Source organism: Micropterus salmoides, unplaced genomic scaffold, assembly GCF_014851395.1.
Source record: "Micropterus salmoides isolate LMB-PRFRI ecotype aquatic unplaced genomic scaffold, ASM1485139v1 Ms_hic_scaffold_18, whole genome shotgun sequence".
Classification (NCBI taxonomy): domain Eukaryota; kingdom Metazoa; phylum Chordata; class Actinopteri; order Centrarchiformes; family Centrarchidae; genus Micropterus; species Micropterus salmoides.
Genome location: NW_024040928.1, coordinates 14,178,456 through 14,305,630, shown reverse-complemented (window position 1 = coordinate 14,305,630; position 127,175 = coordinate 14,178,456). Strand labels below are relative to the sequence as shown.

Genomic DNA, 127,175 nt, shown 5'->3' with positions numbered 1-127,175 from the left:
TTGATTGAGACATCTCAGTCCAGATACAGTGTCACTGTCACTCTGGATAATCCACAAACCTCGCAGTCAACAGTTTTCATAGGGACTGTGTCGAGGTGATCGAGCCTTTGGAGTAGCTGCCCCTAACCTGTGGAACAACCTGCCAGTCCCTATCAAAACCGCCTTCAAATGACTCTTAAAAACACATCTCTTATCTTTGGCATTTCCTTCGAGTTAAGTCAGTTATTATCCCTGGCAATTTTAATATCACTATATATCAAATACTGTATATTATAATGTTTTAATGCTGTACTTTTACTGTGTAATTACTGTTTGTTGTTTTATTTTTTAACCTGTGAAGCACCTTGGTCAACCTTGGTTGTTTTATGTGTGCTATATAAATAAAATTGATATTGATATTGATAAGATCAATTAATGTGACGTTTTAGTCTTCCACACAGCTCTTTGCCCATGCAACCAGCCCTTTTTCCTTTATTATGGGGTTAGCCTGCTCACATACCTGCCAGGGACCTTTGATGCACATCATTTGCCACTTCTATCTTCCCTCATTTCCTGTCATCTCTCTGCTGCTGGCTATCTATCTAATAAAGGCAGAATATGCCCCCCAACCGCAAAGTGTACTTTACTTCCGATATATAATGCAAGTGCCTAATGTCTCACAAACCTTGTTTACAATTTACAGCTGTGCACAGATGCACACAAACCACCTAACAAATTCACCCCACCCATCAGGCCACTGCTCCAGTCTTCATCATGTGTCTCAGTGGACCACTGTGAGGCTTGACCTCTGTCACGTTACACTATCTGATGCCATCGCAGCTGCCGCTCGTGAAATCCACCAAAGCATGCCGGCCATGCCATCGTTGCCCCATGTACGTGTCCCAACCCTCCCTGAATGTACTCACTCTGGATGACATCCCACCAATGCCTTGTTTGGATCGTATCCAAGGAGAATGGGGACAACAGGTAAATGTGTCATGTTATCTCAACACAGCTCATGTCTAATTGGAAATAAACAGTATCTCGGGTTATTTTGTAAAACCTCTGTTTATTCTGACACAATGAAGAACTTGTGCATTATGCACACAGTTATTTTCCTATGAGTTATTTTCACTCTACTGCAAACATCAGAGAAACCACTGACCTTGTGGCGTCACTGGAAAGTAAAAAACAAATCTGAAAAAGGTGGTGACTTACCACACCAGAAAAAAATTATATTTAGGCATTTAGAACAGGTGTATGAACAGGAATCTAAACCTTATTTGAGTGTGAGTCATCACACAAAACTCTTACGGCTCAACAAAATCAACACCTCATTCACGTCATATCTATGGAGTATTGCCACATTTTACGTCTTACTGAAAGCAAACATTAGTGTACTGTTTCTTCAAGCTGCTATAATCATTTTTTTGTAATATCAAATGACGTGAAGTAAAAGTTGTTGCTTGTAGTGACAAACCCACAGAAAAATATCACCCAACTCTGCAGGGCCCCTCAGCTCTACAGAACATTTGAGCATCTTCTGGTTAATTTTTCTCTAATATTTTGTCTCATCAATTTGTGCCCACTCATGTTTCTATTTTGCTGTTACATAATTGTGTTTTGCCTTGTTATTGCAACATCTACTACATGAACTTTGTGATGTTCTATTTTTATAACTCTTTTCTATCTAACACTCTTTTAGCAAGTTATAGCAAAACAGGAAACATTCAACTTTGCTGTTTTTATTGCAACTTCCTTACGTTATTTGACTATTATTTCTCAATATACTTTGGTGTACATAGTATTTTATGCTTCATTTTGTGTATATAAGATGCTGTGACTCGTAAAACATTTGTGCTCAGAAACACTGTAGTGTTTAGAGTATTGTAGTTTTTTAAGGTACTTAAAGTCACCATATACTATGCATCTGTGTTTTCTGCTCTCTGCTGTTTCACTGCATGGGATGAGGGAGTCCCTCTAAGTTAGAATTTTTCCTATTTAACAATATAATCAGCTAAAGAATGTAAAAAGAGTTAATCACTTAACCCTAAATGTCCACACATAATTTGAAAGTCTGCGTGAAAATGTAAAAAGTCTTTTGTGATGTAATGTTATCTAACCTGTGTGGTTTACCAGTCTAACCTGTCTTTAATGACCTGCTCGTTTTGATGCTTTTACTACGGGACCCATTTAACCACCACTGTGACCTTTACTCTTTCCTCCAGGAGGCTTCATTGTATATCATTTTAAACAACAAGTCTCTATTCAAAATGCCCCTTTAAAGATAGGCATGGGATATTCTTGTGCATTTGGTCTTGTTTGCTGAGCTGTAATGTGGGGCCCCTGCTGCTTCTCACCTCTATTGTAATGCAGGCCAGGTTTATAATCCACTCCTGGCCCGGGCCACTTCACACCTCAGTGAACACTGTGGACTCCCGCTGAGTTTGGATGGGATTCAATGACCACCCCTTTAGGACACACACTCACACATCACACACACACACACACACACACACCCCACACACACACTAGACCTATATACCTGCTACCCAAACCAAATAACTCCCCTGCTTCTCCTCTAGCGTTCTGGTGTCCGAACTCTTTTGTCTTGCAGGTGTCTGTTCCCTGAGTCAAAAGGTGAACAAATAGAGAAACAGGGAGAAGTCATAGCTAAGCATTACTCAGAGAAGAGATGTCAACAACGTTTTGACCTCAGAGGTCACCTCTGGAAGAATGTGCACTTAATGACCATCAGTGGAAAGATAAATATTCCAGACATTATTAAACAGAGAGAAGGTGGGGCAAAGATTTCTATAACGAGTAATTATGAGGTGTGGGGAGCAGACCTATAGGATCAAAGCATACCATTTCTACCATTTGCACAGCAAGCTTCCAGGGTGGGGACTTTGGTCATAAGGGCGGGATGCTTGGACAGGAGTGGGAGTCATCAGAGCTTTTATAACACTTCATCCTTCATAAAGAGCAGCTTCTAAATATAGGGGCATGTCAAAATGAGTCTGCCTTGCAACGTCTCTGGCAGGTTTAATAGCAATATTTGGTAGTCAACACCTTCAGATGTTCGGGGCAAAAGTGTCACACTGGTAGAATATAAACATTCATTAAGGTTTTTAGACATGACAAACCATATTTTATGGATCATCAGATACTCTGTGTTATAGATCCTCTTGTGGACAGAGACAAAACTGCGATCAAAGCACAGCACAAGACTGTAAATGAAAAAAATATATATGACAATGCCAAGGCACACACCCCTACCTTTAAATTTTTAATGACAAATCTCGATGAACAAGCTCAAAAAGACATCAATGAGCACTGTAGTGTATTTTGATTTTAATATTGCAGCAGTAAATACTCGCTGAATTACCATCTGTTTGAGTAACAATAACCCCTCAAAGTATTGAGTGACTGGCTAACACATTGTTGTTTGAGGTCTTTTCTGAGGATTTGTCAACAATAACAAAAATACAGAATATTGCCTAAAAGAGTCCTTTTACTTGATAATTTAAGTATATTTTGATGGAAAGACCTCTATTCTTTCACTTAAGGAAAGTTTTAAATGCAGGATTTTTACTTTATGGTATTTTTTTTATCTATACTAGTATAGGATCTGAATACTTGTTCCATCGCTGGTAGAAGTTAAATTAGTTAAATTACTTAAATACTGTACTTATAATTTTAAAGCACTTTTACTTCGTTCAAGTATTTCCATTTGTCGCTATTTTATACTTCTACTCCACAATAATTATTTGACAGGTAAAGATACAATTTTACAACACGATCACCTTAAGAAATATAATACACTCTTATACATTAAACTGTGAAAAAGTGTACAAAATATTTAAAATAATCTCCAGTGCAACCAGCAACAATATAAAATGTTGCTCAAGTACTTATGTAAATTAATGAGAATTAAAGTACTTTTACTTAACTTTCTGCCAGGAATTTTACTTGTAATACTTTTACATAATCAGTATAGATCCTAGTACTTCCTCTACCACTGCACTTAAGAAATACTTGTTGAATTAGTACCCACATATGCATGTATATTTCAAGTTCAAATGTAATGTTTACTTGTCATTCCAACTATAAAAAACAAAGCTGAAATAAAGTATTGTTTCTCTCAGGACCTGGGTATAAAATCAACAACATCAGACATGTTATGTGACGTTACTATCAACATTTTATAGATCCGCATTGACAGAATGACTAGGTTAACATTCAATCATATTATTAGCTTCTTTGCTACATGCTGCCAAAACACATCAGATACTTTTCCCTCAACACCTCGGACTCCCTGGAGAAGAGACATTCTGTATGAGCATGCCACACAGCCACCTGTGTGCCCCGAGTTTATGTTTCTGAATACTCTACACAGCTCCATACAGGGAGGCGGCAGCCAGCGTGGGCACAAATGGAGGAAGAGGGGGATGTGATGGTGATGATTTAGAAGTTTCAGGGCAGGAGGGGTTTCAAAAAGCCAGCGTTAATGATCACATAGAGCCCAGTGAACAGTGAAACCATTGTAACTGCTGAAGCTTACCATTGCAGAGCCCTTGCCTGCTACTGTCCGAAAGCACACAGATCCGAGCTCGACGGCCACCTGTTGTGGATTCTTGCCCTTGACACTGCTCCGGTCTGCTGGATGGTGGGTGTGGTGTGGTCTTGTTCTGACCCAGACTTGAACTCCCTTACAGCTGTCACTGCTCCACACAGCTATGCCAAACCCTCCGGCACAGAAAGCAAAGCTGCATGCTACAAAGAGGGAATAGGAGAACAGAGTGACTAAAAGATGCCACAGACAAATTAATGCAGTTTGCAGTATATTTAGCAGGATATATGAAGGCCAAAAATAAGTTTCTTCCTATGTGCTGTTGAGAACATACAGGCTTCATGTTCATTGAAGATACGTTGTATTTCAGCTAACTTATTTTGAGCCTGTTTATACCAGTGGTGGAAAGTTGCTAAGTAAATTTACTCAAGTACTTGTACTTTACTTAAGTGTTTCCATGTTTTGCAACTTTCCACTTGTCCTCCACTATATTTCAGAGAGAAATATTGTACTTTTTACTCCACTACATTTATGAAACTGCTGTAGTTACTAGTTAATTTTACTTACAAAACATATGAACTCATAACATATGATGCATTGCTGTAGTTAATTATTTTATTATTTTACACTGTTGTATTGCCACTTTTGTTTATTAATCAGAGGATCTGAATGCTTCCTCCACCAGTGGGTCATACATCACAGCGGTTGTGATGTGCAAACGGAAGGGAGTCCTACCTACCACAGTCTGACACTACACAACAACTACATCAGGAATGTGTGTGCAATTCAAACAACAACAACAAACAAGGTGAAATACATTACTTTTAAAAGAATGCATAGATGTTAAATGAAGTGAAGATGTTTTTGTATAAACAGGACTTGGATAGTTAAAATGATGAAACTTCAGTTCAGATGTGCTAGGACTGAAGTACAGTAAACTATACTTCGGACTGTCTATCTTATATATTGTAAAACTGTATTCATATCAGCAAATCTCAAATCAAAACCAGACTTCACTGTATTAAATGCCACTTTTGGTATCTGGACACACTGGGAGTTAGCCAGAATTGCTTGACTGTCTCTATATGAGAAATATTCATGTATGCTCATAATAGAATCATTTGTTTTCAGTTTATTTTTATTCTCTCAATTTAATATTTACTTATTAAAGTCTGCATTTGATAGCTTGGTGTATCTGGTTTTCTCTGCATGCTTGTTGTTCTGTTCTGTAAGTAAATATTTTATGAAACAAAAGAACAACTTGCGAATATTTGTGACACTCGTAAAAAAAAACCCATTTGTGCTCATTTTTCATCAATCCCTTCAAACATCCATGAATATAAGGATGGTCATTTAAAGTCTGGTTCCAGGTTTGTGTTAGCTTGCAGCGCCCTCTGCTGTCCAGACGATGTAATTACATCTACAACGCCAAGAACACTTTTCAACGAAGACGACTGAAAATAGAAGGGAAATTTTGTGAGGTAAGGTGTAAATGAAGGACCAAAATTCAAATTAAAGGCTCACAAAGTATCATATTCCTTCACGGCAATGATAAATGCGTTTGTATAGTAAACGTCTGGCATATTAAAATAATAATAATAATAATATACCAAATTAAATCTAACTAAAGAACTTGGTTAATCGACATATTTTCAGCGGTTTAGAACTGGCAAGGCATTTCTGCGTCTGAAAGAGTCCAAACAGACTCCTGCGAGACTCAGCAGACAAAGACAAGAGATTATTTTGAAAACTTTGCGGGAAGAATAAGAGGAAATCCGCCATATTCCTAGTATATGAGATTCCTGAAATAAGGAAGTGGACCCACCTTACGGCAGGACAGCTTAGGTGAGGGAGTGGCCACCTGCCGCCTCCTGCTCGACCAACAGTGTGAGACACAAACTGTCAGTCCTGGGCTCTCCGTGAGGAATAACACTTTCTGTCAAGCTTGAGAGGAATTCATTCAGAATCAGGTAAAACGATTAATAGATGTTTGTGTTTATTTCAGCACAGAGATTTCTTACTTCTGCTGATGTGAGCTGATTACAACTAATACAAGGGCTTGCAAAAGGCCCACATTTATAGAGGTTAACGCAATAAACAGACAGGTATCCATTTAAACCATTAATGAACTTAAAAGTCCAGATTGTCGGTGAGCTGGTTAAACAACGTGTAGTTTTCCTTTTTAAAACGATTAAAACTTTTGGTGGGACCATGTAAAACGTAAAACTCGGCTTTGAAACTTGGATAACTGTATTTCCACGGTAATGAATTGATTATAAGGGCACCATGTGAAGTGGTAAGTGCCATTTTCTGACACAGAGAGAGAACTTTGTTCATTATCAAAGCAAGTCTGTGCAGGTGGAGAAGCAGCCAACTGCATTCCAGTGCCTGGGGTCATAAGTTGCAATATGCAGACCCTCAACACTGTTTAGAGAGAAGGCCTGTCTCAGTGCCTGCCTGTGTTGACAAGCAGCTACCAGGAAAAGAGGCTTCTCTGTAACTACAGTGGTTTTATAATTTATAGCATAACTCTGGCTTTAAAAAAAAAGGGGAGAGTTGCTCTCTTTATGCTGTTTAATTCAGTGTTTAGCAATTTTAAAAAATCTTAATAACATCCTTTTCTCAAATTACATTTGAAAAGAAAATGAATTCTGATAGAGCCTCTTCAGCTGGCTGGGTAGCGTGATATGATTTCTGAGACACCTCTCCTTTAATGTCGTTACCCACAAACAGCATTTGATGACAGTTATGGGTGGAATGGATCTTAATACAGTCAGGAGCATCTCAGCATGTCATGACAGATTCTGGCAGTGTGTTTTCCATTGCGCCACTGTGCAGTTTAGTTAGACAGACAGCAGAGAGACTGTCAAAGGTTGAACATGTGTAGGAACTAGAGCATGACTGCTACTGGACTTTTGAGGCCGATAATGATATTTTGGGAGTTAAAAAAAATCAGTAGGAACTCCCTGAATGGACTGAATATAATTAGCTGCATTGCCTTAAGTAGCAATAAAGGCCTGGCAGCAAGTATATGAACAACCATTTATTTGGGCACTGGTTTGCATATTGAATTCACAGTTGAACTTAATCAAATTGTCATAATTTAAAGGAACAGTGTGTACCATTTGGAGAATTTATTGGCAGAATATGGCAGAAATTAAATATATTATACATTAGTATGTTTTCATTAGCATATAATCACCTGAAATAACAATTGTTGTGTTTTCATTACTTTAGAATAAGCCCTTAATAACTACAGAGGGAGCAGGTCATCTTTCACAGAGACCGCCATGTTGCACTGCCATGTTAGACTTGACTGTACTAGAGACAGATCAGTATGTTGATGTGCCGATATTATTGACCAATTTCAGTTATTTGCAGGTAAATTGTTATCGGTGTTCATAACAGCAGGTAAATGACAATTTAAAAGTAAATATAAAGAGGGATCCATCAATCACGTTATGAGTGTTGTGATTGCACATTTTGTCCACCAGAGGGCACGCTGCAACTCCCCTGTTGGCAACACAGCATATGGAACCACAAATCTAGCACAAAACATAGCAACTGGCTGACACAGTCAGCTGTGCTTTAGTATTGGTCAGGCTCTACAGTAGCCCAGAACGGACAACTAAACACTGGCTCTAGAGAGGTCCTTTCGTGTCTTTCGTGAGATTCGTGGCCACTTTTAAGTTCTGCTCACGCTTGGAAAGGGAGTGTGAGCCGAGGGATTTTCAGTTTTTTGCAATCTGCAACCTCACCGCTGGATGCCGCTGAATCCTGCACACTGCTCCTTTAAAAGGCTGTTGAACTGTGAAAGAAGCCAAATAAAGGAACAAGTTAGTTTTCAGAAAAGAGGTCATGCCCACATGACAAGCAAACAAAAGAAGTAGCGCTGACCAGGTTTACAGTGTGGTTAACATTTCCCCCAATGTGTGCGGTGAGACTTATTACTTTAAGACATTCTCTATTGCAAATGACTCTAGCCTTTTCTGTCCAGCCTCCTCTTTCTCTCAAGTGCAGCCTTGTTGAAGTTAGTTGCTTTTCCACTGGTTGCTGTGGAATTTCATTCTCATTTGTCACAATCTGTTGGCCTGAATCAGTCCCTGTCATTCACCATCTCATCTCCCCAGTAGATACTGTACATTTCTAATTTGGATACAACAGTTCTGAAATGGAAGAACGGCAGTAGTGATGTGCAGGAATAACTCTTAGACTAATGAATATTTTCAGTTTGTTGTAGTGTTGTTAGTTGTTAGTTCACTCTACCTCGGTCTCAGTTTGTGATAAAAAAATCTCCCTCAGGAACAGTTGTTAGCACAACAAGTCAAGTGCCAGCATGACAGTGTGTGAGAGAGGCAACAACACTGCGAGCTTGGAAAGTGTCGCTTTTGTTCACTTAAAAACACTAGAGAGCTGTTAAAAACAAAAACAAAACTTTTTAATCAGGGGCTTTTTTTGCATTATATTGTTTTGTGCATAATATTTGTTTACTTTTTGTGAGTGTTCTGTCTGCTTGAGAAGACTGCCCTGCTTACAAATGAACTGGTAGAGTGCTAGTTCTATACAATTATAAGAAAAGTGAAACATCCCTAAATAAATAAAGTTAAAAAAACAAACAAACCCAGAAACATTAATGAATTCCATGTAGGCCAGTCCCAGGGTTTGGTATCGTGCATGGTGGCCCCACTTCTGTATCTATGCCTCATTGTTTTGAGTTTTTAGTGTTAAAGTGTTAAAGACTAAACCTAGACAAAAATGAAGTCTCACAAACATGTTACCTGAACTAGACTAGATCTCACAGGGAACACTGACAGAGAAAACATATCCTGATCTTCACAGCAACCTTTCCGATTTATGCAATTTGTCGCTGGTGTTGTTTGACATAGTTGAAAATTTCAGCTAGAAACACTTTACTTTTTTATCTATCTAATAAGCCATTTATTGATAGTCTCCATTATTTTTTCTGTCATTCCACATTTCTCCTATAGATGTGAAACCTGAAATATTTTGTCACAGCAATATTATCTGAGCATTTGTAGCCATCTGTAATGTGTGTGTAAGTGTGTATAAATATATATGTCACTATGATTACTCATTGTTTCTTCTGTGTGAGGCAAGGCATGTGTGTATAGCCCCGCATACTTTAAACCATGGATGCCTTTTTTCTTCTTAGAAGTAATCTTAACCTTCAGCCTCTACCTCCTCAGTTCCCTCTTGTCAGGCCTCCCATAGCCAGGTGATGGTGCAACATGCTGGCCGTGCTGCATGCTGATCTTGTCTCTCTCTTCCTCTTCCTCGCTTTTTCACTACACACGCACACACGTTTACACACAAACACACCCACACGGCCCTGCTGGGGAATTCATGGCCTCAGGCTAACAAAACACGATCCCGTCCAACAGCAGCGGAAAACCCTGAGAGAAACTAACACAGCTCAGCTCCCTCACAGCCGACTAACAGCATGGAGCTTTATTTATGAGAGAACACGTTCTGACAGCCAGAGGCACTTTTCTGACAGATGCTATTGTGAGGTGGGTAACCGGCTGAAATCTCGACCTCATAGTGAGGTGTGTTGTCAAGGTTGTTCTTAAGTATAGTTTCTATCTGTGTTTGCTGAGTCAACTTGCGCTCAGATTGTTTGATTGACAGGGCAGAACATTAATGTGAGGAGTGGAGAGTCTGAATGATGTTTTGGGTTCTTACGGCGAAGACAGGCGTATTGTCCTGATTTTTTTTTTTTTTTTTTTTTTTTTTGAAAGTCTGACCTAAAAAAAGAAAGAAAAGATTTTGGTTGTCTGTGATTGTGGCTGTGCGCTAAGGTTTTTACGATCTTCAGTAACCATCCCCGTGTTTGTTTAAAGCTAGGTGGTTGGAGAAGAATCTCCTGTTGCTTGGCTGTATGTTTTATGAGGTATTCGTGCCTTAAAGGAATAGTTTGACATTTTGGGAAATGCTCTTATTCGCTTTCTCCCAAGACTTCTCATGTCTGTATTGTAAATAAGCTGTCACCAGCAGCCGGTTAGCATTGCTAAACAGCTTGCCTGGCTCACTCCAAAGGTAACAACATTCCTCTACTAGCACCTCTAAAGCTTTCTAGCTAACAGGCTGTGTCTTGTTTGTTTAAAGGATTAATGTGTTTGAGGCCCCATCCACACTACTGCGTTTTTGTTGGAAAACGGAGAACTTTTGCTAGGTTTGCACCTCCCATACAGACTAAAACAGCGAAAACGAAGACCTAAAACGGAGAAGTTTGAAAATGCTGTCGACCCGTTTTTCATTTTAAAACTCGGAGAGCGTTTCAGTGCGGACAGGCAAAAATGTTGTTTGGCTCTCTGACTGGGTCTCAAAAGTCATGCTACGTAGAAAGACGATGCTACTGACAGAGTTTTTGATTTGGTATTTTTATTAATATTTTGTACTTGCAAATAACACTTCCTAGCCTACACTTGTTCCCGTATTTACTTTGCAACAGCCGCAGTCACAGCCTGTTACTGGTCCATGCAAAATAAAATCTGGTGTGGTTCTTCGTCTTTAGCACTTTATTCTTTTGCCAAATCATCTGTAACTACAGAGTAGACCATCTGCTTCATGTTTACACCGGCACGCGCATGCCCAGTGTAGTGAACGGCCACTAGATGTGCGTTTTTCAGTCCTCTGAGGAGATACAGCGTGTTAATTGTAAGTTTTTGAAGTTATGGTGGGAAGATATTGTTACCTTGAGACAGAGCCAGGCTAGTTGTTTTCCCCTGTTTCCAGTCTATATGCTAAGCTAAGCTAACCACCTCCTGGCTCTATCTTATGATAGGATATGTCTTTATTGATCCCCATGGGGGGTATTAAGTTGTTTCAGCAACACAAAGACAGAAATAAATACAGATAAATAGGGAAATTAAAACAATACAATAAAAACACAATAAATTAAATTAAATTAAAAATAAATAAATAAAAAACGACAAGGTTAAGGGACAGTGGTGTCAATTAATAGCAGCAAGTCTCATATAAATGTAAACAGTGTACACCAGAATAACATATGATGTGATTAAGTAATGATACGCTTGTCTGTATTAATATAGAATCATAATAGAAATATAGTATATAATGTAGAAAGAAGACAGTATAATATAGTATAGCATTGGCTAGTACAGTATAGTACAATATAGTATAGTATGGGATATAGGATATAGTATAAGGTGCAATGTAAAAGTATATCATAATACTATAGCCTAGTTAGTATAGTGCCACAATATAACATAGAATATCAAATGTAATATGGTATAGAATAGTATAGTATAGTAGGGTTTAATCTAGGATATTGAATGGACAGATGTGAGAGTGGCATCAGTCTTCTCTTCTAACGCTTTGCAATTAAGCAAGTAAGAGTGGTTCTCAAAATGTCAAACTATTGTTTTAAGGAGGACATGAAGAGCTGCTTCTCTGCTACATTGGGAGGTTTTATCACCTCGATTAACACAAGCTGCATAATGGCCCAGAGCTAGGACGTGGGTCGGTTAGTCATCATCACTCTGTTATTCACTGTTGTTTTAGTAGATTTTGGTGTTGCTTTGGTTTACGACATTTCGTTGTCACTTTCATTGCATTTTCAACAGATATGTATTAAAGTTTAAGTTATATTTGCACTCAGGGAGAAGATGGATTTTAAAGGAGTTTTCCTCGTTGATGTAGATGTTAGATGTGTCTCCACGCTCTCACAATTTTGCTTTATGAATCACACAGGCCCACACTTGAAATCAAGGAAGGAATGTAATCAGCAGATCTCAGAATCAAATGATGTGAGTCATAGACACATGGCACAAGATCACAACAGTGTGAGGAGTAGCATGACTGTAGTACTATGATGAGGCAAGTTACCTGAAGTTTCACTACTAATTTTACATTCTAATTTAAGTATTTTTCCTTTGTTTGTCGCAAGGATTGTGTGGATATGATGGTGCCAACCCAGCCTTGAGAATGTATGAGGTGATGTCCGGTGACACCCTGTCCTGGAAGGTGCCCACTCCAAGACAAAGTGACCCAGAGCCCAACCCTGAATTGCAATTCACTGGGGATGGAGGGCCCGTCAAGATCCTCAAAGTGTGCTTCTGCACCAACAACAACCTGGGCAAGAACTTCAAGCTGGTTAAATGTGACAGCTCCTGGCAAATCAGGGTGAGAGTAATCTAAAAAAAATGGGGAGGGGAGTGTAAAAAGATGGGAATCTTATCTGAGTTAGTTTAGATTATAAATTCAAAGATGACCCGTCAATGTTGGAGGAGGTGTTTTGTAATTGAGACAGAAATCTGCTTTTTTTGGCCTTGTTCCGGAAAGATAATAAATCCTTAATCAGTGAACAAATAATCTTATTTCATTGTTGAGTTTACAGCAACAGGCATAAATAAAAGTTTAACATGTTATTTCCAGAACTTCCTCTCATCAATTTTAAGGCTAATTTGTTAGCCTGTACAAGTAAAGATGAAGCAGGTGTCAACCAAGTGCAATAAATAGCAAGGCTAAAAATTCATAATAAATTTTTTTAGGGGAATATATCTCGTTCCATCTCCTTCAGGCAATCATTCGTTCGATTCTGATCAGCGGTCGACTGGGGCCGAACATCAAACACACGGGATGCTACGGTCTCCTGCTGAAGCACCTGAAGTCAGAAGAACTTCACTGGCTGCATCCAGATCTGACTGTCGGCGAGATGGAACAACGCTATGAGAGCCATCACGTGGAGGCTGAGTGGAGGTACAGATTGATTACAAGGACAGTTGTATCAGATTTTATCTTGTAGAACGAGTGTTTTGAATGTTGTTTCTATCTGTTGGAAGACATCTATGGTATTTTGATACTGAAGTATGGCATTTGATATCTGTTTTGTTTTTCAATGCAGGTATGACCTTCGTATCAGATACATACCCGTCAATTTCCTGGAAAGATTCAAAGATGACAGGTCCACACTAGTGTATTTTTACCAGCAGGTAATAAGCTACAGTGTACTCAGTCTTTGATTTAATTATTTATTCTGCTGTTTATGCAGGTGGCACTTCTTTTGTTTAAAACAAATTACATGTAATAATATAAAACCTTCATTACTGTAAAACAAAACCATACAGGGCCACAAAATATTTGTTACCGGCCTGCAGGATACCGTTTGATTCTGCAGAAAAGCTGAATAATCATCAAGCTATTATAAACTATGTGCCATCACCTTCTTTCAGCATTTAGCAGTACATGATCTGTGCAGTATAATCAAAATAAAAACAGCCTGTCATGGGAAGTGGGAAAAAAATAACAGAAATAGGGCTGGGTAATTAAACAATAATTATAATTATTGCGATATAATTTCCCTCAATAACAATATAACAAATGTTTATTAAATGATTGATCTAATTCATTTGAATTATATGCAAATCAGCACTTATTTTTATTTTACTGAGTAAAAGGGACTGAAAAAAAGATTTTTACTTAATTTTACTCATGCATATTTTTAAAACCATGATTGTTTTGAATGTTCTGTTCTGTTTGTCATGTTCTGACCACAATTAAATTAATTCTGGTTTCTTCAGCTTTCGCTGAGGAGCAAAAATCAGCCTTTAAACTTGAAAGAAATAATGGTTTGTCGTGATAATTATAGATATCGAATGATATAAAATTTGTTATCGTGATAACATTTTTGGCCCTATCATCCAGCACTATATCCAAATAATTTTCACAGTAGTGTAATAATCCAGTATTACTGTAGTTTATAGTGGTATATCTGATTCCTCTGTTTCATTCTACGACAGGTGCGCAATGATTACATGCAGTATCATGCCAGTAAGGTCAGTGATGGGATGGCGCTGCAGCTTGGCTGTTTGGAGATCAGGTAAGTCACTGCATTCCTCTTATTCTTTTGCTCTTGCTGGTTGGTAAAACTTTTCATTTAGCGATGGCAGTGTAACTTATTGTTTAGGATGAAGGACATTTGGTTGTATAGAATGAATTAGTTGCTGAGATAGTTTCCTTGTACTCTGTTTTTTTACAGGAGGTTCTATAAAGACATGAATTCAAAAGGTCTAGAGAAGAAGTCTAACTTTGAGCTGCTAGAGTAAGTTGTTATTTTCCCATAATCTTGTAACTGTGATTTTTGTGACACAACTTCACTCAGACAATTACTCTGTATGGGTAGATAGTGAGCCTTAATGTAATCAAACCCTTTAAAAAGCCCCACCGGATAATTTGCATTACTACCATTTTCTTAGTTCACTAAAAAACTTGATGACATTTAAAACATATGATGTTATAATCTGGCTTTTTTCTTTATTTCATTCATACTATTTTTCTGAAATTTGCTTTACAAATGAAGAAAAGAAGTGGGCCTGGAACTTTTCTTTCCTCAACAGGTGATTAACAGCATGAAGGTGAGCTATACTAATGTTTTAAATTCTAGACAACCACACATTTATTTTCCTTATTAATACTGGGTGGTAGACCATCAGAGTGGACATAAAACACAAAATTTCCCTGTTTGTGATCCAGTCAAAGCCTCTGCGGAAGTTGATCCAGCAAACGTTTCAGCAGTACGCAACACTCAAGGAGGACGACTGTATGGTCAAGTTTTTTGAGACCCTCAAAGATTTCAGCAATTTTGATGAAGAGGTTTTCCCATGTGAACTAGTGGTGAGTGGAACATGTTCAGCATGATACTGAGCAACGAAAAAGGTCTCTACCACTAAATCCTATGATAGTCTTGGTTATCAACATCAGGAGCTCCAAACCTTACACTGCTCTTGCTCACATTAATATCGCAAACATTTAACTGCACTCACTTGTCAACAGCAAGGCTGGAGTCTGTCGGTGGAGCTGGTCATCGGTGGAAGGGGAATTCGCCAACGCACGCAGAAGAATTCAGCGGTAAGCATGGTGAAGATTTAGGTGTTACTTGAGAGGGCTTTGACAATTTGAGGGCTTTCATCCGATGTTACAGTGTGTAGTTTTGTATATCTAATCTATCTTGCTGAGTTAAGTTTTGTTAAATGAATAGTTGGACATTTTGGGAAATACACTCATTTGCTTCCTACCCAAGAGTTAAATGAGAAGATTGATACCACTCCCTATCTGAAAGGTAAAAACTACATCTGGTTAGCTTAGCTTAGCATAAAGACTGAAAACAGAATACACTCACCAGCACCTCTAAAGCTCAATAATTAACCGTGACTTCCTGAAGTCTTCATTGGTTGCCTGACAACCACTTCCGGCCAAGAAAAAGTCAGTGTTACACAACACCACGTAAAACCACAACTTGTCATGCTTACACTTCTTTTTGTACAGATGAAAAAAACTAGATACAGGGTGTGACCTAGTGAGATTTTTTCCTGCTGGATTTTGTTATATTTGGAGAGAGCCAGACTAGCTGTTTCCCTGTGTCTTCAGTTTTTAATGGAGTTATGTAAACTGAGGTTCAGGAATAGGACCACGCCTCCCTCTTTCCCCTCACTGATTAAACCAGCCGTGTCCCATCACACACACCTGCAATCCAATCACCGCCACATACATAAGATCGCCCAAACTCTCTCTCACTGTCTCAGTTCTCTAAACCCCCCATCCCTTGAGAAAGGCTCCATACGGCCTCATCTAGCTCCTTCAGTCTCCAAGGAACCACGGGGGGACGATCCATCAGCTGCTCCACAGCGAGTCTCTACAGAGACGAGTCTCCACCCTGAGTCTCGACCCCCAGGTTCTCAGTAGCACATACGACCTTCTCATCCACCTTCCCTCGACCCCTCATCATAAACATGATCACATAAACCACCTCTAACTTGGCGCGGTCCTGTTAGTGAAGCCTAAGCTAAGCTAACTGGCTGCTTCACATTTATCTTACAGACATGAGAGTGGTATCATTCTTCACATCTTCACATCTAAAGCGAACAAGCATATTTCCCAAAATGTCAAACTATAACTTTAATTATATAATTTCTGAAAGTACCGCTGTTGCATTCTGAAAGTCTGATAATATAAATTAATTCATGCTGGATTTTTCAAGTCAATACATACCATATCTCCTGACCTTGTTAACAGCCATCAGTGGATGCTACATCACTGTATGTCTAACACAGTTTGTCAAATCTAATCAGCCCCATCATAATTTCACTTATTGTATTACTCTTGTTTGTGCTCAGGCTGTTTTTCTAGCCGACTTCAAACAGATCAAGAAAATACAATGCTTATCTCAGAGTGATGGCAAGGCTCTTGTGAACTTCGATATAGAAGGGGCCAAACAAGTAAGTACCACAATAACACTATCAATCTTATTATACAATAGTACTTTGTACAGAATCAGAATAGCTAAAATTAGCAAGTACCTTCACTATAGAGAGCGTCTGCACAGGAAATTTGACCGGGTACATGTGCTGACATTGTAATAATCTCTTTTGTTCTTTCTGATAGCGTCTATCAATCAATGTGGCCACGGTCCCTATGGCAGAGAACATGATGGACCTTATTGATGGTTACTGCCGCTTGGAAAATGACACAGAAGATACCATTATCTACCGACCAAATAGAGGTTTGTACGACTCAGTCACTTGTTCGGATCACAGTGGTGAAAGCTCCACATATTCATGCCCTTTATTTTATTGTTTATTGCTAGCAATAAAGGGCATGAATATGTTGTTTTTAGGAACGGAGCATAGTTGGGTGCCTAAAAAGCTGCACAAGAGGCTTTTTAATCTATTATTTAAACTGAAATTATCGCTACTAATTTCTGTTCTAGATGCCAATGCAAGATGTTCCCTACCTGAGATTCCTAAAAGGTGAGGGGCTTTTGGCTGTTTTATGACTTTGAATGATTTGTGCTCTCTCCCAGCCTCAGTGTACTCCAAGCTGTACTCATTCTTTTTTTTATTGTAATATGAAATGAAAAGTTACAGTTATTGATGAGTAAGGCGGTTATATTGGATCATTCTGTCAGCGCTCTGAGGAGCAATAATTTAAAAATTTATGACCGGGGCTTTCTCTCATTCTATCTTTTCTCTGGAGCAGCACAGACACTGGATCTTCCAGACACAGTATGGGTGAGCTGACAGTTTTCATAGTTTTACATTACCTCTGTGTGTAATGCAAGACATGGGATGTTCATTTCCAAAAAAAAGCTACACCTTTATGTCACTATCTTACAAAAACAAGTAACAGCATAGTGATAGAAGCCGTGAGGTCAAAAAAAAATTGTCTTTCTTTTTTATTTTCAGGTTCAGATATCTATTGCGAGATTAACGATGAAAGGCCAAAATCAGGTTTGTTCTAAGTTTGTATTCAAGTCTTTTGCAGAATTATCACTGTGGGAAGTCACTTTTGAGCTTTCATTAATTCAGATTTTGCTTTGTAGTTGTTAAGTACGGGATCGACCGACGTGACGTTGTTCTTGGCCGAATCCTTGGTGAGGGTTTTTTGGGGAAGTCTACGATGGAGTTTACAAAAAACCCGTAAGTGTATCTTCCTAGTTGAACTATATCTATACTAACAGCAAAAACTATCTGTAAACTAATAATAGATTAAAATGGTGGGAAGCTTGTTAGAGAAATATTTATGTTACCAGGAGTCTCAATTGCTGCATAAAACTATGTAGTTACAGAATATTAAACCTTTCAAACTGCTGTTTGAATGTTGAATTGCATTACATGTATACCGGTAGTAGGTCTTAATCAGCTGATTATTTTCGCTATTGTTAGGTCTATAAATTCTCAAAACAAATAGTGAAAACCACACTAATCTGAAGCCCAAGTTAAGGTCTTTAGATTGTTTTGTCCGACCAACAGTACAAACCCCCAAAATACTGCTTTACCATCACACAAGACATACAATAGCAGCAAATCCTGGAACATGAGAAAGTTTTGTTGAAAAATGGCTCAAACAATTATAAAAACAGTTGCTGTGCGTCAACTTATCAAATAACTTAATCGACTAATCATTTGAGCTCTATAGTAGGTTCATTCTACAAGATTCAAACAGGCCATACTGTGTACAGAATGTGCTGTTTGCATAAATGCTTGTACTCGTTTCCGTTGAAATATTTGTCGCTGTCTCTTTTTTGGGTGTTGATTTAACAGAATGGCGAAAAGGTTAACGTGGCGGTGAAGACCTGCAAAGACTGTTCACCTGACGTGATGGAGAAGTTCATGAGTGAAGCAGGTAGTTTGGAAAAGGTGTAGAAAATAATAAAATAACTGCGACAACAGTGACAGTAACATGTGAACGTTGTGTGTTTACCAGTAATTATGAAGAACCTCAATCACCAGCACATTGTCAAACTTATTGGAATCACAGAGGAGAATCCAGTGTGGATTGTCATGGAGCTTTATCAGTATGGAGAGGTTAGTGCCAATCTTTTTTCAGTTTTAATGCAGTCATACTGTGTAATTAATGTATTTTTAGTTTGAGGGAACATTACTCTGCTTGACAGGATTCACACAAAATATGACTACAGCCCACTGAAATATTGCACAGTGCTGGCGTGAGTCACGTATGATTGCCTTGCAGCTTGTCTTAATTAAATGCTAACATTTTTGCAGCTCGGGAACTACCTAAGTCAGAACCAGAAAACACTGACAAATACAACTCTGGTGCTGTTCAGCCTGCAGATCTGCAAAGCTCTCGTCTACCTCTCAGGGGTCAATGTGGTACACAGGTGAGAAGCTCCTTTCATTTGTTGTGTTGTTGTCCTGGAAGTGGAAATACAACAGTTTATGCTGTTTTTTATCTCAGGGAAATTTTCTAACACAGAGCATAAGCACGTTTATATTTCTTATCCTGAAACGATCAAATAATTACTCACATCAGTTTTTCCAATCAACTGTAAATTGATGGACCCATATTGTAACATCTGTATGTAACATGGACAGTATGTTACATATGTAGTAAGCCTGTAATTGAAGGCTAGATATTGTGAATATGCAAGTTGTAAGCTTATTGTTCTACAAGAAAAAAGTTCAGTGAACTTAGCCACATAAATCTAGAAAACTAGCTAATGAGTCCCCTAAAACGTTATGCACAAAACCAACGCCTCATGTGTGTAATATAATTGTTGTTTGGGATGATGACAAAGTTGCCACTTTGACAGCACTACTAAGTCCAGCTGACCAGCTAACTTACACTAATTGTGTATGAAGGGATAATGCTAGCACAGCATGTCTTCGCTGAAACTGATTAAGTAGGAGTAAAAGGTCTTTTATAGTGCTGGGCAACGATTAATTTTTTTTATCCCGATTAATCGCATGATTTTCTGCGATTTCAAAATAACCATCCTTCCATCCATCCATCGTCAACAGCTTATCCTGCGTATAAAATAATTGTTGGTGTTAATTAATTAATGCCCAGCCATAGTCTTTTATATAATTGATTAGGCCCTTTGTTACTGTCATAAGAAAAGAGGCACAGCCTGTTATGTTCTGGGCCGATCACGCTGAGTTACAGTATGTTCTTGAAATAATTGGACATATCTGAGATCTGATCAGATTTCTTGGGTTTTATCGCACAGTCTTAATTTACTGGAATGGAAAGGAAAAGGAAGATTAACAGTCCTATCGTCTGATGTAAAAACAACAGGCCAAAACAGCTTCTGAATGTAAGCGGAGTCATATAAGGTAGTGGCAGTAACAAACCTTTTTATTTTTACTTGAAATGTGTATACTAAGACACAGCATTACAGAAAGTTAATGTGAGATGCCAGAAAAGCGAATGCTTCACTCAGTTGTTTCTGCAGAATGTTATCAACAGTTTTCAGGCAGCAAAGCAGCCACTCGTGGATTCAATCTCCTGTGAAGGGAAAACGCAGACAAAAAGGAAATTAGTTCCAGCCTGTGTGGAAAATGCAAACCTTCCTTTTGTGTTATTTGCTGCTGCGGTCGTGGCAGCACTGCAGTCATTTTTAAAATTCAGACCAATCAGTAAGAGTTTAAGGTAATTTAAGACACTCTGCTCTGCCCAAGACAGACAGCCTCCATCATGTTACCAGTCAAGTGATAATTTCGGCACCAGGTTACTTTTTATCTACATTTTCATCTTTATCTGTACCCACATAAACCTTAACCTGTCCTTCCATCTTATTTGTCAGAGACATTGCTGTTCGGAACGTGTTAGTCGCCAGTCCAGACTGTGTGAAGCTCGGAGACTTCGGTCTGTCGAGATACATTGAGGATGAAGAGTACTACAAAGGTCAGAGAGGCAGAAAAATAAAAGCTGATTTCATTGTTGCACTAGTTTTTCTTAGGACTCATTTCGCATTTTGTCAGATTAAACCAAATAGCACAGAAGAAATATTGTACATGTATCCTTGTCGAAATAGATGAGCTAGTAAAGAGGGAACATAAAACACACCTCTTTATATTCCTGTTCAAAAATGAAAAAATGTTGATAGAAAAATACCAACCTCTCCCATTTCTTTGCAGCGTCTGTTACTCGGCTGCCAATCAAGTGGATGGCTCCAGAATCCATCAACTTCAGACGCTTCACCACAGCTAGTGATGTGTGGATGTTTGGTGAGCTTGTGATACACTAACATACAGTACAACTGTCAAGTGTTTCTTTTAACTGTGAGGTGTCCACACTTGAAAGGACCAGACTTCGGATTTCACTCAGAATAATTTATTTGAATAATTGAACAGGAGTTGAACAGTATAGGTGAAAAACCTTTAAACACAGAAATAAAAAGCATTTTGAATAAACAGGTATTTCCACAGTAAACACAAGTCAAGGTAAATATTTCAAAAACGGTAAGTATATTTAAATTCAATATTATTCTTCACATTTCACCAAACTAATTATGCATTTTAATTAATCTTTAACAAAACAATTTTGGCTTACTATTTAAGCATTCTTTTACACAAATTAGGTAGAAAACCCACACATTTTAACCATATATATCCATGCATTTGAACATAGTTTCTCCCTCTCTTCAACCATGCAGCGACAACTTTAACACACCCATATTAACACCTAAACAGAAAAGATTTAAACAACATTCCAGTGAGCTTACCGATAGCCCGTCAAATCAAAAGTCTCATTCCCCGCAGTGGATGTGTGCTGCTCATTCCGTCGTGTCAGTCCCTTTCCACCAGCCAAATGACTGCGTTATATGCTCCCGCTGATTGAAGTGTGTGCGAGCTTCTGATTGCTCAATCTAATTCACCTGGTCGAGGATGCGCCAGGGCGCACGCACGGTCACACGCGGCTGCCGATGCAGAGCGGGGCGGCACGCAGGTGAGACGGCATGCAGGAGGAGGCGGGCACACGGGAGACAGGCGCACCTCTGCCAGATCAGCGCGACACCTCCCACTCGATCTTTACGTGGCGGCGCCCGGAAAGATCGTACTCTCAGGTGGGCTGGTCTCTGACTTGATCCTCCCATGGTATGAGGACCACAAGGCGCCGGACGTCCCGATGCAGTATGGTACTTGATCCAGGATCTGCGGCACCAGGTCTTGAGCTTCTCACAGAGATGCTGGAACTTGGGGAGACTCTCACATGAACATCTCGAACGACACCTCTGAAATCAGGATTTGCGCCGATGACTCTTGCAAGCCTGAACTGCCCTCTCAGTGCATTTTGGTCGCAGAGCCAAACTATGTCTCCAATGGTAACGTTCCTTTCAGCAGTATGCCACTTACTGCGAATGAACAGGTTCGGGCCAGCAAGTTGGCTCCAGGACTTCCAGAAGTTGTTTACTATCGTTTGCACTTCTTTGAGCCTCTTGAATGGGTAGGTGGTGTAGTCGACAGTTTTGAAGTCTCCACTTTGTGTAGCTCGACCAAGCAATAAGTTGTTTGGCGTGATGTACTGGATGCGCTCTTCTCGGCTTTGGACTCTGGCGTCAATGGGTCTCTCATTGGCAAGATTAGCAGCTAGCTGGAGCACTGTCAGGAACTCACTGAAGGTAAGACCTTCTACATTGCCAAGGCTTTGGAGGGCTCTCTTGGTGACTCTGACAGCAGCTTCGGCGGCTCCGTTTCGGTGAGGTGAATCGGCCGGGAGGATTTTCCACATCCAGGTCGTCTCATTTTTGGCAGCATACTCTTCAAGTGACTCTTTGCTCTGTTGATTCAGGTAAGTGTACATCTCTTCTAGGACAGGTCTCGCTCCGACAAAGTTCGTACCAGGATCAGACCAGATTTTACGGGGATGGCCTCGGACAGCGGTGAATCTCTGGTAGGTAAGCAGGAAGCTCTCTGTTGATAGTGTGCTTGCCAGCTCGACATGAATGGCTCGGCTGGACATACAGCAAAACACGACGCCCCATACTTTCATGGTCACTCTCTTTTGACATCATCCTTAACATGGTAAGGTCCAAACAGGTCAACGGACGTAAACTCGAATGGTGCAGCAGGACTAGACCTCTCATCAGGTAAGTTTCCCATTATTTGCTTGCAGGTTCTTGCTTTTGCTTTCTTGCAGACGATACACTTGTCAACGACTTTTTGGGCAATGACCCTTCCTCTGATGACCCACGCCTTTATCCTCATCCGCAGCAGGGTTCCCGCCACACCTTCATGTCCCTTACTGTGTGCTTCTCTGGCTAGCAGGGTAGATAACCAGGCTTGGAAAGGTAGGAGGGGAACAGCTCTGCGGTCTTCTTTGAAGGTCTGGATTCTCCCACCACAAACTAGAAGTCCACTTGTTTGGTCTCTGTAGACGACTAATCTGTCTGTTGTGGTGCCTGGGAAGTTGACGCCCTCTTGTGCTGCTAGGCAAAGGTCTCGAAACACGTCCCGTCTCTCTCTGACTGTAAGGATACCCGAGGATGGTACTGCCTCCCACTTTTCTTGGTCTCTGGTTTCGGCACTTAAGAACTTTTTAGCTGCTCTCCAGATCCAAGCCACAGTCCCAATCAGCCTTCTCAGGTTGCTGAAGCGCTTTCCATCGACTAGATGCCGGACTGCTGCTCCTGCTGGTGGTCTTTCATACTCTAGCTGGGCTGGATTTTGTGCCGTTTTCAGGCGACATCTGGAGAGTAGTGCTACAAATGTTTTTTTCTGGATCCTTGTGACTTTGTCTCGAGCTTGGGCTGCGACGTCTCTGGCGGATTTCTTTGGCCACTCATCGTCAGGAAGTTGGAGGAACTTTGGACCCGACTGCCACTCGGAGTCCTCAGTTAGGGCATCTGGACTGGCCCCTCTAGTGATGATATCTGCGATGTTTGCTGGCCCTGGAATCCACCACCAGTCTTGGACGTCGGTACTGCTCTGGATCTCACCAACGCGATTTGCGAAGAAAGTCTGGTAGCCATAACTCTCACGCTGTATTGCACCCAGGACTGTTTGACTGTCGACAAGATGATACCATTTCTTGACCTGGAGTCGGCAGTGTCTCTGGAAGTAGGTCTTGAGGCGGGCTGCGAAGACTGCTCCGCATATCTCAGCTTTTACAGGATCCCCTTTGTGGTCAAGGGGGGTCAGCTTGGATTTGGATTCGACCAGTCTCACAACGACACCACGGCTGCAACTCCAGCGAAGATACATCACTGCGCCATATGCGTGTTGGCTGCCATCAGAGAATGTGATTGCACTGGGCTCTGCGCAGAGATCTGGTGGAGTCAGGGATCTGGTGAAACGAAGTTGGCTCAGGTCAGCATATTCTTCCAATAGCTTTATAGCGTCTTCTCTGAGACCTTCAGACAAAGCAGCATCCCACGAGTCTTCTAGCCAGTATTTTACCTTGGCTTCTTGAAAAGCTCTCCTGACCAGGATGGCACCCTTTTGTTTGACAGGAGTCACAAGGCCGAGTGGGTCATACAGGCTAGAAACCTGGCTTAGCAGCTCTCGTCTGGTGAGTGGATCAGGTGTTTGATTTCTGACCTCCTGTCTGAGCAGGTTTTGACCAAGGCGCATCTTTCTCCTTTTCTTTGAGAAGTTAACTGCAACCATGACATGGAGTTTGTCGTCATTGATGGTGTAACCAAGGCCAAGGGCTTTGTTGTCGTCTTTTGTCAGCTGGTTTGGTAGGATCATAGTCTTTGGTATCTCATCCTTGGGTTCTTTCCTCCCACCTTGAATGGAGTAAACCCAGGGCTTTATGTGGAATCCTCCAGCTTTCAGGATGTGTTTGATGTTGGCTGTGAGGCATTTCAGATGGTCAAGGTCGTTATGTGAAGTCAGGATGTCGTCGACGTATACATCTTCTCCCAGCACGCGTCTCTCTTCCTTGAAGTGACTGAATGAAGGTAAGTTCGCAGTTTCTCGCATGGCGACTTGGGCTATGCAACCGGCAGGTTTGTCTCCGATGTTGACTCTTGTTATGGCAAAATCTTCTATTTCGGCATCTTCACTGTCACGCCACAGGAATCTGTGCAGGTGGACCTCTCGATCTTCCAGCCAGACAGAGTTGTACATCTTCCGGATGTCTCCAAGGGCAGCGTAGACACCAGTTCGGAACCTCAATAAGACAGCTCGGATTGGGTTCAGGACATCAGGACCTTTGATGAGGATGTCGTTCAGACTGAGACCTCTGCACTTTTGGCTGCTGTTCCACACTAGTCTGACTGGGGTGGAGACTGAGTGTGGGTTTAGTGCAATGAGATGACTTATGTACCACACTGGCCCGGTCCAACTCTGCAGAATGTCTTTGGACAGCTTCATTGCGGCCCTGCGGTTCACCATCTCATGGATCTGTGCAGCGTAGGCCGCCTTCCACTCAGGTTCTTTTGATAGCTGCTTCTCAGTTCTGAGGAATGTTGCCTCTACTGCTTTCCTGTTGTTTGGCAGGGTTGCTGGATCTTCTGTCCACGGATACTTAGCATGCCAGTGTGGTTCGGTGCTGTGTACATCTCCAGTCGTGTATGTCAAACCATTTCTTATGATCTCCATCTCCCTTTCTTCTGCAAGAGTTATCTCCTTTCCCCCTGGCTGGCAGTTCCCGCAGCGACACCCTCCACATCTCGGCTGACAGGCGGCTCCGATGCTCTCCCACCTCCACCACTTCAGAAAGTCTTTGCTGCTGGTGGCTGTGTTAGACTGGGTCTCGGGGTGGTCGGGATACTGGCAGGAAATTGGGTCTGTCTTGAATTCGAGATATTTGACTGCTGAAGTTCTCATTGATCTGGCGAAGTGAGTCTTGGACGAATGGGCCATCAGGGTGACTTCCTCAAAGAGGTCTGGATGCATGCCCCCGACTGTCTTGCCTAGTGGACCCTCCCAGAGCACCAGGTCACCAATTGAACGGATTTTTTGGGGCACCAGCTGGCCTTCTTTGTGGCTGATCAGAAGCTGGATTTCTCTGGGTCTGATGAAGTCTTTGAGGGGAACATCAGGAAAGATTTTCTGCAGCTTGTCAGGTTGAACATGTCGGTGCACCTCTGCAATTTTGTCAAGTCCGTAGCAGATCAGTTGGTGAGACTTCAGAGTTCCTTTTGGAGTCCTGACTCTGATCTTGAGGAGGTAGCGCTTTGTAGCGACAGATACTTTCATCCCTCCGACGCCATGGACGACTAGTGCGACATCTTCACTGCGAAGGTTCAGCTTGCTTGCAGCTCTGTGGGTTATGTAATTTGTGTCAGACGCCAGGTCAATAAGTGTTCCGATTCTTTGCCCGTCATTGGCAGTGACGTTAAGGAGCATCAGGATCACAGGGTACTCGTGCAGACCAGTCTCCTCCAGAAGGCCTCTCTCTCCTCTCTCTGCTGCAGTGGAGTTGTATGCTCGAGATGCGATGTTGCAGAAAGCATTGCGACACTGCTGCGCTAGCTCAGGTGAAAGTTTGGAAAGAAACTCTTCCTGGGCCTCGGTGTAATTTTTCCCCTCAGCTCTCACCGGACCAAACTTGGGTCTTTGGGACAGCTGTCTGGGTAAGGGACAGAGAAGGTAGTGGTGTTGGTCTCTGCACTCTGGATTCCCACACAGGTAAGTAGTTTCTCTGCAGGGTTCATTGTGGATTTCGAGGCACCTCTTGCAGGCTCCGAGCTGTTGCACTGCGTCCCTCTTTTCCTGGAGCTTTGTGGTGGTTCTAAACCTCCTGCAGATGTAGAGCTTTCTTTTGTGTTTTGGATCTCCGCAGATGATGCAGCCTCCTAATTCACCGCTGGATTTAGTTGTCCTTGTTCGGGCATGCTTTGTTTGAAACCTGGTCTTCTCCTTGGCAGGGTCGATGTCTCTCAGCTGTTCTAACTGCTCGTAGATAGACTCTTGGGATTGGAGGTATGCCAGTAGCTTGTCAAAGCGGTTCTGGTGGCTTACAGCATTTCTTGGGTCAGCAGCGTGGGTAAGCCAGTCTTTCTTCAGGGACTCTGGCAGCTTGCTCTCGATGGATTTTATTACTAGTGGGTTTTTATGGCATCTGCATTGCTCAGTTCATTTAAATCATAGAGGGCCTTTTCCACTGCTTGGATGAGCTCAACGATTCTTCTTGGGTGGTTACCACGAACAGGTGGGATCGCTTGTAGCTCCTCGACAATCTCAATAGCGATGGTGGCTTGGTTTCCGTAGCGGTTCTCTAGGACTCTGAAGATCTCGTCTGCTGAGGTGTAAGTAGAGAGCCGTAGATCCTTGGCCACTCTTTCGTCGAGGCTATCAAGTAGTTGAAATTTCTTCACCTCTTTGGATCCGGTTGGTTCACCTTGCTTCTGTAGAGCCTCCCATTCTTTCCTCCATCTGTAATACTCACGCTGGCTGCCGGTAAACTTTGGTAAAGCTGTGGCTTTTAGCTTTATGGCTGCAACAGGGGCTGCGCTGTGGGCTGTGACTGGTACTCTGTTGCTGTCCTCTTTAATACTTGCTGCTCCAATCAGGGCGGCTTTCCTCGACACCAGCTTGGGAAGGAGGGTTTCGAGCTCCGTTAGCCGACGATTGAAATCTTGCTTCTCGGCTCGTGGAGCCCAGCGGTTCCAGGTCTGGTGCGCTTCTTTGGCTTTGTGCACCAGGCTCTCTAAATGGCGGAGCATAAAGTCATATGCCTCCAGGGGTGTGTCAGGCTGAGTGGAGGAGACGTTCTCGCACTCTGCCTCTGCAGCTTTTAGAGCAAGGGTCAGTTCTCTTTCACCACATGAGGCCCATAATGTCTCCTGGACAAGGTGCTTTACCTCTTTTAACTTCTGCTCACACTCTTTCTCCGTCTTCTCTATGTCAACTCTCTGTTGGTCGCTTAACTCAGGTGCGCCCTCTGCTTCGGTTCCTTTGCCCTGTGCAATGTAAGCAGCCTCAAGCTCCTCATTTGCATCCATCACTTTAGCGCCCTCTGCTGTGAGTCTTTTGAAGTTATCTTGCAGCTCCTCCACAGACATCTCCATGTGGGTCCTCGTTATATGGTTGGTGAGTCGGGAAAAAAGTCTCTTTACTGTAGTTCGCTCTGTTTTCAGCTCTTCGAGTGACTTGGACTCGGCCATGTTGCCTTTTTTGGCTGTTGGACTGACAGGTGAACGGCAGGTAGTTGATTTCCTCCAGGCCCCCAGGTGGAGTCTTCTCCCTCTTTGTGGTGGGCTCTTGTGGAGTCTTCACTTGTCACGGCCGGTTTCCTACTGTCAGGCCGGTTTTTCACTGCCAAGTGTTTCTTTTAACTGTGAGGTGTCCACACTTGAAAAGGACCAGACTTCGGATTTCACTCAGAATAATTTATTTGAATAATTGAACAGGAGTTGAACAGTATAGGTGAAAAACCTTTAAACACAGAAATAAAAAGCATTTTGAATAAACAGGTATTTCCACAGTAAACACAAGTCAAGGTAAATATTTCAAAAACGGTAAGTATATTTAAATTCAATATTATTCTTCACATTTCACCAAACTAATTATGCATTTTAATTAATCTTTAACAAAACAATTTTGGCTTACTATTTAAGCATTCTTTTACACAAATTAGGTAGAAAACCCACACATTTTAACCATATATATCCATGCATTTGAACATAGTTTCTCCCTCTCTTCAACCATGCAGCGACAACTTTAACACACCCATATTAACACCTAAACAGAAAAGATTTAAACAACATTCCAGTGAGCTTACCGATAGCCCGTCAAATCAAAAGTCTCATTCCCCGCAGTGGATGTGTGCTGCTCATTCCGTCGTGTCAGTCCCTTTCCACCAGCCAAATGACTGCGTTATATGCTCCCGCTGATTGAAGTGTGTGCGAGCTTCTGATTGCTCAATCTAATTCACCTGGTCGAGGATGCGCCAGGGCGCACGCACGGTCACACGCGGCTGCCGATGCAGAGCGGGGCGGCACGCAGGTGAGACGGCATGCAGGAGGAGGCGGGCACACGGGAGACAGGCGCACCTCTGCCAGATCAGCGCGACAACAACAGTTCAGTGCAAAGACATTTAGGGGGTTCAGGCACAAGACAGGAAAGCACACTGATCCTCAAACATGACAAAAGGCAGGTGGCTGGTTGATCTTCAACCAGAACAGTCAGTGCATGATTTAATGAAATGGTAGAAATGACTTGATCGAGCTCTTTATGTCAGGCCCCAAATGATGGATGTTTTGTTTAGACACCTTCACATTTTTGCCTAATAGAAAGAGAAAGCAAACAAGGCATAACCAGCTTAATGTTCCTTATTATTGATATGCCCAATGTAATACTGGCTTGTATTTGGAAAATACAAGGTGACAACTTGACAATTGAATTTCCACCCCTAAAGGAAAACATTTTCTGGAACTTAATCAAACTGTCAATACTTTCAAGGCATAGAAAAAGTGAACTACCATGAACAAGGTGGCAATCTGAAAGTATTGCTTTTGAACCAGGAGACATTTTTTATACATAAAATAAACACATTTTTCCATGAGGTTTTGAGATTTTTTATCAACTAAATTTTTTTTAGTCTACACATTTAATTAAGTGATTTAGTTAAGACAACACCAGCACAGTTACATTGAGGCTGAAGTCCTTTTAAATGTCATTTCTGTGTTTCTCTGTTTGCATTGCCCGATAGCTGTATGCATGTGGGAGATAATGAGCCGTGGGCAGCAGCCATTTTTCTGGCTTGAGAACAGAGACGTGATCAACCAACTGGAGCAGGGAATCAGGCTACCCAAACCTGATGACTGCCCTCCTGCCCTCTACTCACTCATGACCCGCTGCTGGTCCTACGACCCCAGAGAGAGACCAAACTTCACTGAGCTGGTGGTCAAGATTAGGTATTTCTTTATGAAATATGAAAAAATGAACTCTCACAGGATTTCACAGGATGACAATAAAGATAGGGGAGCCATCTGGTTATGATGATGAAACAACACATTCACAAGTTGGATCAATGGCGATTACCTTTCTGTAATGACATAACATGATGTAACTTCTTGTCTAAAAACTGTCAGTGATGTCCACAAGATGGAGAAGGAGGAGGAAGTGGAGAGAGAGAGGAACAGAGCGCGCGCCACAAAATTGTTCGACGCCAAGCTCACTTTTCATGAGCCTCCTCCCAAGGTATGATAAAAGAGACACTCTTATATGTTACAAAGTGGCACAATATTCAAGTGCAACACATGTACTTTTAATACATCTTTTCAATATTTAATGTAGCCTTCGAGAATGAAACCATCGCGGTTTGGGAACACGCTCAATGTTGGTCTACACATTCAGGTACAGTTGTTCACCTAAGTAACCTCTATAGATACCTGCTTCCTCCAAGATGACAATTATCTATTATCTAATTGTGTGTGTGTATGTGTGTGTGTATCTGTGCAGCTGAACGAGGCTTTGTGTGCCAGCTCACCTGACCTGGCTAGCCCATGTGAATATCAGACCCCTGTCGATTCCATGAACACTATTCAGTTGCCCATCAGGTCCCCTCGGCGTCGAAGCGTGGGGGTAAGAAATACTCAGCTGTGTGCATGTCTGTCAGTTTTCTTACGTTTGAAGTCAAGTGTTCAAACGTTCATAAACCTAAAGCACTACATGTAAGATAAAAAATGAATGCATTAAGAGACCAAAGAAGAAGTGCTGTTAATCAGTCATACTTCTGTTATACTTCCCCTGATGCTGTAGGAGGGCGAGTTTCTCCGAATGGAACCAAACAGCAAAGAGGACGCCCAGCTCCTGTGGCAGAGAGAGAGACACAACATGCAGGACACTCTCCGCCAGCAGAAAGAGCAGATGATGGAGGATAAAAAGTGGCTAGAGAAGGAGGAAAGACTCCTGGTAGGAAACAGAACATTATTATTTTTTGTGTCCATGTCCATATTCTATAAAATGAACCTGCCTGTTCTTTTGCAGGACCCCATGGCACCAGAGGACCCTGTCAGCCCTGTGGTAGGTGCAAATGCAAACTTTGATTTCAGAGCCAGATTAAAGGGACATGTTAGCCAAACAGCTCTTGGCAATGTAGCTCAGACCAAATGTAGTGACCAAAATTCAGCATGACGTCACACAATAGTTTGCGAAGTCAACCATGATGTGTAAGTATTTTAAGTTTATTTCCAGTTACCAAAAAGCAACTGTAAAGTAAGCTTGATTATTTAAATTGGTAATCAATCCTGTGGAAGTGCAATGATGGCAGTGTGTGATCACTCTTCTTCATATATTTAATTAAGAAATATAACATTTATAATATCAATACACATATATATTTAAATAATACAATATCTTAATTAAAAGGGTACAAAAAATACATGTTTTACCTTGTCCTCCAGTCACAAATATATTAATTGATGCACTTTTATTTATTTGCAACAATCCAATACAATTATCACTCTTATAACTACAAGCAAAAACTTGTTCTTTGAGGTTATCATAAGGCATTCTGGGAAATACATGAGGCACATTTAGTGAAAGTGGATACTACTAATTAGCAAGATTTTATCACAGGGTATTGAGTGATCACAAATTGTGGATATACAATGGTGTAAGTGAAAACATGGAACTTTTCCTTTAACCTTCTTGTATTTCTGTAAAGTTTCCTTTGGAGGATTATAAATTATATCTCATAACAATTTCAGTCTGAAATGAATTTCTCTGATGATTACTAGGATTACCTTTGAGCATTATTGTCTGTAGTGTTTGTGAGCTGTTGGATATCTTGATAGTGACAGTTCAGACAGGCTGTTTGTATTTTCTTGTGCTCATGAGATTTATCTTTTATTCTTTTTAGGCCGCTGAAGCTGATGCCAAGAATGGTAAGCGCTTAAAGGAAACTCACATTACACGTTTATTTTCTGAATACTATTATTCCTCTTGAGTCCTTCTGTCTGTCTTTTGTCTTCTCTTTCTCTGTCTGTCTTATTGTTCCTCTTTCTGCCCTGCAGTGGCTCCAGAGAAGCCCCCACGGCTCACAGCACAGGTAGTTCACTTCATTTCTGTATTGTTAGCATTTGTACCACTGAAAACACAATTTATTTTTAATAGCATTGATTTCTAGGTTCAGAAAATAAAGTTACCCTTTAGTTGAATTGATGTTACCGTGCATTTAAAATAGTCCAGTGATCCTTTGTGTAAAGTAATGACACATTATTCCCTCTTACTCAGCCTGCACCCACAGCCGAGCTCGACCGCTCTGACGACAAAGTGTATAACTCTGTCATGAATCTGGTCAAAGTTGTTGTCCAACTCAAGAATGACATCACCGAGGTGCAGCCGGAAAAATATATCACCGTAGTCCAGGTACACTGAGAGAAATTAAATATTTTTAACTTTCATTTTATAGTTTGTTGCTGCTGTAGACAGTTTATAAATTTAAGGTGTCTAAATTGAGTCAAACAATTGATGAATTCCCTCCACAGTCTGTAGGCATGGCTTTACGAGATCTGATTCGCAGTGTGGATGAAATACTGCCCACCTTACACGAGTCTGTCAGGACTGAGGTACGGTATATTATCTGCAGCTTGTTTGCTGTGTTTTCTAATTGCCTTGCTCCCTTTCTTTATTGACCCCGTGCCATTTAATGTTTACTCGCACCCAAAATCCATAGCTTGCATAATCGAACAGTTTCTACAAAGCCACAGTGTTAAACAATTTATAAAACGTGGCACAAAAAAATATTAAATTTGATTAATTTCTTGCTTACTTCAAACAAAACCAGCTGACATGTGCACAGTGGGTCAACAAAATGTATGTAAGGAATCACATACAGTATGTGCTGCATGGACAAAATCACACAAACAGCTGATAATGTGATGCAGTTGAGTTGCTTCAACACATCCGTGTAGCAATTTCAACCAAAATGTTTAGAAGCTTCACAAAGATAGTGCCCATGTCTATTATTATTTATTTAGACCCGTGTTTTTCTACTGTAAATCTCTTCTGTGAAGAAGGCCAATTGTGCCCATCCAAAAAAGTCATGTTTGTTTACCGTCCCCACAGATCGAGGGCACTCAGAAGCTGCTGAACAAAGACATGGCGGAGTTGATCAGCAAAATGCGCCTGGCCCAGCAGAATTCCATCACCTCTCTGAAGGAAGAGTGTAAGAAGCAGATGCTGGCTGCAGCACACTCTCTGGCTATGGACAGCAAGAACATGTTGGATGCGGTAGACCAAGCCAGAGTCAGGGCCAACTTAGCCAAACCAGCGGCCCCATAGTGGACTGTAAACTCTTTCATTGAGTTTACACATCAAGCTTAAATCCGACTTTCTCACATCTGTCAGTCAGAAATAACATTTGCCCACAATCATTTTTATTTTGATCAAACTACTTAAATTCAACTCAGTGGATATGGACAACTCGGAAAAAAGTGGATGCATATTCTTACCAAGGTAGTATAACATGTATACAGAAATTGATGATCGTCTATTGGCAGTATGTTTAGGATCCTGTCATTTCAGAGAGACTTTATTTACTTTATTTAATGTAAAGAGTTCTCATTTGTGATTGGTGAGTTATTGATTTAATTATCTGCTCAGAAATTGAATTATCCTTGTAGATATAAAATAGTGTCTTTTGACAAATACCATAGGTTTTACCGCAGAGAAAAAGAAAGAATAGTGTAATGATTATTAAAGTAAATCGTTCACTCTTTCAAACCTGTCAGTAGTAACCTGAGTGAAATGTAAAGATGACAAAACCAAAAGGTTTGTCAGTCATTCAGCTGTTCAAAAGTGTTTTACATACAGTATATACAGTACATACGGTATCTCAAGTTTTAATATGTTAGAATTATTATGAGATGAAGACAACAATGGTATGGGTTATCATATATATCAAAGGTACTCAAAGAGTCACATATTTTTGCATTATGCCCATTATATTATTATTAAATGTGAAATTCTAGCATGTAAATCAATTGATATAAATATCATGATATTTACCATACATTAATGCCTGTTCATTGAAACATATCTCTTGTTGCTGTTGAGCATAGTAAATCTTAGATGTTCTGCATTTCCTCTCATTGTTTTTGGCTGTTGAATTGGTCTGCATTATATCGTACAGTTGTTGCCTTCACTTTGTCCCCCCTGCAGCACTATAGCATTGTGTTTCAGCATACAGTACATAAATATACTGACATGGTAGGAATCCTTAACTAGCAGAGTACACTCACTATGAGTGCAGAGCAACACAAGGTGTGTCTGGGGGCAAGTAGGTGGGGAACAGAGAGTGAAGGGCAGGCTGTGTGTCCAGTGGGTACGCATGAGAGAGGTGGAATGAAGGGGACAATGTTTTTGTATAGTATAGTGTATGTTTTCTTATATAGATGTATGCAAAGTTCTTAATAAAGTGTTAGGATGTCCTTAGGATGCATTGGATAGTGTAATTGTATTGTAAATGAGCAGACTGTGTAAACTTAGTAAGGGAAAAATAATAGTGACAGTAAGTCCAAACTTATTTATTTAGAACATTTTGTTGTATCACACCACACAAAATAAAATTCCTCCCTACCTCCCTCGCCCCTCCCAAACAAAGAAGAGTTAAATCTCCCTCAATTGTCACTTCTAACTTCCTTACAGTCAAAATGGCGGTGTATAACAAAAACGGGGCTTTATTCATCTCGTATCATGCTTAACTTAAGTGGATCATAACATACCAAGTATGGAATAAATGTGTAGATTGTCCGATTCAAGAAGAGACCAGACTTTCCTATGGATGTCAGTTATTGAGCCACAACAAAGGCCAAAATGTGGCCTGCAAAAGGTGAAATAGGTAAGCCTTGTTTTTAGCGTAGCGATTGTTAATGGAAAATACTGCTGAAAAGATGAAAATTTAAGCTTTATAATAGGCTCAGTCCATAAAATATGTTTTAAAAAATTGTGGATCACCGCAACCACGAGAGGTCCTTGAGCATACAGCAGACTCGGTTGTTCTTCATATTATCACTCACTGTTTCTCACTGATTACCTATGTATGTTACAGTGACATTAATAACTAACGTTAAGATTAAATTATCTCTTACATCAGTTAAACTGTACAATAGAGAGATGTAGGAGCATGAGCAGTAGCATTTGTATTTTGGATAACATAATGAGGCTGTAAAACTGAATTACGATGAACTGCAGGAATGACTCAACCTGTTGCTGGCCTTAAGTAATTTTCACACCACTCAATAAATGCTATGTAGACTGACATTCAAAGGTTTTCATAAGGGTATTTATTACATAATATTGTCATTCAAGTGTAATCATGGCAGCATGGCCAGAAAGAGAAACCTGTAAAAATACTATTTATTCCTAATACAGCATGCCGCTGTTGGTCAAACCTAAAAAAAAAAGTTGAGAAACTTACAGCTATCCCATTTTAGATTGAATGAAGTTCATGACTGAATTTTTTTAATTTTCTGACAAAAACCCAGCTTCTCATCGTAATTTTTGTCAGTCACTGTGTCAGTCCAACATTTGAATGACATTGACATCTTAAATGACATTGACATGGACTGCAGTGAAATTTGCTACATTAAGTGTCCCCAGAAGATGCATCCTAATGACTTTGGTGATCACCTTACCATGCCCATCAAGCATTACTAACCATTCATCAAAATTTCCACTCTCCACACAAGTGCTGAATGAGTTCCTGTCAGCATCACATGAATTTATAGACTAGTGCTGCTGAGCAATGTTGGGCAAGTTTTTGGAAAATTTAATCAAACTGATTTCTTATTGGAAAATAAAAATGGAATTACTTCACTTCACTAGTAACTAAACACTAGCAGTAATTAGTTACTTAGCTCAGCTTGTGTTACAAACTCCAAAGCCGCCATATTCTCACACTCTGTGGTGCAGCCAACCTATAGGCATTGGAGGTATTTAGCTACTGTCCATTAACAGCTAGCCCCAGTGACCTCAGAGTCCAGTCCTCACAGACCTCTATTTACAACCTGTACAACTTTAAACAAAACCCAGACAGTTTCTGGGTATACCAGCAGCTAGTTGGACAGTTAAGAAGAAAACATGTAAATACGACAAATTTGGTTAAAAATTAACAGCTCAACTCCTTTGAGTGTCTTTTAGTACAACCGACCATTTAAGACATTTACAGGCAACCAAAATGTCACGACAGCGCCCCAAAACAAGTTTGCCTCTATCCTGATTGAAAGGTATCTGTAATAGCCTAGCAATCACAAAATAAAGCACAGCCTGCTTTATGGTGTATTTTTCTCTAAATTGGAACATAATTTAGAAATGAACATCATGCGGTATTGAAGAAGACTTGAAACTAGTAATTAAGAACATAAGCTCATTATCAAAGTGTTAACTGAGGTAATAATTCAAGTGAGAAGTAAGGGCAATTTTTTCCATAAGCTTAATACAATCAGACTTCTTTTTGCAACCAGTGGAGTCACCCCCTGCTGGTCATTAGAAAGAATGCAGGTTTAAGGCACTTCCACATTGGCTTCACTTTTTAGACTCTGAGGTTCCCCCTTGATCTTGACTAGTCTCTCCACTGAAGGCACAGAGACAAAAAATGATGTTGATCATTCCACCCTAGCTAAGACATAAAGATTACTATGTTACACCTTACCCAACACTGATGCTGCCACCACACTTTTTAAGTAGCATGTTACACTAACTAACATGCTAATGAGACAACTATAACTACTACTAAACATTGGCATATTAACATTGACACGCTAACATGGCAAATCTTACGTGCTAAACATTACCATGTCAACATCCAACAATTGATTAACTTAAACTTGCAGCGCGAAACATTTGTCTCCCTCTTCTGACAGTGAATGTAATTATATAAGACTGCTGACACGTGCTTATGACGTATAGGCTCTGCCATACTGAGTTGCTGCTGTCGCTATGGTTGCTCCCCCTTCAGGCAAACCAATCATTGCTGGCTGGCATAAATCACATCACTACCTGTGTGCCAGTGCGGGAACGTGGCCACAGACACTAGATTTAAACACAGGTATACTGCGAATAGTTCAGCACTCTAGCTTTAAGTTAAAAATGGCTAACTCTTGGGTACGTTAACATGCTAATGTTAGCATTCGGGTCAAACACAGCCTAAATAATATTACAGGTGAGGTTGAGGAACTACGGCCGACAAAATGCAGCTTGGACAGATGAAAGTTGAGCCAAGACTGTACAGCTGAGCCTGGCAAGCTGAGTCTAAGACATCCTAAACTGACTGCTGTACAGAGGATAAACCCTTTTGTTTTGGTGTTGTGTAAAGAGCGTTAGCCTCATGAGGCCACTAACGTAGCAAGTCACACAAACTTGAGTCACATTCCCAGTCAAAAAGTAGAGTTCAGCTACATTTTGAATGTCATACATTACTAACTATTGGTGATTATGGATTTTTTACTCTTTCTCAAAAAGGCTAGATCATGCCAGCTAGCCAAGGGGGTAGGAAGAGGCCTATGGTCCCAAGCAGGCACACAATAATGAACATCCACAGGAAGATGCGGTCAATCACCATGGCGACATACTTCCAATCCTCTTTCACCTGTGTAGAATCAAGAACAACAGAAAAAGACAGAGAGAAAGTTAAGAGTGGACAGCTAAACAATGACATGAAAATCAATATAAAGCTTCATAAAGGAGGAGCTCTACATTCAAATGATATGTCTTTGTAGGTTCATCACACAAACTAATCACATTGTCTTTGAAGGTTCTCAGTCATCCAGGTCATAGTTATCCAAAGAAGGTTAAAATCAAGGGCAATTGGACTTGGTTGAAGATACTAGAAGACGTTTCATCCCTCATCCAAGAGACTTCTTCAGTTCTGAAATGACTAGTAGGGAAACTAAGCTATTTAACCTCTGTGGGGTTGAACCGCTGGTTCTTTAGTGCTCCTGGCTGTTATAAACACAGTGGACTACCAGGACGAGGTCAACACACTACTAATGGACACAAACACATATGAGACACTGAGGCGAGACCCAAACAGTGGATACAAGAAAAAGGCTACAACAAAATGTCTACAACAAAATGTCTACAAAATGTCTACAACAGCTACAGAAAGAAAACACCATCATCCGTGAACAATATTAGTTGTTATAATATTAGTTTGTATCCTGGAGAAGCCATTCCATGCATATATGGACTACCCAAGATATACAAAGAACGAGCCCCACTCAGGGTCATTATCAGCAGCATTAACTCAGTCACCTACGACATCGCCAAACTCATATATACCATATTAGCCCCCTTGGTGAGTAACACGCCCTCACCACATCCAAAACTCCATTGACTTTGTAAACAAAGTTCGAGGACTGAAACTGGACCCAGATGAAACCATGGTGTCCTATGATGTGACTTCTTTGTTCACCTGCATCCCCACACTGGAGGCAGTAGAAACCGTAAAGAAATGGCCACTACAAGACAACACCCTGGACAACAGAACTAGCCTCAGCCCTGACCAGATCTGTAAATTACTCGACCTCTGTCTAAACACCACCTATTTCCAGTAAAATGGAAGATTCTACAGACAGAAGCATGGCTGTGCCATGGGCTCACCAGTATCCCCCTATTGTGACTAACATCTATATGGAAGAAGTGGAGAGCAAAGCCCACTCGTTCAGAGGAACAGCACCGAGCCACTGGTACAGGTATGTGGATGACACTTGGGTCAAAATTAAAACCCAGGAAGTGCAAGCCTTCACAGAACAGATCAACTCTGTGGGCAGTAACATCAAGTTCACACGAGTCCACAACAGTTTAGCCTTCCTGGACTGTGCTGTACACATTGAAAGGATAGGAGCCTGCAAATTGGGGTTTACAGGAAACTAAACAACCTCTACACAAACACATGGCTCAACACAGAAGGGCTAACTCCTCAGGTCAAGACTCAGCAGTTTATTTACATCTGAAGGACAGTCGTTTGAGGATCACCAGTTGCACATTTTAGAAAGAGAGGATGGATGGTTTGAAAGAGGTATCAAAGAAGCCATTTACACCTGGGTTGAGAAGCCGTTGCTGAACAGTGGAGGTGGTCTACATTAGTGTTGTAGTCAAGACCGCCCAAACTCCAACTTTTAGGGGTTAAGACCAAGTCGAGACCAAGACCAGTTCCCCACATTTCATGGCACACAATAAAATGTGGAATGAGATCATAGGCACCTCTCAAATTGATCTGAAAGATCCACATTCCAATTAAAACACCCACATACAAACACTAAGAGCTGAAATCAACATAAGCATCTTTATTCATTGCTCCTTTTCCATGCTTACCATAGCGGGTAGGGGTGATGGTTGTTAATGGTAACAACACATTTATAATTGGGGTTACTGGTTGCATTTTAAGCAATATGTTTTACATCCAAAGATGTAAACAAATAAATCAGACAATGCAAAAGCAATTTATTGATATTTCCAAAGTTATGGTCTTGATTGGTCTTTGAATAAAATCCCCAGTCTACAATGTCCGAGACTAAGACAAGACCGAGTACAAAAGCGGTCGAGTCCGAGACAAGACCAAGACCATCAAAAAGTGGGTACTACAACACTAGTCTATGCCATCACTTATCCCCCACTTACAATGCTGTCCTTTCATCACTTCCCAGGAAACTTTACAAGCGATACCTCTTGGCCTCAGGTGAAGATGCCAATGATAGTCGTTCAGACTTGGTGGTTCTAACGATCATAACGACTGTCATTATAACAGCCAGGAGCACTAACGAACCAGCGGTATCGATGATCTTGGCAAACAACCCCACAGAGGTTAAATAGCTGAGTTTCCCTACTATCATTTCAGAACTGAAGAAGTCTCTCGGATGAGGGACGAAACGTCTTCTAGTTTTTTCAACCAAGTCCAGTTGCCCTTGACTTTAACCTTCTTTGGCAGAAGCAATCACATTGTTACATTGTTTTTACATTATCCAAAAAATATTATTAAATAAATATCAACTACAGCCGCTTTACATCACCAGATCATCTTCAGTTCTCCACCACTACCAGTGTTCTGTACTGGTTTCAATAGGTTAGCATCCCATCAAAACAATATTTTTATGGTGGGGGTCTAATTTCAAAACAATTACTGAATTTAGTTATTTAACAGAAAAATGACATTATGTTGTTAACATCGACATTTTCTGGTTCCAGCTTCCTTAGGCGAAGGAGGACGGAAGGAGAAATATGAATGTGAAGTTTTACTGCTGTTCAGCGTTTATAAATTGAGTATGTTTGGATTTGGGACTGTTGGTGTGACAATCCACGTCATCTTGAAAACATCAGCTTTTTCATGGTAACTGTATTTCTATTTTCTAACCATAACTAACTAACTAAAGATAATCATTAATTGTGGCCCTAGTTAAAGTTAAACTGCTTGTTTTCTGTTTATGATTTCAGTTTAGGAAGATCCTAAGCCCACCTTGCTTTCAGTCCTCCCCTGTGCACCTTTAAATACAAAGCAATGACTCTCAGCCATACTTTTCTTTTAGTTAGTCTCTCCCAGTTGAGGTATTGTTTGCTATAACAAAGTGCATTTTTTGCATGCAGCACATTCACAGGGCCACATAATACATATACTATGACGAAGTTGGATGAAGGCAATCATGAACCAACAGTGATGCAAATGACAAGTGCCTTTTAAGTGCCATTCTGATAATAGTAGATGTGCTATTTCCTTGTTACTCACGCTGAAATCAGCATCCTCAGCCCTCAGATGATCTGCAATGTAGTGTACCCCTTCTAGAGCGCGCATAACACTTGGTGAAAGCAGGTGCGTTGAGTCTGATACTGTATTATCAACTTTAGTTGCCCTCTGAGTGAGATTGACTTTGGCTCCCGTTAACTGTCTGTTTGTCCCTGAAGCCCCCTCCTGTCGGTTCTGGCTGTTCTGTGGGTTTTTCTGTTGTGGTGGAGGAGTCGACCCTGGAGGTCTGGGCGAAGGAGGGCGGAAGGAGAAATATGACGTCAGTGTTCCCAGCTCTAAATCCTCGTAACTGCTTCTCTCAGGGTCCTCTGACGGGGTCCCATCTCCTAACCAGTTAGCCGAGGTGCTGAGGCAGTTTGTAGATTTGTACCCGGCTATCCGGCCCTGCTGCCGCTCTACCACAGCTTCCTGCTGGAGCACCAACAGCCTGCGCTGCCGTCCATCTGGTAAGGGCCGTCGCATGAACAGCCAGCGCGGGATCAGGTCCAGGAACACGGAGTGGACCCAATGGGGCATCTTGTGAGTGCTGGGAGAGCGATGGTGCACGTTGAGCACAAAGACAGTAATGACAATTGAGAGGGTGACGAAAATCATAGTGAACAGGAGGTACTCGCCAATGAGCGGGATGACGAGGGATGTGGACGGGATGATCTCCGTTATGAGGAGAAGGAAAACAGTGAGGGATAGCAGCACAGAGATGCACAGGGTGATCTTCTCTCCACAGTCTGAGGGTAGATAGAAAACCAAAACAGTGAGGCAAGAGATCAGCAAACAGGGGATGATGAGGTTGATGGTGTAAAACAAGGGGAGCCTTCGAATGATGAAGAAGTAGGTGATGTCTGGGTAGATCTCGTGGCAGCAGTCATATTTCTTTGTATTGTATGTTCCCACAGCGTTGATGATGGCCCATTCACCACTCTCCCAGTAGTTGTTCAGGTCAACGGTGTTTTCAATCCGCTCCAGGTCAATCTTGGCCTTGTCATACGTCCAGGAGCCGAATTTCATTTTACAGTTCTGCTGATCAAAGGGGAAGAAGGTGACGTCGATGCTGCAGGAGCTCTTGTAAATAGCAGGAGGGACCCAGCGAACTTGACCATTGTGGAACAGGTGAGCTTTCGTCATGTGGGTCACAGCAAACTCACCGTCAGCACTGGAAAATAAGAAGTTCTTATATAAGTAATGGTGACAATGGCTAAAATAGCAGCTAAGCATTGTGAGAAGTTCTACTACCTTTTGCTGAGAAAAACACTTTTCACTTTAGAAACTAAGCAGTGACAAAGTGTAATGAATTCCCAATAATAACCTTCTTCAGTAATCTCCCCTCTATTCATTGCTTTAATGGTGATAACACTGTAGCTTCTGCTGAAAACATAATGATGAGTCCTTATCATTTCATCAGTTTCACACCTTTTTTAATTCCACTTACAGATTGTGGTTACACTGGCTCGATGGAGCTGAACTCCATCATCAACCCTCTCAGTTTAATCTCCAGGGAGGTAAATTTAGGAGAAGGGAGGGGTTTCGTAAAATCGGTTTCACGGCAGAATCACAGTGAAGCGATGCACATGTGAAGGTTGTCTTTCATTTTTAAATGAACAAACAGCAGCCTTAACAGAGACGCACAATGTCTGACATAGCTTAAAGTTTGAGCCGGAAAGAATCTTCTATCATTATTTGATCTAGGGCTGTCTTCCAATGTGATGGCGTAGATGTAGTAAATTTAAACTGAGGAGCAGAATAGTTTTTATTAAGTCCACTAGATGGCACCATCTTCATACCATTTACCATCATAGGCATCAATTTGACCCAATTTATCATTGCATGATGACTCTAGCTGTTAGACTCTTCTCTTCTCGCCATTACAAGCATCCACTGGCTACAATTTAAATAATCAATTTATCATTTAAGCAAAAAAAACTCTTCTGGTTCAAGCTATTCAGATGTGAATTATTTGAACTCCTTTTAGTTTTAGGCTGATAGTTGGACAAAACAAGCATTTTGAACAAGTCAGCTTCTGGGAAACTGTGATGCCACTGTTCACTATTTTCTGACTTTTTATAGACAAAATGATGAATTAATTAATAAACAGAATGATTGACAGATTAAACATTAATGAAACTAATTGTCCTATTGTTAAAGTTAAACTCTTTTACTGTTATGTTTGTCTCATGTCAAACTTACTTGTTGTAGAGGACAATATCTGGTACCCATATGAGCTCTGACGGCACTCTTATGGACGTCACATTGTCATAGTCGGATGGTCTCCAGCGTAGTTTGTAGTCATTCCACTCCTGGGAGATACAAACGCCAGATGTTTTTGGTGGCTATGTTTCTTTACTTAATTGTCATTTAAGTCATTCAATTCTTCATAAACTCAGTCAAATGAGCACTGTAGAGGAAGGTTTTCTTAACATTGTGTATAACTCAGAGAAAATAAATCTTAATAACAACTCAACACGGAGACAAATGTTTCTGACCTGTTTAAGCCACACATTGGTTGTCATCATTTGGTTCTTCTCATCCTAGCAGACAGACAGACAGAGAGAGGGAGAGAGACAGTGAGACATAGAGACTGAGTTAAGGCTGTCAACTCTGGGTTCAGGCCAGAAGAATATATATGCGAGAGGTTCTTGGAGGTTTGTCATAGTCGACCCAAAATATAACTTGCAGCAACTTTACTTCAGAAACTTGATGGATGTGAAGTGTTGTGTAACAGTTTCCTATGTGACAAGGCAGAGGGTTCATACTCAACAAAAGTTTATTTTTGCTACTGTATATAAAAATGCCAAAACATACTGTTGAAAAACCACGTAGTGTAAAACTTAAAGGTAAAAAGGGTAAAAGTTGCAGCAGCTTAAGTTTTGGGAAGTGTACAGAAGACTGGGGAGTATTAATCATACTAATTAAAGCTCTAGGAATTAGTTGCATTGACAAAGAAACAAAAATGTCTTCTTCTCAGATTGACTTCGAAACATGTAGCATTTTGTTCACATGTAACCAAAGTCACATATAAAAATCCATGTCTTTAGTAAAGGGGGTTTCAACTTTAACAGACAAACTGCGTGTTTGTAAGGAAAGAGGAAAATGACATAATCCTATAATGAAGTCATTGGTTCACATTCAAAGCAGCAGCTATGACCTTGCCAAAAAGACCTTGTGTTTAAATATCACCTTTATTAATGCATTTATGTAGTAATTGGACAAACCTGCTGTAATCAGACCATGCACAATGACTCACCACGTCAATAAGCTGTGCTATGGACAGTCCAAACTTGACAATGACCACGTCAGAGATGTTTGGCACGGGCCTCGACCACTTGTTGTAACCAGCAAACAACGTCTTGAAGAGATCGTCCTCAGCATGCGAATGGGTCTTCTCGTGGCAAAGAACTGTAGATAAATTATTTATTTTCATTTAAAAATATTAAATATTTATAGAGGGGCAGATACAGTATAAGAGTGAATGGAATTTATATGAGTTATTGGTCACATTTGTTCAACACTGTACAAATTAAATTCCAGATTCTATTAAATTTCACTCCCCTCTTTTTTTATTTAAATGTGTAGTTAATAGATCTATAAAATGTTTCACAAAACTCTCTCTCTAACTACAATATAGAGTTTTTCAACATTTATATAAGCTAATATGAAACTGTTGAAACCTAAGTAACTGATGTTTGCACTAAAGTCCTTTTCATATTTTGACACCAAGATCATTTGGACAGTTCTAACTTGTTTTGTTAGCATTCAGCAGTTCATATTTGATGGTATAATATTTAGAGATTGTAACAATTACATGGAAAGTAAGTACAGTGCAAGAGGACAGGAGTAAGTTGCACAGGGAATGCTGGGATCATATCCATGTTCTCTCATCCGTGTCTCCCTTAATTCTCACTTAACAAACAGTAGTAAATCAGGTTGGCATGATGTTGTGGCTTTTGGGAGTGAGGATGAGTGTTGTGACCATGTCATGTTTCAGCACAGAAGCCTGCTCTAAACATCTATGACTTTTCTTATTAAAGTCTTATTGACTTTCCCACATCTTAGCACATCTTTTGATCCCTTGATCTGAGCTCAACGGCAACATTGCTGATGTAACCTCTATCTTTACTCTTGCACATTAAACATCATTATTATTATTATTATTATTAGTAGTAGTAGTAGTAGTATAATTAGTATTAGTTTTATTAGTAATATATGTGGCTTCACAATGAGAAGTGGCTTAATCAAATTGATTTTGATCTAGATCTAGACATATTTGCCTACAAGCTCAGACGGAGTCACTGCATTATTTTTCTGCAGAATGAATAAAATATGGAAATAGACAGGAATCTCTTGGGGATTACTGCGTGCACCTTCATCAATGTAGCCAGAGTCAATTACACACATCGTTACTTGCTTGTGTTAAGTGGAGGTGAGTTAATTCCTCACTAGTGAGGGGTGTTTATTGTCGAGCTGTCAGTCACTCTGTGTTACAACTGATGCAGAAAACAGTTTACTGACAGTTTTCACTTGTCGAAGCAGAGGGTGACAATAGTGCGTGTTTGACCGATGCAGGATTTTTGAACCAATACTTGACTATTTAGAGTTTTTAAAAATCCGATGATCATATATCGCCAGTGTCCTTTTTCTTAACAAAATTAGAGCTAAAATTGTGAGTGAGTGAGTGAATGAGAGAGAGAGAGAGAGAGCGAGAGAGAGAGAGATAGCTCAGTGTATATTTGTGGACCTGAATTAGTCATTCTTTCTCTTGTATTAATATTAAAATAAAGTAAAAACTGACCAGCAGCTAGCTCAAGCTTATAGACATGACAGTGGGCCCCATGTCAAACGTTGAACTGTTCCTTTTGAAGAATTGTGACCAAGATACGTGCTGAACCAAGCAGAACATTGTTTCTACCTCAAAACATCTCTTTGGCTTTATTGTACTGGAATGTCTTGACATAGGCCTATACACGATACCGGTAATAACGGAAATAATCTAAATATCAGCAACTTTATCTTTCCTGCTCTAGAGTAAACAGTATGTGTGACCCTGTGTTATTTTTTCTTTTCCTTTTTCTTTGTTTAATTTCCTTTATTTATTTATTTATTTTTTTACAAATGCTGGAAACATATTCACTGTTAAATGTACAGAAAGACAACATTTAATGCATCACACCAAGGCCTTAACCTCAAGAAGTCAGTACTAAAAGAAATCTATTGAGATGCCATTGGGTATACATGCCATTAACACCCACTCCCTCTGGATCTCTGTTCGACAGTGTAAGGGAATAATGCAAGCCAATTAAGCATGCTTCCATCAACGATCCTGAAACGAGACCTTGGGCCACATGCATCTGTCACCAGTCATGGTTGCTTAGACAAGGTCACATCATTACCTGTCCATGGCTGAGTTGTAGTTCTGACGACCACATTGAAGTATTTACCACCCGTAACTGTGGAACCAGGTGGGGGGCTTAAAAAGTATGCACAGAGCTAACCTGAGGGCTACATGCAAATCTGTTTCAATGATTTATTGATTGCTAATTCCTTGGCGTGAGGATCTTTAACAGAGATATGTGGATATCATGTGAAAAGACTATGCAAGAGATTTTTTGCTTTAGCAAAAAAAGAGTCATTAGACATGGTAAGTAGTATGAATTCAGAGTTAATTTGCCCATAGTACACTTGGGCTCCTCTCCTGCCATCGTGAACTAATTTCATTCTGGCCAACAAGCAGGCACCAGAGACTTCTTATCTGTTCTCTTGACAGCCAGGGCGGTGCACGTTCATCTGTCCATGCATCTGTGACAGACCAGATGTTGGGCTTGAAAAAAAAAAGGTTCTTGGGTGCCATAGATCAAAGCCTCCTGCCAGCGGAGACCTGAAATGAAATGACACCTCCAACATCCAGCACACTGGGCTGTGGATGGTGGACCATTGCCAAGCCCCTTGGCGAAAGGTGTATGAAACACTGACCGGTTAGGATGATCGAGTCAGCAGCTTCTCAAGCCAGAGGCGCTCTCGTGAAATTGGGCTGTCAAAAAGTTCACAAAAAAAAAAACAGCAACAATTTTGCTTGAGTTGACTAAAATTGAATGACTGTGTCAGTGTCTTAATGAGAAGTACATTAGCACAAGATCAAGCACCTGCACATCTGACACATTTAACATGAAACTATAAGCTGTGTTTTTAAACTCTCCCTCACTATGTTCTATCTTCTGAGAAGGCAGTTGTTTGTGCACTCCAGTCTTGCTTACATTTGAGTGAAGAAGGAACTCATACATGTCCTTCAGACAGAGCTGCCCCGAGTTCCACTATCAGTCGGATGGACATGAAGTCAAAGTGAAATTAACCATCTTAAACACTGTTTGCACAAATATGTCCACAAAACGGTCTTATCCTTTAAAACAAATGTGCACAACAGATGCAGTATAATTATTTACTTTCTAAAACAACAAGTTGGAGAACTAAAATTTAAGAATGACTTTAAGGGGTTTAAACCTGAATCCTACCCCATTTCTGACTATATGCATCTTTATGTGTCCATTGCTACTTTTGAGAAACATATCTGTGACCATTAACATCCACTGAAATATAATTATTAATAGTCTTTTGCAGCATATTGTGTGGCATGTTTTCTCACACACTTCTGGGGACTTTTACTTTTTTGTGTAGTACGCTGATTCTCTTTGGCCATTTCTAAAATTTGCGTGATTATGAATAGCCTACCAAACTCTGAGACGGTATAAATAAAAGACCACAGACTGGGGAAACAACTCACTTCCACAGTTAATTTCTGGCTTTCACTGCCATGATGTCAAACGAATAACGTTACAAACCATCCTATGGCACTTGGGACTCATTTTGTAGCTTTTACCAGACAGGCGCGAGGCGCTGATTTGTGAGGAAAGGGTTAAAGCGCGCATGTGTTACGATTGAAAGGTAACGTTACTTAGTTTTTATCACTTACAACCGTCCCAATAAATAAAAATAAATGTTAAGCAGCTCTGACTGTCAAGTGCTCTATGCTGTTACACTATGGTAGCATGCGTAACTCCGTTGAAAGGCACACTGAGGCCACGAGAAAATAATTAAAAAGTGCTTAACTTACCTGACGGACACAGGAGCAGCGCACAGAGAATAGCCGCCTTCACACAGACCAGGTGGTTGTGTCCCATTTTGTACTCTGGTAGCAAGAAGTCCGACCTCATCGGAGAGCACGGAGGTGTTTCTGCCCACTGCCACAGCATTACCTTGAGACCGTGATGTGTGAGCAAAATCTGTCATCTTCGCAGCCGGGAGGCATATCAGGACAACTTCACCACTACTGTTACTACCGCTGCGCTTATATCCGTGGGCGGGGAGTGAGGATGACGATGCTGTGACTGAATAACTTCGGAGCATCGAAAGACGTGTCGCCCTCCTCACTTGCGCCGTGCCAAATTGGTTCCGCGCTCTGAAAGCCTGTGCGCGCACTAAGTCGGTGAGCTATCCATCACCCGGTGCTGAATCAGAGAGCGGCACTGTAGCTCACCTCTGGTGTATTTGCAGTCTTAAGTGCCTGTTCATGCTACTGCCTTTACACATCTGGTCTCAAGAAATTAATTCACGGGTTGTTGCTGTGTAGATGTAGGCTAATCCAAAAAAAAAAACAAGAATTCAAGTTTTTACTCAGGGTGCCAAGAATTTACGCGTCCTTAGTGACCAAAGCTAAGACTTTAATAACCATTTAAAAAAATTTAATTAGTTATTTTTCCGTGATTAGATTGAAGCATTGTTAGTGGCCACTATGTCCGCAAAACAGCATTATCCAATGTGAGAAGACAGGACAGTGAATACTTCGGGTTTACTTTCATCTGGTACCTATAACGGTCCCTCCTCCTCCTCTCTCTCTCTCTCTCTCTCTCTCTGTCTCTGTCTCTCTGATCAACCGATTACTCCTATTCGATCTCGTTTGCTCCAGACTGACCGTTTAGTTATTTTGTAAAACATTAAGGCTGTGGAAATAAGTGACACATGCAGCTGAACAAACACCTGTGGGATATCTCTGTGGAAAACAGCTAGAGGGCAGACTAGGTGAATTAATATCCTCAGCAAGGGCTTCACTTAGTGTGACGATACACTTAGCTCACAAGATTTGAGGATGCACAATATAGGGGTCACAAGAACATGATGATAAAATACTTAAACACTATTTTAAAGAAATATTAAATGCTGAGATATATGAGTGGAGGAGTCTGGGAGTAATGTGGAGCATTAAACACTATTTCCTGCATTCTGGAGAAATTTTCTGCACCAGTTTTTGGTGGAAATGTCTTTATTTATAGGCTTTAAAGGGAAACCCAAAATTAATGCGGCAGGTGACAATTCAAATTTTAAAAATATAATTGAATATAATGCAATAATTAGTAGCTTGTTTTTTTTAGCTCAAATTACTCTTTTTTTGGCAGTGCATATTTATTTCTTATATATTTACATTACATGTTTTCTTTTAGTGCAAATAAACCTTTCTCAAGGTTGGTTATCAGAAAATTTTCTTACAAATGCTTTCAAAAAGTGATGGGGACAAAATCAGCTATTTCAAAAAGTGGTGGGGATATGTCCCCAGCGTCCCCAGTGTAAATGACACCTATGATCCTCCGTGATGTTTTATTTCCCCTAAAACACTGAGTAGAAGATGTGAAAGCATGGCAACAAATACAGAAAGCATTTAATCTTTCAAAAAAAGTATCAAATGTATTGTTTGTTGCTGTTTAGAGGGCAAAACATTTTTCATATCATACATTGTACAAATTCATATTATTACACATTATATCATTGCAAACATGAAAGCTCTCTCTCTCTCTCTCTCTCTCTCTCTCTCTCTCTCTCTCTCATGTGTCTTGGCAGGGTTAAAGAGAGAATAGCACAATGGAGCTGGACACCCAACTAATACACAATACTCACGTTTGAATGGGTAAATCCACAAATAGCTTTTATTTTCTCATCACAAGGTTTACATTCTGTGTAAAATCTTGTAAGCAGTAATTTAAACAATGTACAGATGCAGAGTTTGTCTGTTTTAAGAGATTCAGCAAGTTTTGTTATAGTGTTTGCTGCTTATTTCTTCCTAATCACAGGAGTCGTCTAATTGCTTATTTAGTAACTTGTCCCCCTGTCCACAGATTATTGCACAGTTTTCTCCAAACAGCACATAAAATACTTTATAACAGTTGCTATCTTTTTTTTTGCAAAAACAGACTCTGCATTGGAACACACTAAGCGTATCCTGGCCTCCATCCTCACCCTGGAACCAGATGGTCGATACATAGCTTCCTCTGGAGAAGACTAACGGAGCCATTATATTTGGTCTCTGAAGGCCAGTCTAGTTTGATCCATAAACACTCTACTTGGCTTAAACCTGTGCCACATACTGCTGCCACATTTGACCTCACCAAATTCCACAAATAATGCCTGGATGGAAAATAAGTTTTTTTGGGTTACAGGGTTATTACTTTGCTGTTTTTTTTGTATCTCAGTTGCATCTTTAAGCACCGACAGTTAATACAAACATAGAATTGCATGGTTTATTTCCTTTATTTTGGGTCTTATACAGGACACCAAACATCATTTGCAAGTTAGAGGTTGACACGTAAGCAGTATACAAAGTCTTTTCAGCGCTTCCTTAGCGGTGAATTTTGGCAATGTCTTTCAGCTGCTTGGTGAATGAAGCGTGCAGAACCTGCGATGAGATCTCTAGCCTGTTGGCGATGTCCGCTGCAGTACGGAGCATGTCTTCAAAGGCCAAGGACTCTTGTCTGATTCTGCTCCGGAAGACAAACAAAGCAGGTCACCAGGTGGAGTGAAGGGAAGAAAGAAAAATGGTCGGGAAGTGGAGAGAGACAGAGTAAGCAGGCGATATTGAACACATTAAGGGGGGAGAGGAGGGGAGGTAGTCATATATGGTTAATGTTAAGGCTGGTTATATCATTATAAAGACTGTGTAAAGAGGAAGACAGAATCATATATTATGCTAAAGAAATTACAAACTAAAGCATGACAGAGACAACAAGAGGGTCATTTTGCAAACACAGTGCATGTTGTAAAAAATAGTCAGATTAGAGGTGCACCAAACCATGTATAATATCTGTATGCGTAGACATGAATGCTTCTTAGGAGGATACTTTGTACTGAGCCTTTGCAAATGAAATCTTTTGGATAGCTCAACCTTCATTAAAGAACATGCGGCTGCATTTCAGGTGAATTACTGGATTCAGAGTTATTCCTCTCCTGGGCTGCAACTATTGGGTTATTTTGATGAACAAATAATCTTTTAAGTGTTTTGTCTGTTAATTGTTTAGTTTATGAAATGTCACAACAACAATTTCCCAGGATACTCAATTGTGACCACACACATGTTACAGCAGCTGGAAGAAGAGTAGTAAACCAGAAACCTTGAAACCGATCAAGACTGCAAGCAAAGGCACAACAACTACTATAGGATGGAAATATGTTTGCTTTTCACTGACATTGTGAAAGACAGGATGAAACAGCAATGCAGTCGCCTGTGCTCTGATAAATGGCAAAATACTACCTGTGTTGGCCATCACTGGAACATAGATCTTAACTCACAATACATCCAATTTCTGTGTTGGTTCATTTGTTTACATCTTCATTACACCAACAAACTAGAGCTGGTCTTTTTTTCTGCTCTCTTTACATTTCAACCTTTATGAAGCTCAGAACAAACACATTCTTTCTAAAGAGGTCATATTATGATCATTTTCAGGTTCTTAATTTTATTTAGGGGTTGTACGAGAATAAGTTTACATGGTTTCTTTTTCAAAAAACACCATATGTTTGTCGTACAGCTCCTCTTTTGAACCTGTGTGTTCTATTTGATCTTGGTTGGGAGTTGCACATTCACAGCAGCTAGTTAAGGACTATAGCCAATCAGAAGAAGAGTAGAGTGGGTCCTGACAAGCCAGTAATCAGGACTTTGGTTCAGTAGTAGATGTTCCCGAACCAGCTTCGCAACCTAGACTGGAGCAAGAGTTTCAGAGTGGTGAGTTATTAATTTGTATCAAATTGATCTTTCATCCGTAACATTTGTCTCTACATCACAGTAACAACTTTATGTTCATTGACTGCCTAACGTTTGGTAGGGAGCGTGGGGAAGAGTGGAGGCAGCGGGTGGACAACTTATCACTGTGTGCTGCAGCTCAGTGTTTTTTTCCCCCTGTGTTTTTGAAGGAATGCCTGATGACTGCTAGGCGAGAATTATGCTGTGTGTTACAAAGTCACGCAGATAGTTTACGGAAGTAAAGCAAAAGGGAAAAAGGGGAAAAGCCAAGCATAATATGACCTATTTTACTTCTTGAAAAACTGATTTATTGCACTGATGCACTCACTTCTGCATCCCAGCGATGACTCCCGACACTTCCCCCTCCAGCTGCTTTTCTAGATCTTCTTCAGCTTTCTCTACCACCTCGTGGCAATTCTTCTGGTCCTCGTGGATGCCAAGGATATTTTCCTTAATCACATCCTCATAGCTCAGATCTCCCAGCTCTGCCCCCACAAACTGCTCCAAGCTCTCCATCACTGCCTTGTTTCCATGCTGGATGGCCTGCAGGTAGGCCAGCTCCTCTTTCTGGGCCTTCAGCCTTCGAGCTGAAGCAGCGTTAGTGCTGAAGTGGACAAAGCACTTGTCCGGTTGAGGCTCATACAGCAGTGTAGGTGAGGGTGATGGAGAGGAAGCTGCTGATGTGATCCAGTCTTGGTTGTTTCTCATCCTCACAGGCTCATCACCAACTGCCTGCGACGTGTCATTGGTGGCCGCTGTTTCAGAGTAGATGTCAAAGCCTGAACCCCAATCTCCGCTTTGGCAGAGCGTTGGGGTTGCCATTGATATCCAGGCCAAGATGAAGTGCATCCAACAATGCCACATGGTAACCTAGGAAGAGAAGGAGGTGAGTGACTGTGAATAACTTGATCACTGTGGTGGAAACTGTACATTTCCTTGTGGAGAATTTAACACATAAATAAGTTACAATAAACAGTTACATTTCTGATATTTATTAAACCAAGGTGAAGAGGTAGATGTCTAACATTTTGGGAAATACGCACATTTGCTTTCTTGCAGAGAGTGAGATGAAAAGATTGATAACACACTCATGTTTTTATACTAAATCAGCTTAGCTTAGCATGAAGACTGGAAACAGTAGTTAGCCTGGCTTTGTCCAAAGATAACAAAATCCACATACCAGCAACTCTAAGGGCACAAACATGGTCCATGCAAGTGTGTAGTTGTTTCCCTCTGTTTCCTGTCTTTATGCTATGCTAGGCTAACCGGCCACTGACTGTAGCTTCATATTTAATAACCAGATACGAGAGTGGTATCAATCTTGTCATCTGTCTGTAAAAAAGCAAATAAACAGATTTCCCAAAATGTCAAATTACTGCTTTTAGTGATATGAAAATTTTAGTGTCCTGGCTTGGACCAGACAGTGACAGTTATAACTTTTATCTTGGTTTCTAGTCAAACATTATACTATCCTGTAACCCTTTTTTATACATGTAGTGTCTGTAGAAAGCACTACTGTAGTAAATCCATGGACATAATTATTTCATCCTTCAAAATGAACTCATTCACTCAGTGTCCCCAGTGGTATTACCAAATAAGTCACCATGCTACGATGGAAAAAATGTAAATTGGTGTATAAATTTAAAAAAAAGTTAATATCTCTTCACAACTTTGGGGCATTAAGGGGATATTACGTGTGGACCCTCATTTGTCCACCATCATCTTTTAAATCCAAGCTTCTCCACTCTTCTGCCTCAGTCAGCAGGGAATAACACTTCAAATTTTCCGTGATTCAGCTGTGAATCTAAAGAACCACTGAGGACCACTGGCTGTTTATTAGGTTACATTAGCACACCTTAAAGTCTAATCTAAAGTTTTCCCATGGTACTTTCTGCATCTCCATGTAAGGAGCTTTTTATAAATCACACAAACATTGTGCAGTTATTATGCCAAAAGAAAGGCACTCTGGTGGCATCAAAGGCTAAATTGCAAAAAGGGGACTTAGATCTGTCTCATGACCTTTAGACATTTCCTTATTGTCATTTCTTCTGTCAAACTGTACCTTTCAGTAATATAGAAATAGTTTCTATTTAATCTTTAATTTTAGTGGCTCAAAAATGTGAATCTCACACTGTATATTTTAGCAGAAAGCATTTCACATCGATGCATAGTTTATCAGCTGACATTTCCCTTTTCTTGAACTTTTGTAATATCAATAATAAACAACACCTTTTTATATAACTTTATGAAATGCAATATATAGTCAAAGAAGCAGGCCATTGTATTAATTGAGTAAGTTTGATCAAGTGATATTAGGAGGACTTGGAGGTCTTGCTTTCCAACATCAGAGATGGAATTTACAACCTATTATAATAATAACAATTTTACAAGCAACACCCATTTAGAAATTTAATGGATTTATTGTCAAATACTTAATGTAAAAATGTGTAATTTCCACTGAATTTATAACATTGAAATATTGACACCTTTAAAAACAATTCTAAACGCAGGTTGCTCAAATTGGATCTGTGAAATGAAGACGCCAAACTTAAACATCCAGGCTACCAAAGGTCAATCAGACCTAAGTTCTGCCAGGTTACGTTAAAGTATCAAGTATCCTCTGTAGGTCAGATGTTCAAATTTTTCATCTTGAGTATGCAGAACACCAAGGTAAAGCAGAATCTGTTCAATGGCTTCACTAATTAATCCAAAAGTACTCTGGCGTACAGAGAATAGAGGCAGACAAAGGTCAACACCAGGAACAGAAGTACAAAAAGCAAACGATTTCAAAACTGAACAGACAAGAATACAAAATCTAGGAAATCCAAATAAGTCAGGTAAATAAGCCAACGAACAGAAGAAAAGGCAGGAGCACTTGATAATAAGATGAAGACACGCTGACCTAAATACACTAGAGAGGGGCTGATAACAAGACACAGGTGAAACTCATTAGGGCAGGGCAGATAATCAAACAGGCGGGAAACACACAAAGGCAGGAAGTAAAAAAAACACAAGACACACAAGGAAGGATTCTTTCAAAATAAATCAAGAAATTACATAACTCAATCCCAAAACCATGACATAAATGTCAACAATAAGTGTTCAGTAATGTTGAAACTTCATCATTAAGTCTTCAGTTTCATATGATTCTAATTATTACAGCAATTGTCATCTGTCATTGTGCTTTTGTTTGTTTATTCATGTTTTTCCCACTGTTGCTATCACCAGTGCTGTAAAAATGCTGCTCAAAGTTATGCGCAGCTTGTGTTATGTTTACAAACTGGAGATGGCCTCACACTCTGTGGCTGGGCCATGGCTCACTGTAGCAGATGCATGAGTTGCGTCACACTAGGGCTGTTAAAGCTGACATTGCACCACACAGCAGTGGTTGTGGATCTTTCAAAACATCTACATCCTCAACACATGAGTGTACAGAGATGGAGCGGCCTTCCTAATTTCTAACATCAGGTGGGATTTCATCACAAAGGGGGTTTGTTTTCTCAAAGTGTTAGCCCCTCCTCCCTGCATGTGTTACAGTGTTCAGTCAAATAGCAGTCTCACTTTATCAATTATCACTGCCATTTGTGCCTTTCTCTTCTGCATCTGGAAATATATTTAAAAACCTGGCCAGGCCTGTGAGGTAGAGGCATTGTAGAGCTCTTTCTGCTGTCAGAGCACATTTGGTTTCAGCTGCGGTTTACTTTTTCAGCAGCCTTGAAACTATTTCAACCTCTCATAGCTGATGTGAAACTTTTAGTTGGTTGTCTTGCACCTATGGCCATGTTCTCTCGTGAAACACCCAGTCATGCTTGCTAGAGCGGACACTGTAAAATTGTCTATTTATTTTAAGATGAGTGGTGGTGTGGTCCAAACCCATAAATCAACCAACTGTTGGCTGTTACCCCCCCTGCGCCCCCAGCCCCTGTTTACTTTAAATGGTGACCTCACATATGTTGCAGCAGCTGTAACAAGAACAGTAAATAGAAACCTTCAAGCCAAACCAGATTGCATGCAGAGACACAATCCAGGAGCTCTGCATCATGATCTTAGAGTGATATGTTTGCTCATTTAATTTGACATGTGCATTGTAACAGACAGACACTCAAATAAAACTGGTTTAATGACTTTTTCCACCGGTGACACGTCATGATTGAATGAGGTTTGTTATTTGGACAGTTTGAATACAAAATATTTTCAATATTAAACGTCTTTGGACTAGAATAGATATCTGTTACTTTATCTCCGTTAGTCTTTGTCCTTAAACACACCACACCAAACTGTACAGTGTGCAAAAGAAAAACATCTTATAAAGTCATTTTATGTTGAATTGCAGGAGAATTTACTGTGAAACTTGTCACAAATTAAGAGCAGAAAACATTTGAATGCTGAATTTGTGTCTCCGTCTTCAAAGACATTTAAAGCTCCTTGATTGGAGAGCTGCAGCACAGCATGTCCCAACCTTTTTATTACTCTGAACTTGTACTGCACTTGTCTGGATTGTAATAAATCTAAACCTAATGGCATAGAGTGACAATAATTTCAGCCTAATGACAGAATACGGCCAAATGGAAATGTAATTCATCTTAAAATATAACTTTATTGTCTCTGTGTTCAATTACCATGGCAGCAGTAAAAGGTACAAGTCAAAGGACATTTTGTGACATTAATTCAGTCTCTAAAACGCCTGCTAACTAGAAGCACACATGCTCTTCTCTGTATCACATACTGGCAGGAGCTGTTTCCTTTGTCTTTGGAAAATGTCTGCACAATTTCCACTCTGGCGTCTTATGGTTCAGTTGAAACAGTGTTTGTGTTAGACTCTGTGGCCTGTAGTGACCTTTTTGGCTCCACTTTGAAGAATCTGTCATTGTGAAGTGGCTTTTATAGGCTGACTTTTCTTTTGGCTTAAAATAGCAGAAGCTTGCTTGTAGAAGGAAAGCAGGTCAGAACACCACACCATCAGGATGTTTCAGTTCTTGTTTGTAATATTTAGAGAAAAGCTACTGTAAATCTTCTGACAGCAGTGTAGTGATTATTGATTGATTGTTTCAATACTATACAACTAAATATTCCACACCTACTGTTAACTGGACATCCAGAACAACTTTTCACAGGTAGCTGAGACTATGGCCAGTATCCAGACTTATGCTTATGCTAAATCATTTCCTAACCCAGGACTACAACTAAAATATTATATTTTTTTATCAATTAATCTGTAGATTACTTTTTCAATTATCATTTTGTCAAAAAAATGTCAGAAAACGGTACAGAAATGCTTAAGGCGATGTTTTCAAATTACTACTTATTTTGTACGCACAGCTGTCCAAAACTAAAAGATTTTCAAAAGCAGCAAATCTACACAATTCAGAAACTGGAACAGGAGGATGTTTAGCACATTAACTAAAAAATTACTTAAACGATTCTTCTTCTTTTGTCACTCAGTTAATCGATTAATTTTTTCAGCTGCTATATAATCAATAGAATGAATTTATGAATTATGCCATCTGCAGATTTGCATGGTTGTGATACATTTACCAATTAAAGTTTTCCAGCCTTTCAGTTGTAAAAGTGCATATTTAATTCGATACATGGCAACATCCTGAGCTGTGGATCAGAGCTAATCTCAGCCCCTTGGCCGCTTTTGTAAAAGACTGAACAGGTGTGTTTTGTAGGTGTGGCAACACTCAACCGCTTCAGTGTTGCTATGACAACAAGGTATTTGGCAATAAGCCAGTACAGCAAAGAGAGGCCTCACAGGTTCACGGGCCTCAAAGGTAATCATGTAAGGTGGAGACAAACTTGGCAGAATAATAATTGGGCAGATAAGTAGAGAGATGTTTGCACACACACACCTATACATATAAACACATATACAGTATATCAACATGTACTGTACATAAATACTATCTGACATTGAAAAAAAGTCTCTCTCTATTCTATTCAACAGTATTTTACAACCAAACAGTAATTTAATTATGTGTAAACATATAAATGCCAAAAAAATGTAACAGTAGGCTGTTTGTAAGTTATATTTCTCTACTTTTGGCAACGGAGTGCCAGGTGAGAAAGCCCCAGCCTCTCATTATACACTATAACAAAAGTTTTATAAATCCAAAAACCAAACTTACCCAACTCTAGAACTTTTTCACAGCTAAATCCTGCCACCTCCACTTTTTCAGTCAAGCAAAACGATTCAAAAGGCTCAGAACGACCATTCACAAGCAGAGAGAACAAATACTCACTTGGTTTCCTTCTTCATGTCAGGGGGGGAAAAATGCAGACACACGCACTCACAATTAGGGTTTGGCTGGAGAGCGTGGTCGCCTGTGTGCCCCTGTCTGCTGTTGGGAGGGGGAGGTAGGGGAGAGGGGTGTTTCGTAGAAAAGGCTGAAGCTGAATGATTTCTTTCTTTGCAGTGGAAAGAGGGGCTGGTAAAGAGGGGGCGTAATCTACTTCACATCTGTAGGCTCTGGTGGGGGACTGGAGGAAGCAAGAGGGTTATATAGTTTGGTGGGAACTGTCTTTTTGGGACCATACTGGATATACATTTCCTATTTATTTTAGGAATGGTCCTATTGACATATGTTTGAAGAATGCACTTTTGTATTTTATAAAGTGAATAAACAATACCAAGATCTTTGGAGTATTTAATCACACCTAGTATTAAAGGGTAATTTTGTGTGGAAATACGTATCTTTCGATCTATAATTTGTTTTATAGCCATTTAAATGTATTATTCTTTAACCTCAGGTCATGGAGAATTGGAAAACTGAATATAGTAGGTCTCCTTACAGTGTGACTGTTATTTTGTTGAAGAGTGCATACTTTGGATGCTTTTGGGAGTATTTTTTTACCCTGTTAGACTGTATTGGAGTACAGTGTTCACTGCTAACTTAGAGATATATAGAGCTTCCCTTTGGAAAACTGTTCTTAATGAAATTTAAACCAAAATTAATCAGCGCGACAGCAAAAACTTGAAAAGTCAAATCATTTCCTTAAAAAGCAGCTGGGGTGTGAACAATACTAGAAAGTACTTTGCCTTTTATCTAGCAAGGTGAAAAGTAAGGTTGCAACATGTCTGACTGTCATGCAGGACACAAGAGTTTGTATCAGTAGTAGTTGCCTAACCTTAACCAAACCATAGATGCCATACCACCATAGTTTTGCCACAACCACAGTCTTCCCCTATCTGTCTGTAACCACACCAGATTTGCAATGTGCAAAAGTTTAGAAATCATTTGTACTGGACATAAAAAACATCGTCAACCTTCTTGTTTGGTGATAGAGTTGCCAATCATGTGTTTGTAAAATTGATTACTTTTTTCTCACACCACTTACACCACACATATCTGAATTTACATTTAAGGACTCGCAATTCACAGCAGATTCACAAGAAACAACGCTTATAGAGATTGCACAGTTCCTCATCTAATGACGAAGCCATGTTTATTTTGTTGACAATGCTACATCCACAGAGTGCATCTTAACAGCAGATATCCATGGCATCATTTTAATTTCCTCTCCTCCTGCCTTCACATATGTTTTTGTCTCTTCAGTGCACAATAATAGACAGCAAAACATACTAGAAAAGAGAGTTTTCACATGTTTCTGGAACAGTGCCACAGGCAGGTGGGTTCACTGAAAAGGAAAAAGAAATTCAACTCTTAATCTTGGAGGTACAAATCCATGACAGCTGCTGATGGCAACCAGTAATCCAGATCGGCTATGATTTGAATGATTGATAATACCTACTGCAGAACAATGTTTCACCAGAGGCTGTATTTTAAAAGGGCATGGAAGAGTTTTATGATTTCTATCGACCTCTAATTGACAGCCAAGACATCACAACATTGACAGGTCTCTGGTGCAGTTTATCTAAGAAGAGGATTAAACACATTTAAGTCATGTATAATCAGATATCAGGGCAGGGCAGTTGTAGTGGAAGGAAATATATATATATATACAGTGAGGAAAATAAGTATTTGAACACCCTGCTATTTTGCAAGTTCTCCCACTTAGAAATCATGGAGGGGTCTGAAATTGTCATCGTAGGTGCATGTCCACTGTGAGAGACATAATCTAAAAAAAAAAATCCAGAAATCACAATGTATGATTTTTTTAACTATTTATTTGTATGATACAGCTGCAAATAAGTATTTGAACACCTGTCTATCAGCTAGAATTCTGACTCTCAAAGACCTGTTAGTCTGCCTTCAAAATGTCCTCCACTCCAGTTATTATCCTAAATTAGATGCACCTGTTTGAGGTCGTTAGCTGCATAAAGACACCTGTCCACCCCATACAATCAGTAAGAATCCAACTACTAACATGGCCAAGACCAAAGAGCTGTCCAAAGACACTAGAGACAAACTTGTACACCTCCACAAGGCTGGAAAGGGCTACGGGGAAATAGCCAAGCAGCTTGGTGAAAAAAGGTCCACTGTTGGAGCGATCATTAGAAAATGGAGAAGCTAAACATGACTGTCAATCTCCCTCGGACTGGGGCTCCATGCAAAATCTCACCTCGTTGGGTCTCAGTGATCCTAAGAAAGGTGAGAAATCAACCCAGAACTACACGGGAGGAGCTGGCCAATGATCTGAAAAGAGCTGGGACCACCGTTTCCAAGGTTACTGTTGGTAATGCACTAAGACGTCATGGTTTGAAATCATGCATGGCACGGAAGGTTCCCCTGCTTAAACCAGCACATGTCAAGGCCCATCTTCAGTTTGCAAATGACCATTTGGATGATCCAGAGGAGTCATGGGAGAAAGTCATGTGGTCAGATGAGACCAAAATAGAACTTTTTGGTCATAATTCCACTAACCGTGTTTGGAGGAAGAAGAATGATGAGTACCATCCCAAGAACACCATCCCTACTGTGAAGCATGGGGGTGGTAGCATCATGCTTTGGGGGTGTTTTTCTGCACATGGGACAGGGCGACTGCACTGTATTAAGGAGAGGATGACCGGGGCCATGTATTGCGAGATTTTGGGGAACAATCTCCTTCCCTCAGTTAGAGCATTGAAGATGGGTCGAGGCTGGGTCTTCCAACATGACAATGACCTGAAGCACACAGCCAGGATAACCAAGGAGTGGCTCTGTAAGAAGCATATCAAGGTTCTGGCGTGGCCTAGCCAGTCTCCAGACCTAAACCCAATAGAGAATCTTTGGAGGGAGCTCAAACTCGTGTTTCTCAGCGACAGCCCAGAAACCTGATTGATCTAGAGAAGATCTGTGTGGAGGAGTGGGCCAAATCCCTCCTGCAGTGTGTGCAAACCTGGTGAAAAACTACAGGAAACGTTTGACCTCTGCAACTGCAAATAAAGGCTACTGTACCAAATATTAACATTGACTTTCTCAGGTGTTCTTATATACTTATTTGCAGCTGTATCATACAAATAAATAGTTAAAAGATCATACATTGTGATTTCTGGATTATTTTTTTTTAGATTATGTCTCTCACAGTGGACATGCACCTACGATGACAATTTCAGACCCCTCCATGATTTCTAAGTGGGAGAACTTGCAGAATAGCAGGGTGTTCAAATACTTATTTTCCTCACTGTATATCTGTAGTCTGGCACATTTGGTCCAGATAAAATGTTGCATTGTTGCCTTTTAGCTGCCTTTGGACCAACTAACTAATCAAACAGAATTTTCCCGCGCCATATAAGCATTTTTATCTTTTGTGGTGTCACGAAGAAGTAACTAATTATTAGAATTAAAAGTCAAGACTGCAACTCAACCTAATTTTGGAAATTTTATACATACAAAATGTAAATAATGTTGGAATTCAATGTTCAATATGTTTACGCACAAACATTCCATGCATGTCTGCCTGTAAAAAGGTTTTTGAATGTATTTCAGTACGTGACAATCACTCCAACTTACTTAACAACCAGGTATTTCAAAGACTGATGACAAGAAACACAAAGTTTAACACTGTGCATTATACAGTCAGTGCTCAATACAAAACCCACTATTCACCCACCAGTGAATGAGTCCTTATCTCAGTTCAAATCTCCACAAAAGTCCAAGTCTCAACAAAAACCTCCTCTTCTGGATCCCAACAAAAAAAAACTCAGTTTCAATACAAAAGTTAATAAAAAAAGATGAAACCAAGTGATGCATATGTTACCATGATTACCAAACGATTTGCATAAATGTGACTTACAGATTGCTGCCTTGACAGTTCACAGCCAGAAAATAGAATAAAAAGTACTTTTAGTTGTGCTAATCAGGCAAAGAATTTGGTTGACAAAGTAAACGTGTTGCTGTTGGTGTTGGTGCGAAAGCCTTCTTACTGCAGTCACACACTAGTGTTTTTTATAAACCCTCTCATTAACAGAATAGCCCATTTAATTTAAAATCAATCATAATTTAAAGACTGTTTGAAATGTAAATTGAACACACAGAGGATTTACAATGAGCAACATTGTGGTGGCATTCAAACAGTATCCTTTTTACATCATTTCCTATATTTATTATATTGTTTGCATATTTCTCACTGTAACATTTTAAAGAATCTTAGAAAAGACCTGACAGCAGCACACATGTTATCCCCATATTGCAGTGGGCCAGATGGTCTTTGTCAGACATCACAGTGTTAAAAGCCCTCAGCTATGCTTGGACACGCATGTAGCATGTCCGAGATGCTTCATTTTGCCCCAAAGGATAGGAAGGCTGTTTTTTATGATTAATGTAAGCCATGTCACATAACTGACCGCTTTATATCTGAAATGAGTGTTACATGAAATGCAGCAGCTTCCATTCTGTGGGTGGGGGAAAAAAATGTTTTAGAGAGCTGTTTGAATTCCACAACAGGTAGCAAATCCAGTCATCCCTACCAGAGTATGGATTTGTTTGAAGGTGAAAGTGGATTTATGAACTAAATGTCCTTTAGAACCTCAAAGTGATTTGCCAGACAGACATAGAAAAAAAATAGTGAATTGATGTGTTGGAGACAGAAAGCTTAATAATCATACCTTTAAAATGTTAAATATGCAAGACATGAAATAAATAATTTTAATACGAATTTCATGCAGTTTTTAAATGTCTCTTGATATTCAGTAAATTCATGTTTGTCTTGCTCAATACATTGCAGTAGAATTAATCCATATGTATCAGCTCTGTTTATAGTATAGCTCATAGTTTTCCCCCTTCCTACCACTGTTTCATCCATCACTCCCATGTTAAACCATCTAATGTGATGTAATTTCAAATGAAAGCAAAATATGAATTCACACAGCGATCCACTGAAGTGTTTACAAAATACATAGATTAGACTGTGACCGTGAATATATTGACCAAGAAACTGTTTCAGCGTTTTCTAATTGACCAGCACCTTGTGTACCCTGAGGGCTGTTATTGACCAAGGCCAAGGACTCAGTGCTCTCTGCAGCCACTTATCCACACAGCAGTGCACTAGCAATGAGTGCCACAGTGTGCTGGTGCTGATAAACTCTGCTAATCCACTCTGGGAGCCCAACACAGCTCGGGCATCTTTTAGTACTAAGAACCAGTGTCCTCAGCCACTTTATCCATGTTCCCTTTTACAGCACAGATTGGGGAGCTTTGGGAGTCACAGGCAGGGATTTGTGATAACATGTCAAACTGTGTGCAATAATTAATAAATCTGTCAATGGAAATGTTCTGTGAAATTTGTTGCCTGAGGATTTCCTGACACACCAGACTGACCTCAAATAACGAGGACCAACTAAAATGTCCACTAATAAGATTGTACTTAACCACACAACAAAGCAGCCGGTGGCCAGCTGACACACGTGTACATTGACACGCTGTTCACACTCTGCACGAGAGGAACCAGCTGGTAGTGTTGTAGTCAGCGAAAGATGATCGATGATCTGATAACATGAAAATGGGTTCAGTCTATGCTCAGTGAGATATGGATCACGTTTCAGGTCAGCAGGTGAATCAATAAAGTTCTGAAGACCAAAAATACAATATTGGAATTATATTTAACCATTCCAGTTACCTTTTCCAGTTCTTAAAAAACTTTTTTTTTTAAATCACATCTTCTGCCTGTTTCATTATGATTATTATTGTGATTATTTTTTCAACCAGTGGATGTCATGAATGCCAAGTACAAACACAGGAAAAAACAGGTATTTGGACCCAGATACAGACACCAAACAGAGCAAGATCAGTTTTCCAGTTTTATTAAGAGAAACGCAAAAGGAACAGTCTTAAGCTGATGATACACGGGGCAACTTTTTGAGCAATGTTGCTGGGCAATCTTGCTAGTGGCAAGTCCGACTATGTTTTGAACAGATAGCGGCGGTGCGGGGCAGTTGGCGGAGTGGTGGGGGAAGGGGATTACGGTAGTAATCTTTACTCATTACCACTGACGGCAACGTTGCCCTGCACGATTGCTCTAAAAGTTGCTCTGTGTATCATCAGCTTTACAGAGTGGAAAAGAGGTAATTTTCATATAATTAATTAACTCCTTTTTAAGACAGCATCATACACTTACATGTAAACTTCTTTTTTCTTTTAGTTGCTCCTTCATTTTTTCTTAATGCCGGCCTCCCCTAGTAACCCCATGTTTAATGTCATAACACTATGTACTGTGGGTAATTCCCTCAGGCAAAGCCTGCAGAGATGTGGGCTGCGGTCCAAAAGTTTAAAAAAATTCCTTTCCTAACCACTTTTCCTTGAGAATTAATAAAAACTTAGGAGAATCCGCATAATCATGCAACTGTTGTTACTGACGTGGCCTGCTGTGAGGAAATATAAAAATGGACGTAGCGTCCGTGTAGTCACCCGTTGATTTCTGAAGAGCCGTTTTGAAGCTCAAAATTAGCGGAGCTGGCCAGCGCCATCTTGGCAGCGCGTCACCGCGCGTCACTCCCTAATAACCAAAAAAGGGCAAAGAGGCGGGTCGTAAGTGGAGCTGAGGTGACGTGTTGCAGAAACCACTCCCGCCTAGCTCGACATGACCGAGTTAGCTCATGCTAAGGAGCTAATGCTACATGCTACTCTGCGGTGCTGTACGGTGGAGGTTGGAACCTGCGGCCGTCTTGTTACCAGTTTGCGACATTACCAGCTACAGTCAAGGGAAGACACCAGAAAATATTAAAATAACTCACATATCTGTTATTGACATTATACTTCACAAGGTTTTAAATGCTTTTTAATATATAAATGGGGTAACGTTATTTTGCAACACTAACACACAACGATTTTGTTGAGACCAACGTTAACAGTTAACTATGAATCAGTTATTAATTACCTTAAGTTTACTTAACGTTACAGCTCAAATGAACAATTTCAAGCAAATCAATTAACGTTAACCATTTTACATACCGTTGGTTACAAGTCGTTTATTTGGACATCACCTCAGTATGTTACTTGTAATAAACGTAATAAGCTAGCGGTAGAGTCCTCAGTTACATGATGGATGCTATATATCTTGTAAAACGTTAGCCATGGCTGCTATCACGTTAATTAATTCCCCACACCGCTATTTTGAGTAACATTGCTGCTGTCGGCAGTCCTGTGTGAGATTATTGACTCGAATACGACACTTGAGAGAGAGGTACTTTTTATATTTGTCTCAAGATTCTTGTTGAGGTTCTGATGCCTCCACATCTGCTACTCAAAGCTTAAACTTTGAGTCTAAAATAACGTTGCTAGTCTTGGCTACTGGACATTTGACAGCTAATATAAAATTGTCTGTCTTAAAAGGACAACACAAAAACATTTAAAGAGTCTCCCTGTTCCATTTTCTCCCATGTATGTGACATAATAGTGCTATCAACATTAAAAAACTGAGGCATCTTTTAGAAGAGCATCTCAAAAAACTAGAATAGTGAGGAAAAGTACATTGTGAGCAACAGAATCAGACAGAGATTACAGGCTTCAGAAACCTTTGCAGGTGTTTTTAGTTAATTAGCTGATGAGAGCTCTTCTCCAGTTGAGATTTTTAGAATAAAAATACATTTCTGTATTATAAATTATACAGAAATGTATTTTTATTCAAAAATGTTTATACATTTTGAGATAGTGGAGTTTTTATTTCCATGAGCTGTAAACCGTAATCATCAAGATGAAAGCAAAAAGGGTTTGAAATATATAGAATATATCAAAGATTCACTTTTGAATTAAATTACGTTAGAAAATTTACTTAACACAATATTCTATTTATTAAAGAATCATCTGTATTGTTTACTTTATATTTTTCATCACCTGAAGAATTTATTACACATTTTCCTCCCAGAGTCACACTGTGGATTAGATGTCCCACCAGGTGCCAGAGAGTCCTCATTGTGCTGATGGGGTGGACTGACGTGGAAAGGCGTTCTCTCCTTCTGTTTACTTTGACTTTTAAATATAGTCCATATTTGTATCATAGATCCATTTAAAAAAAAGATATGGTTTATGGTTCACTTGTAATAAATTCTATATATATTAGCACTCCAAAAAAAGTGAAAATACTCCCAAACATGTTTCACATGTTGAAATGTAATTGTGCAGTGTATTTCTGTGTGTGCAGGAGTATTTTTACTTTCTACCTTATACTTTAAGATAAATAAGGACCCATACACCCAGTAACAGAGCCTGAAGTTTCTGAAGAGTGCCTTTTTTGCTGCTCTGATATAAGTCTAGTTTAAACACAGAATAATGTGGGCACATCCAAACCATCCTGTGGGTAAGTGCTGAAACAAAGAATGATCTGCACAGAGTAATTATGAATCCCACTAGGTGTTTTTTATTGTGACCTTGCAAACTCTGAGGTCTCAGAGCTGACCGAATGCACATGTAGCAAATAGGTGAGTCTATACAATGTAAACCACACAAGACCTTCTAAGAGGTCGTAATAAATGACACCTCCTACAGGACTTCAAAACTATTCAGTGTGCAGATAATTCTTTGTTTTTCACTACGGAGTAACTTCTCAGTCAATGTCACATTTGTCTCTTAAAGAAATGTCAAAATAAAACAGTATATAACATCAACCTTTTTTTTACTTTCTACTAACATATATGCAAAATGTTAGCCTATAAATAACATCTTAATATTTTAATTTACAGCTGTTAACTATAATATTGTTAAGTTTAGATCACACTATTTAAAATTAAAACATGAAACTGATGATGAATGAAGAATGATTTTATTATGTATAATTAGTTTGATACACTTTATAACATCAACAACTGCTTTTAAGATGGCTGTGTGGCCATCGCTGTGGCCATCACAGCGATGGCCACGGGACAGGCAGTATTATACACAGCTCCTCAGTTTCTGCAATGCAACTGGTGTTGGAAATGGTGATAGTCCTGAGATGCAACATAATTGGCTGTTTTGTGGATTATTGTGATATGAAATAAAACCGTGCATCATTGTGCACATTTGTAATAGGGTTTAGAAAAAGAGACTTTGACTTAAGGAAACACCAACATGTATTTTTGTCTGCCATATATTTATATTGGAGCTACTGTATGACTGCATTGCACAATCCTGAAATAAAATTAGTTTGTTCTTTAGAGAAGTTGGCCAGGACTTTGCTGACGCCGCCTTACCAAATTGTCAGTGTGTCACGGTACCAAGAACAGTGCTTTCAAAGGAAGAGGGTGAGCTGTGATTGGCTATGATTGATGAAAGCCCCTTACATACCCAGTGCTACTGTGATACTGGTCCCTTCTAATCTCACCCCATTTACAGGAGGGCCACAGGTCACAAAGATACTAAAAGTGCCATAACACCCTCTGCAAATTGCACACTTGACCACATTTAATGCTGTACATCTTTTCTCACAAAAACAGGGTCCCTCAATGGTTAAGTGGAAAGGCTATGAGTTGCATCACTAGTGCAGCAAAAGGGCATGTGGCTCTGCACAAGCTGCCTGGCCTACGTTATGTGTTTCACAACAGACCGCACCCTGGAAAAAGAAAGCCCCCATCCAGACCTCATTGTAGAAGTCAATCAGCAAGAAATGATACAGCCTGAGGATATTGTGAACACTGATCAATCAGACTGACACTGATTTGAACCAATGGAAATACAGTATGTGTCTGCACATATCAAAGGCAGAGCTCTTTCACATCCCTGTTCTCATAGCTTATGTTTAATGGGATTAAATATCCCTGGATAAATATAAGATAAATGGTTAGAAGGCAAGACAGAATTTAATCAAGCAAACACAATTAGCCAGTTTATGTATGTGTGCTTCCTGGAGACCATGAGGACAGAATAGATGACTGCCTAATGGAAGTCACTGCATGACTCCATCTTTTTACAAATATTGTATGAAGTAACATAGTACAGTATTACTGGAAGATATGAAGCTTGTAAGATCTTGGCATATGCAAGGAATTTCTTTATTATTAAAACTGTTTACATCCTGCATGATGTGTTTGTTTCCATATACAAGTATCTAAAATTCACATGTTCCACACACATGCACATGGAACTAACACTTAAAATTGTGAAACTGTACTCTTAATCCAGGCAACTTTGCACATTTCTGAAGTGCTGTTGACTATTTAACTGCAATATCATTAAAAGCTTGGACATCTTCCATGGTGTCGCTCACTGATCATTAAATTCAAGGGAGATAACACACTGTTGACTCCTTGCTGACAATTTTCCCGTCGTTCTTTTATTGATTTACGTGGCTTAGGAGAGACGTGTTGTTCCAGCAGGAGTGTAATACACTGCTGGAGAAAAAAACAGAAGATGTTTATATCACCTCCACAAGACAGAGAGGTATAAAGTAAACGGGATGCCGGATGTTACGGATTACTAATTTCAAAAGAACTTGTTTTTCATGTCAGTAAATCCTAAGTGGGTCTATTACTGAGTCAGTGACATATGCTGGGGTTTAGTGTTTAATGTCAAGTCCACATTATTGTTGTCTCAGTCTCAGTCTTGCCTGCAGTTTTACATACCTGTTGTCAGACTAAGGTGACAGTCTTGGACCAGAAGGAAACAGTGGTCTCTATTTGAAAATTACCTTGAATTAGAGATTACTTCATCAATTTTGTACTTACGCTCTAAATAAATGTTTTCCTACAAGTAAAACATACAAGTATATAAGTGATGTGTTTTGTTTACACAAAGGGCATTGACTAGTTATAAATACAGCATAAGTACAGAAGAGGGAGTGGAGAGCCTCTTGAATGTGGATTATATTCCCCAACATACTTCACTGCTGGGGAGAAATGCAGGCATACGGTTAGCTAATATTGATGTTTTGATGTTAAGTAACAACATTACCACCACTGAAGAAAGATGTAATACAAAGAAAATAACAAATGTTTTCACATTATGTTTACCATAGTTGGATACAGTTACAGTTTACATGAAATACAGTCTAATGAAGCTCAGATTAAGTTCAGTCTTACACTTCATTCATTCACAACTCTTTCTCTCTCTCTCATATTGTCTCTCTCTTCCTGCCCTCTAGCAGCTGACTGCGTTCTCTCTTTAGGTTTTTTCAGATCAGATTTTGCCGCAATAAGCACAGCCAATCATGTATCAAACTTTAAAATCCATTCTCCTCTCTGCTGCCAGCTGTGATTGTAGTACGAATCGCTGTGGCTGTCCTCCACCCCATTCACCTCCTGCTTATCAGATCAAGGTCCAGATCAAGCGCAGCAGAAGTCCTCTACTCATCATATCCAGATCTTAAGTATTTTCTTCATCCCTTCATCACCACCGCCAGTGTCTAGACTCCATCAGGGAGGGTTTCCATACCTCTACAGCTTCACCACCCCCATTAAATACGACATCATCCCAATGGGGTCTAATTGGCAAAGACATGTCACCTTCTCATATTCATTGTATCACATGTCAGAAAATTGTTGATGTTCACTAAGTCAAAGTATTTGATTGAAACCGCACTGGGACACAACTACATGTGTTGGAAGTTTAAAAAGGCATTTTATTCATTGTATTTCATTGCTTTTAATTATACAGATGTTTATGCTGTGCACCTCATGCACAGAATGTGATGACTACGTGCCTATTGCTGGTAGCTTTAGTTGGATTTGCCCTTTCTGTCTTGGAATCAGCCAGTAGCTGTGCATGTAAATACATACCTTGCATGTTTTGCCAATTTAAAGTAGCTGAAGCAGTAATGATAAGAGGTGTGGAAATAAAAGAGATTTCTCTGATGGAATTTTCATTTGTCTGGAAATGAAAGTATTGAACGTTGGCACCTGATGGTTTTGGCAGTATAGTATAGATTTGATTCATTCACATACCTTTAGATTTGTTTGTATAGCAGCCAGCCATATTTATAAGGACAACGTACATTAATCAGCATCTCTGTGTCAGTGATAGCCAGCCCACAAATTTTCAACGGCAGTCCTTTGGAAAGATAATAAAACCAATGAAGTGATGCACCAAGAAAAAGATAAGACAATAAAAGGAAAAAATGACAGCAAAACCAGCATGCACAAGAGACAAATGTACAAATCATGAAGAACAAGAGAAAGAAACAAAATAATGCAACATCCACTATTCAGTACATGCCGCCATGCAAAGCTGGTTTTAATAACAAAAAACAGTTGTCCAACAGTGAACAGCTTTTTCTTTTTTTACTGAAAATCTTGTTTGCCTTCATTGTGCACATCCTTTGTTCCACCCACTGGGAGAGGTTTACTGCACCTACTGTCTGACCTCTTGACGGGGTCATTTGTTTGTTTGATGTGATAGCGTCAGTAATTCAGGCCTCTGGCCATTTACTTTGCTGTGGTCCTTGAAGAAAACAGGAGAAATCAAAGATGGGTTGGAAAAACCTGTAAGGAAAACAACTTTTGAGAACCCTTGGTGTTCATTCTCCACGGTCAAGCTTAACAAATCTCAAAAGTAAAACTCTTCAGCGGGCAACACTCCTATCCAGTGTTTTTTCTTCTTTTCCACTTTTTTAAGTCTCCTGCAGTGTCCTACACGCTTATCCCTATTTTTGGCCCTATTTTTTATCACCCTTTTTTTCTGTCTTCCCCTTTCCTTGCAAATATCCATGAAGTTAAGGATATTGTTAGAAAAGCGATAAGGGACCTTTAGGCAACAATTTACTCAATATAGCAACTAAAGAAGTAAGTCTGTTATACCATGTAAGACACAGTTGGAGATCCACTTGCTGAGGTTGTTTGATTAAAGTTGGACACATCTTTTTTTTTTTTTACAATTATACCTTTCATCTTTTCCATACATCTACTGTACATTAATAGAATTTGAAGAGCCGTACTGTTTCAGAGAGGAGGGCGTGGATGTGGTTGATTCCATCTAGGAAAGAAGTAAACTCAAGTAAACAAAGAATCTTTCTCAACTGTGCTTGAATGCAATCTACTTGCAACCCCTTGTCACAAGTTTTGTCCTCAGTATAGATAGAAGTTCCCTCTCAGATTGTTTTATTTGAAGTATTTTCAAGGCCTGAAGAGGTGCGAGTATCCAGGGATAAAAAGAACAAAGTAAAAAATAGATAATCATTGCTAAAAATCTCTATCTTGTCAAGTATTACTATAGTTAAAGCCCAAAAATCCAATTTTGAACAGTTGAAAAAAATCTACAGGTACAGTAAAACTTTAGATCTGTTACTGTTTCAAGGATTTTTTAGAAGTGAGTGTATGTGCCTTGAACTGACTGCTGTATAGACGAAAAATTTATCTTGATTTAAGAAAATACTTGAAACATATTGATTTACATCTACTAGAGGTGGACATTTCTAAACCCACAAAAAAGGGGATAACAGCGTGTTGTGTTAGCTGGTCAGCTGAGGTGATTCCCGATGCATCCCCGGTCCTTCTGTGCTTCTCTGGTAGGTAATGGAGGGAGGTCAGTAAGAGGAAAGTGAGACTCAAGACCCCAGCTGTGTCCTCATCCAAGCAGGGACTCTTTAATCAATACCAGGCAGCCAAAAGAGGCAACGGGGCTCGAGAATAGCGAGGGTCAGGGTCACAAATATCAAGCCAGTCTTGTGTGCCAAATTGAACACTGGGATTGTAGGGATGCATAGGGTCCTTGGGTGCTGACTTATCTGAATCAATTTTATTTCTTCCCTTCAGCACTATAAGATTTGGCTTCAATTTTTAGCAAAAACAAGTTATCAAAAGAAGTTTCAGATTGGTAACGTTATTCTCTCAAGACTGCAGTAGACAGACATAAGGTAAATAATCACACTCAATTCAGCTCTTCCTTCATCCGTTCTCAATGTTGGTTTTCAAACAGGCAAACTGCTCTGCAACCCGCCATTGGCATTCCGATCACACCAGTGCCAAATGCACTCAAGACAGCTCTGAGGGAATCAGACTGTTGTTTGGGCTCTCGTCAGTCTGCCTTAATAATGGGATTTCGAGTCCCAAATTGAATTTACAACGTTACATTGACTTTAAAAAGAGGCGGTGGCACGTGTAATGCCCAGGAAATAATAGCTTGCTCCGCTGAGCAGCCAAGCATCGAGCAGAGGATTAAATGATTTGCCACACACTGGGACAGTCTTAGTCCAGTTCAAACGTTAACACTGATTAGCAGATCTGCTTACTGTAAATATACTGTAGTCCAACACTTTTAGTGCTAATATCCAGAAGCACGCTGGGTCTGGAATTTCTGGTGTTTTGGCTTCTTGCTCCTCATTTCCTTTCTGTTTCCCGTTCTCTCACCTTCTCACAAATACACACACACGGAAAGACGCTCGCACAATTATTAGTGACACAGTATTTCATGAAATGTGACAACGGTTGAATATGCTCATTAACCATGGACATTACCTGTCTACAAAGCTCTGAATAAAGCGTCACAAAAATGTATTGCACAAAATTCACCCACTGCATTTGAATGAAATGCTTGATCTCTCAAGGTGGAAGGAACTATTTCTAGCATTGTTGAATGTAAAATGAATCAGCATAGATATTGCTTGATTTATATCGCTTTTGTCTGACTAAACAAATATCCTTGAGTCATTTTTAAATTCACGTATACGCTATTGCATTGTATTGTGCTAAGGTTACGGACCGTGTCACTCATGCATCTTTCACGTGTTATTTGTAGCTTCCAGTGCAGCTTTCCTGCTAGAATCCTAAATGTTGTTGTATACATGAGCAGGTGGGTCTGCGGTGCTGCGGTGTGTCCAGACACCTCCACTTGCTTTTTTGTTACGGGGAGAAAACTCCACTGTGGTGATTTGTGTATTAAGTGGTTGCCGTCCAAAGGGGGGGATTTGGGACACACGTCTAAAAACAATCTAATTATCTTTGTGTGGTTCATCAATGGTGATAAATGATCCGAATGTCCCGCAAGGTACGGACTACTCGGCTCAACACCAGTGAAGCTGAGGCTCTGTTTCTCCAGAAAGTGTTCCTCTTCTTCCACTCCACACATTCACGCTATGCCTACACATGCGCACTGATGCCCCAGGGTTAGCGTTACAATTTTGGATTTGTTCACACACTTTAAAAACATTTATTAAAAGCTTTTTTCTTTTTACATGTTTATTTACAGCATTACATGTTGAAATATGTATTGTAATAGGCTGTATATTAACTTGTTGTCAGAAAACTGGTAGTTATATGTAAAATCAGACATTGAGCACCCCCATATCGCCAAAATGGCATGATCCTCCTTTCACTGCGAAGCTTCAACTGTGTGACTGACAGTCGAATCAGGCTCCACTCATCGAAGCATCAAATCTTCGACTATTGCGGGTCAACCCTAGTCTGTTGTGGATGTGCATCCTTGAGTGCTGAGTGATCAATCTGCAGTCCATTCCTGGATGATGAGACACCGTCACGGCTGGTAATAGTTTTGAGTCTGCTAAAAGTAACTGTACACGTTTTTCTGCATCAGTATATTTTATTATGTCCTTATAAATGTATCCATCAATCGAGACTGTACTGAAATAAACTTTGTGACATAAACAAAAATTCCCATGTATTTTCAGTGGCAACTTATATTAGCATCATTCTCATCTTGGAAAATCACCTTGAATGGAAATGTTGTTCTGTTGCTTTAGGAGATATTAAGAAATGTGAACAATTCTTGCCATGTAGGTTGGCATGACATTTTGAGTAATTCATGGTCCTCGAAGGATAATTCTATAAATTTTTCTGACCACCTGACCTTCTCTTTAGCACGACTGTCAGGTCAATATTTAAGATGTGTCATAATGTAAAAGGAAGGTCAATACATTTGCTGACAACACTCATGCTTCCAAGGAATTTCAGCATCTGTAAGACCTTATAGTTTATGTAGCTCCACCCTCAGGACGATTTGTATTATCTCTAACAACAGCAAAATCATGAGTTTGATCAATCATGAGTATGTTGTTTGACAAAAAGAACTTTATATTTTTGTTATTATTATCCTTATTTCTCTTTATTTTTTGTCTAACTGCTGATTCCAAGGTCAAGAATGAATCTTCAAACTCTACATGACTGTGTTGTTTGTTCCCACTATTGTAGACTATTGTATTGGTAAATGGCAGCCTCTGTTTGCGCTATCATGGCTTTAGACATATTTAAATGATCTAAAGCGCATGGTCTAAAGAGCATTGAACAAGTGCATCTAGGGTGTATCCAAATCCACTTTTGCTAGTTAAACGGCGCATAAACTGGGCACAAAGTAAGGCACAAAGAGGTTGTATTTTGTCTCTATTAAATGGCAGGTGAATGGCGCATTATAAAAAACATCAATTGATAAATAAATGTGATGCAGACTCACAGCAGAGAGAGAGAAAGAGTTAGAGAGAGAGAGCTTATGTGGGCGAGCGAGGGAGAGGGAGCTTAATGGTAATGTTAACATTGTTAAAAAGTTATTAATTACACCTCTACTTGAAGGATAATTACAAATAACTGTTTTGCTTTCATATGAAGCCTCAATACCACAAAGAAGCAATGTTTGCTGTGAAACAGTCTCGTTGAGTCACTGTCAGTCTACCTCCCAAGGTTAACAGCCTCCCTTTGGCCTGCTGTAAAACCATCTCAGAAGATTGGAACCATTTTATGGTATATGTGGTTACTAAGTTGAAGCACCGTAGCCGTACGCTTAATTGAACACGATATACTTTACCATTATAAAGCCATGTGGAAGTGAACAAAATGGCAGAAATTTTACAGGTCATGGTTGGTCTGTTCCCTGTTAGCCTCTAACATCACGTGGAAGCTATCGAAGTATAATACATCAGTGAATATCTAATCAAAATGGACAAAGAGGTTCTTTTTTCATTTTTCTTTGTAGCTGTCAAAAGAAGCTTTTTTCCAAATCTGTTTAACACATCCAAGGACTCCCCACTCCTTGCACTTATGAACTTGGTTTCTCCTTAATACCCTTGTACATTGATGGCAGTTATACAACGCATTTCCTAAACAGTCTGGTCAACACCCCGTCTGTCTGTGCTGTTCTGGGTCAAGGGCTCACTTCAGAACAATGCTGTCTTGCTCCTCTCACATTACTGTGCTTAGTTACAAAACAAGCTGATGGCATGGCTTTAGTCAGGGTCAAACACTGTCGTCCACCTCTTTATATCAAATTCCATGTCGACTGCAGAGAAGTATGATTTAGCTCTTATTGTGGCTCAATGCTGGTGAACAATACATGTGCAGTACAAGGCACCGGTCCAAAACTGCAGAGCAGTCAGTGATAATCATTTGATAGCTTTTTTTTTTTTGTGTGTGTGTGTGTGTGTGTGTGTGTGTGTGTGCTTATACCTGACTCCTCATACCAGAAAGATGGATGCTGTGAGACCTTTGAGCTCACATTTCACAGATAAGGGAAATAAGGGACATGTGAATGTGTCAACATCGGGCCTCAGTATTTGTTTTTGTGTAATGTAGAAGTGCTCGTTGGTATGGTAAGAGTTATTAAGCGACGGTTTAGTTATTGTCAGGACTTTCTGTTGATATTCCCCACACTGGCAGATGGCTTCTGATGGACAGTCTGTGCAAGAGACCTCCTCTCTATTATACTGAGCACTGGCTGGCTTTGGTGTGGTAAACGGCATATCAAATTTGATTTGCTATGTTTAGTCACTTTAGAAGTGATTCATATTTTCTCAAACGCTACAAAGCGGCCTAAAGCCATTCTCTTAATAATGTCTTCATGCTGAGGTGTGGAATCCATTTGTTTCTAGTGTACCATGGCTGTCTGCACTTTTGGTAAAGTAACGCTATATATTTCGGTCAAGTGCATTTCGTATAGATATGAAAGCCTATGGACTAAGCAATCAACTATTCAAAAGCATATAATATGATTTCAAAAGAAAAGATAATTATCTTTAGTTCTTCTTTTCAGTATGCTATGAGAAATTCGCCTGATTGATCCTTTTCTTTTTCTTCCTCTTTTCTATGTTGTTTTGGACAATTGTTGATACAGGTGTGCAAAGGCTACTTTACTAGTTTTAAAGTACTGCCATGTGACCAAAAAATGTGAAACAAAATGTGTCTGTAGATTAATTAATTAATGTGGACGTTTCTGTTATCATAGTATAAATCCATCAACCCAGATGCAGCCCACAAATTATTTCATAATTATATCAAACAGCATAAATGCACCACTGGAGATTACTGTGATGAGTAGAGGACTCAATACAAGGGTATATCTTTTGGCAGGAGTTGTTTAAATTCATGGTTGATTGGTGCTAAACCATGCAAGGTTATTGTACTTTGTTTGGTGTCATATGTTTTCAATGCTTTTCAAGCCCTAAGTTGAAGTCACAGAAAATGTTCCAATTATGCAAATAGGGCACAAGCTTATTAGTTTTGAAGGGTATGAACTGGGTTTGTGTATGGAATTACAAATACATAGACAATTCACTGGTAAGAGGATCATAAGCTTGTTGGTAATTATCTTTAAAAACAAAAACGACTCATTAATTCAGTTTGAAATGTATTTATCTGGCCAGTGTGACTCTTCCTATTCAATTTCACTGTAGTCATATTCCACTGCAGTATATCTTCTTCTTCTTCTTCTTCTAGTTTAAAAATGCATTCACATGGATGTGGAGGAACGACGATGACAGGAAAGAGCCAAGAGAAGCCCACAGAGAAGAGAAGATTTCTGCGGAAATATTACTGCCAAGGTTTTTTAGAGGTGGAGAAGTCTCTCCCCAGAGTCTCTGGAGGTTTGTTGTCCTGCCACCGCAGCTTTTCACCACCTCCAGGAGATTGGAGCTGCACGAGACCAAAAGTGCGTGACGTATAAATATCAGTGTCCCTACTGCCTCAGCATCCGACCGCCTCTTCAGCAGACGGCGTCGGAGCGGCAGGGCTCATCGGTAGAGGGCGCCTGTGCTTACAGAACTAGGGTTACCATATCGTAACCTTCATTCTATCTTACACAGGCTCCGCCCTCTACTGGACTCTATGGGTACAGTAGATGGAGCTCGATGACTGTCCACCCTAGCCGCGACAAGCCAAAGTCCACCACGCCAACCTGGTCGGCCACAGGCTGGCCAAAGCCCTGACCACCACATCACCTAGTGACAGAATGGCGGGACACCACTGAGAAGGTTGCTGGCCATTAACACCTGGACTGCCCTGACTTCTCCCTTGAATGTCAGGCACTGCTAGTTTATGTTCCCCCTCTACATCCAGTAGTCACCAGATCCTCACTTTTCAGATCATAGGTCGCACTTTGCTAACAGGATCCCGAGAAGGAGCCCAACATATCCAAGAGATAGAAACGCACAAACAGGTACGGTAAGGGCCAAGGTGCCATTGTGCAGATCTCTTCTACACACGCCCTGCTGAAAAGGGTTGTAGACACTTCCACACTTCGAGTGGAATGTGCACGCACCGCTAATGGTGGGTCTGTTCCCGCCCGTGTACAGGCTTGGGAGATTCATTCACAAAGCCAGCTGGCCAGGCTCTTCTTGGACAGGGTTTTACCGACTGCACTATCACTGAAACAGACAAACAGCTGACCGGTGCATCGAATGGGGGCTGTAAGCTCTACATAGGATGTTAGCATAGCACACATAGATACAGCAGGTGCAATCTCATCTCCCTGTACCCTAAGAGGGGTAGGGGGGTTCAAACACAAAAGTGGTGCATTTATAATTTTGTTCAGGGTAACTCTAAGGGGAAAGACCGTAATGACAAAGATGGTGGTTATCCCGCCCTTCCTGCTTGAAAGTCAATCGTCTGCTTTTAACAGCCAAAGCAGGAAACATGTTTCAGCGAATCGTATAGTTCCACTGACATAAGGGTCTCTTTTACTTCTCCTGCGCATACGTGGTAGTGGTGACACATGCGTAGTAGAAGTATAACCAGTCGGGAGAAACGCTTTTTGAACCTTATTTAGGGGCAAAGTTGGCGATTTTTACTGATTCTATTTATGTAGTTTTTATGCCGTGATCAGTAAAAGTGCAGTTCTGGCACTCTCCCCATTCAGTCAGATAAGAGCCTGGTCTTGTTAGTCCAAAATAGCTGCCCGGAGGCGTTGCCAAGATGGCGGCCGAGTGGCATGACTTGCCTATAAGGACTTTGGTAGCATGGATAGGGTGACAAATTACTAGGATCGTCCATGGATTTCCCATTTGCATTTTGCACGAAAATTGCACGCAGCCCCCGGTGCCAGGGGTGTTGGTGCTCAACTTTAATACATGTACTGTATTCTGGCGGAGTAGATTTACATGGGGTGTTTCTTGGGAGATCCTGTACTTCTTATAGGCAGGTTTCACACATTTTATAGAGGACTTTCAGGGAGCAGCTCTGTGCAATTCCCTAATTCATTCTCATCACAGTAAGTGAAAGTGAGAGTCCCTTAAAGGGAAAGTCAGTTTAGGAATCCCGGATGATTTATTGCTTGCTACAAATATATTTTCTACTTCCTATTTGACACCAATTTTACAGTTTATTTTAATTAAGCCTATAGGTTTTATCATAAGTGCTCCTGCAGCTCTGTACTGTTGTCAGTCTCATAACCCTCACTTAAAAAAGTTTATGACACCATAAAACACAGATTTATGATACCTTTCCAGTATTTGAATGATATATGAACCATCTCATCTCATTTACCTCTAGGAAAGAAAACATCTTGATCCCATCAGAATGTGTCTGAATCAATTTGACAAATGAACTATAAGTACACAAAGCATGAGACTTAATAAAATAATAATTACAACTCTTGTATGCAGAATAATGTTGCTTTTCCAAGTTTCAAATATTATTCTATATACACTAATGCAAGTTATACAGTAAATACAGTGCTTGTACAAAGACAACTCATTATTCTCATCTTATTATATGTAAGTATATTTACGTACGTACGTTTTAAGTAGTGTACTTTTGCAAAATTTTGAGGTACTTTCTTTTGTCACTTTATGCTTCTACTCGACTACATTTTAGAGCAAAATGTTTTCTCCACTACATTTATCTGAGTTGTACTAGTTACTAGATAATTGTCAGATTAAGATTTTGCATACAAACATATGTATATTTTTGTATATATATATATAATTTTGGTACTTAAAATTAATCCGAATTACCAATCTAATCATGTACTATACACTCAATTTATTAGGTACACCTTGCTAGTACCTAGTTGGACCCCCTTTTGCCTTCAGAACTGCCTAATTTCTTTGTGGCATACTTTCAACACAGTGTTGAAAACATTCCTCAGAGCATCACACAGTTGCTGCAGATTTGTCAGCTGCACATCCATGATGCCAATCTCCCGTTCCACCACATCTCAAAGGTGCTCTATTGGACTGAGATCCAATAGATCCAATCCTGGTGACTGTGGAGGCCACTGGAGTACAGTGAACTCATTGTCATGTTCAAGAAACCAGTTTGAGATTATTTGAGCTTTGTGACATGGTGCATTATCCTGCTGGAAGTAGCCATCAGAAGATGGGTACAATGTGGTCATAAAGGGATGGACATGGTCAGCGACAATACTCAGGTAGGCTGTGTTTTTGGTATTCAGTCCTGTCTTATGTTCAGTCTGCCCAGTGTTAGTTTATTTACTGTTGCCTGTCTTTTGGTTTTGATCTCTGCTTTCCTTAGTTCCTGGCTTTACTCTTCTGTAATTGTCTGGTGTTCTGTCTAATCCTAGTTTCAGTCCTGCCTTGCCACATTAGGTTGTTTTTAACTCCCTGCCTCTGTGTTCTAGTTCTGTGTTCTTGAGGTTTTATCTGTAATGATCCCTGTGTTATAGTTGGTCGATGTTTGTCTGTTTACATGGGTTTCTGTTATTGTCAGGGGTTAGATTCTTGTCTGGTATTTTGTAACATGTGTTCTGTCTGTTCCCCCAGTAAACTGCCTGCCTGCCAGTCTCTCTGTTTCCCATGCTGCCTGCCTGCCTGCCTCGTTAGCCTTGATACCTGTCACCTGTGTTGCTCCCGCCCACACAAATGCAGAAACGACACAGAACATAATGTTATTTTAACATATATTAGCTAGTTGGCGATTGAATAATTGATCTATAAAATCCCTGAATAAATGTAGACCACAATTAACCAACAACTTCTATTTTGAAACAGATTCATCACTCGTCTATCAAAGGCCTCCATGCTCCTGTAGTGTGACAAATGGACCTATTAGGTGCCAATTAGGGCTAGATTAAGGTGATGGAAAGCAGTGACAGAGTGAAGGATGTACTTCCACTGTGAGGAGAAACAGGGGGCATGACTAATAATGTTTTTACTCCTTAAGTCTTACTTATGTCTGATGGTTTTGATAGCCTCCAGTGTTCATCATCATTAGAGATGTTTCCCAACACCCCAGGGAGGCTTTTTTCCCAAGGCTGAAAAATGAATTCAACTCAGACAGGGCCCCACAACAGTGTTAAAAACCCTTAACAGTTTTCTGTCTCTTGGTTGTGTTTGTGTTTCACAAATGTAATAACTAAGCAGGCTTCTGGAGCCTCAGTCTTCTCTGTATTGGGAAGCCTAAGGCAGCTCTCAGATGAAACAAAGTCAGGTGATCCCCTGACATTTCATCTAGCGCCATTATAACATTGATATTTTGGGATTTTAGTGACATTTAAATGGATTTTCATGAATTTGGCTACAGACCTGTGGATGAATCCCAATAAACAGATTTTTTTTCTAGCTCCACTTTAAAGTTAAAAGTCGTGGTTTTGTGTGAAATGACTTCACAACTAATGGGTGGGTGGCTTGGTATGAAATTTGGTCCAGACATCCATGTTCTCTTCAGGATGAACTGTGATAAATTTGGTGATCCCCTGACTTTGTCATCTAGAGCCATGATTAATTTGTCCAATACTTAAGGAATGTGCCCTCTGAGATCAATAAAGTATTTCTGATATTTCTGACCTACCTTACTTACCTGCAAAACCAAAGACATTCTCGTCATCTTAAGCTACACTTTTTGTTTGGGCTAATTGGCAAATGCTAGCATGCTAACATGCTACACTGGTGAACAAGATAGTGAACATGCTAAACATTGTATTATATTACATAAACTACCTGCTAAACAGCAGCATGTTAGTATTGTAATTGGCATGCATTTAGCTCAAAGCACCTGTGTGTGTGTGTGTGTGTGTGTGTACGAAGGCTACAGCCTCACAGAACTGCTAGCATGGCTGTAGTCTTGTTTTTTTATAGCCTGCATTTATGTGTTGCTCAATGTCAGTGCTTGATGTATTTATATCTACTCTGAATGTTGTTTCATAGTACCATGCACGAGAAAAGACTAACAATAAAAGATGAATAGATAATTGAACAGAATATTATCCTGAAAAACACATTTGACCTTTTACTTCTAATTTAGTTTTGCCCTGACAAGATGACTCTGAACTCTTTTGAAGTGTGGCAAAATGATCTCTCCTGTTACAGTACCTATGCCAAATGAGCCTAGTTAGAAATATATCTGCTGCTGAAATGCTGCAGCTGTGCAGTGTGGTGAAATGGCGCTCCCTTCAACGAGTCCGCCTGCAGAAATTCATTATCTTGAAAGCAAGCGTGGCAAAGACCATGGGCAGGTGGTATGGGTAATTTCACATTTCTCCTGTGCCCTGTGAGTGAAGATGCCACTTTGCATTACCTCTCTGTAGTGGAAGAGCACATTGGCGCGGTCTCTCCAACTGTCAATACATCTAAAACGAGCCCAGTGTTGATAGCCAGCTGATTAGATCAGGAGCTCTAAAGTCCACAGCAGTAATCTGTCTTCACTTTCCAACTGCTGCTCAGATTGGAACTTGCCACCATACTTGGTATGAAACGGATTGGGTTTCATAAATGACAGTGTAACAGCTATTGTCAAAATGTTTCAAGGTTGCAAAAGTGGTCTCAAACACAGCAAGTTGTTTTGTCGAGCTTGTGAAGTGGATTATCAGGATATCTAGCCATATTGATCTTATCGCCCAGCACAATGAGAGCCATATAACTTAGCCAGCAATGAAGCTCTCCCATTGCTTTTTAGATGTAAACTCTGGAGCATTTCACACAGTGCAAAGTGACAAAGATGTGTGGTTTCAGAAGGTCTGTTTAAAATTAAGCTCAAGATTTACCTCCAAGATCAGCAGCAGCATGTCATCATTATCTGAAGCTGTATCACAGGAGGCAAAGCTCCTTATTTGAACACTGATATCTTTCAAAATTCCCAGTTAGGTGTACACTTAGATTTGTGGAAGCTTAAGGTGGATGCACTACTATTTTAATATCTGTTGTTTTTGTATGTCTGTTTTCAGATATACAGAACCTTTCTCGTGTGATTAACTGCCTCACCAGAGCCACTGTAAATATGCCCCCTGTTTTGATCTTGCTATATTTGGACACACAATGGGTCTCATGTCACAGATGTTATCACAGATTTCCTCAGTTATCTTGAAAGCTGTTTGAACACAGCAGCATGAACACTTGTGTGTACCCCAGGTGCATGTAGGAGAGACATGAACACATAGTTCATCACAGCTGAGAATTTATTGGCTGTCTTTCACCATCACTCAGTCAACCCCAAACCTCAAAGACACACACACATAAACACACACTGTTCCCTCTCTGCTCATGCAAGGTTGGCACCATTAAAATCCACTTTGCTGTCCTGCACACTTCTCCTTTCCATTGTTTATACTGGAGCAGCAGAGTGATTATACTAATCAGGTGTGGTATACACCCTCATCACCAACCGTCTCTGCTGCTGAGGAGGAGTCAACAAAGAAATTAGAGGACAATACCTTCCCAGCTCCCATTTCTCACTATGGGAATTCAGTTTCATTTCAGATAAAATGCATTATTTATATTGTCTCTTTTACACAATCATCAATATAAAGTGTTTGCGTTGCAGTGTTCAGCAGTGTTTTTAGCAAGGTTTATTACTCATGGTGCAATAAATGTAAATGTTCCATGAACTGCATTTTCATTTGTTTGCAGCTGATCTTGTAGAAATCTGTATTGTATTGCAAAACAAGAACGATGAAATTAAGTTTGTGAAACACAGACCTGCCTTCAATATACATGCCGCAGCAAAGTTAGCCCACAACAGCTGGCAAGTTAGCACCATACTGGTAAGTTAATGTATGGGTTGTGTTATAAAATTATATGAATACATTATTTGCCATAAAATAGTGAATAAAAAGGACACATATATCAGTGATAAGGAAGTAATGATGAGTTGAAAATAATGAAATTGGGCAAAAAAAGTAAAGCCACAGTATGTATGTTTGTAGTAATACTCAGCCAATCTAAACTGGGCCTCAAGCAGTGGAGATGGAGAATGGCAAGCACGGTTTCTCATTAGGTGTTTTTTCCAACGGTCAGTGGATATGTAAATAAGGAACACTGGAGAAAAAAAAATGAATAAAATAATAATGAGAAGCTGAAATTGAAATTTGTTTTCTCAATATCATATCGCTGTTTGCCAGTGCACCATGGTGTAATATTGCAGACCATAAATTAAATACTTTGGAGGCTGGCCAAGGGTCACAATCTCATCAACTGCATCTTAGTATAGGATTTCATTATTCAGTATCATAACATATTTCAGAAAAAAAACTGAATAAATGATTGACAGTGAGTGAATGAGGGAAACGGAATAAATGACAAACATCAAATTATTTATTTATTTATTTCATATGAAAGGTAACCTTGATATAGTAACTTTAATACTTGAGTCAAATGTTTCTTCACAGTGCAAAAGTCTGGTAAGCAGACTTCTCAAAAGTGATTTTCAAAAACAGCAATACTTTGAGGTATAATACCATCTTGAAATTTAATATAGCATATTAATGAAGACATTTGTAGTCCTGAATCCATGTATTACTTTGATTAGTGAACCTCATCCATGCAGCCTTCGTGTCCTTTCATGATACAAGGTCATTGGGTCTTGGCTGATCAATGTGGGCCATTGTTTAAAGGGAATAGTAGCAGTTATAACTAACCTCATAAGACAAGCGATAATGTGTTGAATATAATGTATAGTAATTGGATGTTGAGGTTCTGCAAAGGATGAATTAAGCAAAAAGGTCTTACATGAGTGACAGTAATTGTTGTGTTGGGATCTAGGCTATGTAAAATATTGAGGCTATACAGGTTGACTAATGCATTTGTCAGTATTTTAGTGTTTGAGTCCTGTGTGTGAAATTTAAGCACTAAAGAACCCTCAAATATTCCAGCCACAGAATAAAAGTAATATCTCTGGAATGTACACTTCTTTCTGCTAGCAATCCTATATTGCATTGAGTCACATTTTTTAGAGGTGAAAATTACTGCCATGCTGTCAGGGATGAAGCAAAATGAAATCTAAATATACTGTTCACTATCAAGGAAATTGATCATCTATTATATATCGAGTACTGAATTACTGGAACAAGGAAACTATAAAAGAAGTTAATTATGTCACTGCATAGTGTGTTAACGCACATTGGTGGCAAGTGTGAAAACTGGAGTTTATCCGTACTGAACCAAGCGCTTGCTCATGGTGGGAATTGTTGGGTCTCAAAACGTTTTTACAAAAACAGACCAATTTTACAAGATTTGGTGAAACACTGTTCCTGGGGCAATTGTAATAATTCGCTACCCAGAGACATTGAAAGGAGAAGTATGACTTATTCTCTTTCCAACCTTAAAATAAATCGAGATTGTTTATAATGTAGTGGGATCAACCAGCCTCTCACCTCAAAAAGGAGGTGAGGTCAGATCATGTCAATGGGGGGGGGGGGGGGTTCCTCCCCTGGAATTGGCCTATTGACATGCAAAAACTAGAGACATCGCCTGGTGTTTGGTAGGGATCTGCATAGACTCAGACATGCATCGCTTAAGGATTGTGTATTCAAAGAGCCTTAGTGAACCCCTCTCGCTGTAAAGGTGTCACTGGAGACACTTAGCAGGACAGTAAAGGGGCTGTCTAACCCCTCTCTCTCTCCACAGGTCACCTCCGGACATCAAAAGCACCAACCGTCCTGCCTCAACCTGATTCCTTTTCCCACAGAATGGCTGAGCCATAAAACACCACTCCCTTCTCTTATTAGCCGATGTGCAAATGTGATAAGTCAGGAATGCGAAAGGGGGAGAACTAACAACCCCTGCCTTCTTGAGCCAACAAAGGTTTCATTGTAAACTGTGTTTGTCCTGTTTAAATAATAACCCTTGCTAATTTAGTAGTGGCGTTTGCCTCTTAGTTTAGTAGTAATGATCCTGTTGTTGGTATCCTTTAGGGATGTTTGAAGACTAGAGAATCATAAGAAAGTAATCTTGAAAAGTTTCCTAATTTCCTCTTTTTTGTTTTAATTTCTCCCTGTTATTCCCTAGTAATCAGAGTCTGTTTAGTATTAACTAATGCTTTAAACGTTTCATATACAATTTCGGTCCGTGTATCTTTTGGTCATTTGATTTTCCTTTTAGAAACAGGTATTAAAAAACAAAAAACAAGTGGCTATTTGATTTTTGTTGTAATATACAACAATTAAAATTAAAATACAAAGTATTTCTCTTTTTCAGTGTCAAAAATGAACAAGTGAAATATACAAAATAATTTGAGTTTCTTTTTCTTTTTTGAACAACAAAAAATAAAATCACCGGAAAACAGAAACAGAAAAAGGCTCGTTTGTTTGTATTCTAATACCGGATGTGGTCATTTCTGTGACAAGAGCGCCAAATTTGACAGGGTACCGGTGTTGTTGTAGCCCAGAATAAAATGTCTTTAGAACATTACTCAGCTATGATTTTAGACATGGCAAAACAAGGCCAGTCATCCACAGAAATCTCAGCGCAGATATCACAAGTAAGTGGGGGAGCAAGAGGATGTTCCGCAAGAAACGTGAGGAGATTTTGCAATGAAAATGGATTAAGTTTGATGGGACTCCCCGACGCACATTTGGAGTTGGAGGTGGCAAAAGCTATAACTGAGGTATGATCTTGCTTTATTTCCCTTTTGCTACAGGTTGTGTGTGTGTGTGTGTGTGTGTGTGTGTGTGTGTGTGTGTGTGTGTGAGAGAGAGAGAGAGAGAGAGAGAGAGCGTATGAGAACGAACATGCAGTAACATGCACACACCAGTATGTCCCGCATTTCTATGTCTTATCAAATTTGACTGGCATCTTTTATGCCCGTTTATTACGAATAGTAAATAAATCACAATAAATATCCTCAGCCTTCCACTATTAATAAATACTCACAGTCAACATAATCATCACAACACTGATACATTACAACAAAACGCAACCTGCACTGTCTAATTTCATGATATACATATACATCAGCTGGTATGATTTTGGAACGTGAAAATAATGTTATTTTCTAGACTGGACCTACATATGGAAGAAGGATGATGAAGGGGTATCTCGCCATGAAAGGAGTGCATGCTGCAGAGACACGAGTTGGATCAGTGCTCAGGACAATGCATCAGCCTTACCATGAAGCAAGACGTCAGGTCTGTTACTGTCTCATCTCTAATATTTTACACAATCAAACATGTGGAATTTATGTGTAAATATGAGCTGTGTGTGTGTGTTTTGTTGTTTGTTTAGCTGTAGTTACTTGTATAAGATTAAAAACGTACTGATATTTATAGTAAGCCTGTAATCAGAACAAATTATTTTCATTTTTTTGACAGATCTTCAACTGATGTAGTGTATATAGGAGTAATAGGATTTTATTTTTTGTGAAATAGTTACATCGTTTTCCTATCTCTCTTAGGGTGCCCGCAATCTCAACCCCATACCATATCGAGCTGATTACATGGGTCACAAGGTTCATTTGGACCAAAATGAAAAACTGGCTATGTTTGGGGTCACCCATGTTTTAGCCATTGATGGCTTCAGCAAAAAGGTTGTTGCTCATTCTACAATGCCTATAAAAAACAACCTTACCATCTATGAAGATGTTTTCAGGTAATAGCCAATGTATTATTGTGGACACTAAAGGAATTGTATACACATGACTAGCATCAGAGAATATGTAACTATATAATAACTTTTGAACGTCTAATTATAAAGCATATTATATTGCAAATAAACAGTTAAGTTGGCAGTTTTGCACAAAATAAAACTGACTTTTTCATCCAGTAGGCAAGGAGTTTTATTTGACGCTCTTCATGCAGGAGTTGCTGTCATCTCACCGCCATAATCAGGAGCGAAGGCCTTATTTACAGACTTCATCCACAAGGGTACAGGGTTCCATACTTTGTTTGGTTGCTTCAGCAATACACTTGTATGCCTGCTTTTATTATTACCACTCTTATTCTACTTGCTTCAGCAGCAGTTTTCTTGCATACATGAGACAAATTGTCATTACTATTTCTATGCTTTAGGGCAATTAAATATAAAATTAACCATCGCCAAGAACAGGTTTCTTTTTAAAATCGGGTTATAGCTTAACAATAAATAACTGCAGAAGCAAGCACACTGGACTTAATTCAACCTTTATATTCTCGTTATGTGATGAGCATTGTGATTTTTGTTTTCTATTTGGGAAAATGCTCCTTATGCAGAATTCCTGGTAAAACTATAAATTTACTAGCTCAGCGGTCAATGTGCATAATGACTGCTGAGTTGGTAAATTTACAGATTTACTGGGAATTCTGCATGACCATTTTCCCCGAATAGACTATATGTTTTATTTACCCACCAGAACAAACTGACTGATTACACATCTTTGTTGGAAATTCAGAATCATATAATTGAACGAATCTGGCCTGAAGTCAACAATCGTGTCAACTATCCACTGAAGACAGCACTTCTGCAGTTGGTGGATCAAGAGGAAATAGACATGAGTGACAGCCTTGTGAGATATTGTGTGTCCAACCTGACTGGCCGCTTGTGTGAGATTGGTCTTACAAGGCTGGTGGAGTCATGGAATGCTCATCGAATCCCAGGTGAAATAAAACAGTGTTTCGAAGATTACAATAATTACAACAGGCATTCATCAGTTTCAAGACCAACAGTATGTTTTTATTTTACAGGTAAAGGTATACCAAATGACTTGGCTGGCGGTGGGTGTCCCAAAAAAATCCCCAGGAGCTGTTGCCTCATTCAGCTGAAACAGCAGACCTTTACAGCCAACAGCTGGGATCCTCACTGACTAGACATTCAACTTTTGGAGTTGATCCATTTTCAACTGAACAGGACAAGATTACAGTTGAGAACCAGTTTGCAGAGCAATATTCAGACATTTCAGACTTGTTCTCTAGAGCAGTAAACAATGACTTTGCTCCATACAAACAGGCATTGCTCTGTCTTATTTCCACAACTCAGCGCAATGTGTGAAAAGCCATTAGCTCTGTTTAACTTAGAGACTGTAAATTTGTAACAGGAACAATGAACATCGATATGGCATCATCCAGCCCAAACATGTAAATAAATTCACATCACTACTACAGCTCTGACCCACATTTTTGAACCTATAAAACAAACTCAAACACAACGTGGATTTTTTACCTATTTGTGGGTGTAAAAGTGCAAAATGTTACTCCTCTTCAAAAAGGGATCTCAGAACAGAAAATGCCTCTGACAGACCATTAATTTCAAATATGTTGCTGCAGTGTTCCCTCTACATTTTGCACAGTGCACAGAGGTCTCCTGCCACTGTTCCACACATGTTTTGCAGCCAATAATGCTCCGGCAACACTGTGTGAAGACTGGCTCCTCAATGAATTCTAAAAGACAAAATGAGAAAAACTATTCATTCTGTGTGTTACTGTGTGTGTGTGTAGGTGTGTCCATACAACCTCAATGTGTTATTGATGTACTGGGTGACAATGTTTTCTTTTTACTCAGCCTAAAATGTCTTTGTTAATGTATCATTACTCCATAGGCTGTTACACAAAGGTTCGCTTCAGTACATGTAATTGATTGTAGAGGATGAGACATAGGTGACCGGGGTTAGAGAACGTAATAATTTATGTGTATTTAGAAATTTCTAATTCTGGAACACACTACACAAAATGGATCCAAAATAAATGTTCATGTGGGACAATGACTATCTATTGTGTACTTACTCATACAAACAACACAGCAGAACCCTTGCTTGATGTTCTGTAGCTGGGAAGGAGTCAGGATCACTCTTTGAGTGGCAGCTACATTGGTGAGCTCTCTGATCGCTGAAGTGACATCTGGTAGGCTCTGTGATGCCAGCACAAGCTCTTCTATCTTCTCAGTGACCTCTCCAATGCCTGCAGCATTTTCATCTTTTCGGCTGTTACAAGGAAAAAACATAATAGATATATACTGGTTGTGTTTTAGCGGTTTTAGTAGTGGTAGCCAAATAAATCTTTGTCCCAAACACTATAGAAGCCACTAAAATACAGAAGCAGTAAAGGCCAAAGAGTTGGCAAACAGGTGCTGATTTGAAATAAAGTTTTTTCAATAGTCTGAACAACAAAGGTAAGGATAAATATAAAGAAACACAATATTTACAGTGGGGGATGAAACCAGGAAAACATTAAAACTTAGTGTTGGTTAAGTTATCATGAGTTATCGTGTCCCATCTAATTTTAAATCACAAAAGTAAAGACTTAAAAGTAACCTGTTGTTCCTTCAGACTCCAAAATTGCATTCCCCTGCGCATCAGTCAATACCATGGGGTCATGACTTCCAATGGCATCTTGCACTTTTCCGATGATCCCCTGAAGGGTAGCCTCACATTCTAAAAACCGGACCACCACCATTCTGCTGGGACTCAACCTCCCACCAACCACCTCAGCAAGAAAAATCGATCTGGAAGAATATCATATTAAAATAATCATTACGAGACACGGCATTCATAATCCTAGTAGTGGCTAATAGTCTTATGTATTTTGTATATCAACAATAACTGTAAAATGCGCTCAGGTTGTTCTTGTTGTATCTTTGGGTTGACTGGTGTGAGGATGTAATCATCTCTTCCTTGGCTCAGGACCAAACAATAAACAAAGTTCCATTTAAATACATTCATAACATTTTGCATAAGCTTGCTGACAAACAGACACTGCAAAAACATAACCCCCGCCACTTTCTGGGCAGAGGTTATGAAAGTCAGGGGGAAATGTTAAAATGTTCAGAATAATGTAAATGAAATGTACAACTATTACACTACAACTACAAAGGAGTGAAAGAATGGCAACTGAAGTTGATCATATCAAATGTGAAGTAGGTGTTTTGCAATTATATCTAACTATTTTTAATACTTCCAATCCTGTAATTTGTACATTTAAAATTATAAATCGTATCACCGTTATTTAAGAAGTTACCTTTGAAATGTTTTAGAGACAGTGGCTCTGGAGGGGGCTGAGGCAGCCCGCTGCGCAGCTGGACTAGAAGTAGTCGCAGGTGTTCGCATGAACGTGAAACGTTGAGCTGTGGTATTTGAAGCTGATGAGGTGTCGTCCTCCTCACCGTGAACCTCATAGTGAGCTCTTGGAGTAAGGTCCAATGTGTTGAAAACACCAGAGGCTCCAGGAAAAATTGCCACATTTGCGTCGTCAGTCATGTAGAGACTATAGAGTTGAGACCTGTCAAGAAATTCATACGTCAAATAACCGCAAGTGTTTATTTCCAACCATTTCTCAATTAATAGTGACTACTGAGAGGTAACTTATTAAAATGCTAATGTTAACGTTAAATCTGTAAGTGACTAGATAGCGTTGCATATAACGTTAACGATAATAGATAATTCAAAACGAGGCGTAGCTACTTCTGACTGTCCACTAAAGTTAGTCAACACCTCCACTAACTTTAATGGGGGTAACGTTAGGCTAGCCTCACTAAAATCTTTGTATGATGATATTTTGTGTGGCATGTCAGCCTTTTACGGCTGAAGCATAGGTGAACGGCCACGCCAAATAAGAAAGATGGTCTTGATGTAACGTAAACTTATCTATCAACAAGTTAGCTCGCTAAAGTAGTAGCTATAGCTCATAGCTAGCTAACTTATATCTTAATATATTTTTTATCTGGAAAATGCGACTTAGTTTTTCTGCAGTCATGTCTTCTTCCCTGAGACAGACTCTTTTATTGTTTCGGAAAACAACGTATTGTTCCATGTCCATGCGTCACGCTCTCTGATCACGCTCAATTACACAGGCAGCACGTACTTTTTTCGACACAGCTCCGTCCTCATTGGCGCTCTTGTCACGTAAATGACCACATCCGGTCTCGGAATATGAACAAACGAGCCTTTTTTCGTTTTCTCTTTTAAAGTAATTTTATTTTTTGTTACCTGAAATAGAAAATGAAACTCAAATTATTTTTTTAAATATCACTCATTCATTTTTGACACTGAAAAAGAGAAATACTTTGTATTTTAATTTTAATGTTTGTATGTTAAAACAAAAATCAAATAGCCACTTGTTTTTTGTTTTTTAATACCTGTTTCTAAAAGGAAAATCAAATGCCCAAAAGATACACGGACCAATTTCCTACTAAAACATTCATCCGCATGCTTGTGTGTATAACCAGCTTCCCAGTTCCTAGTTCAAGTGGTGAATCTCAAAGTTGAAACATGTAACCATCAAGTTTACACTGGAAACGTGTAGTTAAGCTTTGTTACGCCTTTTATGAAGTATATAACAATTAAGAAACCCTTAACCCTCTAGTGTTTAATCTTGTTTTGCTTGTCTTTATCTAAATGTTTAGAACCAAGTATTTTTCAAATGTTGATATTGTGGAGAGAGATTAAATGAAAATACGTGCTAAATATATATTTTCTTTATCCCACTAAAAAGTTCCCCCAGAGAAACCCCCTCCCCCAAATAACCATGTCCTAAAGAAGGGAAGTAGATAAAAAGGCCTTGTTGTCTTTTGTCTGTCTCTTAAAAAAACAAAAACACTCTTGAAACTAAACTCTTGTAATTACACTTTCGTTAACTTCCTTTACTTTTGAAATTCTGATCTTTTTTCATTCCGTACTTTAAAACTTCCTTCAGACGAGCTGAGAAAGCTAATGTCCTTGAACCCCCAATTTTCTTAGCGGGATTTGATTTTGATTTTTGTTTGGAGCTGCCTGGGATGAAACTTTCCCCAGACTTGTTTAAACTCAGTAACATTAAATAGCCTATATTCCCGGGGCCTCGCGAACCTACGGCGAATGTATGCGTCTTGATTTTGTTGTTTTAACGTCATCTGATCGTTCTAAGCAACTTTGGACCCAGAAGCCCGTTCAATTCTCGCCTCGAGCTGAACTAAGTCACGGCTCCAACGACAGAGTCTGGAGTGTGTTCCGCTGAGCTATAGCGACACCAAACGAACTCAGAGTGCAAATCCAGGGCTGACCGCCCGTTGCTGCAAGCATTTTCCTGCAAAGGACTCCGGAACGAATCCACCAGTTTGAACTCAACTCCAGACACCACTGGATTTACGAGAAAAGTAAGGCAAAACAAACTACAGTCTGTGACTCGTTGGTGTTCTCTAGTTCGCCTTCATCTATAGTTAAGAAACCCCTAGGTTATTCAAACTAAATTTGCAACATAATTTCCGAGCATTCGTTCCCTCATTCTTGTAGAATCCTCTCCCTCTACAATATAAACTGAAATTCCATTGAGCCTAGTGTACTGATCTTGGCTTGTTACATATTCTGTTCATTACCTTGTGGTTTGTTTCATGTTGACTGTTGTCCCTGTAATATTCCCACATTTACTCCATCTGTTGTACTCCCTTTATTTAGTCAATAAATTTCACCTTGATCACAGTGATGTGTGTGTATTGTTTAGAATCCGGAGTCCCTGTGCAGAGGATTTACTCCTTCGATATGAGATTGACTGATTGATTTAAGATAATTGAGCGATTACTAACTAACTGATCACTAGTGAATAATTGTATAATTATTAAAACGCTACCCAGAGGTCTGGAGACTCGGGGCGAATTGAATCTCCGGTGGGGCCCTTCTTTTCGAGGTTTATGAGTTAATATTTCTGAAATATTGATTATCATAATTTTATTAAAAATCATACATAGACCTGCTACAATAATGTAATGTTAGTTAGCTAGTCAGCGTTAGTGAAGGGTCAATTGTGGTTAGATGTTGAGCACTTTGAGATAAACATCTGGTGACGTGAATTCTAGAGGAAATACTTTCACTAACATCAGAAGTAAATTAACTGATGCTGCTCTGCTTAACACACAGTATTATTAACTTTACTTATGAAGATAAGTTGATAAGGTCTAGATAATTTAGTAATTAAATTCAGTAATTTAATCAGTGTGTCAATTTTGCCCTGTGGTATTGAAAATGGTATCGAATATCGATAAATTTCAAGGTATTGTATTGAAGTTAGCAGGGCTGCCAACTTTTCAATTTAGTTTGAAGTAAGATTTGGTATTGAGGTCGGTTAATTTTAGGCCTTCTGTGTCATCCCACCGCAGAGGTCATCACTCTTTAATCATCAGGAATTTTGTTTTAAAAGTTCAGCCACATGTATGTGTAGATGAAAAGCCAAGTCAGTAATCATGGTCAGATCAGTGTGATCAGGATACTTGCCAACCTCCAGACATGATAGCCTAAATTTTTTCCAAACCTAACTATGTATTGGGGAGTCTTCCCATCAGAATCTATATGTCTAACCAGAGACTGCATTTCTTTTAATTCTAGAGAATGTATGGAATATTAAAGTTCTTAATAAGCAAGAGCTTAAGTTTCCTTTAGCAATGGAGGAGCCACTTAATTAGGCGGGGGTCTGGGGTTCCTTCCCCAATAAATTTTTTAACATTTGACTTAATTTCCTGCATTCTGGTGAAATTTTCTGCTCTAATTCTGGCCTTTTCTGCATCGATTTATGGTGGAAATGTTTTTATCCAGGCCATGTCAATGAAACAAAGCTCAGCCAGCAGGTGACAATTTAAAAATATACCAGAATATAATTCAGTAGGTGTATGGATTTCAAGCATTCTTTAGGTCCATTTCTTTTTCTTTCATGATTTAGTCTTCCCTCTTTGTTTGGGAAGTTCCTCTTTAAATTTGGCAACTTTTCACCTCAAGCATAAATTTAATTTAGTTAGAAACTCCTAGACTGAATGTTCAAAATTTTGCATCTATCCCATATAATTGTGTAATCTGACATCTCCAGAAAGATTTTTATGAGATCAGATCACAGCATTTTTCAAAATCTCCCCACCCTATAATCTGCTGTTCAATACTTGCACTGCTGATATGATAGACTCTCAGACACAGAACATGTTTAGGACTGTATAAGTTGAGATGAGACCTGTGCAAAACTGAAAACACTTCACCACAAATCCACACATGTTCATGTTCAGCAGCTCTGTGCAGCTCACTTTCCCACCAGAGCAAGGCTGTGCTTCAGATTATACATTTTTATATTGCATAACTACCAGCTACATTGCCCGATCACAAACTGTCTGCCACTCACTGCGCAAGAGCGGGTTCGCTTGATTCTTGTCACAGCGTCCGCCGTCCATGCATCAGCTGGGTGGAGTGTAATCACGCAGAGTCTGCGCTATCAGTTAGAAAAAGCACACTTTTCAATTTAAAAATGAACCACTAATACATGGTTGTCACCAGTATCATGGTTTTGAATCCCAAATGGTGCAGACAGTAGGTTTAATTGGTTTCTTCTGTCCTGTTATTATTAAATACATTCTTAGACTAAAATTATTGATATGGACCCTTAAAGGAGACCTATATTTTCCAGTCCTATATTGTAGTTCTGTGTCTCCTGTATGGCAGCTTTCCATGATTCAAAGTTCAAAATCCCCCAAAAGCAAAAAAAATGGTGCAGTCTATATAGTGCCCCCATGCAACTACTCACATGCAAAAGTGAAGGGACCTTGCCACAGGTGCCTAGCATCCCAACAAGATGGCACCCTGCTCAAAATATAAACGAGAAACAACCATAAAGTAACAAACCAACCAAGTAACCCAGTTGGCTGAACAAGGGAAAGCTACACTATTAAACTAGAGAAAAACAAACTACAGGGCAAAACAGGAAACTAAATGAGGCAAAACAGCAGTGGTCTAAAACAAGGAGGAACCTTGTGAGGGAAACAACTAGCCAGACTCAACCTTACAGTACTGCATTAAAATACATTTAAAAACCATGTATCAACTCTCCACCTCTGAGATGGGTCATGAAGATACATCAATGGTCACAGGGCAGGAGAAAAGGAGGTTCCTAACAGTGTCAAAGTGCAGGTAAGCAACATAAACTTTTAAGGATATAGGATAATAGAAATCCATGGAACTATTCCTTTCATATACCTGGGCCACAAACACCAACCACAACCAGATCAGGAAGCAGAAAGAGAGCAAGGGAACACAGGTGTCTTATCTAGCCTAAGCCTAATAAGGAGGTTGAATCAAGGCTGCATTCAACACCACTACACCTTAACCTGCACTTGGGGAATCTTTCCCCACCACTTTAACATGAACATCCAACACTGTAACATTGTAAATAAGTCATAAAATATGGGAAAGTTTAATGTGTCTTCTTTAAATCCTGTCTGAATGAGAAGTGTGGAAAAAGGCATAATGTTGTCGACCTTTATTTGACTAGCACAATGACCTACAGTTAATTTGACTCCTGAATGAGGTATTCAATCAAATCTTCTATGAATTATCAAAGTAATTTGTCTGAAATAGATACAGTTTAAAACTGTAATGTCTGTACTCTCTCACTTGTAATATTCAGAGCTATTAAAAAGGACATATTTTCCAGTCATATGGGCAAATTACATTTCCCAATTGATTTTTATGGGTGCAGTCAACACTGAAGAGTTTAGCCATTATTCTGAGCCGTATTTGTCGGGCATGAAGGTTATAATGGCTTTTATCAAATGGACTTCTCACTTTAAATAGAGCACAGGATGCTGGTCTACACACATACATCTTGTACTCTTAATCAATAACTGTTGCATCTCAAACAAGGACAGAATGTCAGTGGATGTTTACTTGCCAAAAACTGCTCATCAAATTAAAACACTGCACTGTTGTAAACAGGGAGGACACCTTTATACTCGTATTGTTAGCATTGCTAATGACAGAACGCAAGAGGTCAAAGGACACAGGTAATGTTTGACTTCTTGTTGTAATGAACCCAAAGTTTGCCATCAACTTGAGTTTTGTCTTATTACCAAGATGATCTGAAATGGCATTGTAAAAAATGAATAGGTGTTTCCTTCTGAAACACACTGCAGCTTCTGTGGGTGCACGCCATCCTCTCAAGGACACCAGAGCATGTTCTTTGCCATCCCGTGTGCAGAGCAATGTCAAATATTTTTTATTCTCTCTGGACTGCAAAGCCTTGAGAGAGAGGCTCTCTCTTGCAAAACTAGTCCATGATGGCAGACCTGTAAATGTCTGTGAATCAAAGCATCATAAATCTCTTGACTTCAGAGGGGAGAAGGCAGATGAGGCACTATCTCATGGGTGACATGTCAATTATTCCTCCCTCCCTACCCCAAATATTTTATATGTGGCTACTTGCCATAAACACCACCAACCAACAACTATCTCTGACATCTTGAATCTAGGCCTAAACACATTTTTCAGCACTGGGCAGACACATGATTGATGTGCAGTCCACCCTTCCTCATCACCTGGGGCCAGGATTACTCTTGATCTGAATAATTCATCCAACCTGTTCATCACTTTAACATTGCGTCTCGGGTCACTGTTAAATTGGAAAAATTTGTGTTGCCAGCCACTCATTTCTTCTTCTGCTTCCCTCTGACATGCAGCCAGCTGTGATTATAATTAGAAGTAATTGGGTCTTTTCAAAATGGACGTGGGAGGCTGTCGATATTGACCAGCAGGCGTTTCATCAGGGCGACATCACAGCCAGTGAGTGGGGTGACTGGTGTCACAGCAACACGCCACATCAAAACTGCTCCCGTCTAAAGGCTATTTAAAAAATTGCTGCTCTTTGCAGTTTGCTGTAGGTATGGTAGATACTTAGCTGTTTGCAGTGCTGACAAGGGGAATGAAATTCACCAAGGGGAAATTTAGTCGCTTAATACTTCACCCGCTCAACCTTGCCAAACAATGACATTTATTCTTCTGTGATGCAATTACGACATAAATTTAAGCAGTGCTGTCAATGCTATTTAGTAGCAGTGGATTAGAGAGACTTCTTATAACGTGTCACTTCCAATAAAGAATTGTTGTTATGAGGAAAATGAGTATTAGATAAAGTAAATTTCCACTTCTGTGTATTAAAAACAGTAATTCTGTAACAAGAATTTCCTCACAAATGGAACAAATTTCCTCTTGATCACACTTATTTGGCTCAATATTAGTCACCCCCGAAGCAGTTGTTTGATGTTATTGATCACCAGTATGACATTGTGTAATGCCCTGTGGCTTTGATGTGACTTACTGCTTGAATAGGAGGAGGGCCATTTGGGATGAAGTATAATTAATATGCTGATGATCGCATATTTTATCCCCGCAACCTTGTTTCTGCTGAGACAGTAATCAATGGCTTAACCAGAGGAGTCATATATTACAGAACAATCAATGAGTTTGTACCCTGATTCTGTATCACTATCATAGATATATATTGTAGAGAGACAGCTAGATTCATGCAAACCACAGTGACTTTTTTATGATAGCTAGATATCCATTAATCTTACCTTTGATCACATGATTTGTTTTCCTTCTCTTCACTTAAGAAACAGGTTTTTGGTATGTATGACTCACATCAATGAGCTCTCAAGGCCACTGAGTGACGGCAGCTAACACTAGCCAGCTCCTAATCTATCATTTACTTAACAGATGAAATAGTGTCCAGCACAGTATCCTCAATACCCAGGCACATCTAGTCAGTATTAATCAGAGGCCCACGCTGACAGAGAGAGAAGTCATCTGTATTCCCAACTACCTTTTCAGCAGCATCACCCAATATGTAATTTAATGCACAGACACCGGAGCACCTATAACCTTGCCAACGGGATAGAAATATATCATCAACTTGACAGGAAGTTTCCTGAAGTCTGTCAAATACAATCACAGGATATGGGATAATTCATATGCTGAATATAAACTGATAAACAACCCTATTAACTTGAACACCACTAGGGATGAAGATCCACTGTTTTTGTGATTATCGTGATGGAATATATTCATGAGAGGATGTCTTTGTAAGATTAATTTCTGCTATATTTATATTCTATTTTTATGTGGATGGTATAGTCTAGAAAACAAAAAGCTGGCATAAAATACGTTCTTTTTTTATTACATACAGTATATGGCTAGAACAAGGCAAAGCATTTCATTGAAAAATTGGTCCCACAACCTGTCTTCACACAAACAACCGAGTAATGCCTGACATGTACAGAAGAGTGCTGCTTAGCCTCAAGGTCAGGCCTCAGCCTTGAGTCACTTCTGCAGACCCCCCAACTAATGCTTATTATTCTTCTCCCAAGGGGCATGACTGAAAACCGAACTGTCACTGCAATTCAGAAAAGTGCTAGGAATGGTTATAACCACAGTAGCTGCTTACCCAATGTTTGTTGTCTTGGGTGCCTCATAAAAAAAGATGAAATAATTCCCAGAACACAAATTTCATACTGAACAAAACAGTGATAGAAATTTGAAAATGTCAGAATATTTGAGCCTCTCTTAGTGCCAACCTGAGCTGAGATAATGATGATGAAGATGGCTTGTGCATGGTCTTTTGTGTATTGGTGTCCACGATTTTCAAAGAACACAGTGCCAGTGGTGGAGCCCTGTGACCTGTATGTCTGAGGACGTCTATGACGATAAATTAGCAGCCTTCTAACCCTGACAGCAGTCAGTCATCATCTGTTAGTGTGGCACTCGTCCTTCTGTACATCTATGGATCACATGAAATGTTCTTCTGAAAGTTGTTCTGAGCATCAGCCATTTAAGACAATGTGCTTTCATGTTGTGTTTACAGATAATGACAAGTCACAGTGGTGGAAATTACTGCAATGTAAACAGTCTGTTTGAAAAACTGAAATAGAGGACAGATGGGCATGGACATCCATGCAAGGCAGACAATAAAACTTCAGTATGTTTATTTTATGCCACCTGCATTTGTAATGTGAATAACAAGACTAAAATGGAATAAAACCTCACATTTCAGGGAAAAAATACAACTGGTGGCTCAAGTTCACATCTTGTCTCCCCCTGCCAGTTTTAGTCTTCAGCCATGATAATCTTTCTTTGGCCACTCGGGAGCAGCAGAAGCAACCTGTAAACACAACATAGGCATATTTTTATTTCATAAACTTGTTCTTTACACATCCACCAGGTAAGCAGGTTCAGGTATGTACAGGAGGAGAGGCATCAAGTGGGAGAGGAGCGAGAGGGAGCTTGGGCATCAGAGAGGCAGTGACAGCATGTATAGCCAGAATATTTTCTCATCTAACTCTTAAGGAATTATTTCAACCAAACCAGAATTTGTGATTGGGTTGGGAAAGACTAACCAAGATGGTTTTGGTGAGTTTTATTTTGTTTCTGTCAAGTGTGTTTTAAGATGAGTTAAGGCAGGTTGTTCTAGCTGTTTTCCATCCAAAAACAGTGGTCGTTTGTGTCAGCAGAGACCGTCTGGGAGGCCACCATCTTGGTGAGGTCGGCTGAGCTGATACATCCATAGGACCCGTAGGAGCTACACAGACATGCAGCCCTGTAGGATGTTCTGTTCTCAAGCTGTGGACTGTAAAGCATGGGAGTGCTTTTGGTCATTGGAATATTGACTGTTTTAATCAATATTTCAATGTTTTGGAAGCTTTAGGTTATTTGAAACATGGTTGTATGGAGAGAAATAATGTTTTAAAGAATAAAATATAAAGTGAACATATAAACAAACAGAACAAGTGAACATATAAACAGTAAATAAGGCCAAAACATGGACATTTGCCTGGTATATTTTTGAAAGATTGTTGTAAATCAGTTTCTTTTCATCAAATTTACAGTTATAGTTGTATTGCAGGTGTATTATAAAGATATTCTGGTGCATTATAATCTATCTTATGATGGTTTTGATGGTTTATTGCATTAAAATATATTTATTTTTTTTTTTTACCAGGCGAGGATGAAAATATATTTTTTCATTATTGCATCTCCATGTAATCTTTAATGGTAAAATAAATATGTTAATGGAATTTGGATTTATATTCCTTAGCTTCTGACCTTTCAAAGTAGACCAGAATTATGCATCTAGGCCTAATGGTTGAGGAGATATTACGGATTTATTTTGGGTATGTTATTTTAGGTGTTTTTCCTGGAAATAGGTGGCAGGTACCATGTGGTTAACAGGTGATTAGTTCGGTGAAAAAGAGAAACTTCAATTCAGAAGGTGTAAGGATGTACTTTTCCTGTTTAATATGCATGTAAGAATATTTCCATATTTGATATTTTGTGAGTTTCTGTAGTTTATTTATTAGACTTGTAAAACTAAGAGAGCTGGTGTAATGTAGCAACATCGCTGCTCGCACACTTCTCCCAGCTGAAACTATGGTTAGCATGCTAACTTCACTAGATATCTCTGCAACACAAAACATAGACGTCTTTGACATAATGTCTGAACTGTTACTACTTCACAGTCTGCTGATAATATTAGTTTAGTTTTTTAATGTTGTAATTTAAAATTCTTTAATTTAAAAAATTCTTTAATTTAAAAAATTCTTTAATTTAAAAAACACTACGTACAGCAGAACTTTGGGGAACTATAGAGTTGGTTATAATATCTGTGGATTTGTCAATAAGAGTGACCCCTCTCACATACATTTAGTCATTTGATCCATGGTTAAAGGTCAGGTAAGCAATTCTAATCCAATACACTTCTGTTAATTCAGCAAATATCTCTTCAAGGTCCGCTAGCTGTCCGTTCTATGAGTGTGCTGAAAAAAATCCGGTGATTCTACACAGCCCTGGCTTTATGAATGGGAAACACAAAGTGGCCCACTCCCCGCCACACAACACAATTCCAGCCATGATTTGTGTGTCAGGAAGTGTTGAATGACTTGCCTATGAACATTCAGCTTACTTTCTAGTTTGCTAGAAACTGTTGTTGTGAAGTCAGCTATGGTAGCAGGAGAGTGTTGCTATTTGGAGCTGGTGTGCTGACGCAGAGACCATCTCGTCCTTTCTGCATGTTAGCTTCGCAGCAGCAAGTGTACTGACAGAGTGCTAACTCACAACTTAACTAACATTAGTTACATTAGTTGCTGTATTGTTGTTTGCCCAATCATGGTATTTATTATGGTGTTGGATTTCTCCAGAATAGCTTGATCATCGCGGTTTTAACCATATTTAACTTGGGACAGGCAGATACTGGTGGAATACCCAGTGAAAAATACTTGCAGTAAATATTCTGCACATATGCTCAAAGTTAAGATATTGCCTGAAATATTGAAGAACAACATCCTGGGTGTTTCTCACAAACATATTTGCAAATGAAAAAAAGTTGCATATAATGTGTAGGAGTTAAGCAAAAATCAATTCCTTTGTCAACTTCACTATAGATCTAAACCTCCTTTCTCCCTTACTATTACAAAGTCACATTTGAGGTCTGTCTATGTTGGTCCAAATTTATTGGCAGACCCTAATTTTTCATTTCCAATCAGTGATTGCTGAGTGTGATCAGTGATTGCTGAGTGTGATCAATGATTGCTGAGTGTGATCAATGATTGCCTCTAGCTACAGTAGCTTCTTGACAGACTGAGTGCACCTGAGTAAAAGGCTCTGCATCAATAGCTGATTGATTATTTTTTTCTTTCTTTCTTTGGGTGAGCATTCTCTTCACTCTAATACACACGCGCGCGCACACACACACACACACACACACACACACACACACTTTACCTAAGCAGGAGCCACCATGCTGAGTCATTTGACATGGCAATATTTCCTGAAGTCTATTAGGACTGGCAAGTCAACAATGACAAATAGGGGGAAAAGTAATTCATTGACTGTTACGCTCATTTAATACTTACGCTACTTTATTGTAGAAAGCAAAGATGCATTCACAAGTTACAAAAAGCACACTGTGATATATAGCCAGCCCTGACTTTTATCCACTGTATACACTCAAGGCATATGAATTAACTTAAGAAACAGACTGTACCCTGAACAGAGTGGGAAATCTAGTTTAAAGTAACAAAATTCAGTTTGACGGAGGAAAACAATTTATTTAATCACTGAATTCATTTTAGCTGAAACATGGCATTCATCATCCAGTTTTGTTTGGTGAAAAAAGTGGGACTTTCTGTAGCAGTTTGGACAAGTGCTTTTCAATCATGAGTAATAAATGATACATTTTGTAATTTCTATTGAATAACTTACTTTCTTTGTGAAAAGCTAAAAGATGTTCTCCACAACTTTAAATACAAGTAACAGGAAAACTAGGGACAATAATCAGTGTGTATATAAGGTACTAATACATGAAATTATCAAAGAATATACATTATTTATTCCACTCAGGACTCCACTCATTAGGTGTCCATAACAATACTGTACATCAAAGGAGAAACAACATCTCATTTGTCTGTCTTGACAGCTGTTATATATACCAACATCTACAGGAATGACAAAATGATAAGGCATCTAGGGACAGTACCAACACGGTTGTGGTTGTGAAAGGCCTTCTGTTGTTTGTCTACAGTACGCTGCCATTCTGATAAGGCCACTTTTTCATGTCTTTTCAAACCAATATATGTGTCCCTGGTGCGTCTAAAGACCCCCAAACTATTAACAAAATCCATCCTCTGTTTTTTCTCCTGATCAGTCTTTCAGTAAATGTGTGTGAATTTGGCTCCATTCTTGACGTCAAGGATGGATCTGTTTAGCAGGACATCCTCCAGTCCTTCAGTGTAGTTGACAGTCCCGCCCACTGAACTCATACTGAATGCACTGCTCTCAGCTCCACAATCCTACAGAGCACCAAGCGGTCGTTCCATCGAGCTAGAGCTGGAAGTTATTCAGGACCTTAAAAATGCGTGGGGCTGGGAATTCTAAAGTAAGGAGAAGATCGGGGGCTTTTTTTTATCCAAGCTTGTGCATAAAGTTGCTTATCAATGTCACTTTTCGTGACATCCACAGCCTGGATGGGGCGGGCCATTGGAAAAAGGTTGACGTGGTGACATAGCAAACTCTCAAAATGTTGAACTCATTCTGCATGAATGGTTATGATTATTGACAAGTTATCACTTAGCATTAACAAATTAGAGACTAACCACCTTTAGTGCATTTTTCTTGCACAAGGATTTATTGAATGAGAACAATGTACCATAATGAAACTACTGTATCTGAAATTGATATCATGCTGCTGGTAAGCTATACAGGATACTATTATTTTAAATTATAATGAAAACACTAATATTGGCCCTAATCAAATCTTAACAAGACAGAAAACGGTTTTATTTGCGAATCAGTAGAATGTTTGAATATCAAGAAGCTGCTAAAATATTACAAATAGTGCCTCTGCAGTGGACAGGTGTAGATTTAGCCAGAGCCATTGTACGAATATTTCCCCTTGTTCTGTTTTACTAAAATTATTGTTGAAATATAAAGTGTGTGTGTGTGTGTGTGTGTGTGTGTTTGTGTCCATACACATGGTGCCACCAATCAATTGAATCCCCCCCCAGCTCCAACCTTCCACCCACTGCCAGTGTCCGTCTACCTCCTGCCCCCACTGTCTTCTTTCTAAAAAATCTAAATATGGTCACCCTACCCTTAACAGTTCACTCTGACCGAACTGGGCACGCCCAGCAGTCCAGAGCTTCTCTGCTAACGTTAGAGGTGTAAACAGCAACACCCCCCGAAGCGCCAAACTTTCAGTCCGGGAAGAGTCAGCTAATAGACGGGTTTCTGTGCAACGTCATCACCGAGATGCGCGCAACTAGGGGGCAGACAGCAGCACTCTGTCTTAACGGCACATCAGTTTATACAGCATATCTAGCTACAGTCTTGGGCAAATTCTTTTGGCTAGCAGCTGACTTAACATTACATCCAGTGTTATATTAATATGTGAAATGAAACACAAATAAACAGATCCAACTCTGAAATGGCAGTTTATTATTAAGTCAATAAGAATTTACAAACTATGCGTAATCTACACTGATTACAGCGGTTGACTGTCTTCTGACCGGCTACCGAAGTGCTGGTCAGAAGACAGTCCCCTGGCTGTGCGCGCATCCAGTAGTGCTTGTATACAAGAAACTCGTCTATAGGATGACTAGCTAGCTGCAGCTACTATTAGCAGTGGTTAGCAGCTAAAGTTACTGCTAACAACAACTGAAGTTATCTGTCCAACAGGAAACTCCGTAAATCACCCAAAGTTGAAGCGGAGCTGTCGGAGGACAGCAGAGGGGAAACCGGACAATATTTTCTCTAAAAATATGTTGGCCTAGTCAGACCTATACTTCATGTAAGCCCTGTGTCAGCTAGGTGCTGCCCCTCGGGAGGCTTCTGTGACTCCTGTGGTTGCAAAAAGAAGTCAGATTCCTTTCTAAATAAAGGTAAAATGACCCTACTTCCCACTTGATTTATTACCTCAGTAAGCACTTTCCCAGTGATTTTCTTCTTCAATACAGCATGATGATCATTTAGTAAATGGTCCCATTTAGGCGAAACTAGATTATGAAGCAGTGTATGCTTTAGGTTAGGACTTCCTTGTGATTGACAAGTCATTACCATGGTGACCTTTCAATCAGGTTAGAGTGACTAGTTTCCACTACACTGTGTAATTTAACCAGGGCCCTAATACAAGGTTATTAGTACTCAGTTGTTCATTTTTCCGATTAGTATATTTTGTTTTAAGTCTGTTTTTATCTAGCCAAAATTAGAATCCCGGTAAAATCACAGTTAACGTGAATCACAGATACACCTAGCTAACCGAGCTAGCGCCACCGTCTCACCCAAATATGGTCACGTCCCGTGCCTTGTTGCAAAAACTCAAACTCAAAGCTTCAAAATGGTGGTCCACAAACCAATAGGTGACGTCATGGTGACTACGTCCACTTGTTTAATACAGTCTATGGTTCAGACAGAGGATGAAAAGAGGTGCTGCAGCAATGGACAGTATGAGAAAAATGATGTGTTTTTAACATTAAAGCATGTAAACATTTTCCAGTAGACACCCAAAATAAAAGTATGAACCTGAAAATGAGCATAATGTGGGACCTTTAAACATCACATTAAGTTGCAGTTGATTTTCTTGTGTGTATGTATGAATAAATGTACACATCAGTCTGTGGACTGGGAATTAGTGAGTGAACTGCTTGCACGCTTCATTGACTTTACCATCATGTATGGAAAACACTGCAATTACAAAATATTTTAAAGTATGTGGCCATCCATTTTCCAATTCATTAAATGGATTTGATTTGTACGATGGAGTATTAGGGCCACATTGAGGAGAACATTTTTTTGGAGATTATGAGAATAAAGTCGTAATATTATGAGAATAAAGTAGTATTAAGAGAATAAAGTAGTAATATTACAAGAATACAGTAGTAACATTACAAGAATAAAGTTGTATTTTTAAGCTAGATGTTAGGGGAAATATCAGAAGAGCAGCCTGCTGCCTCCATGCATTAAAATGAGGAACGTGGAGCATCTTTCTTTCTTCAGAATAGAGACAGCTTCTTGCATAGTCCTGATACTTATCTCGTTATTTGTGAAAACCTATACTGAAGTATAACTTCACAACATTCTCCACGTTCCTCATTTTAATAGGTTAAATGGAGGCGGCAGGCTGCTTTTTACTCCTCAATGTAGCCCTAATACTCCATCGTAGATTTGAGTGTGAACACACTTTTTTTATTAGTGTTAAAATAGATAACATGTGCTTGAGTGAAACACTGCCTAATTAAACAACTTTTTCTAATGGTTATCATTTGTCATTTTGGGGTTTCCCGAGCAAAGTAATAAATTGACTAATAAATATTAGCTTATTGCAGACATATTGTTATCAGCGTATGTTGGTCAATAAGTAACAAGAAATGCTATCAAAAATGCTAGTCTGTGTAAAAAACAATAACAAATTGGCCAATATATTATCAATTATCAGATGTTTTTGCTCTCATCACCCACCATTGGTCGGGCTGTACATCTTTTTGTACAAAATTAGGTTTTTACATAATTTTACATACCAGTCGTGCATTTTGTAAGGAGCAACAAAAAAGACACATGCAGCCACTACAGTTGTTCTTGAGGGTTCAGTCCCATTCTGTTTCCCAACTTATTTGTACAGGAGAATCAATTTGAACCAGCTGTCTTCATGTTCCAGCAGACTTCTTAAAAAGAGAATAAATAAACACATTCACAGTGACAACCTGCATGCCTGTGTCTAAATGGAGCAGCTACGCTTGGATTGAATTGGTGACTGGCAAATGAGACTGGCGCTCATATAGCAGTGGCCCCTGATTGGACGACAGATTCGAACTAAACCTTCCTCTTCTTGCTCTGAATCTATTTCTTAACTTCCCAACCTGATGCCACATAGCCTCACCCTCCTCTCCTCCCTGTGTCCTCTTCTCTATTTTTGATTCAAATGGTCCCTCTAATGATTATAGTCATCATTAGATGAGCATACATTTCTGAGGTTAAGTACATAATACATAATACATAATACATAATCATAATCATAGTCCATCTAATGTATCCTGTATGTCCTCTATAACATACTAGTAAAAATAGCTTGACCTTGGCATGTGTCATTCAGTTTAGTGTTTCTGAGGGCAATCTATCTATTGATCTCTGTGCTGCTTGATGTGTTGTAAGCCTATACATGGGTGATGAAGGTCAATAATGACATTCGAATGAATGAGTACTTAAAGGTAGGGTATGCCATTCAAACCAATCTTTTTGTCAAATTCAGGGAATATCTCCTTACGGTCCAAAAGCTCTGTCCTGTGTGTTCTAAAGAAAATCCAGTGTTTGTATATAGCCATGACTCTGGGAAAGAAAATGGGAAACAATGATATCCAGCAGTTCCAGAGATGATTTGTGTGTCAGGTAATGTTAAATGACTTGCCCACGGACATTCAGCCTACTTTCCAGTTTGCCAAGATATGCTTTTGCTGTGATGTTAGCTATAGCACAGGAGAGTTTTGAGTATCGCTGTTTGTAGCTGGTGTGCTGGCTCTTCGACCGCCTCATCTTCTCTGTATGTTAGCTGCTCAGCAGCAACTGTAGCAAGAGTTTGCTAACCCACAATTTGAGTACACATGCAACGTTGAATAACAGACTTGCCAAAAATGATTCCCTGAACATAAAAATATCTCTAATTTCCTGGGATGTTGCTGGGTCAAAGAAAATCTTTTCTCGAGTCTTCTTCTCTCAGGATCTCAAGTGGGAGCTAAACATCACCTCCCTCACCAAGAAGGCCCAGCAGAGGATGTACTTACTGCTGCAGCTGAAGAAGTTCAGCCTGCCAAAGACAATGATGCATTGTCTGCATTTGTATACTGCCATCATGAAGTCCATCCTCACCTCCTCCATCACCATCTGGTACACTGTTGCCACTGCACAGGAACAAGGACTGGCTGCAGCATATGATTTGGTCTGCAGAGAAGGTGATAGGTTGTCACCTTCCATCTCTTCAGGACATGTACACCTCTAGGACACTGAGGCATGCAGGAAAAATTGTGGCTGACCCCTCCCACCTGGACACATACTGTTTCAGACACTCCCCTCTTACAGGAGGTTGCGGTCCATCAGGACCAAAACGTCTCGCCACAGAAACAGTTTCTTTCTGATTGCAGTGGGCTTCCTCAACAAAGCCCGAGTCCCCACTGTCAGTGACTCTCATGGCCCCCTCCCCAAATACACACACACACACACACACACACACACACACACACACACACACACACTCACTCCTGACATGCTCTATAATCACACAGTAACGATGAGATATGTGATGTTCTCCCAATCCCCACACTTTACAACAACCCTCAATCCTGTGCTTTATGCTCACGTTGTGTATTTTTGCACATAATTGTCCACATTGTATTATAGTACTATTGTAATTTTTGTATACTTGTGCATTTTTTGGATCTCCTTAATTTTGGCTTAATTTTCTCCTTAATTTCTATTTATGTTATGTGTACTGTAAGTACCAATTTATACCAAGGCAAATTCCTCATATATAAAAATGTAACCAGATTCTGATTCTGAAGTATTTGCCTCTCAAGAAAATATTACTATTTACACTTCAAAGACACCAAGTAGTTAAGCAGATAGCGGATGCCAATTTCCCAGGCAAATTACGTCATATCATCCTTCCCCTGAATTAGGTAATAACGCCATTTGAATTCAATTACGTGAATTGAATTAGATTGCTACCCAGAGGATGATAAAGCTTTTACAGCTGTTGAATGAAAATTGTTCTGCAAAGCAAAAGCCTGCTGAGCTGTAAATAATCACGGAGTGCTCACTCGTAAAATCCACTGCTACTGCAGTATTAAATAAATTAACTTGACCAGGGTGCTCAGTGCAGTTTCAAATAATATTTCACTCAGACAGAACATGTAAAATAAACAATTTACTGTACATGTACTAACGGAGTTGATGACAAATTATTTCCAGTTATAATTATATTTTTTTATAATTATATAATTATATTCTTGAATTTCTTATAAGTGGAATCTCTCACTGTATCCACTGTCTTCCCTTTTAACTTCTTAACCAAGTCTGAGAAACTCTGTGAAGCCAATCATGAAAAGGTGAGTCTGTCGAGGGTTTGGGTTGGTTGGGTGGTTTTTCAGTTGTTTCCTATGTTTTTATGTAGGTTCTGGGTTTCACTTGTGTTCTGGTTTTGTTTTTCTGTCTGTGTTTCTTGCTTTTGAATGTTTTATTTTGTGAAATTGTTCCTTGTGGATTTCTGTGAGCTTCATGGTTCCTGTTGTAGTTTGTAGTTTAGTCTGCTCCTACTGTGTGTTGTCATGTTTTACTTCCTGTGCTTGTCTCTGATTGTTTTAGTGGGTTCACCTGTGTCTAAGAAGTTTCTCCCTCACCTGTGTATTTTAGTGGTTGTCTTTCTTTCACTCCTTGCCTGAGTTCTGCCTGTGTTTCTCGTGCATCCTGTGTTTTTGTGGATTTTCTTTGGATTTACCTTCTGTTGGGTTATTCACCGGTTGTGTCTTGGACTGCTATACCTCCTCACCTGTAAGTTTCACCATGTGTTTGCAATAAACCTCACCTTCTCACCAATACCTGCTTTTTGTCTGCATTTTGGGTCCAAAACTATTTTCCCACGTGAGAGTCATATAATTGATTGTAGTATTATCCCTGGTTGAAACTGTGTCATAGAGAGAAGATGCATGCATGCTTCTGCCCTAGCTTGCAAAGCTGACGAACATTTAACGTGATCCTGATCCGTGTGCCTTCAATATTTTCAGCCCAACAATATTGCATCGTTTTGAACTGAAATTTCAACGCAACAACATTTTTATTAGCTGCAAAGGTAATAAGATAACAGGAGAGAATTTACATGGTTAAACATGACTTATCCTTTCACCTATTGATAGACGGTGTGTTTATGAGAGGTTATTGATTCAGACATTGCCTGATTCAAGTACAATGGAAAAAAAGATTAAATAAATTCAGCTCTTTCAATGCACAGCTGAGTCACCAATCCTCCATGGTTATCAGAGTGTGCCAAAAGAATTGGCTACAGTCAGAATTCACTCTTATTCCCATTTTGCAGCTATTTTTAGGCTATAGGGTCACTGGAGCTGTTGCTTAAATGCATTGTTCCCTTGGTGGCAGCAGTGCTGTTATCAGAGTGTCTAGCCTGGAATGTTGTATTTAAAAACTGTATTGAATATGAAGGCAGGTGATTCTTGTACCTGACTAGTTACAAACATGTAGTTATAGTTAAAAGACTATGTAAATAAAAAGCCTGTTTAGATTCTTCCAACAATGAGCTATGTTTTTTTAACACAATAGTCTCTACAAACAATGCTATAGAGCTATGCATTGTTAAATTTCTTAGTACTAGCACTTTCAGAGGTCTTAGACTAGCTCAGACCGCAGTGTATGTATGCAATATTTATGCAAATACTGAAGCAATTTCACACAACCAATAAAGTTTGACCAAACAAGTTAACTTAAGGTTCACTTTGTAACTTTTTTCCAGAGCTTTCAGTTGTATCTGATACCAAAGACTGATTTGAACAGATACAGGAGTTAAAGAGGTAATATTATGCTTTTTGGCGTTTTCCCTCTCCTTTATTGTGTTATATATGTTTTTTTGTTCATGTAATACGTTTGCAAAGTGAAAAAGTCCACTCAAAAGGGAAATATCTCCCACAGAAAAAGACTGCTCTTGAACTGCCTGAAGACAGCTTAATTGCAGTTCAGCCTTTACGTCCATAAACTATCTGCGTCACTTTGTAACACGCGTCATAATGCTAACCTAGCGGGCTAGTCTGGCTCACCCTCAAAAACACTAGTGGAGAAATACACTGAGTTGCAGCGCACACACAGTGGAAAAAAATTGTGTTTTTTGAAAATTAAATCATACATACTATTCTGGTTCAACCCGTAAATAAAATTCTGAACCTGAAAATGAGCATTTAAGATCTCCAGCCTTCAAAATTACACATTTAGGACACGTGCTAACAACTGAGCTATTTCCATGACAACAAAGTCCACTAAGGAAGACTGTGAGGTCCATCTGAAAGCTCCAGACAGCTACTAAGTAGACCTTGAATTAAGAATATTTTTTTGTCAAACTTGGCCAAGTTTGCCTTGAGATCTTTCCTGACATTGGAAACCCGGGTTTCCAATGTCAGGAAAGATCTCCTCCAGTCATGTTTTAAGACATATAAAAACACTCTTTAAATAATAATTGGTGAACAAGGAAGCAGCCCTGGGCATAAGTCTTCCCCCACCAGTAGATAGCTTCTCCTTCGCCAAGACTTATGCCAGGCCTCCTCGTGGCCACACACGGTAACTGGGTGCCTAGCAGCCCCAGGCTGACTTGGTAGAGGATCTCTGAGTTGGTCTGCCCTGCTGCCTTGTGGTAAGTCTATTACAAAGGCTAGGGGAGCATACCCTTAGAGAAAAGCAACATATTTGGCGGAACATGTTCCTTCAGCAGTCTGGAGTTCCCGGCAGCCTCCTGGACTAAGCCCTTGCCACCAGGAACAATCTGTCATGGCGAAGACAGTGCTACTGGGGACAGCGCACCTCCTGTGGCACTCTAAAAACTTCCTTGCGCAGGTCTCCACCTCTGACCATGGTGTACAATAACAGACTTTACATCCGGTTGAAGTCTGGTGGTGTTGGGGTGTCTGACAGGGGCAGGGTAGAATTGGCCTGGGAGCTCCTAGCCAGACCCCTGCACATCAGCGGCATGGGGTATATGGTCGCTAGCAGCTGGGGTTGAGTGGCAGCTGGTCTCGGCAGACTCCCGTGTGACAGAGCAGTCCTATTTAGGGACTACACTGCTCACCCCAACTGGGAAGGGGCCTAGAAAAGGTGGCCTAAAAATCGTCTGCACAACCACATCCTGGGTAGGTTACCTCACATATTGGGAATTCCATCCTGCGGTAAAAACAAGAATAATATGAAACCAATCCCCTTCAAATTGGCAACATGGAATGTCAGGACTCTCATTGATAATGTTGGCAACAGACCACATCAAAGGACTGCGCTGATTCCTGAGGAACTGAGACACTATGGCATGGACATCGCTGCTCTCAGCGAAACAAGACCCCTGGGTGAAGGCTCCCTGAGACAGGAAGGAGGAGGGTATACCTTCTCCTGGAGAGGTTATCCCACTGGTGGGCAACATCATCATGGTGTTGGACTGGCGATCAAGAACAGCAATCTACCCTTCTTATCCCCATAGCAAAGGCAGCTTCTACCAGCAACTAGATGAGGTCCTTGATTGGATCCCAAAAAAGGACAATATCCTTCTTCTGGGAGACTTTAATGCCATGGTAGGAAACAACAGCGGTACAGTGCCTTGCGAAAGTATTCGGCCCCCTTGAACTTTTCGACCTTTTGCCACATTTCAGGCTTCAAACATAAAGATATAAAACTGTATTTTTTGTGAAGAATCAACAAGTGGGACACAATTATGAAGTGGAACAAAATTTATTGGATATTTCAAACCTTTTTACAAATAAAAAACTGAAAAATTGGGTGTGCAAAATTATTCAGCCCCTTTACTTTCAGTGCAGCAAACTCTCTCCAGAAGTTCAGTGAGGATCTCTGAATGATCCAATGTTGACCTAAATGACTAATGATGATAAATAGAATCCACCTGTGTGAAATCAAGTCTCTGTATAAATGCACCTGCTCTGTGAAAGTCTCAGAGGTCCGTTTAAAGCGCAGAGAGCATCATGAAGAACAGGAACACACCAGGCAGGTCCGAGATACTGTTGTGGAGAAGTTTAAAACCGGATTTGGATACAAAAAGATTTCCCAAGCTTTAAACATCCCAAGGAGCACTGTGCAAGCGATAATATTGAAATGGAAGGAGTATCAGACCACTGCAAATCTACGAAGACCCGGCCGTCCCTCTAAACTTTCAGCTCATACAAGGAGAAGACTGATCAGAGATGCAGCCAAGATGCCCATGATCACTCTGGATGAACTGCAGAGATCTACAGCTGAGGTGGGAGACTCTGTCCATACGACAACAATCAGTCGTATACTGCACAAATCTGGCCTTTATGGAAGAGTGGCAAGAAGAAAGCCATTTCTTAAAGATATCCATAAAAAGTCTCGTTTAAAGTTTGCCACAAGCCACCTGGGAGACACACCAAACATGTGGAAGAAGGTGCTCTGGTCAGATGAAACCAAAATCGAACTTTTTGGCAACAATGCAAAACGTTATGTTTGGCGTAAAAGCAACACAGCTCATCACCCTGAACACACCATCCCCAATGTCAAACATGGTGGTGGCAGCATCATGGTTTGGGCCTGCTTTTCTTCAGCAGGGACAGGGAATATGGTTAAAATTGATGGGAAGATGGATGGAGCCAAATACAGGACCATTCTGGAAGAAAACCTGATGCAAAAGACCTGAGACTGGGACGGATTGTCTTCCAACAAGACAATGATCCAAAACATAAAGCAAAATCTACACTGGAAGGGTTCACAAATAAACATATCCAGGTGTTAGAATGGCCAAGTCAAAGTCCAGACCTGAATCCAATCGAGAATCTGTGGAAAGAACTGAAAACTGCTATTCACAAACGCTCTCCATCCAACCTCACTGAGCTCGAGCTGTTTTGCAAGGAGGAATGGGCAAAAATTTCAGTCTCTCGATGTGCAAAACTGATAGAGACGTACCCCAAGCGACTTACAGCTGTAATCGCAGAAAAAGGTGGCACTACAAAGTATTAACTTAAGGGGGCTGAATAATTTTGCACGCCCAATTTTTCAGTTTTTTATTTGTTAAAGTTTGAAATATCCAATAAATTTTGTTCCACTTCATAATTGTGTCCCACTTGTTGTTGATTCTTCACAAAAAATTACAGTTTTATATCTTTATGTTTGAAGCCTGAAATGTGGCAAAAGGTCAAAAAGTTCAAGGGGGCCGAATACTTTCGCAAGGCACTGTATACAGAGTGGAGTATTAGGTAGGCATGGGGTTGATCAGGCAAATGCAAATGGTCTGAGGCTGCCCACACTTTGTGCAGAGCATGACCTCACTGTTACGAACACACTGTTTCAGCAGAAGACCAAATATAAAACATCTCAGATGCACCCACGATCTAAATACTGGCACCTGATTGATTTTGTCATAACAAGACGTACTGATAACAGCGATGTCTTGCTTACCCAGGCCATGAGAGGTGCAGAATGCCGGACAGATCACTGCCTGATCATGACTAAACTCTCCATAAAGTGCCCCCTAACAGCGTCTCAAAAAACCCATAAAACAACATTTGAACTGTGCTAAGTTGAGGTCTGCCCCAGAACAGAAGAGTTTTGTTGTTATGTAGGCACAAAGGCACTAGAGTTTGAGGCCATTCTGACTTCTGATAATTCTCATAATGGGCCTCCCTAACCTCACTGCTACATGAAGCTGCAGTCGAATCTGTAGGCTACAGGGTCAGGAAACACGCAAACTGGTTTGATGAGAACTCTGACACCATCACACCCCTGCTGGAAATCTTGCATATGGCACACAGGGCTACTCTCAACAGCTCTGTATCCGCCACCTTATGGCAGCAGTGGCAAACGATATGTCAGAGTAAAGAACCTTGCGCGCTCTAAAATATATGGTGGATGAACAAAGCTCATCAAATTCAATCATACGCTGACAGAAATGACATGCACAACTTCTACAGTACCATGAAAACTACATGGCCCTAAGAACTGCTCCACTACTCCTTTTAAAATCAATGGACGGACTGACAACTTCAAAAGACCAACAGCAGATCCTGGAGGGTGAGCTGAACATTTTGAAACCCTACTTAACCGCATTCTCCAACTGACCACTCCATCCTGGAAGAGTTGCCAACACATCCGCCCATCCAAGACCTTGATCACTTGCCAACTTTTCAAGAAGTGCTTGCAGCCATCAACTTCCTCAAGAACAACAAGTCCTCTGGCAGTGATGGCATCTCAGCAGAACTCCTAAAACAAGGTGGATACCTGTGCATTTGAATGATCTATCAGTACATCCTGCAGTTATGGGACAAGGAGAGTGTCCCTCAACAATAGAGGGATGCTAAAATTGTCACCGTGTATAAAAATAAGAATGACAAATCTATCTGCAGCAACAGCTGCGGCATATCACTGCTAGCTATTGCAGGCAAGGTCCTTGCAAAGGTTATGTTGTGCAGGATGGTAAAGCACTTGACATAACATGTGCTGCCAGAGTCACAGTGTGGTTTCAGAAAGAAAAGGAGTACTGTGGACATGATTTTCAGCTACAAGAAAAGTGCAGAGAACAACATCAGGATCTTTTCATGGCTTTTGTCGACCTCGCTAAAGCTTTTCACACTGAATTGTGAGCTACTTTGGGACATCCTTAGAAAGTTTGGCTGTCCGAGTACATTTGTTAACATTCTGTCACAGATCCATGATGGGATGGTGGTTTGAGTGGCCATAGGAGGGCAAGAATCTGCGCCCTTTAATGTACGCATTGGAGTGAGGCAGGGGTCTACACTGGCACCAGTACTATTCAATATTTTCCTCCTATGTGTCACAAAGCTCTTTAATAAAGATTTAGAAGGTAGTAGTGGGATCACAATAGAATTCAGGCTAGGTGGAAACCTCTTCAACATTCGAAAGCTCCAGGTAACTACCAAGGTGTCAGCAGAGCAGGTACTTGAGCTGCAGTATGCTGATGACTGCGCTCTTGAGGCTCACACACCAGAAGACCTGCAAACTACCCTTTTCGCAGTTGTAAATGCCTACAGCAGAGTGGGTTTATCAACACCACTGACTGAGGTCATATGCCAATGGAGGTCCAGTCCACTACACCTGTCTTTACCATAGCACACTCTCAATTGTACCATCTTTCAAATACCTGGGAAGCATCCTGACTGAGGGATACAACATTCATCACAAAATTCACAATCGAATCAAACAAGCCTCCGTAGCCTTTGGCAAACTTGGCAGACATAAGGTCACTCTCCACTATATATAGCTGTGAAGCCAAATCCGGTTTCCTACACAGCCCCTGGATCTGTAAATTGAGCATAAACAAAGCTGCTCTGAAGGAGCAGCAGGTGGCGGTGGCATGCTCAAAGTAGTCAGAGAGAGAATGTAAACAAACAGCAGTATGTTCGAATATGCTGGACTTGTTACGGGACTTTAGCTGTGAAGTTGACAGAGAAGCAGCCACAGAGGGAAAGGTCTGAGGAATTGTGAGACAAGTTATATGACCAGGCAAGGGGAAGACCTGTGTTAACATCTGTGAGGGTTTTCAATGCTGGATAAATTTACGAGATTAGAAAGGAATGAAAACCGATGCTGGGATTGCTCTGTTTCTGCTGGACAGGTGAGTAAGCTAACGTCAGCTTTGCTGTTCCACATAAACGACAGGTTCAGTATTACTGTCTTGTCTGTCTGTTGTCATGTTTGTGATGATCCCAGCTGGTTAGCTTTGTTAGCTTAGCCGTAGCGGTCAGTATGTGTATGCAGTAGAGGAGAAATAGACGGAGCGCGTGCGTGAACAGAGCCCTGGTGAATACAGAGAAACGGGTGTGGTGTCCGAACGATAATGCTGCGATGATGTGTTGAGAAGAAATCCGCTTGACACTGTTCTTGATTATAAAAGTTTATTACATCAAAGAATTCAGCATCAATTACAAGCTCTGCAGCAGCTTGGAGAGTGACCCAGCCCGATAACCACTCTGTCTCTCTGTACATTGAACACAGCTTATATAAGACATGTTTAGGTCTCTGCTAAAAACCATATAAGGGCACAGTCCCTTCATACACACTAACCTCTACTCCCCCTACCACTGGGTCAGAGGTCAAATTTCATAGTAGGGTTCACTCTTTGCACACCCATCAATCATTACTTCCCCTTAAGGGTTCACTGTGCCTCTGTCCAGCTCTGAGTCAGGGGTCAAGTTCTATAGGAGGGTTCACTGTCCCCAGCTACAGAGCATTATGTTAAACTGTAATGGTCAAATGCACATATGTTATACACCACATATTCCCCCCTACGAGACTTAATTGAGTCTCGAAAAACAAAAAGAGATCAATTTCTCCAACACATACTTCTAGCATATTATTTTTAACAACATATCAACTTTATGGAGTGTGAGAACGAAAAACCTGTCCGGCAGCCTTCATTCCAAATTCCCTCTAAGACAATCTAGACAGGAAAATTTTCTCACGGCCCCTCTGCCTTAGGCGGCCACGCATAGTACTCCAGTCCAATTACTAAAAGACATCTTTATCAGTCAATGCAGAAATATGGTTAAGCCAATACATGTGAAAACCTCAGGAAATTAAACAAATCAAAACAATGTCCGAATTCAGGCTGGTCAACCCATCGGACCCTCCAACGGACCTTTCCCTGCCTAGACCCTATATCCCTAAGCATCAAGAAAAAGAAAAAACCTGAGGTCCCCAAATATTAACTCCCTAACTGAAAGTACAAGTCTTTACACAGTTAACACAAAAAGAATATAATTGTTAATTAAGTATTATTCATTCACATATGTATTCATTTCTATATCAAAGTAGACACAGGAAAGTATTCCACTGCAGCTCCTCAGCAGTGTCGATGCAATCCAGACGTTTCCACACCGTCCTTGTCCAGAGTCCATTCATACTGTCCTTGTTTGAGTATTTAAATCCCCATCTGTACATCCCCTATACTCTGGAAGAAAAGAAAACACCAACCAGTATCTTGTTGCAAATAACACATGAAATTAAAACCTCAATGTATGAAAATACAAAGTAACATTAAAATGGATATCTTTCCATCATTAATTCATCTGGTTCCCTTCATCATCTCCATCTGAATCAGCCATAGTTAACAAAGGCATCTGAGTGTTCTCCCCAGGCATTACCACTCCAACCCATCTCAATATCATAGCTTTCGCAAAAGTCAATAGCACCGTACAAAAGCAAAACATCAAACACAGCGCTACAAAGGCTGCTACCAAAATCTGAACCACCTCTGCTCCCACTGGTCCTAACTGATTTTGTAGCCAAGTATTTGCTGACCATCCAGCTCCCTCAGATTGACCAAACGCATCCCTTATACTCTTTAATGCATCTATAACACTAGTGATATTATCAGAACTATCTGGGATCAAAGTATAACAACCGTCTCCCGTCAAGTTCATAGCCACACACAAACCTCCTTGTTTGGCTAAAATATAGTCAAGAGCCATGTCATGTTTCAACAATGTCAGTCTGTGACTTCTTTGAGTATTTGACAGAAGATTAAACCCTCGTATAGTTTCATTTGCAAAACCCCATTAATTTTTTCACACACCCCTTGACTTTGTGGGTGATAAACTGCTCCAAACGTTGTTTGATTCCCAATTTTTGCTAAATCAATTTCACTGTTTTATCCACAAACTTTTCCCATTATCTTATGATATTCGATCTGGAAGTCCCCACCTGCTTATGACTTCTCTACACAAAAACTTGGCAACCGATTGAGCGTCTTTCCGCTTGGTTGGACAGGCCTCCGGCCATCGTGAAAATCTATCCACAACCACTAGCATGTATCTTTTCCCTTCAACTGGTTTTATCATATCGACAAAGTCAACAACTAACTCACGCATAGGACCCCTTGGGGTGGGAATGTAACCAGGAGGAACAGTCATACCCCTGCGGACATTATTTTTCAGACAGATTGTACACCTGCCTATGACATAATCAATCTGTTCAAGCAAATATGGTGCCCAAAAACCATACTCCTTTGTGATTTTTCTCCTAACCTCCCCCTGGCAACATGAGCTAACCCATGTGCTTCCTGAATCATCAAACCTAACAGGTCCAGAGGTGCTACTATCAGTCCCTCATGATTTCTCCAAAGACCCGTAGAATCCTTAACAGCACCTCGGTCTAGCCACAACTGTTTATCAATCATAGAAGCAGCTTCCTGCATCAAAATCACTTCCTTAAGCGTAATTCTGTCTTCCAAGTCCACCCCATGAGTGACCAGAAAAACCTTGCCCAATTTGTCAGCTCCTGTGACAGCTTTTGCAGCTTCATCAGCAGCTTTGTTCCCTTGTGTCACTCTTGACACATCTGTTTTATGAGCTGCACACTTAGCTATCGCTATCTCTTTAGGCCTCATCATAGCATGCAACAGTTTTATTATTTGTGCGTGATGTTGTATCGGAGAACCATCCGTTCTCTTAAACCCCCGACCTTTCCACACTGCTCCAAACAAATGACATACATTATGTGCATATGCCGAATCAGTATATATTGTCACTCGCTGCCCGTCTGCTAACAAACACTCTTCTGTTAGCCCCACAAGTTCTGCCAGCTGTGCAGACGCAGGCTGTGGTATTACTTCAGCTTTTTCAACAACAAATCCCGTTCCTTGAGCTTTTACTACTGCATAGCCAGCACACAATTTATCTCCCACACGATAACAAGACCCATCAGTCCAATACTCTAGGTCTGCCTCACGTAGTGGAAGGGCTTGCAAGTCTGATCTAAGCCTTGAGTATTTCTCTGCCTCTTGAACACCATCATGTGGCTCACCATCCTCTGACGTTGGCAAATTCTCAGCTGGATTTACCGTATCACACCTTACCAGGGTGACATCCTCCTGCTCTAAGAGCCTATGATATCTCTAAGCCTTGGCATAGTCAATGTGTATTTTCCCCTAGTTCAGTAGATTCCTGAGACTATGATGGGTAAGAATTGTCACTGGGTAACCCCTCGTAACAGATGATGCTTTGTCATACATTAAATAAACTCCAACCATTGCTCTGTAGCACAGTGGTAGCCCTAATTCCACTTCTGAATATGCAGTCGAATAATAGGAAATAGGTTGAGGATTCGACCCTGTACCTGTCGGCTGACAAAGGACTGCACATGCATATTTACCTCCAGTGGAATTAGACACATACAACAAGAAATTCTTAGAGTAATCTGGTAGTGTGAGCGCTGGCGCCTCCTGTAACCTCTGTTTGATTGTTTCAAATGCCACAAGGCCTTCCTGTGTCCAGGTCAGATTGCTGTGAAGTTGAGCGTTCCCAGTATCCTTAACCATAGCTCTCAAAGGTCCCGTCAAACTAGAATAACCTCAACCCATGCTGAAGAATAACCAGCAATACCAAGAAACGTCAACATCTCTGACAGTTCTGGGCTTTGGAGCCTCCAATTGACAATCAGAAATGCTTCTGTGTCCATGCGTTATTGTCTGACCCAAATATACAACCTTCTCCTGACAATATGGCAACTTCTTTTGTGAGGCCTTATGCCCCTTTCCTGCCAATATTTGTAGCAATTTAATTGAGTCTTTGTGACATGTTTCTTCATCTTGTGAACAGATCATAATATCGTCGACATATTGAATCACAGTACTCTGCAATATCTGATCTATCCCTACCAAATCATCTTTCAATACTTTGTTAAAAATATGAGGACTGTGTTTAAATCTCTCATACTCATAAAACTGTCCTTTATATGTGAATCCAAATAAACCCTGACTCTCTACACTAAGAGGAACACTAAAAAATGCACCACACAAATCTAACACCGTGAAATGTGTTGCATCAGGAGGGATTTGGGCTAACAAAGTATGTGGATCCGGAACTTCTGCTGGAAAATTAGTTACCACTTCATTTACTGCTCTCAAATCATGAACCATACGATAAGTCTCATCAGGTTTCTTCACAGGCAACAAAGGCGTGTTACTCTGAGGATTTGTTGTCTTCTTCAAAACACCTGCTTTCAAAAGTCCCTCAATTTGTGGTTCGATTCCTTGAATTGCTTCATCCTTCAATGGATGCTGGTACTTCCAAGGAGGTCTAGCTCCTGGTCGAAGTTCTACTTTCACTGGTTGGGCTGACTTCACAAGTCCATATCGGTACTGTGTTGAGACCACAAACATTCTGGAACTTCTCGCAACATCTCCTCTTTCATAGAATCCGAGTCCATCTTGGCACTACAATAGATTCATGTGTCATCCGTACAGCTTGTGGCTGTCCCTGTCCTTTAGCTGAAATCATGATTTTGACAAATCGCTGATCTGTACTCCTCCAAATTGCCAAATTCTCTTTCATCGGTACAAAAACAGCTTCCTCTGCTTCTGTCATCATTTCCCCTATATGTTTCTGCTCATAGTCTTCAGAAACCAACAAAGTCACATGTGGCACACTCTTCTCAATTTTGAATTCTTTCTCCAGATAATCATCAGTGTTTACCTTCATAGCAGCTCCTTGTGGTCCCAAAATTATGCAACTTGAGCTTAGTTGAATTCCCTTTGGTTGATGAGCCAACCATTCCTCTGGGTTTGATTGGGCAGCATTCTTGAAATACTTGAGCGTACAATGGAATGGATATTCTGGAAGTTTCGCATCTGGCATGTTCGCCACAATGAATTTCTCCCATATCTTAGCCGGCTCCAAGAAATCTGCACTGAGATTTCCAATCCAGAATACTGCAGAGGACTCCATCTCTGTTGTCATCAATAGTTGGTGGACCATTTCTTTTGGCACGTCTATCAGACAGCCATCTGGTGTACATTTTATTGTGCAGTTCAATCTACACAAAGCATCTCTTCCCAATAGAGCAATAGGTGTATGTTCTGATACCAATATGGGTATTGTAGTTTTCTGATTTTTATAGCAGAGCTCAATTGGTTCCGTGAGAGGAATCAGCTGCTTCACTCCCTCAAACCCGATTGTCCGAATCAGTTGATTGGACATAGGAAGATGTGTAGCATCTTCAGGCCGAACACAGGTGAAAGCCGCTCCGCTATCCGCCATTATTTCCTATGGTCGGTTATTTACTTTCACCTCAATTGTTGGATCTCTTTCCGGCCCTGATGCTACCAGCTGACACCCCCCTTTCGGATTTTCGGGCACCTCTAGAATCCTGGCTCCGGGCCCCTGTGAGGGTTCACCAGTCCTCCAAGCGACCTTGACTGGCCCCTGAATCCTCCTCTGAAATTTCCTCCTCTGAAATTTCCTCCTGAGCTATTGCACTCACGGGCAAAGTGACCAACCTGTCCACAATTATAACACACTTCTGGAGATTGCTGAAAGTATGGATTAAATCCTCCTCTTCTTGGGCTTCCTCGTCCTCTTCCTCTCCAATTCTGCATCTGTCCATAAACTGGCTGTGGATATGAAACAACTGGGACCACTAGTGGTGGTTGGGGCAATTGCGGTTGTTCCTGGCTTGACTGAAGCTGTGGTGGTGATTGTTGCTTTGGTAAACACTGCTCCTGCATAACCAAAGCCTGTTTCTTCTCCTTCTTCTTATTTTCCACCAGTTGTATTTGATTGAGTTTCCTGAGAGTCACTTGGTCCTGTTCTTTCTGATCATGTTCCTTTTTCCTATATAGATCCACTTGATGGGCTATATGATCTGTATAGACTCCTATTGCCATGCTTCCAAGTCCAACCACCTCTGCCAGTTTGCTCCTTACTGGTGGGGGCAACCCCATCTGTAGTTTAGCTCGCAAAATTGACCGCTCCATTTGACTCGCCTCTGGATCATTTCCTGTGATATTTCTCCACACCTGATGAGCTCTCGACACATAGGCTCTCGGATTCTCTTCTTTTCCCAATGATCAATCAAGATATTGTCAGGATGCACATTTGTGGGAAACGTGTCTTTCAGTGCTCTCCACAGTCGATTCCTACTTGCAGCGAACAACTCCGGATCATTTACAGCAGTCCCCACATATCGATTAAGTCCCGCTCTCTGAAAAATCTCTTCCATACCTGGAATCCCCAGGAGATTAGCAAAAGCCTCTTAATATCTCCTATGGCAGTTTGTGTTCCTACCGTAATTTCTTCCAACTTCGAGATCCAAGGATGTGCTCCATCTTGAAGAATAGGCAACTTCTCAAGTATATCTGACATATCGGTATTCTGCAAAGGCTTATACTCCAGATTCTGTCCTCGGATTATCACTGGCAGCATCTTCTTACTTGTGCTCCCTTTCCTTGGGCGTAATGCATACTTCTTCTCCAATTTTTGAGGCCCTTTTTTCCTCAATTTCTCCCTCTGTATTGTCAGCTTCTCGAGATGTTCTTCCAATTCTCTTATTTCTTCTGGATAAGTCGACTTCTCCAAGCATGATATCGATCCATGTCTTTTTCTATTTCTTCAGTAGTCATTGGAGGATAAAATCCCTTGAACATGAAGCACCTTTAATCTCCCACTCTTCATCGCTGTCTCCATCTTCACTTTCATCAGAGATCTGATCTCCTGTATCCTTCTTCTTCCAACTTTCATCACCCCTTCTTTCCGCTCTGGCCAGCCTCCGTCTGATCACAGGATCATATCCACCCATGATCTCTTCTACATCACTCTGTTCATCATCATCTTCCATTCTCCTAAACCTCGCTCTACCCTTAGTTTCCCAAACGTGTCATTTTCTTCTTACTTTTGGAGCTTGGAGTCATCTTATAGTTGTTTCTGCTTGTCCTCTCTCTATGACTCGTTCATCTTCATCTCTGATGCAATAACCACCCTCCTGAATAATCACTGGAAGCTGAGGATAGACATCCTTAAACTCCGCTTCCTCCTCGTATGGTGGAGGTCTCTTTGCTGAATCCGTATGTGAGAAGGGTTTGTTGACTTCTGCCATTAATTTTTCTCTGTTATCTTTGCCTCTTTTGCCATTTTCTCCACACCACTGTCCCTTTTCTCTTGCGTCTCTTTCATCAGTTTTTGACCTTCATGTTCGAACAACTTAAGAACACCCAGCTCTCTTCGTCTCTTCTCTTTACGTCGTTCCCCTTTTTTCCCCTTGTTTTGATCCGACTTATATGTGGACACAAGTACTTGCATTATTTTAAGTACACCTGGGTTAAGAGTCCCTTCCACAGGCCATGGTTGTTCAATATTAGGCCAACGCTTATGCCATTTTTCAGATAACTTTACAATACCATCAACTAGAGGATTATTTTTTTGCACTACATCAACCGGAGTAGTTACTTTCAACGTTTTAATGTCCTTTTTCCGCATAGTGACAACTCTTTTATATTTCTTTATTGTAAATTATTTTCCTTATTACTTATTTGTTTATTTTTCTTTTAATTCTACTTAATTGTTGATAGGTGGCAATCTTACCACATCCGCTAATGGAAAATCAAGGGAATTTGTCAACTCCAGAGCAATCACAAAAATCTTGTTATCCAGCAATCACACGGCGCCAACTCCTACCTAATAAGCACCCTCTCACCTTAGTTTTGTCCCAAAATCTCAATACCACTCAATTCCCAACACAACTTGACTTCAAACGACCCCTGCACAAAAACTCCCATATGTAATATTCAATACAGTAACTGATCAGTCCGTTGCCAAGTCTCCCCTTAGATAGTCATAACATGAAATATGGCAGGCATACACAAATAGACTCTCTGTGTTACAAATGTGTCTATAATATCCTGAAAGGAAACAAACTAAATGTGTAATAATTATAAATGAGTATAGACACATATGCACAGGTGTTTGTAAAGAGTTTGTGGATTGCACAATACTGGCCAGACTGGATCCGGGGCTGCTTTGCTGTGGCGCGCTGGACGGCACCCCCTCTCTCTCCTTCTCTCTCTCTCTCTCCTTCTTGTCTCTCAGATCACAGGAGAACAAAAACCCAAAAAAGGCAAACAACACTTTAGTCCTTTTATGTACTCACAAGGTTATTTCCCCCCAAAATAAGAGTGTCACCTCTCTGAGTAATCATAATCTATTTTCCCTAACTTTTTAACATATCTACGTTCACATGCAAGCTAAGGAATTTCGGTGTCATTTACACTGGGGATGCTGTACACTACTCTTCACTCCTATTTAAAGCTTACTCCATTAACAACCGTTCTTCAATACCAATGAAAATGCCTTTTAAAAATGTATTTACACACATAAAAAACCCCAAATGAAATGCAAGTAAAATATAGAAAACAAATGCGCACTTCCCAAAAAAGTAACTTAGGCTAAGAAAACCCCCCACTGCTGCTTCTGAAATGACCCAAACCATACAGCAGCATTGATCAATAACTTTAACAAATTTCAAAACACAGTTTTCCCCTTGATCAAGTTCCCTTCTCTATTTCTTTATTCATATATATGTATATTCTCTTCCTTCTTATTTATTTATTCTATTATTCATATATATGTTTTCTTAAATCCTAGCCTTATTGTCCTCTGCATAGTCTCTCACACACACTAGGCTTCTCCTATTTCTCACACACAACCGAGACACAGCAGGGACAGCTCTCCACACACACTCACACACACATGGTAGCTATCCAGTCAACAAGAATGCATTTCTTCACACTGTTTATAAAGCATGCTTCCGCCGCACCTTTTTCCTTTATTATTTTCCTTCCTAAATTTATGCTACCTCGAGTTTGCAGATATTTAATGAGAGGCCACTTCGGACATAGTTCGTCAACACATGTATCGAGAGGTAACTTACAATTAAATTTTCTTCTACAAGCTCCCAGTTCCTTTGAACGGACCCGAAAATTCACCTAGTTCCTTTCCAGGATTTGCGGCCCATCTAAGATCGCCTTTCAAGGGCTTTTTGTCCAGATCTGCGGCGTCCTAATCCTTATTTTTTCCTTAACCTTATATTTTCTTCCTTATATTAATTTGTATTCAAGCCGAATGACCCTGGCCAGGGTTGCACTCTCTCTCTTTTCCCTTACTCCAATTTACCTATTCCTTAAAGCCTAGTTTCACGCGACAGTAATTTCCATCCCACATGACTTACGGTTATAAGAATCTGAGGGCCCATATTCTTAATCTTTGCAAAGTTATGAAACCTCACTTCCCGTTACTCCTAGGCTGTTCCTTTTTCTTCCTTTTATATCTATCTATCTGTCTTCATTACATTCACACACACAACCTATTTGCGTTATCCACAATGCACACTAAATTTAGAACGGAGTCTTCTCACACATCCACCCGCAAGCATTCACACGGGATCGAACCGGTGTACCCTTCAACGCACACACAGACACACGAACTGACCAGCGCCCACAGTTTATGAGAAAACTCACCCTATACGCTAGCTTCTGGAGCGGGAGTCAGCTCGACGGAGCCTGTGTTGGAACGATGAATTCTGGCACAACACGGTCCCTTCGTGGTTGCCAATTTCTGTGGTGTCCGAACGATAATGCTGCGATGATGTGTTGAGAAGAAATCCGCTTGACACTGTTCTTGATTATAAAAGTTTATTACATCAAAGAATTCAGCATCAATTACAAGCTCTGCAGCAGCTTGGAGAGTGACCCAGCCCGATAACCACTCTGTCTCTCTGTACATTGAACACAGCTTATATAAGACATGTTTAGGTCTCTGCTAAAAACCATATAAGGGCACAGTCCCTTCATACACACTAACCTCTACTCCCCCTACCACTGGGTCAGAGGTCAAATTTCATAGTAGGGTTCACTCTTTGCACACCCATCAATCATTACTTCCCCTTAAGGGTTCACTGTGCCTCTGTCCAGCTCTGAGTCAGGGGTCAAGTTCTATAGGAGGGTTCACTGTCCCCAGCTACAGAGCATTATGTTAAACTGTAATGGTCAAATGCACATATGTTATACACCACACGGTCAGCACCTTTTTCAGCAGTAAATGTACAGTAGAAGTTACAGTGGCTGGTGAATAAAGACTGCAGCTTCTCAGGAATAATTAGGAGCTCCTGTGTGTTGCTGCTAACTGTTGAATAAAGAGTGAAGGAGGTTAGCCCCAAATTTAGCATTGACTTCGGTCCTGAAGATAAACAGTCGCTCCTGTGCTTCCAGCTCTTATCAGTCACTTTATTTTTGTAAAACTGTTGTTTTTAGTTCTGTGTTTTGGATGCTGCATTTGTGTGCCTACACATATTGTTTGTTTGATGATGTTTTTTCAAGTTCCTCTCGATAATCCTACCGATAAATAAACTAGACTCTGTATCTTAGATTTAGCCTTAGAAAAGTATTTTGCTTCAATAAATATTTAAATATTGTCAGACTTGTTGTCACACCTTCTACAGTACTGCTAAAACATGCCCTCTTATTGAGGCTAACTTGCTCTCCAACAGCAGACTCTGTGGATTCTGCTATATTTCAGCAGAGTATGACTGGTTACCATGGCAATGCACGTTCATGAGTTTGTTTATCAACAAACTCTCTGCAGAATCATATAGTATCCCTTTAAGGGTTCTGCTCTGGAGCAGTTCCACAAAGGCTGTCTGCAGTGAATAAACAGATTCACAAGGTGTGACCATGTACCTTATGTTCAAATTCTTGTGAGGACAAACTGCAAGAGCATAGAGGCCACAGTCACTGAACATCAACTGCGCTGGCTTGAGCATGTTATCAGGATGCCTCCACAATGCCTGCCACATCAAGTCCATGGACAGCTTCATCTAGGTGGACAGTCTGCAGGTGGTCAGAAGAGGCGGTACAAAGACCAACTAAAAACATCACTGAAGAAATGTTGTATTGACCCCTTAAGACTGGAGCAAGCTGCCATCCACCGTTCCAGATGGCGGGAGCTCTGCAACAAAGGTATAAAACAGCTGGAAATGGAGAGATATGTGAGAAAACAACAGAAAAGACAAAGGAGACACACTGCTATGCCTGCCCCCACTAACACAGACTTTGTTTGCCCAACATGCAATCAAACTTATGGATCAAGAATTGGACTCTATAGCCATCAAAGAACACACCGGTAGCAAGGAGGGATGTCATCATCGGACCTGATGGACTACCAGCAAGCAAGTTAAAAATTCTTAATTACATCCACTGTATCCAGAACTGT

At 40.1% G+C, this 127,175-nt stretch overlaps 4 protein-coding genes across 5 annotated transcripts; 1 reads left to right on the top strand and 3 right to left on the bottom strand.

Annotated features, from left to right (window-relative positions):
- The first annotated feature begins 6,371 nt into the window (after window positions 1-6,371).
- ptk2bb (protein tyrosine kinase 2 beta, b) lies at window positions 6,372-34,167 on the top strand. The gene is given in 32 exon segments (XM_038726841.1): window positions 6,372-6,522; window positions 12,483-12,718; window positions 13,116-13,294; window positions 13,440-13,527; window positions 14,335-14,414; window positions 14,574-14,636; window positions 14,895-14,949; window positions 15,068-15,208; window positions 15,368-15,442; window positions 16,708-16,809; window positions 16,976-17,093; window positions 17,301-17,340; window positions 17,570-17,601; window positions 17,776-17,820; window positions 17,913-17,969; window positions 17,972-18,009; window positions 18,634-18,715; window positions 18,797-18,897; window positions 19,096-19,211; window positions 20,637-20,737; window positions 20,971-21,060; window positions 29,438-29,642; window positions 29,820-29,928; window positions 30,025-30,084; window positions 30,190-30,312; window positions 30,490-30,642; window positions 30,718-30,753; window positions 31,592-31,616; window positions 31,746-31,780; window positions 31,966-32,100; window positions 32,220-32,300; window positions 32,800-34,167. Coding segments are annotated over 31 exon segments (2,979 nt in total). The 5' UTR covers window positions 6,372-6,522; window positions 12,483-12,520; the 3' UTR covers window positions 33,016-34,167.
- On the bottom strand, window positions 21,152-22,831 carry LOC119908917. The gene is made up of 2 exons (XM_038726843.1): window positions 21,558-22,831; window positions 21,152-21,211 (listed from the first exon to the last, which is right to left on the bottom strand). Exon 1 carries the CDS (start codon window positions 22,823-22,825, stop codon window positions 21,896-21,898), a length of 930 nt encoding a protein of 309 aa, XP_038582771.1. The 5' UTR covers window positions 22,826-22,831; the 3' UTR covers window positions 21,152-21,211; window positions 21,558-21,895.
- A 1,319-nt stretch (window positions 34,168-35,486) lies between the features above and the next one.
- On the bottom strand, window positions 35,487-48,162 carry chrna2b (cholinergic receptor, nicotinic, alpha 2b (neuronal)). Its single transcript, XM_038726842.1, has 6 exons — window positions 47,568-48,162; window positions 43,710-43,861; window positions 42,949-42,993; window positions 42,653-42,762; window positions 40,454-41,621; window positions 35,487-37,321 (listed from the first exon to the last, which is right to left on the bottom strand). The coding sequence occupies exons 1-6, from the start codon at window positions 47,704-47,706 to the stop codon at window positions 37,196-37,198; spliced, it is 1,740 nt and encodes a 579-aa protein (XP_038582770.1). The 5' UTR covers window positions 47,707-48,162; the 3' UTR covers window positions 35,487-37,195.
- A 1,241-nt stretch (window positions 48,163-49,403) lies between these two features.
- Window positions 49,404-57,915, bottom strand: si:ch211-142k18.1. 2 transcript variants are annotated; one of them, XM_038727856.1, is made up of 3 exons: window positions 57,761-57,915; window positions 51,847-52,388; window positions 49,404-50,259 (listed from the first exon to the last, which is right to left on the bottom strand). In XM_038727856.1, exons 2-3 carry the CDS (start codon window positions 52,380-52,382, stop codon window positions 50,121-50,123), a joined length of 675 nt encoding a protein of 224 aa, XP_038583784.1. In that variant the 5' UTR covers window positions 52,383-52,388; window positions 57,761-57,915; the 3' UTR covers window positions 49,404-50,120. The 2 variants fall into 2 exon arrangements, with proteins under 2 accessions (XP_038583784.1, XP_038583785.1); XM_038727857.1 differs by having other exon boundaries at window positions 57,647-57,907.
- Window positions 57,916-127,175: the final 69,260 nt, after the last annotated feature.

Coding starts and splice junctions, on each gene's coding strand:
- LOC119908917 (XM_038726843.1), bottom strand. CDS start 22,825: ATGAAAGTATGGGGCGTCGTGTTTTGCTGTATGTCCAGCCGAGCCATT.
- chrna2b (XM_038726842.1), bottom strand. CDS start 47,706: ATGCTGTGGCAGTGGGCAGAAACACCTCCGTGCTCTCCGATGAGGTCG. Junction 42,763..42,948: donor CCAATGTGTGGCTTAAACAG/GTCAGAAACATT, acceptor TGTATCTCCCAG/GAGTGGAATGACTACAAACT. Junction 41,622..42,652: donor GATATTGTCCTCTACAACAA/GTAAGTTTGACA, acceptor CTTATTTTCCAG/TGCTGACGGTGAGTTTGCTG.
- si:ch211-142k18.1 (XM_038727856.1), bottom strand. CDS start 52,382: ATGTGGCATTGTTGGATGCACTTCATCTTGGCCTGGATATCAATGGCA. Junction 50,260..51,846: donor GTCATCGCTGGGATGCAGAA/GTGAGTGCATCA, acceptor CTTCCGGAGCAG/AATCAGACAAGAGTCCTTGG.